General features: G+C 31.5%; 19 protein-coding genes across 30 annotated transcripts; 16 read left to right on the top strand and 3 right to left on the bottom strand.

The window, feature by feature from the left end:
- Positions 1-4,143: 4,143 nt before the first annotated feature.
- On the bottom strand, positions 4,144-11,288 carry LOC114185634 (transcription factor TGA9-like). Of its 3 annotated transcripts, none has more exons than XM_028073484.1 (12): positions 10,676-11,288; positions 10,442-10,530; positions 9,974-10,050; positions 9,523-9,750; positions 8,463-8,507; positions 8,304-8,363; positions 8,099-8,176; positions 7,964-8,009; positions 6,925-7,196; positions 6,220-6,441; positions 4,735-4,877; positions 4,144-4,478 (listed from the first exon to the last, which is right to left on the bottom strand). In XM_028073484.1, exons 1-12 carry the CDS (start codon positions 10,789-10,791, stop codon positions 4,391-4,393), a joined length of 1,464 nt encoding a protein of 487 aa, XP_027929285.1. In that variant the 5' UTR covers positions 10,792-11,288; the 3' UTR covers positions 4,144-4,390. The 3 variants fall into 3 exon arrangements, with proteins under 3 accessions (XP_027929285.1, XP_027929284.1, XP_027929286.1); XM_028073483.1 differs by having other exon boundaries at positions 6,925-7,199; positions 10,676-11,281; XM_028073485.1 differs by lacking the exon at positions 10,442-10,530 and having other exon boundaries at positions 6,925-7,199; positions 10,676-10,768.
- Positions 11,289-20,739: 9,451 nt separating this feature from the next.
- On the bottom strand, positions 20,740-23,975 carry LOC114183893. The gene is made up of 6 exons (XM_028071065.1): positions 23,731-23,975; positions 23,609-23,659; positions 23,463-23,514; positions 22,571-22,629; positions 21,370-21,415; positions 20,740-20,965 (listed from the first exon to the last, which is right to left on the bottom strand). The coding sequence occupies exons 1-6, from the start codon at positions 23,827-23,829 to the stop codon at positions 20,862-20,864; spliced, it is 411 nt and encodes a 136-aa protein (XP_027926866.1). The 5' UTR covers positions 23,830-23,975; the 3' UTR covers positions 20,740-20,861.
- Positions 23,976-33,980: 10,005 nt separating this feature from the next.
- On the top strand, positions 33,981-36,308 carry LOC114183791 (myb-related protein 2). The gene is made up of 7 exons (XM_028070931.1): positions 33,981-34,154; positions 34,237-34,452; positions 34,542-34,618; positions 34,750-34,807; positions 34,888-34,972; positions 35,092-35,161; positions 35,333-36,308. Exons 2-7 carry the CDS (start codon positions 34,242-34,244, stop codon positions 36,092-36,094), a joined length of 1,263 nt encoding a protein of 420 aa, XP_027926732.1. The 5' UTR covers positions 33,981-34,154; positions 34,237-34,241; the 3' UTR covers positions 36,095-36,308.
- Positions 36,309-39,735: 3,427 nt separating this feature from the next.
- Positions 39,736-40,437, top strand: LOC114184236 (protein BIC1-like). The gene has a single exon (XM_028071517.1). The coding sequence runs from the start codon at positions 39,865-39,867 to the stop codon at positions 40,240-40,242; it is 378 nt and encodes a 125-aa protein (XP_027927318.1). The 5' UTR covers positions 39,736-39,864; the 3' UTR covers positions 40,243-40,437.
- Positions 40,438-42,156: 1,719 nt separating this feature from the next.
- LOC114182954 (60S ribosomal protein L10a) lies at positions 42,157-44,261 on the top strand. Its single transcript, XM_028069764.1, has 6 exons — positions 42,157-42,256; positions 42,354-42,412; positions 42,628-42,847; positions 43,236-43,401; positions 43,676-43,881; positions 43,978-44,261. Exons 2-6 carry the CDS (start codon positions 42,408-42,410, stop codon positions 44,029-44,031), a joined length of 651 nt encoding a protein of 216 aa, XP_027925565.1. The 5' UTR covers positions 42,157-42,256; positions 42,354-42,407; the 3' UTR covers positions 44,032-44,261.
- A 10,825-nt stretch (positions 44,262-55,086) lies between these two features.
- On the top strand, positions 55,087-56,522 carry LOC114182970 (glucan endo-1,3-beta-glucosidase 14-like). The gene is made up of 3 exons (XM_028069782.1): positions 55,087-55,199; positions 55,275-56,302; positions 56,403-56,522. Exons 1-3 carry the CDS (start codon positions 55,145-55,147, stop codon positions 56,472-56,474), a joined length of 1,155 nt encoding a protein of 384 aa, XP_027925583.1. The 5' UTR covers positions 55,087-55,144; the 3' UTR covers positions 56,475-56,522.
- A 10,470-nt stretch (positions 56,523-66,992) lies between these two features.
- On the top strand, positions 66,993-70,426 carry LOC114185784 (glucan endo-1,3-beta-glucosidase 14-like). 3 transcript variants are annotated; one of them, XM_028073700.1, is made up of 5 exons: positions 66,993-67,256; positions 67,592-68,625; positions 68,746-68,866; positions 69,247-69,416; positions 70,196-70,426. In XM_028073700.1, the coding sequence occupies exons 1-3, from the start codon at positions 67,202-67,204 to the stop codon at positions 68,812-68,814; spliced, it is 1,158 nt and encodes a 385-aa protein (XP_027929501.1). In that variant the 5' UTR covers positions 66,993-67,201; the 3' UTR covers positions 68,815-68,866; positions 69,247-69,416; positions 70,196-70,426. The 3 variants fall into 3 exon arrangements, with proteins under 3 accessions (XP_027929501.1, XP_027929500.1, XP_027929499.1); XM_028073699.1 differs by having other exon boundaries at positions 69,247-69,493; XM_028073698.1 differs by lacking the exon at positions 69,247-69,416 and having other exon boundaries at positions 66,996-67,256.
- A 1,880-nt stretch (positions 70,427-72,306) lies between these two features.
- Positions 72,307-74,500, bottom strand: LOC114185463 (probable calcium-binding protein CML48). Its single transcript, XM_028073197.1, has 5 exons — positions 74,008-74,500; positions 73,857-73,903; positions 73,364-73,539; positions 73,007-73,025; positions 72,307-72,802 (listed from the first exon to the last, which is right to left on the bottom strand). Exons 1-5 carry the CDS (start codon positions 74,360-74,362, stop codon positions 72,692-72,694), a joined length of 708 nt encoding a protein of 235 aa, XP_027928998.1. The 5' UTR covers positions 74,363-74,500; the 3' UTR covers positions 72,307-72,691.
- A 2,723-nt stretch (positions 74,501-77,223) lies between these two features.
- LOC114183088 (rho GTPase-activating protein 5-like) lies at positions 77,224-80,696 on the top strand. Of its 2 annotated transcripts, none has more exons than XM_028069942.1 (5): positions 77,224-77,731; positions 78,176-78,296; positions 78,444-78,563; positions 79,402-79,632; positions 79,899-80,696. In XM_028069942.1, the coding sequence occupies exons 1-5, from the start codon at positions 77,373-77,375 to the stop codon at positions 80,337-80,339; spliced, it is 1,272 nt and encodes a 423-aa protein (XP_027925743.1). In that variant the 5' UTR covers positions 77,224-77,372; the 3' UTR covers positions 80,340-80,696. The 2 variants fall into 2 exon arrangements, with proteins under 2 accessions (XP_027925743.1, XP_027925744.1); XM_028069943.1 differs by having other exon boundaries at positions 77,230-77,713.
- Positions 80,697-83,506: 2,810 nt separating this feature from the next.
- LOC114183090 (protein FANTASTIC FOUR 3-like) lies at positions 83,507-84,549 on the top strand. Its single transcript, XM_028069944.1, has one exon. The coding sequence runs from the start codon at positions 83,686-83,688 to the stop codon at positions 84,388-84,390; it is 705 nt and encodes a 234-aa protein (XP_027925745.1). The 5' UTR covers positions 83,507-83,685; the 3' UTR covers positions 84,391-84,549.
- A 3,301-nt stretch (positions 84,550-87,850) lies between these two features.
- Positions 87,851-92,418, top strand: LOC114183284 (N-carbamoylputrescine amidase). 5 transcript variants are annotated; one of them, XM_028070241.1, is made up of 10 exons: positions 87,851-88,010; positions 88,778-88,943; positions 89,329-89,377; positions 90,286-90,377; positions 90,539-90,690; positions 90,766-90,812; positions 90,926-90,959; positions 91,220-91,386; positions 91,708-91,804; positions 92,080-92,418. In XM_028070241.1, exons 2-10 carry the CDS (start codon positions 88,858-88,860, stop codon positions 92,253-92,255), a joined length of 900 nt encoding a protein of 299 aa, XP_027926042.1. In that variant the 5' UTR covers positions 87,851-88,010; positions 88,778-88,857; the 3' UTR covers positions 92,256-92,418. The 5 variants fall into 5 exon arrangements, with proteins under 5 accessions (XP_027926042.1, XP_027926044.1, XP_027926041.1 ...); XM_028070243.1 differs by having other exon boundaries at positions 87,854-88,010; positions 88,636-88,943; XM_028070240.1 differs by having other exon boundaries at positions 87,858-88,005.
- A 388-nt stretch (positions 92,419-92,806) lies between these two features.
- Positions 92,807-94,149, top strand: LOC114185786 (casparian strip membrane protein 3). Its single transcript, XM_028073702.1, has 3 exons — positions 92,807-93,437; positions 93,538-93,661; positions 93,746-94,149. The coding sequence occupies exons 1-3, from the start codon at positions 93,124-93,126 to the stop codon at positions 93,959-93,961; spliced, it is 654 nt and encodes a 217-aa protein (XP_027929503.1). The 5' UTR covers positions 92,807-93,123; the 3' UTR covers positions 93,962-94,149.
- A 1,666-nt stretch (positions 94,150-95,815) lies between these two features.
- On the top strand, positions 95,816-96,834 carry LOC114186224 (germin-like protein 9-3). The gene has a single exon (XM_028074264.1). The coding sequence runs from the start codon at positions 96,028-96,030 to the stop codon at positions 96,640-96,642; it is 615 nt and encodes a 204-aa protein (XP_027930065.1). The 5' UTR covers positions 95,816-96,027; the 3' UTR covers positions 96,643-96,834.
- A 7,254-nt stretch (positions 96,835-104,088) lies between these two features.
- LOC114182978 lies at positions 104,089-105,384 on the top strand. The gene is made up of 2 exons (XM_028069788.1): positions 104,089-104,247; positions 104,856-105,384. Exons 1-2 carry the CDS (start codon positions 104,118-104,120, stop codon positions 105,242-105,244), a joined length of 519 nt encoding a protein of 172 aa, XP_027925589.1. The 5' UTR covers positions 104,089-104,117; the 3' UTR covers positions 105,245-105,384.
- Positions 105,385-113,671: 8,287 nt separating this feature from the next.
- Positions 113,672-114,493, top strand: LOC114185881. Its single transcript, XM_028073822.1, has 2 exons — positions 113,672-113,824; positions 113,940-114,493. The coding sequence occupies exons 1-2, from the start codon at positions 113,695-113,697 to the stop codon at positions 114,326-114,328; spliced, it is 519 nt and encodes a 172-aa protein (XP_027929623.1). The 5' UTR covers positions 113,672-113,694; the 3' UTR covers positions 114,329-114,493.
- Positions 114,494-123,838: 9,345 nt separating this feature from the next.
- On the top strand, positions 123,839-125,201 carry LOC114184259 (NAC domain-containing protein 90-like). Of its 2 annotated transcripts, none has more exons than XM_028071547.1 (3): positions 123,839-124,092; positions 124,184-124,473; positions 124,589-125,201. In XM_028071547.1, exons 1-3 carry the CDS (start codon positions 123,939-123,941, stop codon positions 124,904-124,906), a joined length of 762 nt encoding a protein of 253 aa, XP_027927348.1. In that variant the 5' UTR covers positions 123,839-123,938; the 3' UTR covers positions 124,907-125,201. The 2 variants fall into 2 exon arrangements, with proteins under 2 accessions (XP_027927348.1, XP_027927350.1); XM_028071549.1 differs by having other exon boundaries at positions 123,840-124,092; positions 124,604-125,201.
- Positions 125,202-130,986: 5,785 nt separating this feature from the next.
- Positions 130,987-132,623, top strand: LOC114184749. Its single transcript, XM_028072059.1, has 3 exons — positions 130,987-131,545; positions 131,693-131,902; positions 132,568-132,623. Exons 1-3 carry the CDS (start codon positions 130,987-130,989, stop codon positions 132,621-132,623), a joined length of 825 nt encoding a protein of 274 aa, XP_027927860.1.
- A 1,268-nt stretch (positions 132,624-133,891) lies between these two features.
- Positions 133,892-135,682, top strand: LOC114184016 (capsanthin/capsorubin synthase, chromoplastic-like). The gene has a single exon (XM_028071241.1). The coding sequence runs from the start codon at positions 134,008-134,010 to the stop codon at positions 135,502-135,504; it is 1,497 nt and encodes a 498-aa protein (XP_027927042.1). The 5' UTR covers positions 133,892-134,007; the 3' UTR covers positions 135,505-135,682.
- Positions 135,683-136,745: 1,063 nt separating this feature from the next.
- LOC114183148 (mitochondrial fission protein ELM1-like) lies at positions 136,746-141,382 on the top strand. 2 transcript variants are annotated; one of them, XM_028070054.1, is made up of 10 exons: positions 136,746-137,050; positions 137,124-137,335; positions 137,418-137,514; positions 139,063-139,212; positions 139,338-139,464; positions 140,118-140,230; positions 140,319-140,382; positions 140,481-140,574; positions 140,779-140,887; positions 141,005-141,382. In XM_028070054.1, the coding sequence occupies exons 1-10, from the start codon at positions 136,862-136,864 to the stop codon at positions 141,104-141,106; spliced, it is 1,257 nt and encodes a 418-aa protein (XP_027925855.1). In that variant the 5' UTR covers positions 136,746-136,861; the 3' UTR covers positions 141,107-141,382. The 2 variants fall into 2 exon arrangements, with proteins under 2 accessions (XP_027925855.1, XP_027925856.1); XM_028070055.1 differs by having other exon boundaries at positions 136,895-137,006.
- The last annotated feature ends 744 nt before the right edge of the window (positions 141,383-142,126 follow it).

The raw sequence follows: 142,126 nt of genomic DNA, 5'->3' as shown, positions 1-142,126 counted from the left end.
TATATATATATATATATATATATATGCAAATCTTATAGAACAGATTGAAAACTTATCTTACTTAATACTCTTATATTTTAATTATATTTATTTATAATGTAGTGTTCAGATGAAATTATTTCATTAACAATAAAAATCTGAATTAATTCTTTTCATGTAATTCAGTAAAATTGTCATCTGAATTCTACTTTTTACATGTTGAAATCACTGGTGTAATTGAATGCATATATATATATATATATATATATATATATATATATATATATATATATATATATATATATATATATATATATATTATAACTTATTTGACTAGCAAAATTATAATTTAACTTTAAAGAAATATTTTTAAAAATGAAATAAAAATTTATTTTTATGACTAATTAATTCTTATTATAAGTAAATGCAACATAGATAAATTATCATTCAATCTTAAATACATTTAAGTTAGATAAAAAAAAAAACATACCAATTTTGTTAATACATTTAAGTTAGATAAAAAAAAACATACCAATTTTGTTTAACATAAGTATGGTAAACACAAAAGTTGTGTCATTAAAAATTGTGTTTTTTTTTTTTATGTTTTCATTATGATTAAAAGTTAGATATGATATACATTAGACAATTTTATTTTTTTAGTTCAATATTCGACATGACATTAGACAATCTTATTTTATTATTTAGTTTTGGATATCATTGTGATCATTTTGTATAATTAAATAATTTTATTTTTTGGTTATCTTGAATTATGTGTCACTTCTGAGAAGTTAGATATGATATAATATTAAACAATTTCGTTTTTTTATTTAGTGCATGATGAAACATTAAATAATTTTATTTTTTTGTTTAGTTTTGGATTTTGCAATGATTATTTTGTGTCATTAAATAATTTTATTTATTTGTTTAATCTTGAATTGTGCTTAGAAGTTAGAAGTGACATAACATTAAATAATTTTATTTTTCGATTTAGTATGTGATCTAACATTAGACAATTTTATTATTATTATTATTATTATTATTATTGTTTAGCTTTGGATTGTTTAATGATATTTTGTGTCAATTAAATAATTATATTTTTTTGTCATCTTGAATTGTGTGTCATTGTTCAAAAATTCAAAAATTAGATGTGATATAATATTAGACAAATTTATTTTTGTTTTTGTTTTATTTAGTGTGTGATGTAACTTTAAGCAATTTTGAATTTTGGTTTAGTTTTGGATTTTATAGTGGTAATTGTATGTCATTAAATAGTTATGCTTTTTAGTTCAATTTTGAATTGTGCTTAAAAGTTTGATTTAATATGCCTTTAGATAATTAGTTTTTTTTTGGATTTAGTGTATGATGTAATATTAGACAATTTTATTGTTTTGGTTTAGTTTTGGATTACACAGTATTCATTTGTAATTCATACACTTATTATTAATAATAATAATAATGATATTATTATCATTATTAATAATAAATTCATCTTATTTTACTAATGTTTTTTTTTTGTTAATATATACTTTGAATAAGTGATTTCCATGAAAAAAATTGAATTATAATTATCAAATTATATTTATTTATCATTCTTTATATTGAAAATAATTTTTATTCTAATATATTGTTAACCAATCTAATGTTGTCAAGTAATAAAAAAATTATGTTTATTTCTATTAAATTTCTTTAAGTTCTTTGTTCATACATTACAAATCGGTGATCATCTTTATATTATTTATTTGTTAAGTGACTATTAGTTTTTTATTTTAGTTGTTCTTTATACATTTTTTATAAGTTTAATTATAAGCTATAATTTAATAATTTGAAAAGAAAAAATACTCCCATCATAAATAAAACATGTATTTATTTTATATTTACCTTTTAATTTATTTTACTATTTTTTTAGTCCAACACAATAGGTAAATGTCTCAAAATAAAATATTAAATGAAATTACAAATACTTAAACATTTAGAGATTAAATTTAAAGGAAAAGTGAGGAATAAAAAATTACAATCAAGTCTAATATTATATTATTTTGTAGTTAACCTTTAATATATTAGAGATATATTTAATATCTTCTTTCAGTTTTTTTTTTATGATTTTCGGTTGCTTGAATTTTTCCTTTATATTCAAGCACATTTCTTTTATTTTAGAATAATTCAATCAAATATTTCTCTCAAGTTTTGACTCACCTATGTTTCATCAAACACTTATATCATAATTTATTTGAGCATTTTTGTTACTCATCCAAAAAATTACACTACAAGAAAATTTATAATTAGATAATTATTATAGTGACTAAATTTTGATACTAGTTTACCAAACTAAAAATTATTAATTACTACAATAGTCACTATCATGAATAAGAAATTATAATTTATCATTAAATTGGATACTAATTAATTAGAAACATATTTAGAAATTAATTCATTTGGAAATCAAAACTTTGATAACTAATTTCTAGTGACAAATCTTCTTTCATAGTCAAAATCTTAGTAACTAATTTTAAAGACTAATTTAATGACAAAATTATATTTTTTTATTCATAATAATGACTATTTTAGTAATCAATAACTATAGTTACTAACAGTCTTATTATAATTGGTTATGTTTAAGAGTTTTCTTATATTTTTATAACTAAGATTTTAATTTATGTTAAAAATTTTAAAATAGCATTAAAGTTAACACGCAAACTCAATAATATTTTTTTTAACCATTATAAAAACATCTATCACGTGTTCAATTAAAAAAAATGTCATATTGAAGTGAAAATAGTACTTTATTTATTTTCTTTGTCGGGATGTGCATGTGCGCGTAAAAGTTTTTATTGACACTTACGTTGTTATGCATGTCGTGAGTTGTATTGTATATGTATTTGAGCGAAGGTAGATTACTTTATTTAACTTATATATACAATAATTTATTATTATTATGATAGAATAAACCCAAACTATAAATTAATAAGGATTGAAAACGTACGTTACCTAATACTTTTATATTTTAATCATATTTATTTCTAATAAATATAAATAAATATAATAAACAAAAATATAATTTATATTTTAATCATATTTATTTATAATAATTAATTATATATTAAATTATTTATGTATTGAGGAAATAGAGCAATCAATGTAGTGTTAAGATGAAATTATTTCATTAACAGTAAAAATCCCAATTCATTGTTTTCATATAAATTCAATAATTGAGATGTCTTTGGTTAGTTAATAAAAGATAACAATTTCACATGTCAGTTAAACTTATTATGAAAAACTTAATTTACAATTAAATAATAAAATTAATTATAAAATGAATATTCACAAATGACATTTAATTTTTGTTTGTTGTTTTAGTTTTACAGTGTGTGGTGTCAGTGTATTGTGATAAATCTGACATTGATATCTTTTGGAAGAAGAAGTTATGGAAACAATGAATACACCTGTATAAAATAAATTATATGAGTATATCTGTTGTCTGATAGTGAAGGGGTTACATGCAATTCTCTCTATCATTCTGAAACCATGCTTTTGAGTTTTTCATAAAATCCAAATCTTTTCCTCTATATTCTATCCCTATGAACAGAAGCAAAGAAACAAAAAAAACCCCTCTTCATTTTTTCAACTTTTTTTTCCCTCCACTTTCTTTCTTTTTCCTTCTTTTGCATTGATAAACTAAACCTAATTGCCACCACTTCATACCAATCAACATAAAGCACTCCTTCTCCCATTTGCAACCTTAAAGAACATAAAAACAACCCTTCCTTTTTAGATACCAAGTTGTGCAATGAACCACCTTAATAAGACAATATCTTCTTTACTCATACCTTTGTTTTTTTATTCCTTTTCATTTTTCACTCCACACTCCACTTGCAACCACACAACCACTACCAACATAAATGCAACTCAACAACCTCTTTTTTCTTTCTCATTTGTGTCCACTTTAATTATGATTTTGTAGAGTCATTAATCAAGGTATGTCAGGTATTTATATATAGATATATATTGATATATATATATATATATATATATATATATATATATTAAATGTTAGCAAACAAGAAGTGATATATATACCTAACTAGGCATACATAGAGTTAATATATTATGGATATTTTATCTACATATATCAATGCCATATGTAAAATACACATGACAACATGAACCTTTTCATAAAATGCAATTTTTTTTTTCTATTTCCTTTTTAGCTAAAGTAGGAGCTTTCTCATCTTGCATGCACATTAAAACTAAATTTTTACATTTACAGACATAAAAGCACTAGAAGGCTGAAAAGAAAAATAAATAAACATTTTTTTTTTCAAGAAGACACTGGCATTCATCATGGTAAAAAGCAGCCCCACCACATATAACAAGCTTCTTAATTTTCAAGCTAATGGATTTTTAATTACATCTCTCAGAAAGTTGAGAAATGATTCTGAGAATGTTGGACCACTTGCATTTCTGTGGTTGTTTGGCATGAGTTGTCATCACCGATCAAGGTCCTGTTTCAGTATTCCAAGAGAAAATTGTTACGAAGCATAAATAAGAGATATGTATAAACTTAAAAGATAAGATTAAATCCTCCTAATAAAAAAAATAAATACATAAAATAAAATGGCAAAAGCAATTGACAAGTATAAAAGAGACATCAAAACATTATAGAAAAACAACAACATTGTACTCATTGAAATTAATAAAAAAGTTATGTTTCATTTTTAAGACTTTCAAATTTTACCATGATTTTTGTTAATAACTTACTCTCGTGGTCTTGATGCCCAGAGAGAACTAAGGGCTCGAAGACGACCATAGTATTCTCCGATCACAATGAAACATCGTGCTGCTTGACGAACTGTGAGTAATCGACATAACTGATGAAGAGTTTGTTGCCTCAAATTATCAGCCTTCAATTCATAAATAAACATCAACCCTTAATAAATCACCAAATAACCCAAGTACAACTAAGAAATTAATTAAGAATTAATATGTATCTACATGTGCATGTATTAGAAATAAATGTACATCTCTTGCAAGTTAAGTTACAACAGTCACCAAAAAAAAAAAAAAAAAACTTGCTGAAGCAATTATTGGTCTCTAACAAGAGAAAGTGTTTGTTATTTTCTAAAAAAGTACTACAATACTTTGTTAAGAATAATGGGGAATGGTATTCTATATATGTACCTAGTTAAATTAAATTCAAATATTGGATAGAGTCAAAGAAGGGTTCAAATTGGTGAGTTTGGGTAATCAATAAATTTCATTGACAGTCACTAATCATTGAATAAAGAAGTATAATTTGTTTTCTGCTACAACCCTGCAATTTAATAAATTAGAAAACACGGTGACATTGTCTTTTTAAAATGGTAATGATGATAATTCTATCAAGTTTTCTTTTTCAATGTAGCCCATCGCTTTCTAAAACCAACTTCTGACCGAGACATTTAAAATGGAAAAACTTCATCAGATGCATATAAACCCAATATTTTGATAAAAAAGAAGGTTCTAACTTACAAGAAAACGAAAGTAATTGGCAAGAAACAATATACTTAAGAGAGACGTGATGACCGAGAAGTTAAGATAATTTAAGTAACATAGCTAGTTATCTGTATATATATAATTAAGCCAAAAAAAAAATCACATTGAATGAAAGCAACACATGCAAAAAATAGATGAAAATGGGGGAGGAATTAATTATTATTCTCAAGTTCAAACAAATGAAGTGATCATCAAAAGAATATTAGCTATGATAAACAGCACAAATGTGAGGTCTAAAATAAGCAAAAAGAGATATATGGACTAGAAAGAAAGTAGCATTTCAACTGTTACTAACTAATCATGGACTCGTTTCTTTATTTATGCAGAAACAGTTAAAAGCGTAATAAAGTGTCATAACTATCCTATAAATCTTTTCCAAAAGTCAAAAGAAGGTAAAAGATGCCATAGCCCAAGTGCAATTAACATGGTTTCCATTTTCAACTAGCAAGTTTATAAGCCAATAGGCATCTAAACCATAAAAATTAGAATGGACAAGTCACACACATTCAAATCAAATTTTGACAAAAACCACAGAAAATCATTAGTTAAACAGAAACTGCATCATGTCACACATATTGAATTCACCCCAGAAGAAAAAAGAAGAACTTGACCAACCAAATCTGTTAAAAAAGAAAACTTTTAAGTCATTGTGCAATACATTTCTTTACTTTATTCTGTGTTGTTGATTAGAACGTGTGAAGTTTGTTTTACCTGACGAACAAATCCTTCAAGATTGGCTAGTTTGCTCATGGCAACCACCATTTGTTGCACACCATCAACAACTGGGCCTCCAGCAATGGTGTCCACCAGAGATTGCTGCAACTGTTCAAGGCCCTGAGAGAGTGCTTCTTCTGCTTGCTGTGAGGAATGTCTCAGACCATACATTCCCATTATCTGTTGCTCAGCCAGTGGCTCCAATTGTTGTATCAGCATCTGACCAAAACAAAAAACAACAACAATAATAATAATAATCCTTGGATACAGTACAGTGCTTAAGAAATTAAGAATTATAATATTTGATGAGTCTTTGATGAGGTATGGTAATGGTAATTACTAATTAGTAAGATTAGTAATTGTTGGCTGCAAAATTTCCCTACGACATTGGAACAGTTATTCACTGCCACAACCACTGACATGGGACAAATTACTAATAACAGTAAAGCAATGCTGTTACCGAAAAAGTTGTTTATCTCGTTCTCCAAAAAACTGATATTCTCAATTTCCAAAATCCAAAGAAAACGACTCACCCTTGAGACTTGGAGTGACCAAATAAATTACCATGTTCCTTGTCTATACCATTAATTATCTTTACCACATTAAGCAATATATGGATTCCACAAACTTTGCACTCTTTGTCATCACTGATATGAATATTGTTTTTACTGATTTTTTTCTTTATGCATAGTGCACACTCACCGTGATGAGATCAGAGGGTCTAAAACCACCAATCCAGAGGAAGCAACGTTCAGCTTGGGAAGTCCACATGCCATTGATAAGGTGAAACACATCTGATTTTGCAGCCACACCCTTGAGCCTGAAAATCTCATCATAGTGGGAGAGATATCCATCCACCATCACTCTCATATCACTATCTGATAAGGGTACTTGCAACCCGTTACGAAGCTCCCCCATTAGCCTGTGATCTTCTTCTAACCATCTTCCATATTCCATGTCAAACATTGCGGCTCCTGCTGCATAACAAAACCATTCTTGTTACTTATCATTACTTGATCAATAATTGCTGTCATTGATTATATCAGTAGTATACATATTAAACTGCAATATAAAATATGTGTGGTGCTGCTTCAAATATTGTTCTCATATTATATACATATTTTACTTGCTAATACTATATTTTTTACTGTTGAAATGTTGGTTGATTTGGTGACCGGTTGAATGTGACCACTAATGAAACAATCAGCACTATTTTATTTCCTGCATAGATCAATTGATTAATCATATTATGTAGTGCATTTCCTTTTCATTAGAAAGTGTGATTCTATTTATAATGATTTAAAACTATTATATTGTCTGATATCAGCTTTTTACTCCAAAATCGTATTATTTTACCATAAGTCGAAAAGAGCAGTATCAGAATGGAATAATTCTCTTCTCTGAAAAGCCGAGGCACATAAAGTGGCTTTTATAGTTTATATAATATGTTATGAAAAGGTCGTACGTCTAGACATAAAATATGTTAGCGTTATCAAATTCAAACATTGCCCTTTTGATTTTATTATTCAAACACGAATTATCTAGCCACAGATTCTGGTCAAATGCAGAGACTTCATTACAATTTGAACGAGGATATCAAAAAATTGAACTTTGAATTTTATTTGGTATTCCAAAGATGTGTTCTACTTAAAAACTATGGTAATAAGCACTTTAATCTTTCTCAGTTTGTGGATGGAATTAGAAAATGGTACTTCATTTCAAATCAACCAGATAAACTCACCAGAGCATACATTGCTTCCAACACCACCACAATCCACGAACAAGCCCTACAAATTATAACAACTCAAATAATAATCATTAAAAGTATAGAAAAAAAGTTAAATACAAAATAAAATGTAATACATTACTAGAGAACCTGAGAACGTGCTCTTTGGAGTTCTTGTTCTATCTGGGTAAGCTTTAATCTACTTGATTCTAGTTGCTGCACATAAGCCTGTTCCACACACAGAAGAAAAATGCAGTAAACTATGTATCTCTTTTGCAGTTACCACTTTCTGAGATATTATATATGTTCATTTATCAACAACCAAATGAGTTTGTACACAATTTGAAGGACACACCTTTTTCCTGAGACGGCTTTTCCTTGCAGCCTCTCTGTTTTGAGCTAAACGTCTTAGTGTCTGAGGACAGCAACAAAATATTACATTATATTCTATGTAAAACCTCATAATGAAAAAATAGAGAGAAAAAAGAAAGACATCGGAAAAGTAGTTAATCACCTTTGCATCAAGTGGTTTCTCTGATGTTGAACCAGCTCCCTTTCTCTGCAAGAGAAAAGATCCAGAAAACATTATTCAAAAGACATTGATGATTTCAGAAGGGGAAGAAATTAAGACACTGAGATGCAGAGAAATGTTCATATGCTCAACACAGTGTAGAACTTAGGACTACAATACAAACCAGAAAATGTGATCATATTAGTGACTAAATAAATGAGGGAGGAAAAGAAGAAACTGTTAAATATCACTCAACTTCATCACATCTATCTGAGTTTTAGCAAAAACATTAATCCAAAACAAAACATGACACATTAGAGTGCTCACTCTGGGAAGCATTTCTGAATCCTGAGGCCCCTTGGGCCATTTCTCTAGAGTCATGCAATCATCAATATGATATGGGTAGCAAAAAGCATCGTTACCATCCATTGTTTTGGTGTATACTTTGGTTTAGATTTCGAACACCAAATTTGACTCTAGATAAGAACCCAAGTTTTCTCTATATTGAGCGAAGTGAGGGGGTCACTTTAATGAGAAACGTTGATAAGTACTGAAAAGATTCTCAATTTGTTTTTTGTTCGTACTTTGTCCACATCCCTCTCAGTATATCTCTATCATATTTCATGTCAGACATTCATCAGAAAATCGTTCAGGAATCAGGAAAACTCTGTGTTCTTTTGATTTTCTGAAAGCTGTTGGGATCTGTGCCTTCTCTGTGAAGATACAAGAGAGAGAGAGAGAGAGGAGGGACAGATCAAAACAGTAAAAATAGCATTTAAAAGGCCAACTTTCCCCGAGTTTTGGGGATATGGAAAGAGAGAACTGAGAGATTAACAGTGAAAAACAGTGGTTTAATGACCTTTCTTGAGGTGTAGACCCTATTGAGAGACCAACTGGAGTTTAGTCTCCTGGAAAGACTACTTTATAGCATGGTGAATTAAGATTCAGATAAAAGTGCTCATATTTAGTAAATGATGGTATTTTCAACAAGATTGGTTTGAAAAAATTAATTTTTTGAGACAAAAAAGAAAAGAGACTCTGAATGAGAGAGATAGAGAGAGACCTTTTCTTGTGATTTGGCTGCTGATTGATTCTGTGAAGAGGGTGTTCTTGCGGCATCACTTGCCATATCCTGTTGAAGTTGCTGTCTTTGCTGCAGATGCTGCTGATCAAAAGCCTGGTGATCTGAAGAAGATGCCTTTTTACTCATGGGAGATTCTGCCTCAAGGGGGGGCTCAGTCTTGCTGGAAAGACCTGAATCAGTGCTTTCCCCTCCTGACTTTGAACCACCCTGTATGTGGAAAGCCACCAATTTTTTTTGATTCAGATAAAAAGATCAAACTTTGGTGCAGAAGAAATAATATCAAATTATTACAACGCTCAGGATTTGGAGAATATCATTTTCACAATAAAAAGGGATATAAAATATTGAGATTTCTTGAACTTGTAAGCATAAGCAATTAAGCATGTTTAAATAAATGGTCAAAGATGAAGAAGTAGTAGGAGACTAGTACTCTTGGGGTTTGTTGGAATCTCATTGGCCATGAAGGGAACATTTCCAGTGTAGCTGCAGGTCTGGCTGTGAATAAAGCTGCAAGAATCACAAAAGCAAAATCTCAAGAGATCACCAAACCGAAGGGGTTGAAGATTACCAAAATAAAGACCAGAGGACTTTCAATTTCAATTATAACAACAAAAAAAGGCAGAGGAACCTAATCCAACTTTTCATCAGTTATGGAGTCAGTAAATCATGCAAAGAGGTCAGTTTCTAAGATTGTAACCCCACGCCATCCAAGTCTATTGTCTCAGAATCATTATTGTATCGGAAATGGTAACCCCCCACTGCGCATTCTTTAGACATATTCAAACTTCTTATCCTTCACCCCCCACCACCTCTTTTTTCTCTCCATGCTTTTGGAAAGAGTTGGTTATGCTTATCAAACGTCAGAAAAAAAGCACCACTGATGAAAACGGAAACATACATGCTTTGTCATCATCATTTCTACCCTTAACTCCATGCAGAACAATTGCTTCCTCCAGCTCCCCAAAATCAAAAGCAGATCCTTGATTGCTAAGAAACAAACCAAAACAGAACAAACAAAGTTTCAAATCAAACAAACCAATCATATCTGTTCCACAATGAATCACCATAAACATATTCCTTAAGAATTCAGCTATAACTGAAAAAGTCAAAGGACGATATTATTGAGGAATACATTAAGCTTGATACTGGAGTAGTAGTGTTAATTCCATGAAGCACTCCATAAGGGATGTGGTGACTTGAAGGTCCCGACTCAGACAAACCGAGTTCTCCTATTCTGTGGCTCGCCATGCAAACTTGTTTTATACCATTATATCATCTTCCTCTGAAACCGAAACATTGCTGTGATTCAAATTGAATTGCTAAAGCTCAAGAATTTTGGAAAGTGGCTGTGTTTAGTGTTTTGGATAAATATGAGTGTAAATAGAGAAGGTGATAGAGCAGGGAAAGATCAAGACTTTCTTGTCAAAGTAATATGTTCCAGTCTTTTTCTCAGATATGATCCTCTTTGCAACTTTTTATCTTTCATGGGGTGTCTCTATCTCTTTCTTTTCTCCTTCTCAATGAAGAAACCTGATTGATTAGTCTGTTTGGGTTGCTTTATGGGTTAAAAACATTTGAGATTGAGAAACTCATTCTGTGGAACCCAACATGTTGTCTCATGCTCTCTTTGGAGTTTGGACTTGTGGGGCTTCAAAGGTGGCTCAACCAGAAAAACTTGAATAAAACCAAAAAAAAAGTAATAAACTTGAACAGGTGGGGTCTGCTGCAGGAACCCACTAGATCACTGACTCCTACTCCACTCTCTCTCTCTCTCTCTTTCTTCTAACCGCCTGTGTTTTCTTATTGGTTCAATTCTGTCTCAGTGTACTTAAAACAAATAAGAACTCATGTGTTTTAGACCAAGTTGAACACAGCAAATTCATTGAACTCATGCATGAGATCAAGTTTTCTTTCCTATTGAAATTTCTCTGAAATTAAAAGTGTTTTCACTTTCTTTTTAACTGTTGGAGTGGCTTATTTAGTCCTACAAATAAAATAAACAAGAAAACTGTGCTCATACCAATTCAACCAAACCAAAAGATTAGAATAATAGTCCACAACCTTAACCACTTTGTGTATTTAATCCAAGCTCTGTCATGGATTTGTTTGGTGTTATCCCCTTTGTTGAGGGGTCAACATCCATTCCCTGTCATCACCTAAACCATGCCACGTTAAGATTCTTTTCTACTTATAGTTATAGAAATCTGTTTCCAGAGCAAAATTGTACAAAAGGGTAATCTCAAAATTACTAACTACTTGATTTCATCATAATTTGTTAATCAGTACAATATTAAACCCATCACTCCAACCTAATTTGTATTTGACCATCCTTCCTAACTCTCAGACCTTGTATGGTAAGTTTAACTGCTAATCTTTCAAAATTCTAACTACCCTAGAGACATAGAGAGGGGTTATGACAGAGACTTCTGATATAAACTAAAAGGTGTACACATAGCCAGGCAAAAGAGGGTTATTTCCTCAAATTCTAATTCTATATCTTATAAAGTTTGAGACCAACAACATTATTGAACACATAAATATGTATATATGTGTGGAGATAAAGAAAGGACAGACAGAAAGAGAGAGATGAAGGAGACTTTTAGGTAATGGACCCATGATCTATATAATATATATCATAAAATAGGTAAGAGCAATATTTTTAAATTGTGCTCATCTAACACCTTTTGCAGATAATATGTCTCCTACCAATTATTCTTTTATGATGCCAAATTGCCAATGATTGGTCTTAAAAAAGTGCTTTGCCTCAAAATATAAACTCTCCTGGTTAGGTATTTCAAGCATATAAACCTTCCTTCCCACAAATCTCTCAAGATAATAGATCATTACATGAATCTTTAGTTGCCTTGAGCCGTAATTTTATGAGCTTTTCTGTCAAGAAAGGTGATTGGTCTGGATCAAATCATAAAATTTAATTATTGTTTTGTTGATTATGTTTCAACTATTATGTTGAGTCATGATTTGTCGGCTAAGCAAATTGCAACTGAAAGTTCCTTTTGGTAATATTTTGTTTATAGTGTTTTGGGGGTTACGGTCTCTCAGTCTAAATCTGCATCGATACCAACGTTGAACATGTCTACCATTGCTTTTCATTCTTTATAGGTGAATGATCATTGGCAGAACAAACTTATGTACGAGTTGACACGGGACTAATAATCCACCATATATGCCAAGAAAAATCTAGGGGTCAATGATGAGCAATGGACCCATAGGTCAAGAATAGAAATTTGGATTGAGAACTGTACTTTATCATTAATGGTACCTGCAAAATTCACTTGCTCAAACATGGAAAGATGCATAAAAGATAGTGTTAATGATTCAATTTTAGTTTATTAGTCCAATTAGTCATCTAGTTTACTCATGAACTCAATGGTGACAGTTGATTTTCTATATTAAAAAAGCAATGTCATCATCTTTTGGCTTTGGATTCTTTGAGCACATTCAATGGAAAATCATCTAAATTGTATGTGGCTCAGAAGGATTTAGATTGAATTATAGTTGGGTATTATTTGTATTATTTTCAATATGGTAATGTAAGTATGAAAGTCAGGTTAAATCATTTAAGCTTGTTTGTTATGTAAGTATGTCAATATTTCCATTAGTTATGAATTTCATTAACTCATTAATATAACAACAATTTTCAAATTACTATCCTAACTATATCAAAATTAAAAATAATTCATTCCAATTAAAAATATTCATAATCTTTTGACTTGGTTTATCTCTCTACTATTTCTTTTCTCACATAAGCTTATTAGTATGGTATGTGGCATCTTCATACATTATACACTTCATCATCGATAATTAATTTTTTTTTTTAAATTTTTGTTACATTATATTATATTTTACCTCTATATCTATCAATATTTTTCTTAAGGTAAGTAGGATATTATTGGTCAATCCAAAATGCTGAACCCAAGGCCCATTACTGTTCTTTTTAGTCTTAAAATGTTTATTTCATCTTGGCATCCAAATTCTTGTCCATTAATAAGCGTCTGGCTAATTATTCTATAAACAAAACAACTAATTTCTCAAATCAGACTTTATACAACACAAATTTACGAGTGGCGACAAATTTATAAGATGAAATTGAAATATAAAAGGGAGATAAATGATAACTAGAATAAGAAATATTTCTTCTAGATAAATGGCAAATCAATATAAGGTATTATGCATGTAGTTACGTGAGCATGACATTTCTGTTTAACAAAATTAGAGGATTATTATCAACAACCAATATTTCTTCAGTGACTTTATTCACGGTGTTATGCTAGCGAGTAAAAAAGTGGTAGGTGTGCATTTTGTTTTTTTGTTTTTTTTTTTTGTGACCAAATAATGTTATTCGTTTGTACCTATAGTGACGTTTAAAATGAGTTTAAAATATCATCAATTTGTTAATGTTTTAACTAAGCGTCAAAATTTTGACACATGCCCAATTCTTGTAGTTGTTCATTGAACTTTGAACATCATACCCAATAGTAACTGAGTAGAGTTTAACATGTTTATCTTTTCATCACAATGTTATCAGTTCAACTAAATTGACAAGATCAGTAACTAATAATCCTCTAGCCGACATAGTAGTTGGCTTGGCACAATAAAATGAAATCATCTTTTTACATAACCTATCATAATTGATCTTTTGTAGGAAATAGAAAACAATTATAGGTTACAAGACTTTAAAACTTTAAATCAATTAATGAAACTGTTTTGTACTAATGCCCTTTGAAAGTGGTAAGGAGTTACAATTGTAGAGTGGTGGATATTATAATGTTACCTAATTAATTTGAAATTAAAATTTTCATTTTAAAAAACAATTAATGTAATTCATAGTGGTCATAATTACACGGACAAACTCCGTATTTTAACAGTTTATGTTGATTCGCTTTAAAATGAATGAGATTGGATTAATAAAAAAAATAATGCATAGATACTGAAAGTATAGATCTAAAGGAAATTCTCACCCACGACGTCGTTCAATTTTCTTAGAATAAAATAAATCATAAAAAAAATTAATGTCAAACATCAAATAAACTAAAAAAAAGCTTTATAGTTTTACGTGAAACTTTTGTGAATATTTTCAAATACTAATTAATTACTTAATATACAATAATCCAAATACATCAAATATGAAATGGCTCATTAACCTGCATATTTCACGAGTTCATATGTATATTGGTAAGCTTAACAGTTCGCTTTACACTATTTCAAATATTGTGACAATCTGCAACTATAAAGACAGTTTCATCCAACCAATTATAAATGAAATTAAATGTCGTAATATCAGATTTGATATATCACGAAAAGATGAAATACAGAAATTATAAATGCTACTCAATTTTCTGAGAAAATTCAAAAAGTTATTAAAGTCTGTTATTTGCGTTAGGCTTGCCAGACTAAGTTGCAGTTGATTACCCTAACTTGCACACCTAGTGTGACTCCAATTCATAAGCATCAAGTACTTCCATTTAATTGTAAGGGTTAAAAATTGACAACATACAAATAATGCACATAAGAGACTAATAAAACATAACAAGTGAAAAAAAAATAAGAATTACAAATGTATTCATACACCGGTAAGTGAAATCGTGCAGGTTTCCCTCAAATATACAAAACGAAATTTAATTGCACACTAGTTTCGTGAGTATAATGCAGAAACGAAGATAACATGATTTGTAAAGTTCAAAAAACATCTCAAGAAAATCTTTGCTTACGATTGCGAAACGAAACGTCGCAGTACTCTGTCACCTTTCTGCACTCGTCTGCATTCCCTTCCTACACTATCCAACGCCATAGCAAAATGAAAAACCGATTAATTAGCAAAGAAATTGCATCTCAATGAATCAGAGTTAGAGTAAATTAGTTTAATTAAGGCATCGTTATTTGCAAAAATAAGCATAAACATACAGTAGAAATATAAACAAACAGTAGGAATGCACAAAACATCATAACAAAAAAAAATACACCGACAAATAAAAGAAACGGGTATAAAAGAAAATAAAAAGTGGGGAATAGTGAATTTGGAGAGCCCGCGTGGCCATCACAGCCCCAAAGCAATGCTAAGCAGTGCAGAGAGGGGGCTCCGACCGCGGGCAGTCTTCATTGCAGGGTTCCAACTGCGAAATGCATTCAATCTTTCGTGGAGGCGGATCGGGGGCAGAGCCGCCAAGAACGGAGGCTCCGCAGACACCGTCACCACTTCGAGCGAAAGAATCGGAAATGCGTCCGCCGTGCAGTGGCTTCCTCTGCTCAGATAAGATCAAGTAGTGTTGAGGGTTTGTTTAGGGTTTGTTATCTGTTTAAATAGTACCAACTTCTCTTTTTCATATTACCAAAATACCCTTATTGTATAATCAACCTCTCTGGTTCTAGATTGAAAAAAAAAAATACAACTCATTATTATTCTATTTATTTACTTATCAATATTTAAATTAGTTGTATAATTTGAGTAATATTAACTTTAAAAGTTACTGTAGGTTATAGAAATGAGACTGATCTTAATGGAAAAATTCTACACTCATGTGATGCTTAACACCCAAGTTTGTCCTTCAAAAATACAAAAACTATGTAAATTTAGAAGAAAAGTAATTTATTATTGTTTGTAAATAATTAAATATAATCAATTAAAAAAAATGTATCCTAAAATTATTTTTCTTAAACTTAAAACATAAAGTAGATAATAATACCACAAAGTGTAATCAATAGATGGTGATAATTATAATAAATCATTGTCGTTTTTTCTTTTTTATTGCAAACAATTAAAGATGATATTTCATTCTTTGTTTTTCTTTATAATTTGTTTTAGCAGCGAACGCAAAATTAAAATTTAAGATTTGTAAACACTACAACTAAAATTAAAATCTAAGACTGTATAAAATATCTAATTCCTGCCACTAATTCCTGCCACTTAAGATAACTCTGTTGCGCATCGACTTTAATGAAATATGCAACACATATTTATAAAATTAGTTTATACAGAAGTAGAAGAATATAAAAAAATAAAATTACAAATTACAAATTAAAGGTTAACTAATTTTAATTTACATCATTTTTTTTTCTAGATAATTATTTTTTTGAAAAACTTATCCGAAAAGGTATATATCCATTGGAAATGCAAGACAACATCGTTATTACATTATATGCTTCTCTATAATACAAGTTATTATCAAAATGAATTTTCCCTCCCTTTAATCTAAACAACTGGTTCATATGAACAAAAATTACACGGTGAAACACTACCCATTATTATAATAGTATTGCAAAATAGACGTACAAGAAATCAGTATCAAATTAGTTGTAGTGAACTAATTTAATATGAAAATAACAATTTTATAAATAAAAGGAAGTATGCTATATTGGTTACTTGGAATAACATAATTTTAATATTTTGAGTATCAAAACATTCAAATAAAACAAGTCCTGGAGCATTAAAATTGTGTTATGTGAGCGTGGTGGTGAGGATAATCTGAACTTGTTACTAAGTTAGGATGAGAGGTGTTAGGTTATGCGGGTTGTGGGCTAACTCGTGCCGGCTAAGAGTTATGTAGGCCAGACTTTGACGAACCTACGGGTTCAATATCTTGGCTTGCCTCGCGTATTTTTGGTGGGTCGATCCGCTGGGTCAAGCCCACTTTGTCATCTTTATCAAAACCTTTACACACTTCGCAAATTTCTTCCTTCGCTCCTTTTCACCATCGTTGTATTCTTACTATGAAGCTTTTTGTTATTGTTGTCGTGTGGTACCGTCGTTTTCATCTCTTCTTCTTGCATTGTTGAAGCTCCACTTGGCTTCCTCCATTGGTTCGTTGTCTCTCCATCGTGTTGCAACACCACTCCAGGTCGTCGCACACCTTCACCCCAAGACTTACTTTCTTCTTCTCTTCTCGACCACTCCAAAACGTTGTTGTCACACTTGTCAAACCTTTAGTGGAAGTCTAGTTCATTCTTCATCGTAGTAGCTTGATGACTGTTTCATAGTAACCATTTCCCAGCAATCATTTCCCAACAAGTGCACTGGTGCGTAGTAGTATCAACAAGTGCCATATGCACATGAATTTAGTAAGTATATTGATAGTTAGCTTTTGGATTTTTATTGCTTGTGATAAAGAGTGCATGTAAAAATAGATATTAGTAATTAGATTGAATGGAGTAGGGGCTATGAATTGATTTCATCTCATCTTCTTTTACCATACCACTACCATCTTATTTACTTAGTATGCAAATCATTCAATGTCCTAAGAGTACTCTTACTATGTAGATCTAGGTTCATCCCTAAATCATTAGAACCTAAGGACTTAAAATCCAGTGTGATTCCTCATCTCCTGGCTTGGTAGAATGAATCCTTGCTTTAATGTGCAAAACTTTTTCCTCCAACATCCCCTCTAGCATGCAATGGAGCATCTAGTACAAGTATGATGATTGATTGGACCTCAAGTTGAAATTATTCTTTCAACCAAATCCAAACTAGTGAAATAGGATGAGTCGTCAATTCATCCACACAAGTTGAGACTAGGGATGTCAAAAAAGTCTGTACCCGCAGATAAAACTCACAACAGGTAGGAAACAAATATTAAAAATGGATACCCACTACCCGTGGGTACGGGTATTTTTGATACTCGCATGTTAACGGGGCAGGTACAGATATCATAGTATTCGTACCCGCTATACTTTAATTTACAAAAATACCCTTATATATATATATATATATATATATATATATATAGTAGTAAAAAACATTTTGACCTAATTTTTTTTAAGTTACACATCTTGTCTTGTCTTCTGTCTTTATTCTTCCAACTTCAAGTATTAGTACGTTGTCTTCTTCCAAGTACACCCTTGACATTTTTCTCTTTTCTTTTTTGAAATTGGACCTATACATCAAACCTTATATAGATAGTGATGTTTATGGTATGCTTGTTGTCAAATGATGAAATCAAAATAAGAATACTTGGCACGTGGGAGTTGAGGTTTATTATTTGTTTATTTTGTTTATTTTTCAGAAATCAATCGGAGAAAGTGGGTTTGTTGATCAAAGCACTAATGAACGTCATTTTATATTTATTTTCATAATTATTTGGACTTGTATGAACTTGAGTTTAGTTGAACTTTATTTAAAATTTATGACAGTGATATATTTTGTTTTATTTTATTTGAATTTATGATTAAATATTTGTTTTTTAAATAATTTTGTAAATACCCGCATAACGAATACCCGACGGATATGGATACGGGACGTATATTTATCCTGCAGGTAGGGTACGGGGGGACTACTACTCGTACCCTACCCACCTCGTTGATATCCCTAGTTGAGACCAGTCTTCCAACTCAAATCAAACCGGTGAAATAATGTGTGATCAAGTCATCATTAAGCATAAATCAAACCACAAATAATTGAATGAAAGCAAAGATAAATACCCAAGAAGTAAAAGTATATAGAATCAGAATTGATTACATCAAACCTGGACACGAGGGAGTTCAACTACTCATCGAATATTATAATGCAATTTTAGCAATATCTACACATAAGATTTACACTAAGAGCATATATTTTGTGCCTCACAAACTCTAATTTATCCTACTGCTACATTTTGGAGCATCCATTAAATGTTTAGAATGAAGACATGAGACCTTTATTTATAGGAAATTTTGGCGGTGCTCAACCATAAGGGTTTCTTCACAAGTGGATTTCCTTCTCAGCTCAACCCCTTGTCCTGGTGCTTAGCACGTGACTTTTCCCTTTTGGAAGGGTTTTCTTGGCTGCTCAGCCTCATAGTTTTGTGCTCCAGATTTTCTTGCAAATAAGGTTTCCTCATGAGGCTCAACTCCATTTGTTGTGCTCAGCTAGAAAGTCAAAATATGGTATCTTGTCTTTTCTACTTCCATAGCTAAGCTCCAGTACTGTGCTCATGAGGCTCAGCTGCATACTAGATATTTTCTTTTATTTTTACTACAAAACAACAAAATATCATTATAATTCATAAAACTCTAATTCTCAATACCTCATTTTATATTTTAAGCTTAAGGAGGTTTGTTTTGTACATAACTAAAACCATTTGATACATGATAAATGTAAATTTCAAATGAAAAATTTACTTATTCTTGACACTTATCACAGCTCCTCCACCTAATCACCACAAAGTGAACGAGTGTAACTTGTATTATTTTTTCATATATTAATTACTTAATTTTATATATTAGTGTAATAAGAAATAAGCAAGTTTTGAACGTGAATACTATATTATGTACTGGATGTGGACCATAGCTCGTGCTGGTCTCAAAGATGTTTGAGATGAGATACAACATCAATAAATTCATCTTTGGTATATGTTGTTATGAAATAACTAATATACATCCTTTATTACATCTTATTGATAATGTTGAACCATTATGGATTGAAGAAATTTAGACTGAATGAGCCAAATAGTTGTAACACAAAAATTAATCCATATTTATCTTTCCTTTTGTTTTTATTTAGTATTATATTGTCTTTATTATTTAGGACAATTTTTGGTAAGATCTATTGTTGGATTTGAATTACTGTCCAATCTTATCTATTTGGAACAGTATTTTTATTTAGTATTATATTGTCTTTATTATTTAGGACAATTTTTGGTAAGATCTATTGTTGAATTTGAATTACTGTCCAATCTTATCTATTTGGAATAATATTGTATTATTTTGAACGTAGTGATTTGAATTTATTACAATTGTAAACATAAAAAAAAAAAACTGAATATTAGATCGATTAATGTCATAACCAAATATAATATCTGCTGCTTTATTTTTAAAATACTTGTAGATATTAGATCAGCCAGTACCATAATCATTCTAATAGTCCTTTAAAAACTAATGTTTCCACCTTTTCAAGATATAAAATTTGTTTCTCCAAAATCGATCTAATAGTCAAATATTTTAGAACGATTGTACAACCGACCGATGTAATATATATAAGAGATAGATGTATATTACATCAATTCCAAAACCGTTTTAGTATACGCCCCATAACTGATTCAATATTATACTAGTGTAAAGTTTTTAAGAAATCACAGGAATGGGGGAAATAGAAAAAAATGTATAAATAAATTTAATTTTAAGAAGTCAACGTTCACCTCTATTTTTCTTTCACTTTTTCTCCAATTAAGCATAATAAAGTACATCATTTTCTGTGTGTTTTCTTCTTTATGCTTATCTTTCCTCCCATCCAAACATAACAAACTAGAGCAGTATTTACACAGGTAAAAAAACAAAACTCTCTTCAGCACACATTGTGATGAATGCATGGTCACATCAAGACAGCAATTATCTCATTTTATTGACTTTTGAATATTTTCATTCTTTGATGGCGGAGATGAGTATGCTGCATGATAAGAGGAGGAAAAAAGTTGTGCCACAGCTGGAACAGCACCACCTGCATTATGCCAATGAAACTTTTATCAGCATGAAACAAACTTCACCCCTTGTCCTGCTATAAATGAAGACTTCCGAATTCCAATACTTGAATTGTCAGATGATGACATGATAAACCCAGGTTACTATTCTTCAATAATTAACACAATAAAAAATAATAAGTTCACGGTTTCAATCAAGAATCTAGACTGTTCAAATGTACAGATAGAATCGCTAGCACTCCATAGAAACAGAAAACATTTGGTAAGTATGTGTTCTCATAAAAGTTTTTTCACTTCTCAACGCAACAAAGTCTTGTAGGTGTTTTTTGTTCTCACAAAACTTTCCATAGAAAGTTACAAATTCAAAAAAACAGAACACAGAAATATACACATGCCAGCAAAAAACAACAAATTCAGAACTCACCTGCCAGTCCCGCGCATGCTGAAGAGAATACTATCACAGGGGGTGCCTGAATTGCAGAGAAGTTATGTCAATAAGATGGTAAAAATATTTTCACTTGATTAACAAGGAACACAGTATTCAAATGTGCAATTTATGAGTGAAAAACTCTCACATGCTTCATCATCTAAGAAGCTTAATTCTTTCCGAATGATACTGCAAAATATATTATGACTGCCCCCAATGGCACAAATTATACAATTAGACGAAAAAGAAATGGTTCCAGCTGAATTTACAGGTAATGAAAAACACTAAAATTGTTTACCTGGAAATCAACCAATGATGTATGCATCAAAACAAGACCGATACAAAATGGAAAACAATGATGTTCCAAGATGGTGCAGACAAACAACATCAGCAGTTTTAGAAAATGTGAACAAAATTTCTTCATAAAGAAAAGTTCAAAGTGGATGGAGAAAAGTAACTTTTAGAATGGCCACTTCAAGAACATAACAAAAGACAAACCCAACAAGTCTTCCCAACAATATTGTTTCCCCTTTTGTTAACTGAAAATAAACCATCTATCTAGTGCAAAATTTAGCCATCAAAGAATTTTGTATGTAGAAAACACAACATAATCAGTGAATTCTCCTGCTTTAAGTTCTGTTTATATTTTATGATTTTTTTGCAGATTCATCTCACTTCTATTTAAAATGACAAAATGAGTTTAGATCATCAGAGAAAACAAAGGAGTCTGGGTCACGAGGGTTGTACCTTTACCACTGTATGAAAGTTACAGGGTTATAGTATCAGTTAACTCTCTCATGATGTCATAAATATAGAATAATTTCAATAGCTAGAGAAACTTAGTTAGGGGCCAAATGGTTTTATTTTGTACATTTAAGAATTTTCATAACTTTACCAACTACAGTACAGCGTCAGTTTATTAGAAGGTTAACAAGAAAGAAGTGCAGTCTCTTGGTTAAGAATCTTTCCCTGATTTCTTATTAAAGAAAGGAAATATCAAAGTTCATAACTATTTTAAAGAACATAATATGACGAGCTGAAGTTATACTCAGAGTTAACTAGTCAAAGATTTACATCTCCTAAGTATTGAATACGAGGAAAAACCATGAACTAGTGTTATGAAAATAAAAAAATTAGCAAAAAAACAATGAACAAAAGCTAAAAACAACAGAAAGAGAAAAAACAATAATGAACTTACACCAATGAAAAAATGCAACCACATGGGTCCTTTTATTCTTCTCTGGACAATTGGCATAACTGCATTGGACAACAAAAAATTACTTCGGAAACCTGAATATGTTAAATACATAAAACCAAGCAGTCTTCACGGACAAAAGATTCAGTGTAATGTTGCAATCATCTAAGAAAATAAGAAAAAATATATACGTATAGAGTTTCATGCTAAAAAAAAAAATAGTTCAGTTTCTAAATATTAAAAAGTTCTAATTAATCATTTGATCCTTCCATTTGTGCCAAGTTATCGTTTTAGTCCCTATATCTACACCAGGCGATTCTTCTCTTACATTATAGTCTTTATTTATACCTCAATTTTAGACAGTTTTATACTATCAGAAAGCTAACAAGGGTTAAAACAAAAACAAATGCTTGTGTAAGACTAAAATATAGAGCTTTTAGATATAAGAACTAATATAAAAAATTAGTGTATATGTAGGAACAAATGATTAATTAAGCCTATGAAAAGTTAAATTCTTCAGTTTGGAAGGTGAACAGTTGCAAGAAATAAAGCTTGCAAACCACTCAAACTTCAGCTTTGTATGGAAACACATTTACCGTTAAATGGATATTTACCATACCATTTTTTCAATGGGAACAAGTACAAGAAAGTGTGGTGTCAAATTTCAATTACACTAAACCTAACTTCAATACAAACAAACACATACTAAATCGTTCTCATAATGTCTACATAACTCAAGTTTCTGTACAACATGATGGACAAAGCATTTCTATACATAGTGTTCCTATTTCCCGATAACAGTCTGCAACTGCTCACCATTCATTACTTCTTTAATTTCAGAGAATCTTAGCAAACTTGTTAAAAAATAATCAAAAAGTGGGAGCAAAGTGTATACCAAGATTGAATCCATAAAATGCACTCGCCGTGCCGCCAACGGCAGAACCAATCTGAAATGTTCAAACCCCACAAAGGAAAGATCAGAAATTTCGCACACCCACATACATATCGAAGAAAAAACCGAAATGGGTGAGAAAAAATTACCATGGAGAAGCTATCCCTGATGAGAGGCGAAACGGTCCAGTGACTAGTTTCCTTAATCAAAGGAATGAAATTGGTAAGAGATGAAGAGAGAAAAGAATAACAATTATTGGAAAGAAATATACCATGCGGTTTGAAAGGGGTCCTGCGCAGTGATGGCATCGAATATTTTGAGTACTGTTACTGAGTTTGGAGGCTTCCATGTTATTATCACTGTGCTGCATACAGCGTAACCTAACCAGAACAGAATAACCCTCTCTCCGATTCGTGCTAGTCCAGGACAGGAACGCACACGTGATCTTTGTTATGCTAAGAAACAAACTATACAAATCAAATGCATAAATTAGATGCAGATAATAGAAAGAAAAAGGAAAACAGAGCTAGAAGAGATGTTACTTATACAAGTGAAAAGGAAAAAATTGATAAAAAATATACTTTTAATTTTATTATTATTTAGGATTTATGATAATAGTAATAATAACAATTTATAATATTTTTTCTTTTCAAAAAGAAATATATAATATATTTCAAAATCTCCGTGTATCTGTCAAAACAAAAGGATAGTTGGAAGTTAAAGACGTGTATAACAACAATTGTTTTCATATTATTTTTTACAGGACAACGAAAATCAAGTTTAATTATAATTTTTTTAATAAAAAGAAGTTATATTTTATACATATAATTTTCAACCACTTAATTAAGGTTAAGCCACTTAATTAAGGCTAAACGATACTATCTTCCACGAAAAAAAAAAGTTGTTAAGTAGTAAAAAACTAACTAACTTTGCAGTATACTCCATCGATTTGTAATTGTATTTTGTCTTCATATAAATTAACAAAATCATTTTCCTTCTAGTTGCAAAATATAGTCTTCACTATATTTTTAATAACAAAATTTCTGAAGACTTGTTTTGATTTAAAACGGATAAACTATCAATTTTGTAAAACTCGGTTTTTTCTCTTTCTTTTCCTTTTAAAATTATTTGTGTTCGGTTAAATTAAAAAGGTAAAGTCATTCCACTTGTCTTTTTACATAAATTCTTGGTTTAATTATGTCTTTGATCCCATTTTAGAGTCAAAATTTCAAAATGGTACCCAAATTTTTAAAAATCTCAAATTGGTCCCTTTTTTGTTAAAACGTCTCACGTTTGCCATTTCCGTTAAGTCAAAGTTGACGCCGTTAGAGGGAGTGTCACGTGTCAGTTCCTTAATTTTTTGAATTTCTTTATTATTATTATTATTATTTTAATTTTTTTAAAAAAATCAAAAAAATTGTCACATGTCAAGCTATTATCGTGTCACGTGATAGTGACAGAGTGATGTGACAGTGATAGTGACACGTGTCAGTATTACGCTAGGTGTCATTTCCTTAGTCTCAGTTTGGTCCCTTTATTTTAATTTGTCTCAATTTAGTCTCAATTTTTGTAAAAATTAGCAATTTTGTCCCTCTCCAAATTGAAATCAAATTTAATTTTTATATAAATGTACACAAATATTTCCATCAAAATTGATATTTCAAGTAAATATTTTTAACCAAATTAAGTTCATTTAATTAATATTTTACATTGAACTTTATTTAAAATGGTTTAAAAGTTGATAATAGAAAATAATGTTAATAGAAAAAATTCATAAATTAACTAGTTCATGTAACAATAAAACACATATAAATTTAAAATTTGAAAACAATTTTAAGTAAAGTTGAATGTGAAACATAATTTTAAATAAACTTAGCTATGTTAAAAATATTTAATAAAAATATCAATTTGAATAAAAATATCAAGTTTAATAAAAATATTTGTATAACATTTATATAAAATTAATTTTTGTTTCAATTTAAAGAGGGACAAAATTGCTAATTTTTACAAAAATTTGGACTAAATTGAGAAAAATTAAAATAAAGGGACCAAATTGAGACTAAGGAAATGACATGTGGCATAATACTGACAACGTGTCACTGTCACTGCCACGTTACTCTGTCACTGCCACATGGCACGATGACAGCTTGTGGCAATTTTTTTGATTTAAAAAAAAAAAATCAAAAAAAAATCAAAAAAATAAAAAATAAAAAAAATTCAAAAAATCGAGGAACTAACACGTGACACTCCCTCTGACTGCACCTTGACTTAACGGAAAGGGCAAATGTGAGACGTTTTAACAAAAAAGGAAACCAATTTGAAACTTTTAAAATTTTGGATACTATTTTGAGATTTTAACTCCAAAATCCAAAGGCATAATTAAACCTAAATTTTTTTACCTCTACATTCTATTTTTTCCTTTCAACTTTTTTCACTTTTCATGGCCACTGTTCTTCGTCTCCTCTAACTCAACTGCAACCATTTGGTGAAATAGAGGTTGAAACTGAGATTTCTGTGACGTATTCCATTTATCAAACTGAACATTTTCTTTCTTCACGTAAGTTGAACTTCAAATTTTCGTTTTCTTTTCTTTTCAATTTCGATTTGGATTATGATCGTAGATCTCATTGTCTTTTTTCTTTGATCTTGTTTCTCAACTTCTTAAATGTGTTGTGGTACTTTTTTGATTGAATTTGTTTTTGTTGAGTTGGCATCTGTCAAGGTAAGTAAAATTTTTTAAAGCTTTCGAAGTGTTTTTCCTGTTTTTGGTCTTGAGATGTGTTTTAAAAATACTTATTAATATGTGTGATTGTATGAAAATGACCTGGTATTGTTCTGTTTGTGCATTTAAATGTGTTTTAGTTAGGATAGTCTCAAGAAAATACCGACAACAAAAGAAATTCTTTAAATATAACCTCTATAATAGCCACGGTAAAAGTCAATAATATTATCATAATTATTTATGACAAAATGAAAGTATAATAAATTTAAATTAAATTACATTTTATGTTTTAAACAAATGTTTGATTTTTGTAAAAAAAGCAAGAGTTCAAAAAAATCAAATAATACCTCACCTAAATTAATTACTATTCTCTTTATTTCTCTCTGTACATACTAATATTCTTTTTCAAGGTATACTTTTAATTAACATTACAACAAATTTAACAAATAATTTAAATTTAGTAGAATAATTTTAATCAAAGAGTCAATTAACTTGTCAACTTTGATAAATTTTGCCAATTCAAACCTCCAATTTTGTCATTTTCTTCGTACAAAATAAAGAATAAAATCTAGTCAACAATCATATTCTAGTCCTTTGTCTTTTAAAATATCAAATTAGCAAAGCCTTAAAGTCAAAAACATATTTTGAGGTACACTTAATTAATCATTTAGTGTCTTCAAATATCTACCCTTATCACTATCTTAAATTTATAATTTTCAAGTTAAATTGCACATTTTTTTAATATAGAATTTACTATTTTTAATTAATTTTGAGATATTACTTTAACTTACTTATACAGTACCATTTTTTTTAAAAACAAGTAAAAAATATTTATTTGTAGATTCTAAAACTGTAATCCCAACAAATTTTACTAGTTTTGCAATTCTATGATTTTATCAAAAACTACCCATTTCATATACTATTTTGTGAAACATTGACATTCCAATATATATATACATATATATAAAATAATGAATAATCATGATTCTAGTTGTATTTAGTAATTATACTTCTATTCCTAATATGATTTGCTTTCTATCAATTACTATTATAACAAATTCAGAATATATCAAGTAAGGATAGGCTAATTGCAAAATTATACATTAATGATATACAATTTACATGTACATATATTTTTTTACATGATATGATATCAATTCAAAGAACAATGATAACAAATTATGTTGGATTTATTATCCAATACTACTAGAGACATGACCAAATTATAATTTACAGGTAGATGAAAATATTACTTTACCAAGTATAATTGTAAGGTTGAGGTAAATTTGGAATCAACTTTCATAAGATGATGACAACTTATTGACTCTAGCGAACTTAGTTAGGTCTATCATGACATTCATTATCAAACTTTCCTTTATTTTCATGTTGGATGTCTTTAGCATGATGAAGTATATTAGAGATTTTACATAATTTAAATAAATGACCAAATTATAATATATAAGTGGGTCTAAACCACATCTTACTAACCTAATTTTTCTTTTTTTTTTTGTGATGTTAAGATTAAAGTCCACTACTCATAAGATAATATCAGAGCTTTATGTTAGTGTGGTTCGTTGCACCTATTTACAACATCTAATGAATGAGTCTCTTTTAAATTGTCACCACTTAATATTTAATATATGTGATTTACACCATCACAATAAATTACAATACCATTTTAGGTACCCTAACCATACACTAATGTGTATCCATTCATGTGATAACTTCTCAACATATTTCATCATCACATATATTCCAATGCATTTCATAAAAACATATGTATACACACTAACTCCAATGCATGCATAAAACATATGTCACTTGAGCTAGCTTAAGTTGCTTAAGCAACTAGTATTCAACCAATAGAGGAAAATTTATCACTTAAGCAACTTGACTTTGTCACTTTAAGTCCTACTAGTTATTGAAGAAAGATAATCAACACTCATCCTCAATCAAGCATTACTTTGTTGCTTGAGCAATGTGACTTGTTGCACACTTCATCAAGTTTTTTTAAAACTATGACTTTCTATCACTTGAATAATCGTTTGTCGCTTGCACAACGAGAGCTATAAAGGAGAAATAATTGCCTTAACATATCTCCCTCAAGTCATAAGTCATAATGACATGCATTCTTTTTCTTTTTGGTATTTTAATAATTTATTGACTCAACCATTCCCAAAATAGAGGGTTGATATCTGAGAAAAAAATGTTTGGCCAATCCCACGAAAAAGACGATATAAGCTAATTGAAAATATAAAAAGCAAATAATTATATATTTTTTTCACTCTTTATTATTTTTTTAAACCTTTTTTTAATTATTTTCTTATTTTTTTTTACATTTTTATTATTATTTAAAGGGTGTCAAGCAACAAAAATGAAGAAAAATATATTTGTTTATATATATATATATATATAATAATAGTAATAAAAGAAATTAACACTAACAAAAATTAGGAATGAATGAATCAAAAGATAAATAACATTTTACATGTGAGGAATGAAAAAACATATATTCTTGTAGCAACCCAAATGTGAATGAAGAACGCAAAAAATAATAAATTGGTAAATAATATTATCTCCCAATGCAGACTTTAGTTCTCTTCTTTCTATATGTCTCACTTTTTGGTTCCATACACTTCAACTCCGTTGTTCTCTTTCCTTCTTGAATCCAAATTCTCTACTAAGTTTTTTGGTGTTGTCCTCTGCTGAGTACTAAAAGTACAATATGTTGGTACTTGAAATAACTTTTTAATATACACTACAACAAAAATCGTCTTAGGCAACAACACAAAATTATGAGTTAAATCACAAAAATCGTGGGCTAAAGTTTAGACAACAAGTTTTTAGGCGTAGTTTAGGTGAACGTAATTGTAGGTTATAGGCCACGATTTTCAGTAAGACAACAATTTTAAAATCGTTATTTAAAATTCTCATAAAAGGCAACGATTTTGGTGTACGTGTTTTTCAAAACTTCATATTTTTAACACTGTGAGTTCTTGACATCTTCAGTCTAAAATTAAAGGGAGGGAAGAAATTCAAATTTTTGCGTTTTTGGAACTGAGTTTTGCGTTTTCAGTCAAAAAAAGAGGGATGAAATATTTTCTAATATAAAAACTTTAATTTTCAATATATTTTAGACCACATTTTTATGGATTAGCTCACATCTTTTACAAGCAAGATTTATATAAATTAAAGTTTTTATGTTGCTTAAGATAGTTTTTAAGCCAAGTCTAAAAAAGTGTTGCATTTACTATATTCAGACCACATTTTTATACTCGTGATCTCGTTTAGTGTTGTCTAAAGTCATTTTTGTTGTAGTGATATTTAAAATTTTTAGAATCAATGGTCATCAAAGTATTTTGAAGGCATAGTAGAAGGACATCATAAGAAAACTCAGCACAGAATCCAAATTCTTCCTTCTTCTCTAAGTTTTTTTTGTTTTTCTCCTTTTTTTTCCAAAGAAATTTAGAACTTTCTTTTCCTTCCATCACTTCAGATTCATACACGGTAATACAATTGTAATCTTAACCTTGATTACAAATGAACAATATAAGGAAGAATTAGTCATAATGACAACATATTACGATCAAATTACAATCCAGTATTCAAGATATTGATTATAATTATTATAAAAGTATTATTTTTAATTATTAAAATCATATATTTCTCTAACTGAAAAATTCTAATGAGACACGTCATATAAATTGAATCATAGCATAATATTTTAATTATTATGAAGAATAATGTTTCTAATAATTAAACTTATATCTCCTCGAAAATCGGATATTTTAAAATATCATTTGGTCTTTGTGAGGAGTAAATAACAAGACCGAAGATATGAATAAAATTTTGAAATCATTAGAAATGGTCTGATAATTAAAGTAACTTAATTTTTTTTTCTGCTAAAATTAAAATTTGAAAATATAAAGAAAGAATATTTCACCTTTTTCTTACTACCTACCATTAACTAAAAACTTTTTTTTAAAACCAAACGTATTTATAGGGCAAATTTGGATGTTGATACTCAATCTATGTTAAATTTGTTGTCATGTCAAATCTAATTTAATCATATATTATAATATTCTCATATAGCTATTTATATGATCAAACCAAGTATCATCTGATTATAAAGCTGATGATATGAATTGAAACTAGGACAATCCCATCACACAAAATAATGTAAAAAAAGGAAAAAAAAAAGTGGAAAAGGTTCTGGAATTATCGAAGTGGGAAACACCAATTAATTAGCAGGGAAACAGTCCAATGTCAACCAACAAGGTCACTTCTTAGAAGAAAAGTGAAAGGCAACCTCAAATTTTGTTAAAACATCTAAACATAGCAATTCCCATAATAGATATCAATACTAAGGTGTTGGTTGTCACAATGTATGCTACTGAAAAGCATCTGATTACAATTAGTAAAAAGATAGGTAGGGAAGTGAGAATCCATTTTTTGTGGCTTCTGGAGAAGAAGAATAACATAATTCTTTACTTGAGAATATAATATAAGGGCTTTAATCTAAATTAAGATTCTCATATTCTCATTCTCAAGAATCTTTGAACTTTCCTTTTCCCTTCTTTATTTTTTTTTCTCTCCCTTTTCCCCTCTGGGAATAGCATTCCGTGGTCATTTCTCGCTTTTCATTTCAACCAATGCCATCATGTGTGCTCAACCAAACCACTCTCAAGAAATGGTTTTGGTTTGCTCATGATTGACCATTTATTAGTCCACAACTTCATTCTCACCGTGTCTGTCCTATGCCTGTCAGAGAGGTCAATACCGTAGATTGACGTTATTTCTAGTCGATATGAAATTTTCAACGCATATTTCTTACATTTAAATATATACATCTCAAACACGTAACTAGATATTAATGAGTGATTCTATAGTAATTCAATAGTGAATGGAACAATAGATCAAACAAATAACAGATTTAACAGATTTTGGTAAGATAACTTTAACATGTAAAAACATAATGGAAATGTATATAAACCAAGAATAAAAGTTAATGTCCCATGTCACAGGTTGGGCATCTCCATATTGCAAGATAAAGCCAATGGGATACTACTAGAAAGAGATAAGTACTCCTCGGTTCTGTACAAGCACATACTCTTTAAAGATTCGAAAGACTTGAAAGTAGCAAGGACAGTTTGGCAGCACCAAGTAAAGATGAATATCATTATGGGAAAAACAGTTCCACACAAGAATGAGCATGGTATCAAAGCTGCAAAAACAAAGTTATGCCATAAATGGATTTGGTTTTGAAGGCTTTGCTGCTTTCTGTGATTATATAAACACAAACTCAAACAGTCAAAGAAAGTGGTACCAACAAATTATACATGGTTAAATCTCATTGCATAAAGAAAAACCAGTCATCATTGACTCCTACGTACAGAACCTCTAATTGCATGGTCAACAATGATATAAAACTAATCAAGCTATATGCAGAACTATATACTAATTGGTAGATAGAAGCAACACTAAAAAAAGATGAACGTAAAGGTTAGTTTCCTTTATTCTCTGCCAATAACATCTTCATTTTGAATTTTTCTATGCTTATGTTCTTTTCACTGTCACCTGAGAGTATAATGTTAAACATCTCCGTATTTTTGCAATGGGATACATTCTAGACTAAGATAAAGTAGACCGTGAAGACTTGTTAATTATGAGTGTTTTTTTTTTTTTTTTTTATTTCTGATGAGTTTTTAAGTCTTGTTTTGGTGCTCAAGAACAACTTCAAATAAATAATGCTCTTGCCAAGTGGTTATAGGAAGTCCATCTAAGGAGCAAATTCGATATCAAGATTGGAAAAAGTACCAAATCAATCCTCTTGCTCATATTATTCCAATCCACATGCAAGAAAACTACTTAGGAACTCAGCTTTAACTTTGTCTAAAGTCTCTCGGGATTCTCCTGGCAGCATTAAATATTCTCAAAAATCAGAATCAAGAACAAGAACAAGGAGAAGTGATATCAAGATACTGTTCAAGGAATCTTTGCGGTTTAGCCTATTTATTTCATTGTTTCTATAAGTTCTCCATAAAATGTCCATCTTACATGCAACACCTGATAAATGGATATCACCAAATCATATAAGGTCTGCAAATTATTGGAAGTTCTAAATCGAATAGAAATAAAACTAATTTATAGGTGCAAGCTTCACTTTATAAGACGGTTTTATAAGAGTGTATTAGGTTTAATTCCACTTCTTAACATAATATCAAAATTATGTGTTAGAATTTATCGAAGTGAAATTTGTTGTTGAGGGGTGTGTCTACTCTCACATTTGTGTTACGTACAGCTGGCTGTTTCTTGTATTTATATACATATATTATGCTGTAATTTGTTGTGTATTAGCTGTTAATAATATAATTGTTATTGGTGGATTTTTAATGAGAGTACTACACCACTTACCCTTAGAGCACAGTGTGCAACACTAAGCTTAGTTGTTTCTTTTCCAATTGAATAATGGAGATTTGCATGCACTTGACACATGCATTGCCTGAGGAAAGCGTGGCTTTAATTAAAACTGAATCGGATTCTAATACATTTTGTAATGATTTTGGTAGTGGGTTAACATGGTATATGCCATTTAATGAAAGGAAAGTTCTCCATGGATAAGAACAAGTTTATAGAGGAAAAAAGTTAAAAGTGGGTGTGGTAACATAAGGAATGACAAATGTACCTATTCTTACACAAGAATCAGCTACATTAACCATGGTACAAGTCAAGGGCAAGGGAAGTGGTCCTATGCAGTAGTACTGTGTTTAACCAAATGCAAGTATAAAAGCAAGTACAATTCTTCTATCTTTCCCTTTTTATCAGGTCCCTCCTACTTAGGATTCCAGAGGATGGGGCCAGAGGTTTTGTGCCAAAGAAAGAATGAAAAGTTCAGGGTCCATCTTCCTTATATTTTAAACGGTGCAGGCTGAATAAGTACCAAACTTATTGAAGGAGACAAAACAGAACGTATTCTTATTCTATTCCTTACCTCCAAACAGTTCCATGAGAAACAAGCATCTTCCACAATTATTTTTAACCTTCCTTTGCATGCTATGGTGCTCTAGTCAATGGAATCCTTCAACTGCAGTTAAGGCCTTCCTTCGTGTCTTTGTCTCAAAACTTTGCCAAAGATAAACCTTGCCCAACCTCATATATCATGCTACTAAAGAACTATGTATGTACATTAAGAAAGGACTTGTAAAATGGCAGCAAGATCAAGGTTTGGAACAACAAATTTAGGCTTCTAAGTTCTCAGAATCTTCCTCTAAAACAAAAATAATGGCTGTTCCAAGTCCAGAGGGATATCAGATTCTCCAGAACCAAGTCAGAAGAAAAAGGAAATACTCCTTCAAATGTGAGCATACGATTCCCACTTTTTACCTGGCAAACGAATAAAAATGCATATTGGGTTAAAATTTGAAGGATCAGTTCTGGAACCTAATGCAGTTTACAAATTGATATTTGCAGATAACTTTTTTTACATATCTAAATATTAAAAATGTTTTTGAATTATATGCAATTCCTGCATAATGTGTGTGGAAAAAAGGTTGTGCATGAAAAAAAAAATAGACTATTTCCGAAGCTTTATTGCTGAGGAACTCAAATGGAAAGCAATATCTGAGAATGGAAAATGGAACTAGAAAATGGGGTCCATTGGTGAACAAAAGTAGGAAAGAATAATATCTAATTTTCAGGTCACCGCACAAGGATTAAGTTGGGTTTTCTATTGGTTCTATCCAAGATTCCATTGGATTACCAGCTCCCTCCAGCTCTCTTATAAATACCAGTTTCAGCATGCTTTCCACTGAAGAGAAGTGTGATAGGAAAAACAAGACAAGCACATCAAGCATTCAGAAAGTATCTTATTTGTTAGTACCAGGGCTTGTAACAATTAATCTTGAAACTAAAGCTTCTTCTAGTTTCATCTTCCATAGGTTGAAAGTGATCAAGAGAATACACAAGTCATCAAGGTAACTACATAACTGGTGTTCAGCTCTAGAAACTAAGTTGTTAGTTTTTATGTTACAGGGTGCTTATAAGTGGCTTTTGTAGGTGGAATGTACCCTCATCACCAACACCAAGGAAAAAACATTCATTCTTCTTCCAGAATGCCAATCCCTTCTGAGAGGCACATGTTCCTTCAAACAGGAAATGGGTCTGGAGATTCTGGACTTGTGCTTTCAACTGATGCTAAACCAAGATTAAAATGGACAGCAGATCTTCATGCCAGATTTATAGAAGCAGTCAATCAGTTAGGAGGAGCTGACAGTGAGTACACAAGTCACCTTGTGGATCATCAAATCTTGAGGATCATAGAATTTTAGTTCACTGATGCAATTACAATATTTCTATTGCAGAAGCAACTCCAAAAACAGTAATGAAACTCATGGGAATTCCAGGGCTTACCTTATACCATTTAAAGAGCCATCTTCAGGTGCGTGCATCGTTACATCAGTACTTGCAAACCATTTTGAATTTTGCATTCAAAAAGCTACAAACCAAGAATTCATTTTTCCTTCTTAAACTTGTCTGGTGCAATTACTGATATTTCCTTTTTGTCATCAGAAGTATAGATTGAGCAAGAATCTGCATGGACAAAGCAACAACGTGACACACAAAATGAGTAAGATACCAATCTCTTTCATTTTCTGATCTACTAATGAGCCATAGAGCTCTTATTGATGGTTAAAATTACCTTAACAGCAACAAGTGCAACAACTGGGGAGAGACTTTCTGAAACCAGTGGGACTCACATGAACAAATTAAGCCTTGGACCGCAGGCTAACAAGTAAGAAAACTAAACATTTTTCACATGCTTCATGTAATCTTGTTTAACATGACATGGACATTCAGTTGCTTAAATATTTTGTAGTAGTGATGCTAATTTTCAGTGCCTTTTTTATCCAGAGATCTGCATATAAGCGAGGCACTGCAGATGCAGATTGAGGTGCAGAGAAGACTCAATGAACAACTTGAGGTGAAATCTAAGTGGCAACTTACTAAGCTTGCATTTTCCATTCCATATTCATATAAATAAATTAGTCTATGCACTAATGTTTAAAGTGTTTTAATTTGTCATCCAAATATAAACTATTGTATATCCTAAATTTATTAACTTTTACAATAACTACCTTAAAAATCTTATCAGGTACAAAGACACTTGCAGCTTAGGATTGAGGCACAAGGAAAATACCTTCAGTCTGTGTTGGAGAAAGCACAAGAGACTCTTGGGAGACAAAATTTGGGAATAGTGGGACTTGAAACTGCAAAAGTTCAACTGTCAGAGCTGGTGTCAAAAGTGTCATCTCAGTGCCTTAACTCAGCATTCTCAGAGCTGAAGGAATTGCAAGGATTTTGCCCTCAGCAAACACACACCAACCAGCCAAACGATTGCTCAGTGGACAGTTGCCTCACATCCTGTGACAGATCACAGAAGGAGCAAGAGATTCAAAATGGCTTCAGACACTTCAGCAGCCATGTGTTCATGGAACAAAGGGAAGCCACAGAAGCTCCCAACAACCTTAGGAACCGTGAACTCAATTGGTGTGATGATGGGAAAAAGAACACCTTCCTTGCCCCATTGAGCAGGAATGAAGAAAGAAGAAACTTTGCCGCTGAAACCGGTCCTGGCAACTTATCCATGTCCATTGGACTTGAAAGAGAAACAGAAAACAGAAGCAGCATGTATCCTGAAAACCTAATCACAGAAAACCAATCAGAAGGTGAGTTCCAGCACCGGAACAGAATCAAGACAGAAACAATGAAACCAGTAGATGAAAAAGTTTCTCAAGATTATAGGATGCCAGCTTCTTACTTTGTAGCAGCAAGATTGGACCTAAACAACCACGGAGACAATGAAGCTGCAACCACTTGTAAACAACTGGACTTGAATAGATTCAGTTGGAGCTGAAAAGATAGAAGAAAAAAAAATACAGTTATGCTTCTTCAAGATTTGATCAGCGTAAAAGAAGAACAGTAGGAACAATGTTGTTAATTGTTACTACTATACAATATCAGCTGCTCTTTCCTTCACCATAGATAAGTAATTTTTAGCGAAATGAAATAAGAACAAGACCAGTGATCAAATTTGTAAACAATCATTAGGAAGGTAATAGTTCCAGCAACATTCGGTTTTGTTCTGCTTTATTCACAATTCAACAGCATTCAAAGAAGTTAGTAACATGCATTATTCTCGAAAATAGCGTTAATCTCAGATGCATGCATATAGATCTTAGGTTATTTTAAATTCTGAACTGTTCAACATGAAAAAATCAAGATCTAACCCTGAACCGCATTAATATTTCGAGAACCTCTCTGTTGCGGCGTAACACAAAAATAAACTTTTAACATTCTTACATTTTGCCAAATATATTAAAAAACTTATGAATTATTCAAAATAATTTTAGAATGGTAATTTCACATGATCCAAAATTAATTTTTAACTATTCCTGGTATCTCAAAATTTTCCTTAGTAATATTTTTTATCACAATTTCTTTGTTTTTGTTGAAGCGCACTTAGTGAGCTGAAGGAAAAAATGGAAGAGAAGACGTGAATGCAGTGAAGGCAACTTCTTCAGTAGCTCCATAATTTCAACCTGTCTCACAATTTTTTCTCTTACGAAGTGTGGAATGTAAAATTTATATTTTAGATTGTATTTTGAACATATTTTTCATTTTTATTTTGAAATATATAATTTAAAATATAAATTTTTATATTTTAAAATATACGATCTCTAAAATAGATAGTATATTTTAAAATGCATTTATATTTTAAATTATACAAGAATGTGTTTTTTATTTTATGTTTCAAAATGTGTAATTTAAAGTATATTTTTTATTTTATACATTTCATTTCAAATAAAAATATATGTATTTGGAATGATTAAATATGTTTTTGTTTCCTTAACTTTTAGTAAAAATTGGAAATAGTTTCTCTTCGAAACTTTAGACCAATTTAATCTCGCATATTTAGAAATGTATGAATTTAATCCTTTTAATCAAATTTTGTTAAGTTTATTTGATGTTTCAAATACATTTCATGATAATATTTGAGTTGCTTGTACTTTGACACATTTTAACTTTAATATTAAGTCAAATATTATTATAAAATACGTTTGAAACTTTAAAAAAATTTAATAAAATTTGAATAAAAGGAATAACTCCACCATATTTAAGAGTTGGAGATTAAATTGGACTAAAATTTTGAATAGAGACTAATTTTAATTTTCAGTGAAAAGTTAAGGGGACTAAAACCATATTTTGAATTATGTACTGAAATAAAAAAAAATGAAAATACAGATTGAAATTATAAAAATGCAGGAAGAAGCTGCATGTAGTGAAAGGTGTAGAAAAGAGCTGAAATAATTGACTCATTCAACCGATAGGCCCAAACCCACAAGTTTCAAGTGTTTGGGGTCAAATAATGTTTTTTTCATATCTTATGGTCAGAAGTATTTGTTTGCAGTGAATGCTATGCTATTATTATTATTATTATTATTATTGAAAAAAAAAATCCATACACATGAAACTCGATTACATTTAATTGAGGACATACCTAGAATATTGGCACGTTAATTAGGTGTTAACAATATTGACAATAACTTCGCCCTCCGATCATTTTGGTCCTTAAGATATAAATTGATTATATATATATATATATATATATATATATATATATATATATATATATATATATATATATATATATATATATTCCTAGAGACTTAGTTTATATGACAAATTTTGAACTCAATTGAAAAAAATGACATTTTAACCTAAAACTTCATATTAAAGAATGCACTTCAGTACTTTATTTCTTCCATTTGTTTCCTTATACACTTGAAACAAATTGTCAGAATTTTTTCAACTAAATTTTTTTATCTTCGAATTTGCATGTAACAAAGTCTGGTTTAACTATTGTTAAATATATAACACGATTAATTTATACAAACAAGTGCGTGTATTTTTATTTTTATTTTTTATCAAGATGAAAGTGTGATGCATTGTTTTGTAAAAGAGAAATCTGCAAGACTGAGATAAAAGTAGTTTCTACCAAGAAAAGCTCAAATTTATTTATTTTTATGCAAGTATTATATATAATATTATAACCTTGATATTATAAACACTTTAATTTTGTTAAAAGAAATGTGTTTTAGTAGTGTAATTTTTCTATATATCTTGATCATCTAATCTCAAGGAAATAAGGAAGAACTAATTTCATACTTGTTAATATATATATATATATATATATATATATATATATATATATATATATATATATATATATATATATATATTTTTTGATACTCAAAAAATTATCTGACAATTCACTTTTAATTAGGAGTAAAATAGTAATAAAAATATGTTCCAATATTTTGACTAGAAGTTATAAAAAAAAGCTTTATAGTTATATGCTATTAATACCAATGGACTATAATGAGTAGAGGTAATTTACTTGAAAAAAATAATATTAATAAGATTTGAGTTTAATTCCAATAAATTACACAATTTTTAATCTAAGATTTAAAATAATAAATTTATAATTTTTTTATATGTTATTTAACTTTCTTATTTTTAATTTTATTTGGTATGGAATTTAACTCACAACATTTTTAATTTTATTTGATATGGGATTTAATTCACAATTGCATTCTCAGATTCATTGTAGGTTTAATTCTTGTTAATATATTTTCACCTGTGTATGGCAATTTAAAAGGCAAACACAGGCACATGTTTAATCTCCAACTTTATATCGCAACTTTTCTAAAGTAGATATGTAAGTACAAGTTGTTCCCATTTTTTTGTTTTGTTTTAGAATAACAATAGAATTTTGATTTATTTATCAATCCCCCAAAAATAATGAAGGTTGATAAATAATATTTATTTGTGAAGAAGACAAATATGAAAGGAAGAATTAAGAAGTTTGAATGAGATGGGCGAAGTCACATAAAGGTGACAAATGTGGAAATGGAGATTGAAAAACGTGGTGCATCTTCCATAGCATAAAGAACAACACAATAGAAGAAAGTACATGGTAAATGGTGTAATATTAATTTTGAGGAGGACCTAATGCCAACCCTGTGAAAAAAACCCCAAAAATATCTGGGTGGTTGGCCTCTTCTCATCCATGTCCACATCTCTCTTTCAACAAATCAATTCCATTAAAAAACTACGACAACGCAAATTAAAGCACCCCAATCTTCATACTTTTCACGATGCATGTCCACCTCACAATAATAACTCTATGCAATAAACCACTCTCCACCAAGTCTAAAATCTCTACATCCTTCTTTCGTTTCTCAGCTACGTATACGTTAGGACAAAACCACACGATCCATTTTTTAGATTTACACACCGAAGAGACATAACACTGATAAGACCTGAACTCTACCGTATAAGATATTGATACCACTTTGAATCTAAAATTTGAAAACAATAATTTATAAGTCTTTATTCTTATAAAATACTCTACTTTCTTATTTCTAACCAATATAAAAATTAGACCGGCATTTTCTTTTGGGAACCTGCGAGAGACCATCACAAAGGCATGACGTGTACTATAAAACACCCACCCAATGTCATTCATTGAATCATTGCTCACTGTATACCCTTCCTTTCTCTTTCTCTTCAATTATTTCATAAACCCTCTTGGCTTCTCAACAACTGCAACCACTCTTGTCAATGGAAGGAAACGATTTGTCCCACGACATTCCTGCATGGAGGAGTTCAAGAAAACCCGTCACTTCCCAAAGATCTACGAATGAGATGCTCAAGAACAGCACTGAAGATGATGATAAGGTGAAGGAGCATAGTGAGAAGAATATTGGTAGGGTTGATGCAGAAGAAACGGGGCGTGAGAAGCTGAAGAGACTCCGGGAAGAGGTGATGATGGAGAAGGTTGACATACCAGAAGATTGGGGCCAAGAGCAGAAGTTGAAGGATTGGATCGACTATACTGTGTTTAATGCATTCCTTGCTCCTCATAGCTTGATTGTGTCTGCTCGTGATTCCCTTGTTGCTAATGCATGCAAAGCAAAGTCACCAAGATTAAGGATCTGAAGTTCTTCCTCATGTTTCCTTTTTCACTATAGCTATCAGTATAGTTGTTCTTAATATTCCCATGTTATGACTGGAATAATGTGTTTTTAAGATTCACATATGCTTGGATCTTTTTCTCATATTCTTTCTTGATCTTGTTAGTTCAACCATTTATGTTCAGATTAGCTAATGCATATGAACTTTTAAACATGACAATAGATATAATATAATATGTATTTTAGTTTTTCTTTATATATATATATATATATATATATATATATATATATATGTGTGTGTGTGTATGTATATGCATGTTTATTTAGTCCACTTTTAGGAGTTGCTTATGACCTATTTATATATATATATATATATATGCAAATTGCAAACAGGCTCCCCTTGTCATTCAATGTTGAAACTGGTTTTTACAAGTGGAAATTTAGGGTAAACTTTTATAGATTTTCACAAGTCCAATTTCAATAATGTATTTGTGAAGAACATATATAATATAATGAAGTATTCAAAAATTCAAAGGAGAGATGTCTTAGATCTCAGTGATATCATTCTTGATTTGATTACTGGATATCATAATATTATTGTCTATTATTCTAGGTTTTTTGAGATTACATCTTTCAGATTAATTACTACATTTAAACTATTGTTTATTTTAGAATTTAATTGTTTCATCATCTGAATTATTTAAAGAAGCTTGGATGTTAAAAGAGAACTGTATATTTTAATTATCTTCATTGAAGTACAATTCATCTTTAAAACCTCATTTCTATCTGACAAGTGAGAATTTCGGCCTTAAATTTCTTGAAATAATATTGTTCGGATCCATTATAGGATTCAAAAACCTGAAATATTAATTATTAATTCAATGCATATGACAAAATTTATTAGTTTGGCACAAGTTTTTAAAGTAAAGTTAGAACCATATATTAAAAACAAGCAAACTGGTTCATGTTCCTATAGACTGTTTCTGTGACCTATTTCCCCTAAAATTCCACATTTATAGTCGATAGTCAACATGTTCATTCGAGTTCAGATTCTCTACTGATTTTTTTGGTATTATCTTTTGTTTAGCATTAAAAATATACTGTGTTGATATTTTAAATATTTTTTTAATATATTTTAAAACGTCAAAATTAATGATAATCAATATATTATGAATATATAATAGAGGGACAATACAAAAAAACTCAACAGAGAATCCAAATTCTGTTCTTATATATACAATTTCTTCATTTGTGATTATGAAATTCAAATCTCCTCGTTTCATGCAGAATGCAATGACAGGGTATATCCATTAGATAGATAAAAAATGAGATTTTTTTTTTCAATCATGTTCAAAAATATAGTCATATAATTTCCTCCTTCTTAATTATACTTGAATTTTATACAATAGTTAAGTTGCATTATGTGTGGATTTAATGGTGGCGTAGTTTTTATTTCATATTTTTAAAAAATAAAAATAGTTAAACTACATAGAATATTTCACTACATTTCTTTGCGTCACATATATACTTAGAAAATCAAGACAGTAAAGCTTATTGGAATAGTGGAAAAAACCTTAAGCAATTTGTGTGAGATTATAACAAATTAAAACTAAATTTAATCCTCAATCAGTTTATAACGTCGGTATTAATTATTTTATTAAGTGTTTCAAGGACACAGTCATATAAATATAGTTTTTCAGCATTTGATATTCGACATACAAGTACTTATTTCAGTAAATAAATGCATAAAATACTTAAATATAAACAAAAATTAACTATTTTCTTTAGCATCTTAAGAGAATATTCGTAACAGGCAAAAAATTCATCCAATAGCAAGAAAACAGAAAAAGAAAAGGACCTTAAGTCCAGGACAAACATCTTTTCAAAACAACAATAATTTACCAATATTTACCAACACTGTCTTATAGAGCCCATTTCAAATTTTTATAAATTAGGCCCAGCCCAATCCATATCCGTCAATGGCTGCTATATACTTCTTTCTCTGCCTGCTCCAAACCCTAGCTAGGGTTTCGCCTCCGGTACTTTCTCTATTCAGAAGAGTACTATTGCATTTTCTTCTACTTTCTTCATTTATTCCAATTCTCACTTTCTTCTTCTCTGCAATTTTTTTGGCAGCTCTGAGATCTGTAGCCGCCAAGCCGTTGAGTTGGAAAAAGACCAAGTCTCACAATGAGGTATTCATTTTCATGTCTTCTAATTGTCAATGTTCATAATTTTGTGGCCGTTCAGCTGTTTTATGGGCAATGTAAAGTCCCTGGTCGTTTTTCATTGATAACTTATGTGTACTGTGTGCGGTGATACTGTTAGTTGATATCGTTTGATGAAATTCGGGCGTTTGAATAACCTATGCTTTGTGGTCTCTAATTTGGTTTGGATGTTGTCTGTGTAGTAAGCTTCAGAGTGATGCTTTAAGGGAGGCTATCACTGGAATCATGGGTGATTCCAAAGAGAAGAACCGAAAGTTTGTGGAGACTATTGAACTCCAAATTGGGCTGAAAAACTATGATCCCCAAAAGGACAAGCGTTTCAGTGGCTCTGTTAAGTTGCCTCATATTCCTCGCCCCAAGATGAAAATTTGCATGCTTGGAGATGCCCAACACGTTGAGGAGGTAACTAGTAGTTCTAATCTACCAACACTTTTGTGAGATTTTCAATTAGATGCAATACTTTATATTCTAGAAATTTCGGAGATTCAATCGCGTCTTCATTTTAGTAGTACATATTTTACATTAGTTGTCACTTTTGCTGCATGTTTATAGAAACTTTGATTGTCCTGCTTATTTTATTGCTTTACAAACCGTTGGTTTCATTTTTTTTATTTGGCGGCTAGTTTTTATAATTATTCTCTGTATTGATTGCTCTTCTCGAATTACCTAATCGCAACTCAAGAGGAGAAATTTTGTTCTTTTTGCTCTGATAGTGCTTTGTTCTACAGTTGTAATTCAATATTTTTGCTGCGTGGTCTGTTTTGTTAATGTCTATTATTCAAATCTGCAGGCAGAGAAGATAGGATTGGACTACATGGATGTTGAAGCCTTGAAGAAGCTTAACAAAAACAAGAAATTGGTGAAAAAGCTAGCTAAAAAGTATCATGCGTTTTTGGCCTCTGAAGCCGTTATCAAGCAGATTCCTCGTCTCTTGGGACCTGGTCTCAACAAGGCAGGCAAGTTTTCTTCTTTTTGAGAGTTCTTCTTGATTTGCTTATGTTTTCACCATTTTATTTCAGAACTTGCTTCTTATTTGTTAATTTCCTGTCACATTGTGCTCTGTTCTTAATGTTTTTTGTCATTAGCTGTGTACAGATCATTGAACTGACTGTTCATCCTCTTAAGCAAGCTCTTACACTCCCTTTCTATGTTGCTTTGCTTTTTTGTTATATTTTTATTTTCATGCCAATGTTGCTTTAGCTGATTTAGATTTTTTGACTGGCTTTGCAGGGAAGTTCCCCACACTTGTGACTCACCAAGAATCTTTGGAGTCAAAGGTTAATGAGACTAAGGCTATGGTTAAATTCCAGCTTAAGAAGGTGCTCTGCATGGGAGTAGCCGTGGGGAATGTTAGCATGGAGGAAAAGCAAATCTTCCAAAATGTACAACTGAGCGTTAATTTCCTTGTGTCATTGTTGAAAAAGAACTGGCAGAATGTGAGTAGTCTCCACTCTTAAATTGAGTAAAACTGATGCATTGTTGACTTTTGTATTACTTTCAATCGTCTGAACGTAATCTGTTTTTGATTTCAGGTTAGGTGCTTGTATCTGAAGAGTACCATGGGGAAATCATACCGTGTCTTTTAAGTGTTTGTTCTTAAATTCAGTGAATTTCTGATCGCACTTGATATATTGTCGTGATAGGTTGGACAGGATTTTTCATTGTTCTACAGTTTTGTTGGATGAGTATTTTTTGGTTAGTATTCTGTGTTATTGACGTGTGTTTCAAGTGCTTTGCAAGATCGGATAATTTAAGCGGTGCTAATTTTAAGGTACCCGTGTTTTTTATTTATACAACATGCGCATTGGCCCGTTAATACCCGAATCCTATGATTATATCTGACGGCAGCAGCTGCCTGATTAAGGTTTGAATCAGCTTTTAGATACGATACTTTTGAAGTAAGAATTAGTTTTAAACCCCTTTGAATGCTATTTTGGATATGTATATACATAAATTTAGTAATGGTAGGTGAAAATGATCCCTAGTTTTCCAAATCGTGTATTAAATGCTTTTTGAGCGTGATAGTCTGTGCATTTGATTTTAAATAAATTAGCAGTAATTTATAATTTGTTGCCCGATTTAGGCTAGTCTAATTTTTGCACTAATGTTAAGATTTAATAAATAAATTATTGTTCATGATTTGGAACTATAACATGCTCCCTAACAGTGAAACCTGTTTCAAGCTAGAGTAATATTGATGGCCAAGGTTATCTATTGATGTAGGAGAGGTCAATTAGGACTAAATCCATCATTCCACTTTAATTTTTAAAAAATTTTTATGTGTAAATGAACCGTGTATTCGTTTTCCTATATTGTTTATCCCTAAACAACATCATCCAAAACAAAGCCCTTTTCCTTTGCGCTCTACCTAATTGTCATTGTTTTTACCTTCCGAATTTATGGCGTGGTCTTTCGAAGAGATGTTAACTCACTATTTTTTCCGAAGTTGTTAGCAACTTTATTCTCAGAACAAAAGCCGTTATGTAAATACAGTTTTCTTGTGTTTTAGCTATTATTTTATAATTGAATCTAATGTTCCTTAATTATATAATTGAAACACTAATCTTGATTAAACATGTCATAATAATAATAATAATAATATGGAGCGAGACCGATGTAGAAAGAAGACCATGCGTATAGTAGAAAGTGTGGGTCGATCTCGATGGCCCATAAACAATTTTGGGATTTTGTCCTTTAGCATTCCAACCAGTGCCTGCTGCACCTCATATTTTCTCTTACGTAGTCTCATAGTTTTGTGAAAGGACTCTTTTACCCTTTCTCCAATTGGGGATGAAGGGGGTGCTACGAGAGAGGAAGAAGAATGTGGCTGCTGCTATGAAAGAGAAAAGAGGACCCTCTGAAGGGAGAGGAAGGAGTAAACGGGAAGGAGAAGGAGTTAATGTAAGGTTTTGTTTATTTTTTGAGTAAGGATAAATTTGTCTTTTCACATATCTCTGGGGATGCAAGGAGCAAATATGGGGTTGCAGGAAGCACTGGCATAGGACTTCAGGTTCGTTACAAGCCCAATAATATAAAGCACAAGTATATGATCGAGTACTACCGGCCCATAACTAAATGAATATATTTAAGCAATCACTTCCATTGTTTTTGTTGTCTTTTTTTACTAGTTTCTTTATGACTATAAAATGTGTTTGTTTATGAATAATAGCATAGTACTTTTTCTCTGTTTTCCTATCAAAAGACTTGGGATTTAAATAATTGGTAGAAAAAAATGGTTTGTCATAAGCTGAATTCAACCCCTAATAAATAGACCATTGAATCAATGGTTATATCTACCTAACAACCGAAAGTTAAATGATGGTTATAGGTGATATAGACGGTGGCGGACACCTACAGTTATTTGAAAGTTTGAGAAGTAATCAATAATCATTGTCACCAAATCATTTTAAGCAAAATTAGTTATCTGTTTGGGGTGAGAAGGAGTTTCATCATGCAACTGTCCTTAATTATTTGTTTATGCCAAACAGTGTCTATCATTTTAGCCAAATAAAATAAAGTGTGTAAGGAGTGAATTAACGTGTTAGTGTCAAACTTTCCATAAGCACACATGTCAAGCTCAAGTTCAAAACAGCGTTCTGTGGTGAGTTTACGGAACGCACGTTCTCACATCACTACCAACTTTTAGTTAACAGAGACGTCCTCATCTCAGTCACCAAAATCATTTCCTACATTACAATAATAATTATGTGTCTAATCATACAATTTACACACATAATTCTCCTTTTAAGTTTTAAGTTCTTTGGATGTAGGTAACTAATTGATGTAATTAATGTATTTTTTTTCTGCTTCGACGATATTCGTTAATTTGAAGAAAAAAGTATGCATACAAAAGATGAAAGATGTTAATTGTTCTCTTTTCTTTGTCTAAGAGTAGGCCCTTTTGTTGTTGCAGTAGTTCATACATTCATAATAATTGTTGTGATAGGACAAAGTTTAGTTAAGCCCTAGTGGTCCTGGAGTTGATCATAGGTTAACTCTTCTTCTACCATTTTGAGTCTAGTTTATTTTTGAAAAACATAGCCTTTTTTAAATACATTATATACGTTAAACATACTTAAATATGATTCTCAAACTTATAAAGAAAAGATTAAATTATATATATGGTATTTATTTTCGTCAAGTTTTATTATTTTATTTATAATATTTTTTGTTTTTTCAATCATTCAAATTTTTGTCAATTTTGTTAAATTTGATCTTTTTTTAGTGCGGGTTAAAAATTAGCTGTAATGAATAGTTGTTGCCATGTATCACTTCGTGAATTTTTTGTTTTATTTTTTATTTTTTGAAAAAATATCCACCCAACAACGTATCACGTGTCAAAGTTAATATTTTATATTCAATTTGGTTTTTATTTTCGTTATGTTTGTTCAATTTAATCCCAATTTTGTTTAAAATTGAGCAATTTTATCCCTCTCAAAATTGATACCATATTTAATTTTTATATAAAAGTTATAATGATGTTTTTATTCAAATTCCCATTTTTATTAAATATTTTTTGTTTAAGGTTACAATTAATTTAAAATTATAATGAGAATTTTAAGGATGTGAACTAACACCATTGATATAAAATTTAAAATTAGTCCTTATCATTTAAATTTTTGTTCTAATTTTAAACAAATTGTAATCCTAAACCAAAATATTTAATAAAAATGAACATATTAATAAAATATCATTATAACATTTATATAAAAACTAAATTTGGTGTTAATTTGGAGAGGGACTAAATTGAAAAAAAATTAGGGACCAAATTAAATATAAAACATTGACTCTGACATATGACACGTTGCTGGATTGACAGGTGGACTTTTTTTTTTTAAATTAAAAAAATATTTAAAAAATAAATTAAGTGACACCTGACAATCAATGTTCATTACTGTTAATTATTTAAACAGTGTTAGCAAAAAAAATCAAGTTGAACAAAATTGACGAAAATTATAACTTAATTAAACAAAAAAAAATATTAGGACTAAAATGACAAAACTAAACGAAAACGGGAATCAAATGTATATTTTAACCTTGTATTAATATGTCAATGTGTTTTGTAAAAATATTTTTATCCTATCTTAATATACTATAAATATTATGAGAAATAATTTATAAAATGGTTGACTTATATCAAAAGTATGAAAAACTCAAATGAAAGAGATGTAGTGAGAAACATGTAAATAAATCGTTACAACATAACGAGACATTGACACTAAAATCCAATGAATGTATTGAGACAATGCAAAATAACACAAAAAAAAAACATGATGGTTCTATATAGAAGAAAATGAAATTAAACTTAAAACCCTACACGTCAAGATCCAAAATTGGTTGATAAAGAAATATAGAAGGAAAATCCATTTTCTAATCATGGCCTTGCACACTCTCAGCTGATGGCCATTGATAACAAGATCAAATTAGTCCTTATCCTAATATTTAAGGTCAACAATAAACATAAATTTGTTCATTATCATAATTTAAGTTATTATCGTCGAGTTTTTATCCACAAATTTTAGAATTTAAGTCATAGACAAATATTTTTGTCGATAATGAATCCATTAGTAAAATTATTGATAATTTTGAATTTGTATTACTTACAGATTTTTTGTCGATAACTTGTGTGACAACCATTTTTGTTTATAAATTTTATCGGTAACTTATAACTCTTATTACCGACAAACTTTTTCGTTCATAAATTGAGTAAAACTTTTTCTACCAAGTATGATGATATTTTTATATATTAAGAAGAAATGGGTGAGAAGAAGAAAAGAAGAAGAAAAGAAAGAAGAGAAAGAGGAGAAGTAATGGTGACAAGAGTTGAGGGAGGAGAAAGAGAGAAAATAGGAGGAGGAGAAAGAAGAGGATGATGAACCAAGAGGACGGTTGGTGACGGTGGAAGGAAGAGAAAGAAGAAAACAAAAAGGGAAAATAAGAGGACAAAGAGGGGAAAGAAAAAAAACACAACTGTGATTTTTAACAATAAATTTTACCGACAATTAGAATTCAATAGTAATTACTGATGAATATTTACCAACGAATTTATTAATGGGTTTGCGGTTGTCGATAATTACCTTTGGGATCCATTAGTAAAATTTATTGACAAACATTTTACTCACATATTTATGACCGTTGGTAATTTGTGGTCAACTCAGATTACCGACGGATTGTGTCCATCAATATTAAACGTTTTTCTTGTAGTGATTCTCCTCGTATCGAGCATTAAATAAGCAAAAAATAAATTTAATTGTCATTTAATTAAAAATGCTTTTTTCAATGCTTAGTCACATTAAACAATACTCAGTAATGATCCACAATATGAAAAGTTGGTATTATGAGAACACTTTTATTATTTGGATGAAAACCTTCATCCATAAAAAAACATGATCAATCCACCTAAACACACAAAGACATATGTAACTTATATAAACTTATAATTAGTTAGAGGTGTCAATTTGGCCCAGTCCACAGGGTTTGGCCCTGACCCATGTGGGCTAGGGCCAAAAAAGCCCACATTAAAAATAAGCCCCCAACAAAGAAGTCCACAGGGCCAAAAACTCTACAAAAGCCCTGTGGGCCAGGGCCAACCCATGGGCTTTCATCTTCCACATGAAAAATATATTATTTTTTAAAATATATTACTATTTGTGGGACAGGCCCAACGAATCGGACAAGCACGACGACCCGAATAGGTCTAACGACTCGGACCTGCCCGACGACCTCGACAAGAACGACGACTCGAACGGGCCCGATGACCAAAACGGGCTCGACGACCCAGACAGACCTGAATACAGGACAAACCTGACAACACGGATGGCTCGATGACCTGGACGGGCCCAATGACCCGGACAGGCCCGACGAACCTAACAGGCCCTATGACCCAAACAAGCCTGATGACCCGAACGGGCCTGATGACTCGTATGGACTCGACGACCCGGACTGGTCTTACAACCCAGACGGGCCTGACGACCCAGATGGGACCGACGACACAGACATGCCCAACAACCCAGACGGGCCCGACGAGCCAGATGGGCCCAACAAGTCGGATAGGCCTAACGACTAAGACGGGCCATACGACCTAGACGAGCCCGACAACCCGGACGGGCTCAACAACCCGGACGGGACAAACGATATGAACAGGCCCGATGACACAGATGGGCCCGACGATCCAAATGAGCCTAATGATCCAGACAGGCCCAAAGACCCCAACGGGCCCGACAACCTGTATGGACCTAACGACCCAAACAGGCCCTACGACCCAGACGGGCCCTACGATCCAGACAGGCCCTACGACTTGAACGGGCTCGAAGACACATACGGGGTCGACGACCCAGACGAACCCGACAACCAGGACGGGCCCGATGACCTGGATGAGCCAGACGGGCCCAATGAATCGAACGGGCCCGATGAGCCGGACGAACCCGACGACCCGGACGGGACCGACGACCCAAACGGGCTCAACGACCTAGACAGGCCCGATGATCCAAAGATGTCCAACGACTCGAACGGGCCCGACAACTCGAACAGGTTGTCAGGCCCATCCGAGTTGTCGAGCGTGTTCGAGTCGTCGAGCCCGTTAAGGTCGTCGGGCTTGTTCGGGTCGTCGGGCCCATTCGGGTCATCGGGCCCGTTCGGGTCGTCTGACACTTCTTGGTCGTCGGGCCCGTTCAGGTCGTCGGGCCCGTTCGGGTCGTCTGGCACGTTCGGGTCGTCGGGCCCATCTGGGTCGTCTGGCTTGTTCGGGTCGTCGGGCCCGTTCTGATTGTCGGGCCCATTTGGCTCGTTGGGCCCGTTCGGGTCGTCGGGCCCGTGTTGGTTGTTGGGCCCGTCGGGTTCGTCGAGCCCGTTCTGGTCGTCGGGCTCGTTCGGGTCATCTGGGTCGTCGGACCCGTTCGAATTGTCGGGCCTGTTTGGCTCGTTGGGCCCGTTCGGGTCGTCGGGCCCGTTTTGAACGTCGGGTCCATACTAGTCGTCGGCCCGTTCGGGTCATTGGGCCTGTCTAGATCATTGGGCTCGTTCGGGTCGTCGTCCCGTTTAGATCGTTGGGCTCGTCTAGGTCGTAGGGCTCAGTTGGCTCGTTTGGCCCGTCCAGGTTTTCAGGCCCGTTTGGGTCGTCGGGCCCATCTTGGTCGTCTAGCCCGTCTGGGTTTTTGGGCCCGTCCGTGTTGTTTAGCATGTCCGGGTTGTCAAGCCTGTCCTGGTCGTCGGACTCATCTTGGTCGTCGGGTTTGTCCTTGTCATTGGGCCTGTCCTGGTCATTGGCTCGTCCGAGTTGTCGAGCCCGTCCGGATCATCAGGCCCGTTTGGGTCGCTCAACTTAATCTTTGACTCTGACTTAATGTAGTATTATTTGGGGGGCTAACCCATCTTAGCCCTAGCCCTAACCCACTAGAGAGGGGGCTTTGGGGGTCGGGACTTTTTTTTGGCCCCCTCATTTGGGGCCCCCCTAAAAGGGGGCTTTATGAAGAGTGTGTCAGGGCTGGCCCATGGGCTAGGGGCCAAATTGACACCTCTATAATTAGTATTGCAATCTTTTGTCAAGTGTTTTCTACAACACTCAAAGGAGTTTCCTTACAATCCTCACTACCTACAAACTCCATCAATTATTTTCTAATACTTATCAGAAATTTAAAGTTTTTATGCAACAAGGCAACCTAATGAAAAACACCAATTACCTACAAATATATTTATTAGTTCTTGGAGAGATTCACCGTTGCAATAATCAAGATATGCATTTGCAATAATAACATTGTCATTCACATAAGGATAACAAAATTATGAATTGTTTCCTTCTTTTATTATTTATGCATTAATATCCAAAATGCATGGATAAGTTGAAAGCATGAGCCACTAAATACATGCATTTGGTGATTTAATTAAATATTACACATATAACTAAACAAAACATCATGTCAAAAAGATAATGTCAATTTCAAAGATATTATAAAGACTATCAAAATAAAAGACATGATAATCAACTATACAAAAATTAACTTAAAAATAAAAATGCATTAAAACCCGTCATGTTCAAGAGTAACATGACATGAATACATGGAACTATCATTAAGATTGTAGTTGGCTTCACCTATAATAACAATACGATTTTTACTAAAAAAAAATCATGATCTTTAGATAAACCATAACACAATTTTTTTCTGATCATATTTAAAAAGTTTGATTCCTCCTATCACTTTTAGGAATAATAAACTTTGATCATTTCAAAATTACTTTTATGTTTACATTGCTTTCGCTTGACTATGGAGTTCAAAGCAACTAATTTGTTAGTCGTTTCTAATTTTGTTTCAACTTTGAAAAATTCATACAGAAATGTTACAGAAATGTTTCGTGTGTTATTTTTTTTAATCAAACTTGTTTAACATGTACCGTGGTATTCGTTCACTAGTGCCATATATTTTGTAATTTAGGAAGTATTTGTAGTTTTTTTATTCTGCAATTTCTATATTTAATTCAGGAGAACCGTATCTGCATTGTTTAAAAAAAATAACTAGGTGTGATATGTTTGTATTTTTATTAATTTAAAATTTCATATATATATATATATATATATATATATATATATTTAGCTATATATTAAATATAAAAGTTAAAATGAACGAGGAATATATATCTTTGAAAATCTTTTTCAGTTTTCTAAAGATTCAGGGGCTACGCTTTTGGAATTAAAATATTAACTTTTTTCTTTTTTCTTTTAATTAATTTGGGAAGATGGTGATAGACTACTCTTAATCAATCAAAGCATGGATTTTGTTGACTTTTATGTCTTGTATGAACAAAAATAAAAGTTGAAAACTTAATTGTATGCGCCACAATTTATAGACCATTATGAACAAAATTAAGAATTGAAAACTTAATATTATAGTCCTCAAGTTATGGACCATCAAAATCATTAAGGATTCCCACTTGAAACATTACATGTATAAAGTGTTAGTTACGTGACAAACTCATCATAGGTTTGTGTTTAGATTATAATTAAGTGAATGACTTCAATTTACCAAAAATTATGGTAATGTTTTCTGTGGAGACAGTTTTCGTTTTCAAAATTAATTTTCAAAACAAAAACACTTTAGAACAACTAAATAACTTATTCCACAATTTTGAAACATTATTATATAAATTTTGTGATTTAAAAAAAATATATTCATAAATTTAATTTCTAATCTGAAGAAGATTTAATTTATTTATATTTTTATAATAAATTTGAAATTTTAAACTGAGTCTTCAATATATTTGTATGATATCTCAAAAAAAAATTATATTTTTTAATTAAATTTTTATTATCAAATTTTTTAATTGAACTACATCATTTTATTAGAATATATAAGATCTCTGATTACAGACATTGTGATAAATATATGTAACTATTATTATTATATTGTTTTATTATTGATAGTTATCGATTTTATTATTGCTGTTATTGCTGTTATCAGTGTATTTTAAATATAAAATAATGAATAAAAATTCAACACCGAATATAAATTAATTTTGACATGATACAAATCCTTAAACTAGTTTATTTTAAAACTAAAATTAATCCTGAGCTAAAAACAATTTTCAAAAACTAAATTATAGATATAATTTTGTTTAACTTACACCTTAAAATTATCTTCAAGAAGAATTTTGGTATAATTTGTTATAACTGTCAAAAAATAATTACCTTCTAATAATTGATTTTGGAAAACTTTTAGTTAAAAACTGCACACATAGCATAATAGAATGATTGATATTTTTAAGGGTTGGAGAATGAACCCACTTATTTATGTGAAAAGTGGAGGAAAACTCTTTTCATATAGTAGCTCTAGGAGTTTGAATTTTAAACATGCAAGAATGATATGCTACTCAACCTCATTAAGATCCTTTCCAGTAAATAAATAAAATATATATATATATATATATATATTGATTATCTTTTAACAAAATATTAAATTTACAGAAAAATAAATCAAATAAATTTATTTGAAAAATAATGTAATGCTCTTTTCAGATATCTTATTATCAAATGTGATCGTAAACAATTTAACATGAAGGTCAAAGTTAAAAAGTAATACTTGAAATTAGATTTTATTATTTCAATTAAATAAAAAATAAGTCTATGTCGTATAAAACTATCAATTAATTTTTTGATAGAAAACTTTATCAATTAACATGACAAGAATAAACATTTAAATTTGATTCAATGTCGTATAAAATATTATATACTTTTTACTAATGTGTGCAAAGAATATTTCTCAGCAAGTATTTTTATTTAGTTATCTAAATTTAAATTTAAGAACGTTATACAAATATTAATTGATTTTAATGAGATCAAGTTATTTCATTGAAGACAATGACACTAGATTAAATTATGATATGGTTAATCATATATACTATTTATTATAATGATTCTAAATTAAGAAAATCGTGCTAAATAAATGTTTAAATAAGGCACATCACACCAAATCAAATATAAAAAACAATAAATGAAAAAAATAAGAATTATGTTAGTCTGATTGACATGGATTGATCTATGCATTAGAAGTAAAAGATATTTATATTCCAAAATTAAGCAATAATATTTCAATTTTAAAATTAAAAAACAATACATTCTTTTTTTTTAAATGATCAACACCTTTTTCTCTTTATTCATTAATATCTCAATATATTTAAATAGTAAAAATATATTTTAAAATTAAATGATAATATGCTCTTATAATTATTTAAAATAAAATAAAATAAAATACAATAAGAATAATAATAATAATTTTATTATTTTTTATTACAATAAGCAAAATGAACACAAATGCACGTTTTAGTAGTGTTTATAGAAAGTGCGTACAAAAAAGTTAATTAATGAAAGCAGTTGCTATCCTATACACAACTTCATTATATTATTTAATCATCAATGAAAAAGGACACGAGGATATAATACAAAATATCACGAATTTAGATTTTGTATTGATTGTATTGATTTTGTTGATTTGTGACCTTAAGTATAATGATTTATATTAATTTTGATGGTTTAAAATATATTAACTTTTTTATATATAACAAAAATAAATATATTTTAAAAATATGAAGAAAGAAAAGATAGAAGAGAATCTAATTTGATCATCGAACACTGATATTCTTTTTTATTCTTTATTCACTATGTCCTCTCTTCAGATTCGGTAAATAAAATGTTAAAAAACAATCAACAAAGGACAATAAAAAAGAGTTTAGATAATTAGGAGCAAGAGAAAATAATCATGATTTATTCTGAAATTTATCATTCATATTAATAATGATTAAAATAAGTGTAATTGGTAAAACTATATTACAGAAAAGTTTTCAGAAATCAATGTATGAATGATTTCTACTAAAGTTTTTAATTTGTAGTCTAATATAGCGATAATAATTTTTATTTAAAAAAACATATTCCTATCTCCTCAAAATACTATATTGGGAAATTTAGCTCACATGTAAGAGTTCATGCGAGTCGAAACATAAAATAATGTCATAAAAAGAAATATAAAAAAAAAAAAATTGCAGAGAGAAAAGCATATTGCATTTCCTAGTTTCCACATAAAAACAGCAGAGGTTTGTTGTGTATAAATATGCAATAACATTGCTACTTTGCAATTTACAAAGCTTGAATATTCAGCTCGAAAGCGTAGTGGCCTAGGTTAACGGTTAACCGTTATATGCAGTATCAGACTAACAATGAAAACTTCTTCATTCTTCGTGGCTTTGCTGTTGCTGTCTCTCACTTCTTCAGGTTTGTTATCATTCACAAACTAGAGTTATCTCTTTTCTGTATATTCTGATGATTTTCTATGACAATTTTCTTCAGATTTGTTTGTGCAAACCCGGGGCTTTAATTTTGGAATCAACTACGGACAACTTGGCGACAACCTTCCATCTCCCTCTAGTGTGGCTGCTCTGATAAAATCTCTGAAAGTCTCCAAAATCAGACTCTATGATTCTAATCCAGATATTCTATCCGCATTCGCCAATTCAGGAGTGGAGTTCATCATAGGAACGAGGAACGAGGATCTGCCGAGCTTGAAAGACGCTTCTAATGCTCAGAGGTGGATTCAGCAGCATGTCCAACCTTATATTTCCCGAACCAAAATCATCTGTATAGTTGTCGGAAACGAGGTGTTCGACTCCAATAACCCTCAGCTCACAACAAGTCTTCTCCCTGCAATGCAAAGTATGTACAATGCTCTTGTTAGTCAAGGACTTGCACAGAAGGTTACTGTTACTTCTGCACATTCTTATAATGTTATAGCCTCCTCATACCCTCCTTCATCTGGGGCCTTCAGACAAGATCTGATACAGTATATTCAATCCATTCTTAGCTTTCATGCTCAGACCAAATCACCTTTTCTCATCAATGCATATCCCTTTTTTGCATACAAGGGAAACCCAAACCAGATTTCCTTGAACTATGTGCTGTTTCAACCTAATTCAGGGTCTACTGATCCAGTTACCAATTTGCATTATGATAACATGTTGTTTGCTCAAATTGATGCTGTCTACGCTGCCATTAAGAGACTGGGCCATACTGATATTGAAGTCAAGATTTCAGAAACTGGTTGGCCTTCTAAAGGTGACCCCGGTGAAATTGGAGCCACACCACAGAATGCAGAAACATATAATAGTAATCTGCTGAAAAGGATAGAACAGAATCAGGGTACTCCTGCAAAACCATCTGTTCCAATTGATGTTTTTGTCTTTGCACTCTTCAATGAGAATTTGAAGCCTGGTCCTTTATCAGAGAGAAACTTTGGTCTCTATTATCCTAATGGCAACCCAGTTTATAACATTGGATTAAAAGGTTATCTTCCAGGAATGATTGGGAAGTCAAATTCTAACGTAAGTATAAAGTTTCTTGGCTTTTTTATTTTGAAACTTTTTAAAGTAGATGTCTGTGTCTATTTGATGTATCTAATGCTCTGTTGTTATTGTTATGCAGGTGTTGTCTATTAATTTTGTTGTCTTCCTATTACCATTTTTTATGTTCACCTGGGAGTTTTCAAGATACTGATCAGGAATATAACAAAACCAATAACTTTTTAGAATTCATTCTAACTAAGGTGACTAAAATTTTAATATTGTTGATATCCTTTCTATTATTTAGATTACAAATTCTGTAACAGTTGAAAAGTTAGTTACCATAAATAATGAAATTAAAATTGTTTTGATGTAGTTTTTTTTATTATTTGGTTGCAAGAAAGCTAATTCAGCTTGTAAATCTCTAATGATTAAAATTTATATTATGATAACAAATTAGTAATGATCACGGGTATTAAGAGATTGATGTGAACATTAATGTTTTAAATTAGTAACATCATCTTATTAATCACGTCTTACAAATCTTTTTATTTTGTTATTTATTATTATATCGTTTTATTATTATCAGATTAATTACGTATTTTATTATTGATATTACTATTATCATATACGGTCTAATAGAAAGATATACGATAATTTAAATTCATCATTAAATTAATTTCGACATGACAGAAATCTTTAAACTAATTTATTTTAAAACTAAAAATACTCTTAAACTAAAAATATTTTTTTTAAAAAACTAAATTCTAAAAATAATTTGTTTATCTTACACTTTGAAATCATCTTCAAGAAGAAATTTTGTATAGTTGGTTATAACTGTCCAGAAAGTTGGAATAATTGCCTTCTAATGATCGGTTTTTGAAAAATTTTAGTTAAAAATGCACACAAAAACATAATAGAATGATTGAATTTTTGTAGGGTTGGAGAATGAATCCACTTATTTATGTGAAAAGTGGAGGGTTGCTTTATGAAGAAGGGTGATTTGAATATTTTGTTTATAGTTGAATATTCATGAAACGATATAATTAATAAATAGAATAGAATAGAATCATATAGTAACTTATCATATATTCCTTTCTTTTCACGACTTGTTTTTGTTATTATAAAAAATTACATATATAATTGCGAAGAATATGTGTTAAAAGCTCTTTTCTAGAAGCACTAAATGGGATAATGCTTGAAACACTCACCAACTTATATCATTTACATATATATACTAATACACTAATACAGTGTTTCTCTGTTTTAGAATTTAAAAGTAACTTTTCGATTGGAATCTTATGATTGGCAATGAAGAAGATTTGAGTGTTTTTTATGAGCGTTGGTTTTAACTATATTATTTGAAAGGTTAATAGAAAAAGGTTCTTTAATAGAAGAATTATTTAGTAATGCTTTTTCCATTAACAATTATTCTTAACTCTTTAATCAATGCCTTCCAAATAGAGTAATGTTAGATTCTCCTTCAAATTCTCTTCCAAATCTTCCCACTACTTTCTAAAGTGTTAAAGTATTAAAAAAATATAAAATATTGAACAAAGTGTAAAGTATTAGATACAAGAGTTAATATTCTTTTTCTTCTTTTTTTTGCTAAAGTTGTCTTTATTTCTTACACTTTCAAATTGATAAGTTCAATAATGCAATTTTTGAAAATATGTAATTTGATTTGTTTTAGTTAAATGTAATATTTAGTGATAGTTTTATATCATCGCAAAATTGGTAGAAGGATTAATTGATTCATATAATTATTGGATTTATTATTTCTTTATATAAAGACTCTTTGATAGTTTGCAAGTTGACATTGATATAAATTTGTGAGAAGATAAAATGAACAAAGTCAAATATTCTCTTAAAGTTGATAAAGATGTTGACATTTGCATCATAAAGAAAATTGCATATTGTTTTGATACTACACAAGATGACATTTTGAAAAACTCTATAAGAAGATAAAATGAACAAGGTGAGATCATGATGTTAGCTCCTATGAAGTGTTTTATGGAAAAAAAAAAACAATAAAACGACAACATATTTTGACCCAAATGTAAAGATTAGTTGCGAATTTGATTTGAAGAAGTTTTCCATAGAAGGAATTCACGATGAAAGAGTAGCTTTCCAAAAAGAAGTGGCAAGAAATAAATTTAAAATTCATCTTCCAAAATTTTTTATGGAGAATTTTATAAAATAAAGTTTCAATTTTAAGTAAAATTTGAATGTTTTGTATTTTTTCAATTTAACATTTCTATTCAAAACTTGTTATAAAATACAAATAGACTTAAGATTCACATTCCTAGCTACGACTTTACATTTATTTACAAACAATGAATTAACATTTATTTATAAGCAATCAATAATCAATGGTGATGTGATATATTAATGGATAGAAATAAAATATTCCCCTAACATTTAAAATTGTATAGCATGTATTCATAATGTTTTAACTAATTTAAAACTTTTTACGTTAATATTGGATTTCATTTCATTTGAATGTGTGTTCCTTTTCAACATGTGTTGTTTTATATTTATTTGATCCTTTGGTTTTTATGATCTCCATCATGAATAATTGTAATTTTAACAATATATGCCATTTTTTTTCCAGAAAATCTCATTTTCTTGTGAATCAAATCTTAGTCGATTCTGAGTAACTAAAAGTACAACTTTTGCAATGAAATTTTCATTTTTACGAGTATGATGTTAGTCATCTAATCTTCTAGTAAATAATAATTCTTAGTTGTTTTTATCATATAATGCAATTTCTTGTCAAAATAAATGATGTTATGCATACTTTTAAAAGTTAAATAACCTGTAAATATTTACAAGCTAAATTTCAATCAAGATCTTTTATTTCCTTCTTTCAACAATAACTTTGTCCGCAGATGAATAATATCACATATCCATAAAATGACTTGTGGTATTAGAAGTTTGAACATCAAAAGTTAAATTTATATTCAAGACCTAACCTAAACATCTAAGTGTTTCTCTTCAACACTTTAGAATTCCATGAAATTCAGCAAGATCAATCCGAATGTAAGTTATTGCATGAAAAGAGGAAAAAAAATAGACATTTTAGTTTAACTTGAAGAGAAAGACCAATCTCACACACAGATTTAGAATTACTAAAAATTCTCATATTATACGAGAATTTTTTTATAATTTGTTAAGAAAATTTACAAGAAATTTTTTTTTTCTAATATTTTTTTCTAAAAATTTTAATTGACAAATAATTTCTTCATGGATAATTATTTTCTACAAAATTATAAAATTCGTAAGTATTTTTTACAAAATTTGTTACGAAAAATGTTTTATACAAAATATTTTGCAAAAAAATTGACAACAATTTTCTGCAAATTTTTTTTATAACAAAATTTATAGATATTTCTTACAAAAAAAATTAGTTATAAATATGAGTTTTTTTAATAAGTGTACTTTAAAGAAGGATATATACTACATGAGTGAGAGAACATGTAAGTATAAAGAGTTTCATGAATGAAAATGAGTGAAAGAAAAAAAAACTTAAACATATATGTAAACGATCAATGCATTTTCTGTGATTAAAAAAAAAAAAACTTAATTCGATTGTTAGTTCGGTCGTAGAAACCAAAACTTTCATTTATTGATCGGAAGTTAAATTTCTCGCTAAGATAACATTTACCAAATACAACACTTTCATTTCAACTTATATAACTACAAATTTAGGAATGAAAATTTAACCAGATTACTATTTTAATCCCTAATTAATATTACTGAAATTTTATTTAGTTACTATTTCGATTATAAACTGATAGACGTCATTTAATAATTGTTTCAGTTATAATTTGGACTTATTTATTTCAATCATTAAATGACTCATTTATTGTATGACACTATTTTTTTATAATCACATACTCCATCAACGGTCAAAAAGTTTGATTTTAAAATGTGAAGACTTGTACATGTTAAACTTTGACCGATTTTACTTGGGACCAATATTACCTGACACATGGTTGATTTTACATACTTAACTATCACATCAAATTAGCTTAATAATTATGAGGATTACTAATATGTGCTTTTTGTAAAAAAAAAAGAAAAAAGAAGATATTTAGTGATAACTCAATACTAAGGTGTTGGAAAAATCTGTCATGTTTGCAGATTTCCAAGCAAATGCTGCTAACAAATGAGCAGTGACAAAATAGGCTGAGTTTCTAATGTTTTTACTTTCGAATTTCGAATCCATTTTCGGGAGTTACTAATTCATATACAAGTCAATCATCTTGTTTCTTTCGATTTTACATTTTGTTCATATTAAATGTTGTAAAATTTAGAAATATTATTTGCGGTTACAATGCTCAAATTATATTCTTTTAGGAAAATAACTCGGAAATTCAATTCCCCTTACTATCAATTTATTTGATAAGGCATTATATATATTTTTTTGGCAATAAATGTCATGTGAAACCCTTTTTTTTCTTTTAAAAGATGCAAAGTTTCATGACCAAAAACACTCTCCTTCCTTTTTTTCCCATTTTTTCAATTTTCCACATCTCTTAAATAACCCATCTTTCTCTTTCTCATCTAATCCTCGTCTTCTTGTGAATCAGAGACCAGATTTTGGAATTGTGGTGGAGTCCTCCTCGAATCCATTTGAGCAATTTCTCTATTTGTATTAGTTGAAAATTCAACATTCTTCTTCTCTTTTAGTTTAGGGGTTGTTGCATCAAGTTCCTTTAATGCATGTGGTTCTTAGAGCCTTTGATTCTGACCAGAGCCTTATCCTTTTATATTCTTTCGTTTTGGCTTCTCTAGGTTGAATTGGGGTTTTGGTATTGTATCATCTTGACGTTTTCTTCATTTCAATATTGGTCTACACTAAAGGTAAGGAAAGCTAGGTTTTCTGTTAAATTTTAGTGTGAATTGATCATTTTGGTAGTGAATGTGATGTTGTATGTTGAATTTGATGAAATTTATATTTATTTACTTATTATTTGATTGTGCTTGGTCTTGATTTGGAAAAAAACTTAAATTTGTGTTTTGAGCAATTGGGTATCATCATAAATTCTATAAACCATTTGTAATAAAAAAAAACATTAAAGGAAAGGTACCAAATTAATCAATTGCTCAGGTTTAATTTTTTCCCAAATTGTTGTTCTAATACACCGTTAGATACCGTAATAGCACCATCAGGCGCCACTGAGACAATGGCCATTGACTTTGGGGCACTGGGCACCGCTTATGGACCTTCAGGTGCACAAGTCAGTAGGTTCCAAGAGTTGTAGCGTTGGACGCCACTTCTCAGCGTCAGGCGCCACCCTGTTTTTTCTAGTTTGCATTCTTCTTGTAAAATGAAGATTCTCACTTTATTAACCGTCTAATCGAATTGAAATTTTGACAATTAATCCTAGACGTGTGATTCTTCACTTTGAACAATGATCATTTTTTTGAAGTTTGTGGTTAGAGAAATGGTTTTAATCGTTTTGATATACTTTATGTATGTATATGTTTAAGATTGTAAATTGTCATTAATCGAGATAGAATTATTGATATGTGAATATGAATATGTGATTGAGGATGTATAAGTGTGAAAGTAATGAATTATGGTGATAGTATTGTTGTGAAACTGTGATGATAATGGGATTGTTAATGTATATGAGCTTTGTATGTGTTTGACGTAATTACATAGGTCTCATAGGTAGATTTTATGGTGGTGTTATTTTAATATATGCATTGAACTATGGATTCAAGTAAGGTGACATCCTGAAACTCTAATGATCATTCACATTCAAATAGAGTAGAATGAATCATGTGGTGGGAGTAGGAGGAGGTCCTAGTTTATGGTAGGATAACGAATTTAGATAATGATGGATTAACCTTGTGTGTGGTAGGGTGAAACCCATTGAAAATGGCTTTGTGGAACAATAGATGCCACCACAAATGCAAGTCTCTAGTGAATCCAATTCCAAATGCATATATACGAATAATTGAGTTTAGTATTAGCTGTATGCATGTGTACAATTATATGAATTATTGTAGTTATTCCATCCACCTCTTATAATTGATATGAGTTAAATGTTATTAGGATAACTCTTTTGTATATTATCTTACTCTTGTACTTTGTGATCTTGTGTTGTTTTCTTTTTTTTGCGATGATCATCATTCTTGTGTGAACAGATGAATGCATGTTTAGAGACACTTATGAAGGATGAGAAGTTCATAATTAAAATTGTGATATTGTATAGAAATATTTTTGCAGGTTTGATGTTGTTGTATAAATAGTATACTTTTATAGTCTGAATTCTCTTAAGACTGTATTCATATATTTTTTTATTCGATTAATTTATCTGTAAATATTATTATAAAATATTTTATTTTATTAATTTTATACTATTAAAATTTAAAATGGGATTGTACACGTTACCTTTTAATACAAAAAGTTACTAAAATTTTCAACCATGTATGAAATATGTTTAGTTTCATTTAATAATTTTATAAAATAATAAAGAAATGAAATAAAAATATTTAAATATACTCTTCGAGACAGTATGGTTGAGATCGAGGCGAAAGTTAAAGAATGAATATATTTTGCTTTTGATAGCTGAAAAGTGGTAATAACAGAGAAAGGTGAAACCATATCTGAAGCTGAAAGACGCGGTCAGCGCAGTGTCCGAAACCCAAACAATATTGACGCGGAAAGACGTGCGGCGTCTGAGGTGTCAACGTGCTTTCAGAGAAACGGTGCTTAACACATGGGCCATTTTTTTTCTTTTTACCAATCCCAATATTAATTCATTATCAAATAATAATTAATTAGTTAGTCACATCTCCATAGACAAAGGGAAAAATTAGGTAGTAAAATTAACAATTAAATTTATTTTTTATTTTTTATTTTCAGTAAATTTTGAAATTAATTTGTTTCAAAATTTTGAATCAAGATAATTTTTTATCTTTTAAAATACGTAAATTTAATTTTTTAATTAAATTTTATTAAATTTATTTAACATTTTAAATTTGTTTTACAATAATATTTGACTTAACACTAAAACAGAAATGTGTTAAACACTATAAACAACTCAAATACAATCTTGAGATGCTTACGAAATATCAAATAAATCTAATAAAATCTGATTAAAATAACTAAATTTACATATCTTTAAGAGAGGAAAAATTAAATTAGTCCAAAGTTTTGAAATAGACTAATTCCAAATTGTAGTGAAAGTTAATCTTAAAAAAATTAATCGTACATTAAAAGCCTCTAACAGAACAAATAATTAATTAATTACTTGTTAACCTCTTACAATTCTGAACTTTTTTTCGACATTACCTCTAAGCTGTTCCTGTACTACTCTTATTTTCATTCTAAAACCAAGCTTTCACGTTTTAGGCGTTTGTATATCATTTAAATTATTTACTGTATGAACATAAAAGATGCTATTTTCATTTTCCACATTAATATATTAAATTTATTTACTACAATATATTAAAATTATATACACATAGTCACCGATTATATGGATCAATTAAGGTAAGTTGTCCAGTTTAATTCGTGCTCTGGACTTTGAATTTTGAACATGCATTAATGAAATATCGGAAAAAAAAAATTGTCGTGGTGGTCCAATACTGGAAGAAAACTTTTGTCCTCCATATTGTTACTCAACCTCGTTTGAAATAGGCTCTTTTCACTTAAATATTTCAAAAACGTTATCCCATTTATCAATTGTGAATTCTCATTATTTTAAGCATTCATCAATGTTTTGTAATAAAGTTATAATACTAACTTTACCATTGTCAATAAACCACCAAGTTTTGTATCTTAAGATTTTTTTTCTCTAACATCTAAAATTCATGGTTTCATACATCTATGCCAAATTTGGAAGAAAAACATTTAATTTTTTCTAGCTTTTAAGAATGTCTTGCATCTTACAAATCATCTCACAATAACACTTGTGTTTTACAAATTATCTAATAATAATGTTTACATTTTACGAGCTATCATCGGAAAAAAAATTGCATTTAACAATTATTATAAGGAAAGGAATTATGATTTACAAGTCATCATTAGAAAAAAAAAAAACTTGCATTTTACCAGTTATCATCCAAAAAAAACTTGAACATTTTACAAGTCATCATTGAAAAAAAGCTTGCATTTTACAAATTATCATTAAAAAAAACACTTGTATTTTGCAAGTAATCACCAGGAAAAAAGGCTTGCATTTTGCAAGTTATCATCAGGAAAAAAACTTACATCTTACAAGTTATCATCGAGAAAAATACTTACATTTTACAAGTCATTATCGAAAAAAGGCTTGTGTTTTACAAAGCATTATTATGAAAAAGGATTGCGTTTTACAAGTCATCACTTGGAAAAAAAGTTACATTTTACAAGTCATCATAAAAAAATAAACTTACATTTTACAAGTCACATTGGGGAAAAAAGCTTGCATTTTATAAGTCATTATAAAAAAAAGTCATCCTAAATTGACCATATGCACAATTCGACTGAAAATTCCTCATTTATAGTCCTATATTGTTTCTAATTTTGCATAGATGGTTCCACTAATGGCCTCAACACCTCATTATCACATCTCAACTCTCCTTGTTGCGGACAAAAGTCTTCAACTCTCTCACGAGCTCCTTATTTTGTCTTCTTTATTCTTCCATCATGACTATAAATCATTATCCCTACAATCACAGTAAAATCAATAGCTTCCCTTACCTGGACTGCTCAAACCCAATATCTTTGAACAATAGACCTCCTTCAACTCACATGATACTCTATCTATACACAAAAATATCACAAACATGATCAGACCATAACATCATGATCACTGATTAATAGAGACTCAAAGGAAAAGACTAAAACATCACATTATAATTTATTAGTTGATCTTGATCAATTCGCCGCAATGAATAATCCTATGGTTTGTGTTCTTCAAAAGGATAGACGAACAATGAAAAATTTTAGAGAAAAGAAAAAGAGTTCTTAGAAAGGTATTTTTAAAAAAATAACATGTTTTCTAAGTAACAAGATCTTTATATGAAATTTATAATTATACATAAACCTTTTATTGATAAAATAATATAATTTTATTATTTTAAAACACAGTCTTCCCTAAAACATAATATTTTAAGTTCTCACGAAAAATAACATAATGTTATTTTGTTTTTTTATGAAAAATCAACACCTTTCCTCTTTACATGATTAATATATCCTTTTATATATATATATATATATATATATATATATATATATATTATATGTTAAAAATATATTTAAAAATAAAATGATATTAAACTCTTATATTTTCTTAAAAGAAAGTTAATATCTCTCCTGCTTTCAATTTTACATTTTTTTATTTGAGAAATATATGATTATATTATTATTTAATTTAAAAATAAAAATATATATATTATCACGAAACAAGAAGCAATAAATATATTAAGCTTTCTTGCAGAAAAGATTAAATTGTAGTGTTATTTAATTTAAAAATTTCCATTTTATTATTAATAATCATATCACCATGAAATAGTTAGTGAAATTTAATACGAATAAGATTCACATATAATATATTTTAGATCTTTAATTAAATGTGCTTTATATACCTTAAATAATTTACATGGTTTTCATCATTTAAGATTATTTTAGATAATCATATCAGGTTTATACAAAGCGCGTACGAACAAAGTCAGTTGATGGAGACTGTTGTTATATATACACAATTTCTTTATATTATTTAATCATTAATGAGAAAGGACATGGGGATGTAATACAAAATATCACGGAATTTAGATTTTATGTTGATTCTTTTGGTTAGTATATTTAAGTACAATGATTTACATTGATTTTAATGATTTAAAATATATTAAAAATTTATAATATAACAAAATGAATATATTTTAAAATATAAATAAATAAATAAACACAGATATTGATATTCTTTGATTCACTGCGTCTTACTGTGTGCCTTTCTCTTGATAAATGATCAGCTAGACCAGATAAATAGAATGAAAAATGATAGTTTGCTACACTTTTCTAAAACTGCGTAAACACACTTTTTTATTAATATTATTTTCAATAATTTAATTTATATTCTAAATTTCTGTCTTAATTTAATATTTTATTAATAAAAAGGAATATCAAATGAATGTAGTTTTAGAAGAGTGTGTGAATTATCATTTCTCAAATGAAATAATCACACCTTTCAAAAGAGAGGAACAAAGGAACTAAAAGAGAACCTAAATGATTAGGAACCAGAACAAGTAATCGTTATTTATTCTGAAATTTATAATTTATACTAAGAATGATTATAATATGTGCAATTGGTAATAAAAATACTACAAAATATTTTTTAGAAATTATGTATAAAATGACTTTTACTATAATTTGTTGTCTAATATAGTGATAGAATTTTTATTAAAAAAATATATTTTCATCTCCTCAAAATAATGTTTTGAGATATTTAGCTAAAAATCATGATTATTATGATTTCTTGTAAATATTATTAGTTAGAAGATGTACCAAATTTTGAAGAAAAAAACACTTGTTATACCGTATGTCTCTGAAAAAAAAAACGGAAATAGAAAAAATGAGACAAATGATAAAAAAAAAGTCAGGTGAAAAATTCAGATATTTTACATTGTAGATGGGAACATGCAAATTCTCACGAAATATTGAATAAATCTCAGTATGTCGGCGGAGTTGCTAAGGTTGCTGCTACCGATGCAAGAGTTTATGCTACTAAAGTTAATAGCAGAAACATAAAATATTGTCATAAAAAAAATATTTGAGAGAGAAAAGCAAATTGCATTTCCTAGTTTTCACATAAAAACAGAACAGGTTCGTTCTGTATAAATATGCAATAGTTCTGTAACAATGCATTTTGCAGAGCTTGAATCTTCAGCCTGGGAGCGTAGTTGTCTTGGTTAGAGGTCATACGCGGTATCAGATTAGCAATGACAACTTCTTCCTTCTTCTTCGCTCTGCTATTGATTCCTCTTACTTTCTCAGGTTTGCTATCATTCACAAACTAGTCAACTGAACAGATTGTACAATTACATCAATTGTTGTGGCTGTGGAGTTATCTCTTTTCTGGTTTTCTTGGCAATGGACCACCATTCTAAACTGGGATCAGAATATTATTCCTTAATTTAGCTTTCGTATTTTGTCAACTGGGTTTGAGTATCTATTCTCCTACCTCTATATATTATAAGTTTTTTTTGGTAATCTGAATTACTACTTCGTCAGTGTTTCTTAATTGTCTGCACCGCCTGACTCTGTTAAAGGTTTTATTTTAATCTCTTTTCTGTATATTTTGATGATTTTCTTATGACTATGGTTTTCAGATTTGTTTGTGCAAATCCAGAGCTTTAATTTTGGAATCAATTATGGGCAACTTGGCGACAACCTTCCATCTCCCTCTAGTGTGGCTGCTCTGATAAAATCTCTGAAAGTCTCCAAAATCAAACTCTATGATTCTAATCCAGATATTCTATCCGCATTCGCCGATTCAGGAGTGGAATTCATCATAGGAACGAGGAACGAGGATCTACCGAGCTTGAGAGACCCTTCTAATGCTCAGAAATGGATTCAGCAGCATGTTCAACCTTATATTTCCCGAACCAAAATCACTTGCATAGCTGTTGGAAACGAGGTTTTCGACTACAATAATCCTCAGCTCACGACAAGTCTTCTCCCTGCAATGCAAAGTATGTATAATGCCCTTGTTAGTCTAGGACTTGCACAACAGGTCACTGTTACTTCTGCTCATTCTTACAATGTTATAGCCTCCTCATTCCCTCCTTCATCTGGGGCGTTCAGGCAAGATCTGATACAGTATCTTCAACCCATTCTTAACTTTCATGCTCAGATCAAATCACCCTTTCTCATTAATGCATATCCCTTTTTTGCATACAAGGGAAACCCAAATCAGATTTCCTTAAACTATGTGCTGTTTCAGCCTAATTCAGGGTCTACTGACCCAGTTACCAATTTACATTATGATAACATGTTGTTTGCTCAAATTGATGCTGTTTACGCTGCCATTAAGAGATTGGGTCATACTGATATTGAAGTGAAGATTTCAGAGACTGGTTGGCCTTCTAAAGGTGGCCCTGATGAAATTGGAGCCACACCACAGAATGCAGAAATATACAATAGTAATCTGTTAAAAAGGATAGAGCAGAAACAGGGTACTCCTGCAAAGCCATCTATCCCAGTTGATGTTTTTGTCTTTGCACTCTTCAATGAGAATTTGAAGCCTGATCCTGTATCGGAGAGAAACTTTGGCCTCTATTATCCTGATGGCAACCCAGTTTATAACATTGGATTAGAAGGTTATCTCCCAGAAATGACTGGGGAGTTCTATTCCAAATCTAAAGTAAGTATACATACACATGAGAAATTCAGTCACTTTAACTGTGAAAAGTTTCTTCACTTTTTGGTTTTGAAACTTTTTAAAGTGGATGTATATAATGCTCTCGTTGCTATTGTTATGCAGGTGCTGTCCATCAATTTTGTCTGCATATTTTCATTTCTGTTGTTCACTTGGGAGCTTTTAAGACATTGATGAGGAATATAACAAAACAAATAACTTTCTAGAATTCATTCTTTTGTTAGAGGTGAGGAAAATTTTAATATTGTCCATATACTTTTTTATTCTGAAGTGTTATATTCTATCTTTTCTTTACAGTTGCAGTAAATAATGAAACAAAATTCTCTTTTTTATCCTTTGGTTGCAAGAAAACTAGTTCAGCTTGTGAACTTGTGATGATTCATGTTTATATTATGATAGCAAATTAGCAATGATGACGGGCATAATTAGATGTGAAATCTGGAAAAAAGAATTCAAAAGTGTATTTGATTCCATGAAGTTATTCTTTGACTTTTTGACAGTACTACTATTGCTAAATATGTAATCCGAAAAATGATATGATGGGAAGGTTTTGGAACCAACCACAGCGTGTAAAAGTCTGTGCCTAAATGGTATCTCTTTATGCAGAGGCTGTCAAATGCTGTCCAATTAGTGCTAGTGCATGCACCAAGTGGAGTCTGGTGCCCCTGTAACCACCCTCAGAAAACCTTATTTTCTTCACCATGTCCATTAAAAAAATGGTGATGGGTCTCCACCTTCATTATCTCCCACTTGCAATCATGCATGTGAATCTTCTGGTGAATAAAATTCTCCTTGTCTTCAGCTATACAAAAGTCCAATTTCTGTTATATCAAACGTGAAAGAAAGCCTTCAGGTTCTCCCTTGACAGATAATCAAACCTCGTGAATTTTGTCCTTGTTTTTCAACCTTATCTCATATGTGTCTTCTCTTTCAGCCACGTTAATTTTTATCTACTATCAAAGTAAAACACTGTCCACAAATTGATTTCCTTTATCAGTGAGTTATAGCTTGTGCTCATAGAATTTCCTTTGTGTGAACTGTTCCAAAGTCAATTATGTTACATTACATGGTATGTTGTTGTGAGAATCTGAATGGAGAAAAGTTTCAACTGTGGAACATTATTTGCGAGTGTAATTGTGCCTCTTTGTTGGACTAGAATGAAATTATGTTGAAGATTCAACAACAAAGTCATAAAAATTGGTCTGGAGGCGGCTGTTAGTGATGGTCCAGTAGTGTTCAAATAGGGTTCTTACATCAGCATAGTTCAATTTGGATGAGTTTCACAGATAGGAAATGAATGGAATAAGAAACATAATTTAATACAAGTTCAGACAGCTTGGGACAGTAACGTAAGGATAATGTGTGCGTCATTTAATAGGTATATCCACTAGCATGTGCCACAAATATCGGATAAAAAAAGTAAAACACTATTTTTTTCATGAAAAAACTAAAACAAACCAGAACTGTTTCTGCTTTTGATTTTTTTTACTGATACTGTCTTTTATGGAATGGTTGATTCATATTGTTGAATTAATATTTATACATGTTTTTGCAGGAAGACAGATTCAAGGCAAATTCTATACTTTTTTTTGTGCACAGCAATGGGAGGAGTTCTAATTTGTGTAATTTTTTTTTAGCTTAATCCATTCATATGATTTTTTTTCTTTCACAGTATGCAATAGTCAAAGGTATAGGCCAGAATTGGATTCATGATTTTTTGACAGAAAGTTGATACAGAATAAAATATCTTGGTTTTTTGACGGAATAAAGTAATCTTTTAGATGCACGTTATGAATGAATTTCTTCTGTTTATTAGTTGGCAAGTTTAATAACGTTGATTTTAATTTAATTTTTCTTTTATAGTTTTAAATTTATTTAATAACAACAAAGCTGAAAAAGAGATAGAAGATTAGGCGTGTAAGAAACCAGAAAGGGAATCTCCGAAGAAAAGATTTATAAGAAAAACGCGGAATCGTTTTATTTATTTTCTTGTTGTCTTCTTCTTAACTGCAGACATAACAAATAACATATATTTTGATTCGAAGGAACAATTACATTTTGTATTTGACAAATCACACGTGAATTGTATTAAATGAAATTCGTGTAATTTTATTTATAAAAAGTTCTGTAATTTTTATACTTAAGATATAACAATATTATACGTTTTTAATATCATAAAAAAAAACGATACAACTTTACTAAAAAAACTGAAAAGAGTTAGTTTAAATTTGTTTTGCACGCTTTGCTTTTGTTGAGATTCTTTACTTTGAAGCATTGATTGAATGGTGGGCCTCCCCTTCTTGAGATGTTTTGGGCTTTGAGTTTAGAAAAAAAAAATAGTATGAATATGAATATGAAATTTTAGGCCCACTTGAGAAAATGAAAGTTTACCAGCAATTTGAATGATTGCTCTAATAAATTGAATGGGTGGAGTTTGTGGAGGCGTACATATGAAGTTTAAGCTATCATATCATAATATATTAAAAAAATGAAAATGAAAACTCATATATTGGAGATTACATAATTACAAGATCTTTGATTATAGTTGTGTTGCACAGATTATGATGAATGACTACAAAGCTAATAATGGCCTCAACAATGTGAACCGAGGAATTCATTATTTGGAAGACAGATTTTAACTGCAATTGTTAATTGAAAAACAATGATTAAGACAAAATAATCCTTATTATAAAAAAACAGTTCATATTAGAGATATTTACTTACTATTTAGTTAATTGTAATATAACAACTTATAGTTTGACTTATCTTTTCTGATAGACTTGTATTTTTCTTCTTTATTGTTTTAAAGCTCTTTACATTTGTATGAACTTATTTCAGTATAAATAAAATAATTCATTTTTGTGTTTCTTAGTATAATTTGAGTGATTAAATTTTGGATTTCACGAATTATTTTCCATGATTACTAAGGAAGATTTTAATCCTTTCATCATTCTTTCATCTAATAATTTATTATGTATGTTTATATGGCATCTCTTATGAGACAAGTATAAATTTTTTAAAGAATAAGATCGAAATTTAACATAAACTTCAATTCTGTTATGCATTATGTCTTGAAAAAGAGTCACCATTATTTTTTATAAGTCGCATCAGTATTTTTAAGCCCAAAAGATATTATCTTAAAAAAAATGTTTTCCATAGTGTAATAAAGGTATTTTTTGTTTTCATATCCTCAAGTATCACTTTAGTTTGATTATGTACTGAAAATCCATCAATAAATGAGAATAACAGATAATTCAAATTCGAAATTTTGGTTGTTGTCCACTAGAATGTCAATATATGGTAACGAAAAATTATCTTTGATACTTTTTTGAGTGACATTCTTTTCCTTTTTTAAATAATAGAAAATCTTAATACTACACGCAAGTTGGAAAAATATTATGATGATATTTGGCGAAAGAGTACACATGATGGTTTTGTTATTTGTCTCTTTTCTATTATAAAATTTATCTGCCCACTATTTTATTCGTGTATATGTAAGCATTATGTATAGTTTTGACCCCTCACTATATTTCTATCCTTGTCTTCTTTTCTGATATACAAGTGATACAAAGATTCTTCTCAATGATCTCATGTCAGCATGTATGGCAATAACGTAGAAGTTAGTGTTTTCGCTTTGATTTTTGCTTCTTTTGATTGTACACAAAATTCATAAAATGTCGTAATATTCATTCATTACCACTTTTCATTTTCTTCTTATTGATAAATACTCAAACAAAGTATGGGTACATAGCACATCTCACCCCATAGTCATGTACAACTCTTACATAATGTTTAGAATCAAAAGTAATAGAAAAAAAAAAAAGTTTAAGCACATACATTCTTCTATATATATACACACATTTCCACCACTCACCACCTACTCTCTACTAATAACTTTTCTTGCCACAAACTCCCCTTGCTGGTCCAATAAATGTAAATGAATGAGGTATAATTGTCGGAACTCAAATGAATATAACGAATTAAAAGTTTCTTCACAACAAAACAATCAATTGAATGAAGCACCAAAGAACTTGGAAATCTCTGCGATTTATCAATCATAAGATACAAGGAAAGGAAGAACCATGGTCATGAAGGCATCGTATGAAAGTGTAGCAGAACCAGTATAACGTGTGTCCTTCTCCTTGAATTTATCAGTGAGACCCTGAAAGTGAAACAAGTAATTAACACTTTAACAAACACAAGTACATATACAAGAACATCTTTTTCTTCTCCAAGTTTATATGTAAAAAACAATGGAACATGTGAAACTTGGTCTATATCAATGGAAGGGATGAAACAGAAACACAGATGAAGAAATGAGAAATAAGAGGCACGTCAATAGAGTCAAAATCTCGTTGAGTTTTACCTTAATAATCATCCCACACCTGCATACATAAAAAAAAACAGAACATTAGATTGATGTAATGGCATTGACATTTTCAAATACAACAAAAGCTAATCTAATCCTCATTTGAAAGATTTCAGGTCACTAATTTGGTGCTCCAAACATTAGCTACAGCAATGTTGTCCTCAAATCATCGTTTTATCATTGCATGACAAGTTTACAACAGTAAAACTTGTCTACTTTGGTGCAAGAATAGAGAAACATCATTCGAGGACAAGATTGATGTAATACCAATTATTGGACCAGATTAACGATCCAAAGTTCTTTCAGTGACCAAAACGATAAAAAATTTCAATGACCCAGATAACAATAACTTACTCGACAAAACTGTCAAAACAAAGCTCAACCCTTCTTCCACTTCCATCACCATACTTGGAAAGCAGAAGTTGCAGAACTGAACCAGGTACAGCATAACCAATACCATACAGAGCATCTCTTAGTTCTAATGGATCAATTTTCCCACTCCTGTCTTTATCATATCTCTCGAATATTCCCTACAAAATTGAAATAGCTCATTTAAGGCAATTACATAGATGAAGATCGATCATAAAACATAATTTATTTAACTTTTTTTGGTAGTGAAAGCAGAGACACCATCAAAACTATTCAGTATAATAAAAGCTCATAATTTGATGAAGTACTTGTCAGCATAAATCCACCCAAGTTTTATCTAGTTAAATTAAAACTACTCAATTAGCTCATGAATTATACACAAATTTCAAATTTAAGACGATTCATAACCTAGCTCAACACGAACCGTGCTTATCTAGAGAAAGAAAAGAGTATAAGAAGAAATGAAAAAGAGACTCACTCGCCATTGACCAAGGCAACTCCAGAGTGCTGCAAATTCCTTTGGTCCTGCGAAAAGGCACAAGCGATAGCCAATTGATATCAAAACAATGAAAACCCCAAAAAAGGAAAACAATAGAAAAAAAAAATTGGAAGAGAAGTTAGTAAGCTACCAACTGCGAGGGGTTGGTGTGGATTCTTGAAGAGGAACATAAGGAGACGAATGGTGCTGAGATTAAAACGGTGAAATCCAGAAGAGAGAGCTTGTTGCAGTTCCCGCTCATCGATGAAGCCACTCCGATCCCTGTCCACCATCTGAAAGCTGGTAATCACATCCTGGGGTGTCCCTGGTGGAAAACTTGAAGACCCAGATGAAGAAACGTTGGCATAATTGTAACTGGAGGAAGAATTTGAAGGCGGAGGAACATTGGAAGTAGAAGTCTGATAGTAACTAGAATATGGAGGTTGTTGAGGCGCAGATGGAGCATACTGAGATTGATGTCCGTATCCACCGTAGGAAGAAGACATGGCTAGTTACAATACAACCTTGGTGTGTGGATTCAAGTTGTTCAAGTTGCAGAACACGTAGAGAAAAAGAGAGAGATGTTTCAGATAACGGTAGTTTGTAATTTGGAAAAATTGAAACTTGAGGAACACATTGTGATTTAAAAGTAACGTTGTTATAGGATTTGACGTAACGAGAGAAATCGAGAGACGCCACGAAAGCGTTGTTTGAAAAGACGTGGTCAATATCGGTAGTCCATGCCGTGTTTCGTGTCACCAATAATTATCCTTAACCAAACATAGTTTTAACAATTTGATTAATGGTAACAGATTTTTTATTTATTAAAATATGAAAAAAAAATTAAGTTCTTAAACACTCTTTCAGTTTTAAAATTGTTGTAGTTAATTTCGGAAACTTTTATTGATTAGTGTTTTCATTTTTCAATAAATATTAACTATTTTTAAATAAATTATATTAATGTTATGTTGTTGTAGAAGTAATTTGTTTACTGCATAGGTCAGATTATGTTAGAAAAGTTGTCTTAATCATGTTTATTATTTTTTAATCTGAGTGTAAAGCTTTAAACGTTAAGCAAGCGACCAAAATAATACTTTTTAATGCATTCTTGTATAACTTTGATACTTCCTTCACATCAATTAAAGCAATACACATTTCAATATACAAATTGATTTTGTAAAACCTAATGACAACTAAAACGTTTTTTAGACATTGTACATTTGTATTTAAATCATCTCACGTGTGGCTTTCCAAATAGAGATTTTTCTTTCTTTCATATTCTTTTTTCAAATAATTTGTTGAGAGACAAGAAAATTAGGATATAATGTCTTAGGGAAAAATGAAAAGCTTCAAGGTAAATGTTGTGAAAATTGACAAAAGGACTTAAAAGAAAAAATATTTTATTTAGGAACAAAATACATGATAAATAAAAACATAAAAATAAAAATAATAATTCACGTCTATATACATTTAATTCTTGATTTGACTGAAACATGTACGTTGTCGGTGAACCGTGGTGTCTTTGAAAAGTATTCAGTTTTTTCGTTTATTTATTTTTTTTTGTAAAATCAATTAAAAATTTTAATGTTATCAATTAAATGTATACAGAAAAGAATGTTAATCAAGTTTAAATATTTAGAAAACAAAAGTAGAATTAATATATATTATATATAGCTTTACAATAATTAGGAAAAGTAACAACTTGATAACTCGAATTGGGCCTAAGGTGGGCTTAATTTGTTTAATGGATGTGATTGACATCTTTCATAACCTAATGCAAAGCCCAAAACCACAACATTGGGTTTGATAACATTTATTTAATTTTTATTTTTAATATATAAAATTGTATGATTACAACTGTATTCTTCATCATAAATGTAATATAAATAATTTTTGATAGAAGAAATAATATTAAAATAAAATTAAAGTCATTATTTAAAATTATAAAATTTTAATTTATTTCTAATTATATTACTTTTATTTTTATTATATTATTATTATTATTTTATTCATTAAAGAAAGTTGTCATTATTATTATTATATCATTTAAGTTTTTTCATGCACATTTCAAAAAGTAAATAAAAGTTAACTATGAGTTAAATCAGAGTGACAATCACGTAAATTTAATGAAATTAATGAAATGACTTTTCTTACATATCTCTTCATGAGAGAGTGTCAAAATTCAGAAGTCATTTGCAACTCAGCACTCACAGTTCAGAAGTCAACCTCTTCCTTTTTATTTGTATGAATAATACTCGAATGGATCTAAACACAACATAAGTAATTCAGTAACTTGAGTGTTAAAGAAATAAAAAGTCAAAATGATAAATAACTTGTGCATGTGTGTAATTAGGTGGGACAAAAAAGGAATTTTTGTAGAAAATTTATGATATATTATAAAATTTATTTTAAAGCTATTTAATATTATAATATTCAAACTAATATATAAAAAATTACTAGCTGTAAAATAATTAATTTTTTTAATAAAAATTAAATGTTAAAAGAAATTTATTGGATGAAAAAGAAAAAGAATATATATATATATATATATATATATATATATTATTTAACTAAATTACGTATAAAATTTTCGATTATTTTAATTAAATATTATTAGTATTTTTTAGGGTTAAACTAACTATAATTAGCCCAAAAATATTATCATTCAAAAGGGAAGGATTGAAAACTTACAACTTTTGATTTATTTATTTTATGGATACAATCCCATGCGTATTAATTATGACTTTAGTAATAAATACTCTTCCATCATTCATAATCTAAAAGAAGGATTTCAATAAATTCTTTAAATAGAAACTAAACATAATTAACTCTGGTCTACCAAATTAATACAATAATGACAAATACTTATAACATAAAAAAAGATTGTGCTCTCTGTCATTCTATAAATAGATACACACACCAAACTGATAAAACAATCTGCAGAATTCAAGGACAGAACTAGGTCATCACAATATTAACTTTTTTTATTCATAAGAAATTAAAGTCTAATTTCATGTCAACTAAATATTGGTAGGTACAAAGCTCCTATATTTATTAAATATTAAACCCAATATAAATAAGTTTGTGACGAATGGGAACTGAAAAATGAATAATATAGTGTTACATTACTGAACTGTAAAAGTTCATTATTATGATATTCTTTTACAAGTTTTCACCCTCTTCATGTGTTGAGTTTATGTTGTTGTCTGTGATCTGTCTTTAGTTCTACTCTTCATGTCCCTGTTGCTGTCTTTCTTTCTCTCTCTCTCTCTCTCCACTCACACACATGAAATATTCACAAGCGTGACTACATGTTGAACGCTCCACAACACGCAACATAAAAAAAACCAAGTTAATGATTCTCACGTCCCACACCCTACAAACACTACAACACTTTCCTTCAATCAAACTCCAACTCATAACTGTTAACCTTGGCATTTTCTGAAGGATCAGATCACAAAATCTTTGTGCTTTCGTTTTTTATATTCCAAGTAAAGGCCTCTTTCATTGCCAGCCATGACCGAGGTCCTCCTCTCCCCACCCCATTTTCCATCTTCTTCATCACCAACAACAACAAAGACAACCTCAACCACAACAAACTCATCTCCTTCTCCTTCTTCTTCCTCTTCATTCTCTCGCAATGCCTTTCTCCGACCACACCTCTCTCTCTTGGCTCTTCTCTTGACCCTTTTCCGGAAATCCTTCCTTCCCCGCAAAACCATCTCCTCCGTCATGGACATAGGCTCACCAACTAACGTACGCCATGTTGCTCATGTCACCTTTGATAGGTTCAACGGTTTCCTGGGTTTGCCTGTTGAGTTTGAACCTGAAGTCCCCAGAAGACCTCCTAGTGCTAGGTGTGTGTCTGAGAGAGAGTGAGTGTGTCATGCATGTATATATATTACCAGAGATCAAGACACTTCTTTCTTCATTGTTGAATTATCTAGAGTCACACTTTCTAACTGCATGTTGGTTTGCTTAGTTTTAATATGTAAGAGGAATATATTATGTGTTTTTGATGCACATTATGGTTTGATAATCAGTTTTATTTCTATACACAATCAGTTTTCACAGTTTTAATCAATCAGAAATCATACTAGATATAACTTGTAAAGTAATTGTTTAATGTCAATCGATCAGAAGTCGTGTTCAATATGAGGTTTAAGGTAGCTGTTATACAAATTAACATGAAAATTTATGCTTAGATGAGAATGTTGGAACTTTTTATATACTTTTGGATCTGTTTAAATTGGAGACTCTAATTTCAAGGTTGTGTTTTTGTTTTATTTAATTTCTTTGGTTTTATTTTTCACCTGCAGTGCATCTGTTTTTGGAGTTTCAACAGAATCCATGCAGTTGTCGTATGACTCCAGAGGGAACAGTGTGCCAACTATTCTGCTGTTGATGCAAAGGCATCTGTATGCTCAAGGAGGGTTGCAGGTTGATCTTCGAGATTTGTTGTAACTTGTAAAATTCACATTCTGTGTTGGTGATTATAGCATTAAATTTGTGTGAAACCAACAAAAATGATTTGCTTTATAATGGAACTGTTTTATGGAGACATTTTTGTTCATTTTACACATTCAGGTGGAGGGGATTTTCAGAATTAACGCAGACAATGGTCAAGCGGAGCATGTCAGAGATCAATTGAATATGGGAGTGGTTCCAGAAGGCATTGATGTACATTGTTTGGCAGGGCTAATTAAGGTATAGCATTGTCTGGTTAATAAAATTGAATCATTAATTGACTAAAAAATGTCTCTGTTGTTTGTAATATGATGATTACTTTTGCTTGTAGATAACATAATCATTATTTTCATCACTATTCTTAATAAAGCACAAAAGTATAAAATTCCTTTTCTCTTCTTATAGATCTAGCATGTAATGGAATCATCTGTGCAAATAGAATTGATTCAACATGTAAAGTTAAGAGAGAGGAACTTCTCAATTTCAGAACAGTTACCTTTCTGTGTCTAATAAATGAGAAACAAGCATCATTTCCAAAGTCCAAAGTGTATTTGACTGAATAGTACCACATTGCATATCAGATGACTAGTATCCTGAATGAATTGAGGGTCTAGTGTGAGGGAGAAAAGTTAAATTCATATCTTAGGTATTATTTTTATAGTTTTATAATTATAATTGAAGTTTTACATGGATGTGAATCATTTAAATAATTCCTAAAAGAATTTGTTTGTCTGCTTTCTGTTCTTCTTTCTTGTGCTGATGAATTGTATCCATATCCTGCTTATGCATTAACCTTCCAACTTTTTCACTGCTAGCAACCTGCAACCTTCCATTCATCTACTTAGTTGGAATATGTAACCTATAGGTGTGGTTAGGTGTGGTGTTGTCCTAGCAATCAAAACCAGAACTCATTTCCATGATTCCATCTAATTAAACTGTCATACATAACGAACTATTTGGTTGTTTATGATGAAATACAAGGTAAATGATACAAAACATTATTTTGCAGCTGATGCTTACAATCTATTATTTGTTCTTTTGTTTTGGTTTACTGTGACATTTTTTTTCAATTTTCAAGGCTTGGTTTAGGGAACTTCCTACGGGCATTTTGGATTCATTATCACCGGAGCAGGTTATGCAATGCCAAACAGAGGAGGAATGTGCTGAAATAGTGAGACATCTACCTCATACTGAAGCTTCCCTCTTGGACTGGGCCATCAATCTGATGACTGATGTTGTTCAACATGAACATGTTAATAAGATGAATGCACGTAACATTGCTATGGTTTTTGCACCAAACATGACTCAGGTGTGTTTGCATTTTTTTTTTCATTCTCAATTGATTGCAGGGAAGACAAGATGAACTACATGAGGGTTTTATGATTTTTCTTCCTACATTACTAAATTGCATGTGTACATCTTCTAAAATCAAATAAGTTTTTTTTATCAGTGAAAATCTTTTCTGCTGTATTTTTTTTATATTGGTCATGGCCATTCTGACAATACTTTACCCTTACTGTTCTATCAAATAGTAGTTTAGTAGGTTTGATGCAATGAAACTGTTTCTGACTGCAGATGGCCGACCCAATATCTGCACTGATGTATGCAGTTCAAGTAATGAACTTCTTGAAGACACTCGTATTAAGAACACTGCGGGAAAGAAAGGATTCTGTTGTAGAATCTAATCCTAGATTTTATGCAGAACCTTCTGATGGTAATGGAAGCCAAAGACTTTTGGAGTCCCTCCAGGAAGATACTCATGCAGAAAATGAAGTGTCTCAGGGAAACATTGTTTTAGAGAAAACTGGCTTAGAGTGTTCTCCAGAATCAGTCCAAAACAACTCAACTGAAGGAGAATCTGTCACTCTGACAAACTCTTGTGAGAATCTTGTTAGCAATGAGGAATTGTATTGTGAGTTTCCACCCGTAGGAAACATGGGAAAGGGTAAAAGTGGTCAATCAAGTAAATCAAATGGTAGAAAAGAGTCTAAAAAGACTAGAAGCATCCTCCCATAATCCATCAAACACTTCAGTTGAGAAAAAAAGGAATTGGAGTTTAAGCAGCATTGATTCATATATGAGCATATCAAAGCTTGGCTGCGAAGAAGCATTAAAATGTAAATTGATTATTTGACAACGTGGCATTGTATGTTTGTTTGTCTCATGTTGAAATTGCTAGCAGAAGTTTGTGAAGTGGCTTCAGTATGTTTCTTTTTCTTATTTCTTTTCTTGTTTGTTTAACTTATCTGATTTCAACAATAGTACTATGAACACACTAACATTGTAATGAAATCTCATTCCCTGTGTGTTTACTTGTATTCATAAATACTCCTTAATCATAAATACACCTTCTGTTGCACTTTTGAAGTGGTATTTGGTATTTTTTGTATAAAATTTAAGGGGATGTACAAAGTTCCACCAAGTATCTCTTTGACCCTTTTTTTCTTCCCTTTGTCTGCAAATTTTGATTCAGCCATCTATAGAATTTTATATAAAAGATATAGTGTACAAGAGCACTTTTTTTTTTTCTATTTATGTAAAGAAACAAGGAATGTATTTTTGTCCGTAATTCTGATAATATACCCTGTTAATGAATTTTGATACTTGTTTTTACAGGAATCGGAGCTTAGTTTGTTGTTGTCCGATTGAAAAAATTGTCTCCATAATGTTTTCAAGGGGGTGTCTTTCCTTTCTCTACAAAGAATACATTCAGATCTCCATTTATCTATAATATTTTAACGAACCAAAAGCTACATAAGTCTATACACATATGCTACATATGCTTTATACAAATAAATACATGAATGCTCTCTGTAAACATAGGACAAATCACTTACCGACATAAACAACAAATTTAGTTATAAAATGAAACATCATGTTCATACATGGTCAAATGATTTAGATGAATGTCTATGACTAAAGTACACAACAAAACATCAAATTACTTAGCTGATTGATCATTAATTCCACAGGTTTATTAAATTGCATGGCATTGGCAGATGATATTGTTGTGTTATCCCTTTTTCTTGCCTTGTTGGTGAGTGATAAATGCTCTAGAAGTTTGGAAAGTCTTAAACCATTCCAGGTATTATTTTATAACAGTTACAAGGTCAGATGTTGTATCTATCACCGAACAGGAGGCAGCAATGCATAATCCATCAAAGACGGTCAGTTGAGAAAAAAAGGAGTTGGGAGTTTCAGTGTTTAAAAAAATATAATTTTTGAGTTCTGCAATTCATATATGAGCTGATATCAAAGCTTGACTGTGAAGAAGCATTGAAATGTAAATTGATTATTTGTAAATGTAAGTTTGTTTGCCTCACGTTGGAATTGCTAGCGGAAGTTTGTGAAGTGGCTTCAGTATAACTTTTGTGATTTCAACTTTCAACAACAGTACCATGAACACACTAGCATTGTAATGAAATCTCATTCCTTGTATTGATAATTATTCCTTAATCATAAATATCTGGTCCAATAAGTTTGGCATAAAACTTACATAACTAAGACTGGCAATAAGACATGATACGCGTTTAGGTACAAGTGGAACCTTTTATTCTTGGACCATAATAGTGGCCGTACAACTTCACAACAAACTTTTATTGAAAAAATATCGTATGATTGATTTGGGAGGCATCACGTCCACAAAGGTTAAACCAATGGTAAGAAGTTTTATGGAGGTGGGAAATATCAAGAGGAATGAAAACCACAAAACTACGAAACTTTAAAGAAAAAAAATTGCAAGCTACTTTCACACCAAAACGCATCTATGGGTTAATTGTATGCACATTTCCATAATGGGACAAGGCAGTGAAAGGGAGGGCTAACTAAGAACCAACCATTTTCCTAGAAAGGAGTCATCAAGTTTAAAGGACAGAATGGAATATTCCTCTCCCTCTTTCCACCAATTATAAACAACGATCACAAGTGGTAATGGTGGAACTAGAAGCCATGCATGCATAAGTTCTTGGTTTGTGGCAATTCTGTTCTGCATCCTACTAGCCTTATGCTAGCAAGTGCAGAAAGCTGAATGAGACTGTACAGTGTTCAATGATAGGGAAGTATTCCAAATTTAATGAACAATCCATTAATTAATTTTATTCCATTATTCATCTTAAGGACACACTGTGTATTATTGCAAGAAGTATAATACCCTGTGTGTGACCTATGTTTAGGTGGTCTTGGCCTAAAATCGCATAACTTTAAGCAGTGCAAAGTAGCTAGTGTGGTACCAGCTAGCCTACTACTACCAGGTGTGGTCAAGAGACACTTGTGTATAATCATGCCACGTTGCTTGCGATGTTCAAACCTTTCAGAGCCACTTGGACAGTTACAACTTACAAGTGAAAACGGTTAATTGAACGTGTACACACATTGAAATGTTACATTTTAAAGATAGGAGAGAAGGGTGTGGCTGAAAGTGTGTGTTTGCAAGTTCACATCATTGTACTCTGGACAGCACCATGGAAGGATCGAATCATTGCTCAAAATTTGCCCCTCACAAAACCAAGAAAGTTGTGGTCCTGTCCCTTGTTTCCTTCCTCAACGGGAACGTCCAATTGGAGTGCCATCTGCACATGCAAGCTCTTGGTTATACCACTTTTATGGATTCATCTTCACAGACAAATTAATGACTACACATTGTTTTATGTATTTAGGTAGAAACCTAAAAGGCTATAATATTTGTTGCCTGATGCAATCCGTGTATTGGATTTGCACCCAAGACTAGGTCTATGTTTTGGAAGATACCAAGTTTTCAAGTCATTTCCAAGACCGTGTATAAAAGTTACTTTCAGGTTGGAAGCCCTTTTAATAAGGGTGTGAGAGTGAGAGGTCCTAGAAAACTTTAGCAATACATGGCATACTAATTAAGGGTGAATGCTCAAGAAATCATCTTACCACAATTAACTAGTGTAGGATTGTCCAACCTAAGTAGCAGATGTAAATTTGAGTTTGAGCATTAGATATGTGATTAAATACTTAAAAAATGATTTTGTTGTTGAAGTTACAACCAAGTTGAAGAGAATTATCTGATGTTTTTGTCTTAGAAAAGAATTAAGATAAATCTGAGCCTATAGTTTGTTACCTAGGACTTTTATTATATGGCCAGAAAATCCAAAGCTAAGCTACGTAAGCATAATCACCCGTTGGCCATTTATAAGCCACACCAACTGAAATCAGAACTTTCTACTGCATATATAATAGCATCTTCCCCTTGATTATTTTTCAACTCATGCTATTTACGTGCCTCTTTACTCTTTTCCCCTATCCCTCAACTACCAAAAGTTAGCACTTAGAACACCCTTTTCTTTCTTCCTTTCTACACAAAGCACCAACTCATACAACACTGGGTAGCAAGAAAGGCATGGCAACATGTGGGAGCCTGCATCACATCTTAGATACCCTATTGCCAGAAAACACAACACTGCTTGAATCCCTCTCATGGAACCAAATAAAGCCCGTAAAACCCGCAGAGAAAACCCTTTCCTTCACTGAGATATTTGCAGAACCCTCCATCCAGCCCTACGTTTCTACTTCATCATCAAGTGAGAAAACATACAACACCAACAGCCACAAAAGCAGTGATAGCTTCTCATCCTTGAGTTCTGAGAGTTTGCAGCTTTGCACTGAGGGTCTTGGCTTTGAGAGTTCAGATGATGTTGAAGACTTAAAGGATGGAACGAATGAGAGTTGGGAAAGGTTTAAGGAGAAAGAGGGTGTGAAAAGGTATGTGAGTTCAAGGGTGAGTGAGTACCCTCCTCCCATTTCAAGCATAGGGAGGAGTGGGAGGCCTTGGGTTTGTTTCAAGTCCTACAGGAGTGAAGGGAGGTTTGTTCTCGAAGAGATAAGGATTCCCACGCACGAGTTCCTCCATGCTTGTAGAGAGGATGGAAGGTTGAAGCTGAATTTTGTTCACCCTGATGATGAACTTTCAGAAGAAGAAGAAGAAGAAGAAGAAGATGCTGATGTAGGAAGTATAGATGAAGAAGAAGAAGAAGAAAACATGGGTGAAGAAAATGATGGTTGTGTGACAGATCATGAAAATGAACAAAAAGAGATTGATGCTTAAGTGACTAGTCACTCACTTGATAAAGAGCAGAAAATTTGGATGCTATAATGGACAAAAAAAAAGAAATTGAAGCACTGTTGTGATTTTGTATCATTTCTCTTTATTGTTATACTCTACCCAAAAAAAGAAGCATGTGGGAACCATTCTGACCTTCCTATACACCAAAGGATTTACCAAAAATTTCTGTCTCTATCTTTGTATCATTACGTATTTAAAGTATGTTTATGATCATAATGAGATTTAGATCAAATCAACTATTTTTCCTACTAATTACTATATAATTCACATGCACGGCAGGGCTCATAGGTTGCAGCAGGTAGCCATCGTTAATTTAACTGAACAATGGCTGGCTCAGAACAACTAAAGTAATGAACCAATAGTACACAGTAGCAGGTAAGTTTATTGTTTATTACGAGACATTCGGCAAATACTTGATAATATATGTTACGCCATCATATATTGTTAAATGTATTTACACTAAAGATCTGTTAAAAATCTAGGTTTGAGTCTATGTCTCACTTTAGACAAAAACGAAAATGTTGAATACTATATAAAAATAAAGATTCATAAATCCATCACTTTAAGATTATGAGTTGAAAATGATGTAGATCATTTAAGATTATGAATTGAAAATGGTGTCGATCCCTTATACAGGATCAGACTCGATCTGTGTTGTTTGTCATTTGGTTGAAGAGATGGAGTAGTTTCTACTTTGGAGTAAGCCAAATAACATTCCTGCTCCATTGGACAACATCACCATCCTGCAAACACTCTTTGCCAACCAAGGACTTGATTTGAAGGACTTGGTCCTGCTCTCTGGTACTTTTTATTAAACAATTTCTTAAGCATTATTGTTGAAGTATGTCAAATATCTGAATGGATTGTTTAGTTTTAAGGAATTTGCTAATTATGTTGCAAATATCAGAAAGTTGCTTGTAACTAATGGCTAAGGTTTCAGGTGCTCACACAATTGGTGTGGCTCATTGCTCATCATTATCAAATAGCTTGTTCAACTTTATTGGGTGATCAAGACCCTCCACTGGACACTGGACAGTGAATATGCTGAAAATCTGAAAACTTTAAAGTACAAGAACATTGATAAGTTGAACACCACAAAGAACATTGAATTGCTTGAAGGATCACTTGAAAATTTGTTTGCTGAGTTTGCCAGCTCCATTGAGAAAATGGGAAGAATTAAGGTGAAGACAGGGACAGAAGGAGAGATCAGGAAGCATTGTTTAATTATAGACAAAAAATACAACATATATGTTGAATGCATTGCCTTCTGTTGTTTTTTATTTTTCAAATTGAAGTAACTATCCCACTCATGGAAAGTTCTATAGGGTAAAGTATAGATATTTTTTATTTTGAGAACACAACAAATAGTAGCCACACGTTTTAACATAAGTATATCCAAAATTATTCATAGAATTTTTCTAAATTTTGACTTTATAAACTACGATTTTATTCCCTTCGACCCTGCCAGCAAGTAAATGCAGAAGCCAGTGAAGAAATCATTGTTTAATCTTGTGATAGAGACACAGTGTAATCTTTCTGCCAACAACACATTCTTTTTTAGATGATGTAGTAAAAGAAGGAGAAACAAAGCTAAACCTTGTTTGGATGTGTCAGATCATCAATGTATAAAAAGTAATCCTCCACCGGAGAAGCCACAACCAAATCTCTGCCAATATAAACTTATGATTATATCAGTATGATCCAAAATTTGAATTATAATTTCACTGCTCAGTTTACTTCAATGACTACTCCTATAATGCAATATTCAAGCATTGTTTTAATGGAAGCAAACAAGACATAAAATATGGCTAGGAAGAATAGAACTAAAACAAATCTTAATATATTAAGACTGAGAAAATTATAGTGATTGGGAAGGTGATTTGTTATTATTTTTTATTTTTAAAAAGAATTTATAGATTACTGATTATTGAAAAAATTATTTTATTTAAAAGATATATAAAATAGTTATTATAATATAAACAAGTTATATATATAATTATTTATTAAATAAATTTATTTAAAAAGTTATTATAAGATATACCGATTTATTATTATTTTTATTTAAAATATTTCTAAGAGATAGAATCAAAATGATAGGAAAATATATGGGGATGAAACTCTAAGCTTATAAGATCGTATTAATTTTTATCAAAGAAAAACAAGATTAATTGAGACTATTCACTCAGGAACACATCAAGTCAATGATAATTTTTGTAACTATTGATATTATGGATTTTAAGTTTATGTGAGGTAACATGGGATCCATAGTAGGTGAGAAAATTATTCGTTTGGTAGAATATACTATTAATAAACTTTTACCTCTTTTCTTGTATATGTTCGTTCGGAAGGTTAAAATGGGTTGATTGTTATATGAGATTGACTCGTATGATCCAACGTGTTAGTGAGTCAGACGTGTTGAGCTTTCTTAGATTGGCGAGTCCAAAAAATAATCCAATCCACTTTTTTTTTGGGTCAGCAGACTAGTCCGTCAGATCTGAACCATCTTGACATCCTAATAAATATAAATCGATCTTATAAATGAAATGTTCTAACTATACTAAATATATTTTTCCTCTAAATAAATAAATAAAACAAATATTAAAATTGCAATCATAATATAACAAAACATATATCATATCTCTACATATTAACCTCTACTTCCCTCTACCAATTGCTAGACAAGATAAAAGAAGTAAGAAATTGTTATATATGAACAACTTATTATTGTTACCATTACCAATATTTTAAAAGTAACATGATATTTGTGGTTAAAATGATTCCTCAAATTTAGCTTATTTTCTTTATTCAAATTAAGAATAGGAGCGGTAAGAAAATTAAAACTTGTCATGTATATTTTAATTTAGTAAAAATATGTAAAGTAAATTATAACAACTTTCGCACAGTTAGATTAAGATTTCAAAAGAAACAACGATTTTCAATTTCTATACAATATAAATTACGGATTTCATTATAATTTAACTCACACGGAGAGTTGAGAAAAAAAAAAGGTCATAAAAGAATAAAAGTACAACTAGAACTAGAAATAATTTGGAGAATTAGGGTTTTTTATTGACGCCAATTGAAGTAACTTAACTTTTTAGTCAATATAAAAACATTATTTCTTAACGTTGAGATTATTTAACAGTTAATATAATTTTTTGCTATTTTTTTATTAATATTTGTCAATGTTTTTAACTAATATTAAGGGAATACTATTTTTCTATGGAAGTCGACCAAAATTTTCAATTGAAGTATTAATTTATATATTTGGTATTTTTGTATTTATTATTATTAATAATTAAAATAATGCATTCAAATATAAAAGTTAAAATTTAATAAATTTAAATTACTTTATCTAGCTCAAACATTTTAAAAAGTAAATAATTTAAAATAAAACTAATTTAAATTCAAAATGTTTTAATTTTCTCTTTAACATCTTTAACATGTGCTCCTAAAAGTAGGGGTTCAGCAAAGCTAGCTATTCCTCAATCTCACCCTTTCACCTCCATCTCTGCAATCACCACTGTAGGAGAAAAACCTGTCCGTGAATCCACTTCTGGAGTGAGCATTGTTCACGCCTACCCTTGCCTGCATCTGGTGAGGTCATTTTTTCACTCTTTCTTTTCCGATTTGGGTTCCTTGATTTTTAGAGTGTTATTGCAAAAGGGTCACGTGTGTTTGTAACCTCACCGGAAATTGCTTGGAGCGAGTCCAGATAAGGTGCCGCAGTGATCGGAAATTTCTGCACACGGCTCCACAGTCTGCGAGATGTGGGAAGGATTTGAGAAATGTAACACTAGTCAATCTAGCTTGCAAAAAATAAATACTTTTCATGTATGAAGATGACTCACATCTTTTTCTGACCACATCATTTTCCTAATACTTTTCATGTTGAACTCTGAAAAAATGTTCTAACACGTGCTTCTGGAATTTTTAAGTTCATATGCTTCTCGTGCCTATTATGGTATTCATTAATTATATAGATTGCTTTTTCGGATTCATTCATGATTATTTTGTAAACATAAAATGTGCGGTTATGGACTTATGGTAATTAATGTATACCAATATAATATTTGATTGTTTGTATGGTAAATTGGTAATCATTATGGCCTTCCAACTCTACATATTTTTGTGTGCAAGGTAATTTATACTTGATTTCATGTCTATATTGTGCCATATGCTATCTCGAAGACTAAATATAATTTCACTGTATCTCACTGTATGCAGTGCACTTCCAAAAGAAAGGGAATAAAGGGCAAATAATCCCTAAGTTTGAGAATTGTCGATGGGACTTAGAATCTTATTCCCTTTAGAAAAGTTGGTTGGTCTTGGCCGAATATAATTTCACGGTATCTCTCACTGTATGCAGTGCACTTCCAAAATAAAGGGAATAAAGGGCCATTAATCTTCTGTTAAAGAAATCTGAGTCTAATTACGTTGTTCCTGCGGATGGAGAAGCGTAGAACCGTGGTGGTTTCTGCTCTGCAGTTTTCTTGCACCGATGATGTCTCAACAAATGTCGCCACCGCCGAGAGGTGACTATTTCGCTTCCTTCCTTATTTTCCTACTTACAATTTCAATTTATTTCAGATTCTTTATTCTTGCAATCTCAATTCCATGCCCTGAATCCTGAATTAGTGACGAGGTTTACAAGCTGCCCAGGTTAAAAGATTTAATTTTTAGCCCATGCTTCCACTGGATGTCGCTCACATTCAAAAGGAAACATTATAATATTTTCTTTAGCTTTGGCTCACAGAGACAACCCTGACCGTCCTTACTTCAATGCTTGCAGCTTGTGAACTTTTTGAGCTTCAGTTTTTTTCCCTAACTATTGTTTAATTATATAAGAGTTAATTGGTAGATTGGTCAGAAATGAATTTCTATCCATGTTATGTGATACCTTTGGCTCTTCTGCTGCAGGCTAGTTAGAGCTGCACATAAACAGGGTGCAAATATCATTCTCATTCAGGTGTGTTTATAACCTGGGATGCCCTTCCTAATAGTGCTTCTTTCTTGTGTTACATGTCAATTATAGATTATTTAATTCCATCCAATAGTTTTGTTAACTCCTTTAATTCCTTCATAAGGTTAGGGTCATGTAGATATGTGCATAAATGAATTCTAAGTGTATTCTTCATTCACTGGGTCAAAACCATGTGATTATTTGTTCACAACATCAATTAAAAGTATTCTTTGTTTTAAGGAAAATGAAGATTTAAGAGCAGCAAGCTCCAACATAACAAAGTACATGTTGAGATTGTGGACTAGAAGCATAGATCTGGTTACATTATCAATTTACATGGAAATAATTTTCTTGATTTATAAATCATTTACTCTATTGTATCCGACATTTTATAAGATGGTATTTCTTTCATAAAACTATTTTTTACCATGAATAATACAATGCTATGTTATGGTCCAGAACTTATGGGTCAAACTATGGGACACTATAGATGATAAACCTAGTGAGACATGGGTGAATTTGTTTGACTGTGAGTAGAGTTGTTTTTTCTGCCATATGCCTGTATGAAATGGAATTTGGGTTAGATTTGAATAAATTACAGCCCTACTTCTTCACTATTTATTAATTTAATTAGCATTGTTTTGTTACAAAAAATGTTGATTTCATAATAATGCTTATGATTCTTGACAGTAATTGCTGATATCGTCAGAATATTTTTGCTGTAAATTTATTTATCTTTGGAACTACTGGCCAGACAGACTAACGGATTATTATGACTTTTGATGTTGATACTGACAAAACAGATTCCATATCCTATCATTGTAGGGATAGTAATTTTAATGTTCATTAATCTGATGGAAAACCCTGGTTGGCTGTGTGTTTGAATCACATTAATAATGTTTGACTAATTTCAGGAACTCTTTGAAGGTTATTACTTCTGTCAAGCGCAAAGAGAGGATTATATTCAAAGAGCTAAGCCACATAAGGACCATCCCACAATCCTCAGGTAAAATAATATAAATTAGCTTCTGTGATCTGCTTGTTAGTCACTACGTGCATGCCACTGAACATAGTACTTTTGGGGCAGAGGAACAAACATTGGCATAGCCTTTTATGCTCATCGTCCTATAGTGAATCCTTATTCTTGTTTCAATGTTCATAACGTAGGATGCAGAAACTTGCAAAAGAGTTAGGCGTAGTTATACCAGTTAGCTTCTTTGAGGAGGCAAATAATGCACACTATAATTCAATAGCCATAATTGATGCTGATGGCACTGATCTTGGGATTTATAGAAAGTCCCATATTCCGGATGGACCAGGTATGCAATATTCTGGCCACTTATGTGTCAGTTAGAATGTTTACATCCTAACCCATCAAACAATCTCTCCTACAGGTTACGAGGAAAAGTTCTACTTTAATCCAGGGGATACTGGATTTAAGGTGGGTACCTAAGATAGCCTTAATTGATATGCACTGATTTGAATGAATTTGGTTTTATGGTCCTTTTTTATGACTATTGAACGCCATGTAACATTGAGGCTTTTGCTGAACAGGTTTTCAAGACCAAATTTGCAAAAATTGGAGTTGGTATTAATTTATAATTACTGTAATTGTATGCATTCTATTTTCCTTTCCTATACTGAAACATCTATTAAACGTGTTATGTATAAGATTTTGACTGACAGAAAAATGCTGAATCTGTAAAAGATATGTCCCCAATGTTGACTTTATCTTTGCAAAAGCAACCCAACACATTTTGGAACATGCATTTTTTGTCTTCGTGTGAGATAGCAGCTGAAGTTAACATTCTTATTTTCTGTTACTATTTTACCTAATTTTCATGTCAGCTATATGTTGGGATCAGTGGTTTCCTGAGGCAGCCCGTTCAATGGTGCTTCAAGGTGCTGAGATTTTATTTTATCCTACGGCTATTGGGACTGAACCACATGATGCAAACATTGATTCGCGTGACCACTGGAAACGAGTTATGCAAGGACATGCTGGGGCCAATTTGGTAGGTTTTGTATGCAAGTCAATGGTTACTCACCCACATAATTTTTTTCATTTATGATGTGTTTCTGTTAGGTGCATATCTTGGCTCCTTATATATAATCTGCTTGCAGCTCTTTCTATTTCCATGTCTAGATTCTATAACTCCTTAAGCATTATTTGTTGGATAAAAAACAGAAGATACAATGCTAAACTATGCATCAGAGAAAAGAAAATTTACTGTTTGATAATATTTTCAAGAAAATGTGGAGGGTTGAACCATTTGTGTAAACATTAATACTTAAACTTTCCAACATATGTTATCAAATAATTTTGGAAAATGCAGGTACCTCTTGTGGCTTCAAATAGGATTGGAAAGGAGATAATTGAGACTGAGCATGGAAAAAGCGAGATAACATTTTATGGAAACTCCTTCATAGCAGGTAATTTGACTGAACGGATTTCTTGCTGGCACAGAAATACACTTTACTCGTTGTCCAGTGCAGTCATAAAAAGCTTTTCATTGAAAATATGATATACTTTTTCAGCATTCATATAAACCTTTAACTAATCTTATCTTGCTGTGCTCCATTGCCCCTTTCCTCTTTATACTGTAATAATTCTCTTACTTCATTTTTCATATACTTGGGAAGATTTAGCTGCTGCCACAAGTTCTCTTTTTCTGTCTGTCTTTTGACTCTGTTCTACTATCATACAGGGCCTAATGGAGAAATTGTTTCAATTGCTGACGATAAGGAGGAAGCAGTTCTTATTGCACAATTTGATTTGGACAAGATCAAATCCACGAGACATAGTTGGGGGGTATTCCGTGATAGGCGTCCCGATCTATATAAGGCGCTTTTAACCTTAGATGGCACCAATCCTGTTCAGTGATAGATAAAACATCTTATTTTGCAACTGTTAGAATGATACCTGGAATGGTTTAAGCCTTTCCAAACTTCTAGAGGATTTATCACTCACCAACAAGGCAAGAACAAGGGATAAAAACTGTTAATTTCATGCAATTTAATAAACATGTGGAATTTTTAGTTTAATATTTATATATGTCAAACATTCTTAATTTATATATATATATATATATATATATATATATATAATATAAATAAGTTCAAAATTGTTTATTTATAGTAAATGTCCATTATATATCAGAAGAGGATTTTTTTTCTCTTCTGAATTTTATATAAGAAACCAAAATTCATGCGTATGGATTAGTTAGAAGGTAAATTTGGTCATTTAGCAATGTATATAAAAAACCAAAATTCAGTATGAACTATAATGCTTTGGGAAAGCAAATGGTGTTTTTGGAAGCTGGCGTATTGTGCAATTGATCTTCGTTCATAATATGAATCTGTGACGGTTGATTGTACGGTTTTTGGGTTTGGTTTTGAAAATTTATGTATCAAGTGCCAGTTATTTTATTCCTCTGTATTTTTATCAAGGCAATATAGTAACATGGTCCCAGTATAGGAACGTTAAAGAATAGAGGAAAAATGCTTTTGGTACGAGGTGGAGCAAGTACGTTCTGAACAACTCCTTCATTACACCTTACAGAATTAGACTTAACAAAGCAACATAGAGCATCTTCACTAACCAACTCCGTTAATTGAATGTCTCAACTTTCTTTATGCATCTTCTATATATACACAGGTACCAGTTTCCACATTACATACCAGAAAAAAATAAATAAAATCTTACTCCTTCTTCAGACCTTTTAAAAGGGTACCTTCCATATCCTATTGTGATGGAGTCAAAGAAAGAGGGTGTGGCATCTGCACCTACAAGCCCAGAATCAAGGAGGACGAGGAGCAATGGCAAAGGAAAAACCATTGCTGAGGCTGCTCCCCCTTCTGTAACAGTAGTTTCCACAAAAGTTACCCCATCCCCAAGGGGGGGATGGAGAAAGGGTGCCGCAATCCTAGATTTCATCCTTAGGCTCGGAGCCATTAGTTCTGCTATAGGTGCTGCTGCCGTCATGGGGAACAATGAGCAGATACTTCCATTCTTCACCCAGTTCTTTCAGTTTCATGTTCAGTGGGATGATTTTCCAATGTTTCAGTAAGTTTATGTTCCATAAAAGTATACACACTAAAAGTAGATCACAAATAGTTACACTAATTAGATGGAAATACCAACCATTTATTTTGGTGGCATGCAGGTTTTTTGTATTTGCGAATGGAGCAGCAGTTGTATTCCTCATCCTCTCGTTGCCATTTTCAATTGTATGCATTGTTCGACCTTTTGCAGTAGGGCCAAGGCTTCTACTAGTGATCGTAGACATAGTAAGTCTGAATTGAGATAATGCATTCACCAACATGTTTTGTTCCAACAATCATCTCACTCAATAACACTTAAAACTGTTGCAGTTTGCAATGGCATTGGTGATCGCAGCTGCTTCAGCTGCTGCAGCTGTTGTGTACTTAGCGCACAATGGGAGCCAAGATGCCAATTGGATCGCCATTTGTCAGCAGTACACTGACTTCTGTCAGGTTACTAGCCAAGCTGTGGTGGCTTCTTTCGTTGCTGCGGTTTTCTTAATTTGCTTGATTGTGCTCTCCTCTGTGGCTCTCAAAAGGGGTTGAAAAGAGAATTTGGATGGTAATGGCGGTGCTTCATAGAAGCTTCTCTTATATAATACTATTGTAAAGTTGCAAGAGTTTGAGGTGTAACTGATGTGTGTGAGTGTGCGTGTTACATTAAAGTCAAAAATCACGTTCCAGTTTGTCTTTCCAACACATTCTAGATTGCAAATCTGAGAACAAAGTTAAAAGCCCTTCTTCTCAACTCCAGCTTTAATTTTTAATTCTCATATTATTTAAAAATCAAGCTTAAAAATAGTTTAAATATATATTTATAATGTGATGTAAAATATTTTAACTTATTTTCTGTTAAGTTAATAATAATTAGAATTTAATGCTTTCAATTACTATCAACCTACAAAATATCAAAACACCCCTACAATTAGAAAATAATAATAATAACAACCAGTGATTCTTAATAAATTATATTGCAGTATACTCTTAACAAAATTTTACACTATATATTAAATTTGTTATATGTATATGAACGAAGAAATCATAAGAATTCAAGTTTGAGTTTCGGCTCTACAGGAAATTGAATATTAAAGAATTAGATCTATAAATTCATCTGAAAGATTTGAGTTAAAAGATGATTTCATAGGTTGAACTCATATATCGTTTCATATATCGTTGGTATTGTGTCTTTTTGGAATACTCAAAAGGCTCATATACAAAAGAAGACTTGCATGTCCACTATGATTTTGGATTAGAGTTTATATCAATCTTTTTTATATGAATTCAGCTCATGTTTAATTTGTATTCCCCCTTAACATAGAAGAGGAAATTAAGTTAACTTAGAATGACAGAATCCAAATTGATGACATTTACTGTATAAATGTCAAATTCTTGAGTTTTTTTGTTTGAAAACCAAATTGAGAAAATAGTGATATTTGAAGAACCAGAATAACAAAATCTGTGATGAGCTCGACATGAGAGAAACTGTCAATGCTTGTGATGTAACATGTAACCTTCTGATTTCAACGATTTTCACAAGTTACATTTGGTTTTCTCATCAGGGACACTGATTCATCTTTTATGAAGTTATTGACAATTTGCATTAAAAAAAGTGACCGAATTTAGTAATTTGTAAGTATTAGTTGCTCCAATATGTGACACCTATTACGCAGCTGGAACTGATGTTTACTATGCTCATTCTTGTTTTCATTTTGGCAGTCCGCAAAATTTAACAACTTAAACGCCTAAAAACAACTAGAATATTCTCTCATCTTCTTCTTCTTTTTTTGATAAAGAGTATAATATTCTTTTAATTATTCTACCGAAATAGTATTGTGCGATGAACTTGGAGTCCTTCTTTTGTATCATTCTGTTATTTTTAATGAAGAAAGGATGAATGAGATGTTGACAATACATGTGGACACCATAATGTCTTCATGCATTACCCATTTCAGTTTACGGAACTCATAATGTTATAATCAAAATAAGCATAAAGAAAATATAAAGATAAATTACCTAGACCTGAAAGAAAAAAAGAAGAATATACATAGTTTCAAATTCTTACTCTTTTTTTTCTTTAAATAAAATTTTAAATTTTAAATAACCAAATCACTACGGTAAATTCTTATTATTTCAATTTTTTTAACATATATTATAACAGTGTTTCAAATTCTAAATAAAATAAATTATATCTTATAAAGATTCTTCATTCACACACCTTTCACACTTTGTATCCTTGTTTTTTTCCTTTGTGAAGTATGATTTATATCATTTGTAAGTTCGAAGAACATTTTTGTTTCTCAAGGATATCAGAGACACTCTACATAAAAAGCAATTATCCATTCTAATAGGTTAAAACAAAAGAAAAGCTACAAGTATAACTTGTCTCTATTTGGTTGGAATCGGCATGAAGAGTTACCCATGCAGAACATTCTTGTTGCAGTCTCTAATAATTGCAGACCACAACAGAGGTTAACCACTTTGAAATCTCCATAGTTGCTATAATACAAAACTCCAACACACAGCAGAAATCCCTATAAATAAACATTCATGAAATTTGAAACACCACACTCAAGACAGTAATAGTAATATTGATTTTAATCATAACCTTAATCATGTCTTCCACCACCTTTAAAGTAGTCACACTGATCATATCAGTTTTCAGCATCATGCAGATATCTTGTGGTGGTGACCCTGACATTCTCACAGACTTCATAGTTCCTCCCAACACCACTCTTGATGGCAACTTCTTCACCTTCACAGGCTTCCGTTCCTTGTTTTCACCCAACACTCTCTCAGCTTTCAAAGTGCAGAAAGCAAGCAGAGCAGAATTTCCTGCTGTTGATGGACAAAGTGTTTCATATGCAGTGCTTGAATTCCCCGGTGGGAGTGTGAACCCTCCACACACACACCCTCGTTCTGCAGAGTTACTCTTCAACGTTCAGGGTTCTCTTCAAGTGGGGTTTGTGGACACAACCAATAAACTCTTCACTCAGACACTAAAAACTGGAGATGTGTTTGTTTTCCCAAAGGGTCTGGTGCACTTCCAGTACAATTCGGATTCTCAGAAGCCTGCAGTGGCCATATCTGCCTTTGGAAGTGCCAGTGCTGGGACTGTGTCGATTCCAAGCACCCTCTTTAACACCTCCATTGATGACAATATCTTGGCTTTGTCCTTCAAGACTGATGTTTCCACCATTCAAACTTTGAAGAAAGGCTTTGCTCCCTAAGAGAGTGATGATGGATGGAATCAACAGCTTCCACAGTGTGACATTTTGCTTGTTTTGTTAACAGCAGTGTATTTTGCAGTTCAATAATGAGCAGTTCTATAAAGGGGTGTGAGATGCAGAATGCTTGATCCAATTATTGCTGTAATTGTAATCTCCCCAAATGCAATAAAGAACCTTTTTTTTTTGTTACTATGGTGAGTGACTTATCCAAATAAATTGTTTTTACCTCTTTTATTATTATTTTTTATGTTTAAACAAACAAATAAAAATTTATAATAAATAGTTTTGAAATTAAAATAAGTATATTTACTCTGAAAAAATAGTTTAGACTCTTAGATATTTTGAGTGCATCTCGAAATTTAGGAAAAATAATTTTGACAAACTTTTTTTATAAAGTTTTAACAATGTCAACATGTCATCACTCAATTAGCTAAATATTTTTTTAAAAATAATTTATTATGGTTTAAAAATAGAAGATAAAGGTTGTGTGAATACTTTGTAAAAATTAACAATAACTTTATCAAAGTATCGAAATCCCGAAATTTATAGCTTCCTTGAAATGTTTAAATAAAATCATTCAATGAATATTTAAATTGGTATTATCAAATAGATAATTCATTCAAATTTTCATGTGTAAACGAATTATTGAAAAAAAAAATCTACTAACATATAAGTCCACTGATATTAATTAAAAAAAAATAAATATTGTTTTCGTCCCTTAACTTTGACTGAATTTTGAAATTAGTTTATTTTAAAACTTTAGATCAATCTAGTGATTCATTTTTTGAAATACGTGGATTTAGTCATTTTAATAAAATTTTGTTAAGTTTATTTGACGTTTCATACGTATTTCAAGATTGTATTTGAATTGTTTATACTGTACTGTTTGACACATTTTTGCTTTAATGTTAAGTTTAATACTATTATGAAATGCGCTTGAAATATCAAAAAAATCTAACAAAATTTGATTAAAAAGACTAAATACACTTATTTTGATAGATGATTGACTAAATTGATCCAAAGTTTTGAAATTGACTAATTTCAAAATTCACTAAAAGTTAAGGGACAAAAAACATATTTAACCCAAAAAAGAATGTATCTATGTATATATCAAATATTTATAAAGAACTTATATATAAAAAAAAATCAACAACCTATTTGGATAAAAAAAATTGAATAAGATAAATCAATAGATCAATTTCTATTTTTATTCTAAAACTATTTGTTTAATCTTCAACAAATTAAAATTATGGTCAATTTTAAAATAATAATATCCTTACTATATCCTTTTTTCAAGTTGATTCCTTATTTACTTACCACTAGGGATGGCAATTAGGGCTTGGCTGCGGGCCAGGGTAGTGAGCCTGCAGGCCCGCGCGGGCTCGGCTAGCATAGGCCCGCAAGCCCGCATAAAATTAAAAAAAAAAAAAAAACTTGCACTTGTGTATATTAATTACTTCTTTTATGGACTCTTGCATTAACTTTTCAAATTCTTGTATAACTGGAAAAGACAAGTATTATGCAATTTTTAATGTGCTAAAATCTAAAGAATACATTATGTATGTCATAGTATGAATATGATGAAAATGTTGAATTATCAATTTATCATCTAATTCCCCAAAGTCTTTACTTAATTTTGTGAACTTCTTAAAGTTTCCCAATTTTTAAACATTGAAAGTTTTATCATAAAAAAAAAAAAGTGGACCAGCCCACGGACCTACGGGCCAACATATACGCGGGGCGGGCCAGAGTATGCGACTCGCATAAAATGTGTGGGACAGGGCAGGCCGACCCGCGGTGTGCGAGCCTTATGCGGGGCGGGCCGGCCCGCATTACCACCCCTACTTACCACGTCAAATAATAATTCATAACAATATTCCTCTCCATAAGAACCATAATAATAAAAAAAATGCCAACTGAAAAACAATAATTTAGAGCATTTTTTGTCTAACATCAATATTATTATTTAGCTAAACAAATATCATTTTTAGTTAGTTAATGTCTAATAGGAACAATTAAAATATATATATATATATATATATATATATATTAACTAATATAAATAAGGTTTTTTCTAATGGGGTTATTTTTTTACCTATATCAATTGTGGGTATTTTTATTGACACCAATGGAATTTCTTATTCGTTGAAATAACTTAATATTTTAGTCAATATCAAAACATTATTTCTTATTGTTGAGATTATTTAACTACTAATACAATTTTTCTATGGAAGTCGACCAAATTTTTTAATTGAAGTATTAATTTTCATATTTGGTATTTTTGTATTTATTAGTAACTAAAATAAATATTTATTAAAATATTTTATAATTGGTATTTTTGTATATTTGGTACCTTGTCACCGAATCACAATCTTAGTAAATAAAAATAAAAATTAAGAATCAGAAACAGGTAACATATGCTCCTAAAAGTAGGTTCAAGCAAAGTGATTTTTTTGAGGCATAAGTGTGGGGGCTTAGTTTCCAGAAGAGCTCTTTCATCCTCCTTCTTCCTGCACCTTTCAAAATTTAATAAAACCCTAAAAAGTAACAACCCTGAAAACCTAATTACCCTTCTTACTTCCTTCTCTAGCCACAGCTTCTCACCCTTTCATCTTCATCTCTGCAATCCCCACTGTAGGAGAAAAACCTGTCCGTGAATCCACTTTTGGAGTGAGCATTGTGCACGCCTACCCTTCCCTGCATCTAGTGAGGTCATTTTTTCACTCTTTTTTTTTTTCGATTTGGGGGTGGGATGTGTTGTGAAAACATATTCTTATTCCCTGTTTTTTAGCCAGAGTGCTTGAGGGTATTGCAAAAGGGTCACGCTTTTTTTGTAGCTCGGAGCGAGTTCAGGTAAGGGGCCACTGTGATCGGAAATTTCTGCGTACGGCTTTACAATCTGCGAAGTGTGGAAGAATTTGGGAAATGTGTTTGAAATGATTTTTTATATTTTAAACTAAAAGTTTTAAATATATGTATTTTAATACTTCTATTTATTTTTAAGGTTGAAATCTGAAATCATGCTGGACAACACTAGTCAATCTAGCTTGTTAAACAAACCATTTAGGGGTTGTCATTCGATCACAACTTAAGTGCATATTGTTTCGTTAAAATTTAGACCATCTAAGTTGATGGTCCTATTTAACATTTATTAAATATGTATTCTTTCTGATTTGCTAGTGAGTTGATTTTTGGTTGCTGCTGAGAGTTTTAGGGGAGGATTTGTTGAAGTTTGGAGCACTTATTCATTAAATCCTTCTGTTTTTTTTTGTTTTTTTTTTATATGTTAAATCCACTGCTATATTCTTCAGCAATTGGGTTTGAAGAGCCGAGGAACAGGGTTGCAATTTTCATCCCGGTTTAGTGCTGAAAGAGGTAGGTTCTTCGGTTTTGTTCTCTTCTCATAACAGCCTGTATGAAGATAAGACTCACATCTTTTTCTGACCACATCATTTTCCTAATACTTTTCATTTTGAACTCTGAAAACTTGTTCTAACATGTGCTTTTGGAATTTTTAAGTTCATATGCTTCTCGTTGCTATTATGGTGTACTCATTGATTAGATAGATTGCTTTTTTCGGATTCATTCATGATTATTTTGTGAACATAAAATGTGTGTTTATGGACTTATGGTGATTAATGTATACCAATATTTGGTTCTGTTTGTAAGGTAAATTGGTAATGATTATGGCCTTCCAACTGTACTAGGTAGAATTGTATTTTTTGTGTGCAAGGTAATTTATACTTGATTTCATGTCTATATTGTGCCATATGTTATCTCGAAGACTGAATTCTTAAAATTTTAAATATCTTTGTTTAACAAAAAGGGTTAAAGTGTTTTATCTTTTCAGTAGACTGACCCTAAGAAAGTTGTATTTGGGCTTTTATATTTATGGGTTTTGTAAGCATGATTTGTTTAATTTGTCTGATCCAACATTAATATTAATATGAATATATGTATTTATCTCTAGTTAAATGCTCTTTACCTTGAACTGAATTAATATGATTGCAGGGCTTTGTCTCTCCATAAGAAAGCAGTATGCCGCACAGAACACGACCCATGACAGCACTCTTGTTGTTCACTGCACTAAATACAGTTTTGTGTGCAAGCATTACTCCAGTCTATGATTTTGTTTGCTTTCTTCCGTACTGGGAAAGAAGGGTGAGATTTTTGCTATTTCTTTTTCTTTTTTGTTTCTTTGTTGCATTCCATCATCTGGTTCCTTATGTAACCGAAAAAAATCATGTGGTTCTATATGTCAATGAAATTATGTGAAATTACCCTAGTTAAGTTGGAGCACTGTTGTTATTGCCCTGGTATTCTGTAGATCAGATCTCACTTTCATTAATTTTTGAACTTGGTTATAGAATATGATGACTCACAGTACCCCCTTATGGTGCAACGTGAGGAAATTATTAGCGTGATTGGGTATTTTTGGCGTTTGTAATCATGTAGAAAAAATTGTTCTTAATGGCTTCTGATCTTGAAGGTGGTCCTTAATGTGAACCATAAGGTTGTTGCCTTGTGACCTAACATAACATCACAAATTCAAACCCTCCCTAATTCCTCTTTTCAGCGGCTTTTGATCCTGAATTAACGTTAATGATATGTTGGATGTTTGTTCATGACCTATTTTACTAGTAGTGGAACATAAGTACATTAGAACCTTTTTAATTCTTACTATGTTGGATGTTGGATCAACTCAGATTTCTCTTTTTAATTGCCCACTGTTTTGAAGATGTACATTAGAACCTGCAAATGTATCTGTTTTGGAATCATATCTTAGTTCATAGGAAATCTTAAATATTGCCATCTAGTGGTATGTAGTGAATAGTGATAGCCATTGCTATGCTTAGTACGTGCAAAAAACAGAGCAGATGAACTGGCAGAGAAGATAGCTCTGTCACTTTAATGACTTATGGATGTATTGGTAATGTTTTGGTTGGGGCTGACTTTGAAATAGTATGTGTTAATTGTCTATGTGGCTAATTCTTTACACGATCTAATGTTACAGAGGGAAAGGCGTCGCCAGCAACGAGAAGCTACTATAGCTAACAGTACAAATTAGCCATGACAGCATTTAATTGGAGAACCTTTCCGTAGTAAGATTTTTATTGTCCTTTCTTGCCCTTCTTGATGTAAATAACCATATTTGGAATGAAAATATGAACACTTGGACCCTTGGCCGCAATCGTTGGATATTTATATAAGTAACCTTACTGTAACATTACTTTATTAAGGTCGGAAACCAAATATTCAATTGAGTCATTTTTTTTTTAATTTTATTTCTTTTATGACCTTTGATTTACATGAATTTATGCTGGCTTTTATGCAAAATTCAAGTTGGTAACTTGAGTTTTGCTTTATCTTTGAATGCCATTGCCACATGGTGGGCAAGGAATCCGCCTAGAGAAATTAATAACTCCATTCTGTTCTATCACATTATTTGTTTAGGAATCCACATAAACTAGGATACTAGAACTGTGAAATTCTTAGTAATAGAAGCTCTTCTGTGTTGCATGGTTTATTGGCCTTTTTACACGCAAGTGAAAAATGTCTCACTTTAATTATATGTCAACTTAAATTATCCACTTCTGGTATATGTCCAAAAATGGATTTATGATAAATCTATTTTAATGGACTTAAGGTCCACAAATATATGAATATGAATTTAAAGTCCAAAAATATATGGATATGAATTTATGATAAATCTATTTAAATGAATTTAAAATATTATAAATTTGAATTATTATAGTTAGACCTAGTTTGTGACTTCAATTTGCGAGTATAATTGTTGGAGGTCCGTGCAGTTGAAAGAAACAGCAACAGGAAGAAAAAGGCGAAAATAATTAAGCAAACTACTTTTGTAAGTGCTGGTGGTAAAGCATTCCATTGCTACCAATTTTTCCTTTTCCATGTGAAAGCGTTGAATTGTTCTTCACACAGAAATTTCGATGTAGTTCCTCTTTCTGGTTTTACCATTTCCCTCAGAGAAGAACTTGTGACTTATTTAATGAGAAAAAGAAAAAAAAAGTTACATTTGGGATGTTTATTAGCTGCACGAAAGAGACGATGATGATTGTTCATGAACAACCACCAACGGTTCATTAACATGACAGCAAGTTGGTGCCATCTGCCATTGTAATTCTAGGGTTTCCCTTATATACCATGGCGACATTGAAATGCATGTTCTTCTTCCACGTTGAAGTTCTTAGTTAATCGGGGTTGTTATGGATTCCTTCTAGCAAAAGTTTTCCTACCTACAATCGGTGCTCTTGTACCACCCATTACTGCATTAATTGCAAGCATCTTTAAACATGCTCATTAAACATTGCCCCCTAATTAATTAACACTCCATTGCACTGAATGAATTGAGTTATATATCTGCATGGTGATTTTATTGTAGCATGTGTTTGAATGGATGCTCAATATACTAATGTTCGTTGGGAATAGTTCAAATGTGAATAAAAGTTTCACATTGGATAGAAAAGACAAAATTAAATACTATATAAGATACAAGACCCATAATCACATTGCCTTAAGGTTTTTGAATAAAAGTGATGTCAAATACCTTATATATGTAAGACCAATGCCATATATACATAATCTCTTAATGCCTATAAGCCATATGAAAAATATATAACCCATCGCTTCTTAACTTACATCTTTCATAAGCTTAATAAAAGTCATCAATAATGTAATACTAAATATTTGTAGGTGGTCATACAATGACAGAGTTACATGTATCTTTTCATCACATAATACCGTCATCGTATTTATAATATTCTTTTTTTCCTTTTCTCCCTTTTATAAAGTGCATCCAAAAATCATATTTTCTAAATAAATTTTAAAGGATTAAGGATTTGTTTCAACAAACATTGTAAAAGAAAAGTAAGAAGAAATAAATAAAATAAAATGTAAAATTTTAGAGAAATTATATGAAAAAAATAACTTGTTGAAAGGGACTTTATACCACTTTGATAGGTATCGACATTTTGTCTATTGTAACAAACCCTACCTAAACAAATATTGATAGGGTAGTGAAAATCGTGAATATTTTTGGTATTGGAATAGTCATTCCACCTATTTTGTCGAGATAAAGAAGACATAATTTATCATAACTAGTTTCTGTCAAGAAAAAAAAGGCAAGACCAATAAATCTGTGAGATTATTTTAAGAAACTCATATGAGAGATTGAGGAATAAACTATTTTTTTTATATTGCATTGACTAAAAGATGTTGAAGATCCATAAATTATTTGAATAGAACCTAATAACATTAACCAGAGAAAAAATATAGAATTAGCCGGAGATAATAATTCCTGACCATAGACACCAACTAGTACATTAGTTTTAGCTCCCTACATTTAATAGGTTTATGTCTCAAACTGTGACTATATATAACCTTCAAATTATCTTCTTCTCTTCCAACTTCTTTCTCTCTCTCTCTCATCCCATACCTATAGATTTCACATTATGGCGTTTGCTAAGGTTATCATAGCAATTCTTCTTGCACTCACTATGGTCGGAATTAGACCCTCGGCATGCCAAACAGTAGAAGGCAAAGTCTCATGCTCTGACTGCACTCACAACTACAATTTCTCTGGTTTGTATCCACTCTCAATATTATTTTCAAACAAATTCTGACAATGCAAATGTATTATATATACTGTATAAGGATAAATAACTTTTTAATCCCTAAATTTAAACACGAAATTGGAATTCGTTCTCTTTAAAATTTATATATATTTGGATTTTCAACTTGAAAAATGAATCAATATAATCTTTCTAACCCAATTGTGTTAATTTTTTGTAACGTGTCAATTAATGTTTTGGATCAATACTTAAGTTATTTATACCGTTTAATACATTTTAATTCAAATGTCAATTTCAAAGACTATTTTAATGCATAAAAAAACTAATATATTTAGATTAAAAAGATTATATTCATTTATTTTTAAAGTTTAAAAATTAAATTATAAAAGATATCGAATGAAAATAAATTTTAATTTTATGTCCAGAGACAAAAAAAAAATATATCTTATTATACATATTACAACTTGTAATCAGGTAACATTAGTATAAATGGACAGTGTTCATAAAATGACCAAAAACTTAAAAGCTTAAACTATAGTAGTTATTTTGAAGCTGATGTAGTACTCCATCAGAAACACATTTTGTGCACATACATTCTAGAACTCTTGATGTTTTCAGGCATTATGGTCGCAGTGAAGTGTGAAGGTGTGAAAAAGGTTGCTGCGGCGACAACAGAAGAGAAGGGTTTCTTTAAGGTTGATCTTCCCAGAGACCATGAAAAAGCTCTCTCAGAGAAGTGTCTTGCGAGACTTCTTGGGGGGCCAAATCAGCTGTATGCTACAGAGAAGAACCAGGTCTCTGAAATTGTGAAGGAAAAAGAGAAAAACACTTACACAATTTCCACTCCTCTTAGTTTCTTGAGATCGTGTCCTAAGAATACAGAATGCAAGGTTACTGATAAGCAGTTCAGTTCATCCAAATTGGATCTTCCTCTGCCTCCAGGGTGGGGTTTGCCACCCAATAGCTTCCATCTTCCTTTTTTCCCCCTCTTTGATTCGCCCATTTAACAGGTCAAATCTGGGAAGAAAAAAAAACAGTGTTCATATATATGCATATCATGTGTGTAACATGGAAGAATTTCATATAAATCTCAATGTGTGTCTTCAAGGGAGTTTATTTCGGCCACAGAAATAAAATTTCGTTTTAATTTGACCCAGTGGGTTTCTATTTTATTTTTTTTAATTAGAATGAAAGAAGATATTAAAATTGTTTATATATATATATATATATATATATATATATATATATATATATGTTAAAAGTTAAAGCATTTTCTTTCCATAAATTTCACCTCATTGACGGTTGCTCAATACCACCGATCACAAAATGAAACATAAATATATGTTTATCATCTTTGTAATCCTAGAAATTTTAAATCACCTCATTAATCTTGAGTTTGGATTTATTTTCAGAATTCTTTTTGTATATTTTCTGCAAATACAATTACAAAAAAAATAATTCTATAATCACAGTGGCGGACCATAATGGTGGCAGGGAGGGCCATGGCCCCCCAAAAATTTTGATTTTTTTATGATAGGTATTTGAATTTTTTTATATAGATATTATGTATTTTAATTTTTTTTATTATAAATATTAAATTAAATATTCTTTTCTTTTATAAAAATAATAATTAATGGTAATAAATAATAAAATATAAAATCATATATAATAAAGAATAAAAAGATTTATCAAGATATTTTTATTATTTTTTTTATTATAGTTTGAGTTTCTCACAAATTGTTCTTACTAGTGCATTTTGGAGCATTTACATCGCAGTATATGCCTCGGTTCCTGCGGACCCGCTGCATATAAGCACGCGGTGGCAGTTTCGTAATTAAATTCATCTTTTATGCCTCGGTTATCATACTAACCGAGGCATATGGCTAAAAAAAAATTTTGACTCACGCGTTGACCCATAATTTGAATTTTTTTTTTTACTGAAGCAATATGCCTCGGTTCTCTAATAACCGAGGCAGTAGCGAGACAATAGGCCTCGGTCAAGCGCCCACCGAGGCAGTAAGGGTACAATATGCCTCAGTTTCGAATAACCGAGGCAGTATCCCTTCGTAGGGTTAAAAAACCCCAATTTCTTCATTGTGCAGCGACATCTTCTCCGATTTCTCTGTGAGCTTCACCATCTCCGGCCAGCCTTCATCTTCTCCAACGACCAGCGCCACCGTCCCGCATAGCTCCCACCGTCCAGCACACCTCCGACGCACAGCTCCCACCATCCCGCACACCTCCGACGCTCTAGGGCAGCATTTCGTCACCGCTGTTGCCGACCCCCGCCGTCGCTCCTGTGAGGTTCGTCTCCGCAGCTCCCTTCCGATCTCTTCAACCGCGACGACCTACGAAAATCCCGTTCGCGCAAACACGCCTCCGATGGCCACAGACATGACGACGCGATCGGTGTTGCAGAGGGCGAGGGAAGGGTTTGGCGGCGGAAGCAATGGCGGAGGACAGCGCAGCCATGGCCGCGGACAGTGGAAGGTTTCAGTGTGTAACAAAACTGAGTTGGTTGGTGCGGTGGAACACAATTACGCCTGCACCGCACCGCCCTTCTCCGACGACCAGCGCAGCTCTGCGTGTTTTTTTTTGAATTTCTGATGCTCATTAGGCCTCGGTTGTGCGAGAACCGAGGCAGTAAAAGTTAAATATGCCTCGGGTTGTAACCGAGACATAAAATACTAGCTTTTTACCTCGATCGTATATGCAGCGGGTGCGGACCCGAAGCCAAAAGCTGGAAATAACCGTTGTCATTTCCCTTCCCTGCACTAGTGTCTCATCTTTCATTCTTATGTGTTTTCGTTTTCTTTTGTATTTGAAAAGAAAAAAAAATATTTTATTTTTGCTCTTATTTCTCCTTTGTTCTCTTCCATTCTCGAGGAAGAAAAAAAGAATCGTCTCACTTGATGGTGAAATATTAGTTTAATCATTTATTTAATGAACCTCTTTTATATTATTTTTTTATTTTATGAATATAGAAGAAAAAGTATTGTACTGTGTGTTTTTTATAATCAAATTTTAATTGTGGTTCCATTATATGTCTATTTTCTTTTGTTTCTCAAGAGAAAAATATCTATTATTTTTGCTCTCATATCTTAATTGTTCTCTTTTATTTTCGAAGAAATAAAAAAGAAGTTTTTATCTTTTGTCTCACTTGATAGTGAAATATTAGTTTAATAATTTATTTAATGAATTTATTGTATATTAATTTTTTATTTTATGAATATAGAAATAAATGGATTGTATTGTTTTTTATAATTGGATTTTAATTGTGGTTTGATTATCATCGATTGATTTTTTCTTTTAGATTTTAAGTGTGGTTTGATTTCCCGTAATGATGTAGCTTATTGTTATACTAATTTATGTATTCATTTTTACGGTATTAATGTTAATAATTAAATGTATAAATTTTAAATGTATTTTTTTGACTCCCCCAACAATATTGGTCAAGATCCGCCACTGTATAATCATGGACAACATTCTTATCGTATTCCCACCGGCACCATATTCAAAGCCAAAATTCAAAAAGTTATTCGATTCCATTAAATACCCAGGTGTATTACGTGTGTTGCATGATAACTTAATCCAAAATTTATCTCTCTAGATATAAATATTTATAATCATTAAGTGAATATAGAAATAAGAGATAAATAATTTAAATTACATATAAAAAAATATGTCATATATTATCTCAATCTATAGGTTAAACATTTATAAGCTAAACAATTTAAATTACATATAAAAAAAATTATGTCATACATTACCTCAATTTATAGGTAAGATGTAGTTTTGTTCCAATGCACCTAGTAGAACAAAACCTAGTATAATATAAACCATATAATTAATTTTCTATAGGCAAAAAAAATCAATGAATACATTATTTCATTAGACATCTTAACAACAGATGATTAACAGTAGACAATTAACAAGAAATAATGAAGTTATTTCAAGTGAGATATGTGTGTTACTTCGTTGCATCAAAGAGAACTACACATACATGTGCTGAAAAAAAAATTATTAACTTCAAATCAATGACAGATAATTACCAGAATTATTCCGCAAAAGGTTAAAGATTGTTATCTGAGAATGATTGAAGGGATAAAGAACCGGTCCCAACTTCTTCTTATTAGAATCATAACATAATAATTGACGTGAATTGCAATACTTTGGTAAGTGTTATGATTTTGATTGATCATTTTCTTCAAAAATAAAAATAAAAATGAAGATAACAGAGGGGTGAGGAGCATAAAGAGACACACTTTTGAAGTTGATGGTAATATTTGACTTGGTGCTAGTAGAAATTATGAAGAGTTTGGTTCTAAATTAAAGGAGTGAGAATTTATGTAGATGAATGATTTGAGTCTCCTGCAGTATTGGACGAGGTGCAGTTAGGGAAAGGGACAGTGCGAAGGTAAATCCTTGCTACTTTTCTGTTCAAAATTTTGATTTGGCTTCTGCTAAGAACCATTAAGGTCCTTTTACTAATCTATTAATCTTATACTCATGGCCGCATTTCATAAAAATAAATATTAATTTAAATTAAGATATTCTTTAACATGAAGAAACTATTTAATAAAATTAGAAGTAATAATTAAAAAATGTTTAACAGTGATTTTTATATTAATTAAATAATTAATTATTATAAATGTTATAAAGAAGAGACAAACTAAAAAAAATTAACATATTAATTTTTTAATTAAAAATGATGTTCTTTCCTTATTATTATTTTTTTCTGTTATATTAAATATGTTTTTTCATTAAAAAAATAATACTAAGATAATAATTAGAATGAGAAAAGTTAATACAATATTTTTACTGTTAAAATTTGTAAGAAAAAAACTTTATATTATTTCCTGATAAAACACGTATACAATCACTACTACAAATTCTCATATTACATGGAAATTTTCTTGCAAATTTGTTAAAAAAAATTGCAAGAAAAGGCTTTTTCCTGCTATTTTTTCTAAGAATTTTAATTGGCAGGTAATTCCTTCGTGGGTAATTATTTTCTACAAAATTATAAAATTCGCAAATATTTCTTACAAAATTTGTTGCGAAAAGTGTTTTATACAAAATATTTTGCAAAAAAATTTGGCAACAATTTCCTGCAATTTTTTTTTTCATAACAAAATTTATAATTATTTCCTACAAAAAAAATTTCAAAACAAAATTGACAGGAAATATGAATTTTTTTAGGAGTGAATTATTAATTCTTATATATTTAAATTTTAAAGTGTATTTATTTTCTATTGTCAGAAATTTAAAAGCATATGTTAAAAAGTTAACAGTACATTGTAATAATATAAATTTTATTATTTTATTTTAAATTAGAGGAAAAGTTAAAAGAAAATATGAATCCAGTCTTAAATTTCTATAATATTGGGATTAATAGTTATTTATGAAAGATAATTTTATTATTAACAAACATATTCAATAAATAATGTTTGCCATCAATTTGATAAAAAAAATAATATACCATTTGTTATATCAATCCTTATTTCATTCCATTTTTACTATAATTATTACAACACATATATAAACTGGTTTTATGAAAATCTTCTCATTTAAATATAAGACAGAGGGAATCAGGGATTAAGTTTAAGTACCACCAACCAAAGAGTTCAACGCATTATTAAAAATTCTCATATTATATGATATTTTTTTTACAAATTTGTTAAAAATATTTACAAGAAAAGATTTTTTTCTGTTATTTTTTCTAAGAATTTTAATTGGTAGGTAATTCTTTCGTGGGTAATTATTTTCTACAAAATTATAAAATTCCCAAGTATTTCCTACAAAATTTGTTGCGAAAAATGTTTTATACAAAATATTTTGCAAAAATATTGGCAGCAATTTCCTACAATTTTTTTTTCATAACAAAATTTATAAATATTTCCTAAAAAACAAAATTCAAAACAAAATTTGCAGGAAATATAAGTTTTTTTAGTAGTGACACTAGAAATGAAGTAAACATGTTTCATAAAATTTCAAGAATCATATAAGATGTGAGATTAAGAATTTTAAAAATAAAGACTAATTTGTCTATATTTTAATTAAAGATGTCTGAGAACATATTATCTTGGAATTCATTATTTTCTTTTAGTATATTAAACGTATTAAACATACTATATCGTATTCACTCCAATAGTGTAACGTAAGAATCAACCATTACAAATTCACATGTTTATAGTATAAAATAGAACACTAACAAAAAACATATAAGAATCGACCATTATAGTTATTCATAGTATACTGAAAGGAATACCCAAAGGCACAACAAAATATCTCGAACAAAAATTAAACACAAATTTGATTAAACTGAAAATTTGCTCACAGAGCAAGAAACTACCTAGACATTAGCACCTCAAAAGTTGCTCAAAAGAGCCATAACTGACACCCCTAAACTGGATAGCAGCATCACCACCGTTTGAACGATCTCCATATCTGCTCAACCAAGGATTTGGTAATCATCGCAAAAAGGAAAATCAAGCAGGAAACAAACACAACAAGAAAGGGTAAGCTACGGAGTAAAAAGAAAATTTGAACATGTTATGGCAAGCAAATAATTAAAACAGATTGTAAATAGGCAAAATAGTAGGCATTCAATCATGTGATAGCAAACAAACATAACTCTGTAACTCAATTATCCGGATACATATAAAAAGATCAGATTTACTAGATGCTTGCACTTGTGGTGGTCTCTACTGCTCTGCAGAGCCATTGTCAATGGGTTTCACCCTACCACGCACAAGGTACGTAGCCTTCAATCATCTAGGACCATTATTCTGTCAAAGACTAGGACCTTCTACTACTCTCACCCCTTTGAATTAGTACGCTCTATGTGCGACTAACTGATTCTTTAGAGTTTCAGGATGCAACCTTGCTTGAATCCCTATCTAATTATATACATTACAACACCACCATGAAATCTCACCAAGAGATTCATGGAATTACGTCTACTCATGCCATGTCCATGTTTCTCACACCAAACCCTCATTTCATTTTAAACATTATAATATCATACCAAAGACTAACCAGCCAACCAATCCATTTATCGTTTCACACCAAATATAATAAAATCTCAGTCCCATTAAAGCATACCAAACATGCTTGATCACATACTTTGAGCTGGAAAAGTAAACAAATCAATTGTGCAACAATTTGTTGCTTGTTGCTTGTTTGGTGCATAACTTTCTCTATAGTTATTCAATTAGGTTGATTTTTATTTTTTTTGCATTTGGTTCTTGATTCAATCATCTTTAATTTGAATGTAAATACAATGTTTTTGGATCTTTATACAACCTGCAGTTTTATTTCTAAGATCCCAAATTGTTTGTACAATGCATTGTTAAGTTGAATTAGATAAAATGATAAGAATTAGTTTTTTTCCAAGAGAGGCATATGTTGTATGGTTTCTAATATGTGTTTTCAAATGCTTGTGTGAGAACATAAGAGATTCCATGGGAGAAATCCTATTTGATTTAATTAGTAGTGTGTTCATTGATGTAAGAAGTCAGTACTGGAGGTTTATCCTAATACTCTAATGCTCATTCAAGACTCATGTAAAGTAAAATGAGTCATGTGATGAGAGAAGCAATAGGTCCTGTCTTTAAGAACGACCCCAAGGCTAAAAGGAATAACCTTGTGTGTGATAGGGTAAAATTCATTGACAATGACTCTCTGCAGGTAGTAGAGGTCACCACAAATGTAAAAATCACCAAGAATTATACATCAATGTTTAGATCCGGATAATTGAATCTAGCGTGTCATCATGTGTGATGGATTAATTGATATTGCTTAGCTTGATGTAATTAGTGTATTGTTTTACAATTCTTTTAAGTGTTATATATATATATATATATATATATATATATATATATATATATATATATATATGTATATATGTATATTTCTTCTTCTTTTTGCAATTAGCTTATCCTTTGATGTGTTTGTGTACTTGTTATTCTCTCCTTTTATATATATATATATATATATATATATATATATATATATATATATATATATATATATATATATATATATATATATATATATATATATCCGTACTAAATTGTTGTTTTAATAATTCTATGCACAAGAATTTGTGAGTATAATTGTTGGAGTTCCGTGCAGTTGAAAGAAACAGCAGACAGGAAGAAAAGGCAAAAATAACTAGGAAAACTACTTTTGTAAGTGCTTGTGGTGGTAAAGCATTCCATTGGTACCAATTTTTCCTTTTCCATGTGAAAGCATTCAATTAAAATCTTCCAAGGCGTTGAGTTGTTCTTCACAGAGAAACTTCGATGTAGTTCCTCTTTCTGGTTTTACCATTTCCCTTCGAGAACAGCTTGTGAGTTATTTAATGAGAAAAAGAAAAAAAAAAGTTACATTTGGGATGTTTATTTGGTACACGAAAGAGACGATGATGATGTTTGTTCATGAACAACCACCAACGGTTCATTAATATAATATCAAGTTGGTGCCATCTGCCATTGTAATTCTAGGGTTTCCCTTATATACCATGGCCATATTGAAATGCATGTTCTTCTGGTTTAATCGGTGCTTGTTATGGATTCCTACCCACAACAAAAAGCTACTTTATCCTGCTTAATAATGTAGCACAATCGGTGCTCTTGTACCACCCATTACTGCATTAATTGCAAACATCTTTAAACATGCTCATTAAACATTGCCCCCTAATTAATTAACACTCCATTGCACTGAATGAATTGAGTTATATTTCTGCATCGTGATTTTATTTTAGCATGTGTTTGAATGGATGCTCCATATATTAATGCTTCTTAACTTTCATCGACTTTTATTTATATATATATATATATATATATATATATATATATATATTATAATTTCATCTTATTTATAGTTTATATAAAGTCTTTCATAAGCTTAAGAAAAGACATCAATAATGTAATACTAAATATTTGTTGGTATGTGATACAGTGACACAGTTACATGTATATTTTCATCACATTATACTGTCATCGTATTTATAATTTTTTTTTCCTTTTCTTCCTTTTATAAAGTGCATCCAAAAATCATATTTTGTAAGTAAATTTTAAAAGATTAAGGATTTGTTTCAACAAACATTGTAAAAGAAAAATAATAAGAAACAAATAAAATAAAACTTTCCATAATTTAAAACTAACATATGTATAAGTTATTAATAAAATGTAAAAATTTAGAGAAGTTATATGGGAAAAAAAAAAAAAAACTTGTTGAAAGGGACCTTATACCACTTTGAAATGTATCGACATCTTGTCTGTTGGAACAAACCCTACCTAGGTAAACATAACTACTGACAGTTGACACCAACCACTACATCAGCTTTAGCTCCCTACATTTAATAGGTTTATGTCTCAAACTGTCACTATATATAATCTTCAAATTATCATCTTCTCTTCCAACCTCTTTCTCTTTCTCATCCCACAGCATGGCGTTTGCTAAGGTTATCACAGCGCTTATTCTTGCAGTCACTATGGTCAGAATTAGACCCTCGGCATGCCAAACAGTACAAGGCAAAGTCTCTTGCACTGACTGCACTCACAGCTACGATTTCTCTGGTTTGTATCCACTCTCAATATTATTTTCAAATGAATTCTAATAATGCAAAACGTATTATATATAACTAAAAACACATTTTGTGCACCTAGATTTTACAACTCTTGATGTTTTCAGGCATTATGGTCTCAGTGAAGTGTGAAGGTGTGAAAAAGATTGCCATGGCGACAACAGAAGACAAGGGTTTCTTTAAGGTTGATCTTCCCAGAGACCATGCAAAAGCTCTCTCAGAGAAGTGTCTTGTGAAACTTCTTGGGGGGCCAAATCATCTGTATGCTACAGAGAAGAACCAGATCTCTGAAATTGTGAAGGGAAAAGAGAAAAACACTTACACAATCTCTACTCCTCTTAGTTTTTTGAGATCGTGTCCCCAAAACAGAGAATGCAAGGTTACTGAGAACCAGTTCAGTTCATCCAAAACTTTGGATCTTCCTTTGCCTCCAGAGTGGGGTTTGGCACCCACCAGCTACTATCTTCCTTTTCTTCCCATCATTGGAATACCTTAGTGTGTCCATTTAACAGGTAATATCTGGGAAGAAAAAGAAAACAGTGTTCATATATATGCATATCATGTGTGTAACATGAAAAATGTCATAAATATCAATTATGTCTTGAAGGAAGTTGATTTCAGCCACAGAAATAAAATTTCGTTTTAATTTGACCCAGAGAAATAGAAGTAAATTAATTTGAGTTTCTAATTTTATTTTGGTTAGAATGAAAGAAAAGATAAAAATTGGAACACTTGAGTGTATAAATCCATAAACAAGCGTTTACATAAAAACATTTTTCTTTCCATAAATTTTACCTCATTTACGGTTGCTGAATACTACCGATAAAAAAATCAAACATAAATCTATGTTTATATATCATCTTTGTAATCCTACAATTAAGGTAGAAATTTTAAAATAGTGCTCAGATGCTTATTTTTTACAATTTGCATATCTGACCATTGAAGAGAATAATTTGTGCATTGGATTTCTTATACTATAATATTTATTTTGGAGATGACATATGAACTTATTTTTATGATTATTATCTAAACACATCCCGATTTGAAAAAAAAAAATACATTGATCAAAAATAGGATACGTAATACTCGATCTTTAAATTGAATATGAGGACATATCTTTGTCTCTCCTTTTAAATTACTAACTCCTCTAATTTATCAAGTAATCTAAAATTTATTTTTAGTTTCGTAACCTATTTTTAAAATATACATTTTATCATTTTTACTCTTTTGTATAATTATTTAACTAATTTAATACTTTTATTTAACATTTATATCATTATAATTTATTCTATGATATTTGAAATTATAAAAAAAAATTACATTTAATACTTGATAACATGGTATTTTCTTTGTAAAAAACGTTATTTAATTAATATTTACAATAAATTTTGTACAAAATAAGAGCATAAATATAGAAACACTTGAAATATTCCAACTCATCTATATCTCGATATATTGTACAATAAAATAAAATAGCGAGTGCTTATAAGATTTTATTTAGAAAATATTAAAATTAGGATGTTGTAGTTTGAGTTTTTAATAAATATAAGTCGCAATAATTAAAAACAGCAGAAAGAAGTTTATATATTTAAAATATTTGAAATAGTTTAATTAAGCTACAGAAGACACAAGAAAATTATGAATCCAAGTCAACACAGTTTTTAATTTTTTTATTATTTAATTAGTTCTAACTCCAAAAAATAAAGTCTCAAAGAGTTAAACAAAAATGTTTGATGAAGAGGTGTGTAATCCTGTTAAGAAATTGTGTGAAATATATCAAAATTCGCCTTAAGTAATATTTCATCAAAATTATATACTTCCGAATAAGTGGTAAAACAAAATGAATGAGTAACACACAAAAATTTTGTCCCACTTTAAGAATCCTAATTATCTTAATAAAATACTATAACTCTTACTTATATTTTTTAGAATCTTAGATTGAATAGACTGTTTTAAAAAATCATTTTAAAAACTTGTGAAATTTTAATTAAATACACCTATTTGGAACGAAAGAGAGTGAAAAAAAAAAAACATAGGTTGAGGAAAGTTGAAAACGCAGCCCAATATAATATAATTTTTAGTTTGGGCTTTATGGGCTCACGTCCTCCATTCTCCTTTTCTGATAGGGAGTTTCTCCCTGCACCTACAAACACTTATCCAGTATCCCAAAAAATTTTAAATTTTCACTTTGTCTTTTAGTTAAAATAAAAGTAAATATATTTTTATTCTTTGTAGCTCACACACTTCCAACAAATTTTTCTAATGGATGTCGACATTGTTTTATTTTACGATGTCATCATCGGTACTTTACTTTTTAAAAGAAATTTTCTTTTATAAATGTCGACATTTGATTTTTTTTTTATTTGTAGATATCAACATCCGATTAACGTATATTAAAAAAAATTCTATGCTGATAATATATATATATATATATATATATATATATATATATATTTTGTGTTTTGTTTTTAAAATTTTTTTATTTTTTATATGAAATGTATTAATATTTATTTTATTTCTAAAATATAATAAACAAATTAAAATATTAAAATATAATAAATTTTAAAAAATTTAACAGCAAAAAATTGAAAGTAAATAAAAAATAAAGTAAATAAATGAATATATATAATTTCTTTTGTTGAAAAAATTATTTTTTTAATTTAATTTATTTCAGAATATTATTTCTTTTTCATAAATTATATAAAAATAAAATAAACAAATATATTAAATAAATGAAAATGTTCAGATAAAAATAAATTTTGAAGAAAATTAAAATTAAAAAAAATAAATGAAAGAAAATAAAAAAAATATAAAAAAAAGTGTGTAAATATATATATATATATATATATATATATATATATATATATAATGATTTTGACATTCGTTTTTATATATATATACTAGAAGTCGATATCTGGTAACTAAGAAAAATTAAAGTTTCGAATCTCGACATTCGTAGAACAAAATTAAACATCAAATATCGATTTCTATAAATAAAAAAACAATAATATTGAATGTTAACGTCTAGTATATAGGAAATAAACTTGAAAAAATATCATATATGACTTACGTAGAACAAAAAATATTGGATATCGACATTCGTTGGAAAGAGAAACTTGGGAATGAACCAATTAGAGAGAAGAAAAAGTAATCACTTTAATTGGGAGATAAAGTGAGAATTTAAAATAAAAAATGGAAATATAGGAAAAGTGTTTGGAGGTGTAGAAAAGAACCCCTTTCTAATAATGTATTGATATCGTAACCATAATTAAGTTTGTCACATATAAAAGAAAATAAAATATAGAAAAAAGGAAAAATATTCTTGAAAATTGATATCATTATTTGAGAATTTTTAATTCATAAACTATAACTTCTTACTCTCACATTTTACAAAATTCATAATAAATTAATATACTCAAATTATACTTTGTAAACCGATAAAAAAAGTATATTCAAATACTCAAATATACTCAAATTAACTAAATATAAATATAATAATATCAAAATAATTTTAAAAATAATATAATTATAAATTTTATTATTATTTAAAATAATAGAGAAAAAAAATGTATATATTAACGAGTCTAAACCATTTTTTTAGTTATGCGGATACATTCATGGAATTATATCAACCCCAATTAAAATCCAAATTGACATTAGTAAAAATTATTATTACTTAATAAGTTATCCATCTTACATATTTATTTAGAGCATGGAGAAAGGAATATATTTCTTATGCTTTACATTTTATTGATTATATAAAACTCTAATACTAATAATATTAACAATTTATAGTGTGGATAAAATAAATTTTTAGTATTTTCTTAGAAAACAGAAAATTTGAAAAATAAGTTTTCCTTGTTTAGTTGTCACACCAAGTGAGGTGTGAACACCAAGAGAAAATTGAGACAAAGACATGTCACCAAATAAACCAACACGCAACACCTTTTACCCATTCTCACACTTCTCTGAGTAATATCATCAAACATTTTTCACTCATCACTTCAACTCAAGTCAACCATGTTCCTACTATCTTTGCCTTAAATAACTCACATTCCATTTAGACCTTTCATTGTTCTCGTATCTCTCTTTCCTCAATCGATTTCAATGCATTGTTGAACCTTTGATGCCGTGGTGACAGGGTCAATGATTTTTCATAACCAAAATCCAAATATTTCCCTTTCATTCCCTTACTATTCACATTGCGCCTCGATTCCACGTTAATGAGTAATCAACTCTACAATTTACGTCTATACTCATCTAATGTAACGTTTACTCTATCATGTCATTTTCTCTTTTGGACTTTATACAAGTAGCTTTCTAAGTGATATATGATTTATCTATGGTTTGCATTCATCTACTTAACATTAAGATATGCATATTGTTTTACCATTGTTAATTTCTTATATACTTTACGTATTAATTTGACAGGTTATGTATAAAGGGGGGAGAAAGTTTGTTTTTTTGACGAGCATCTACTATTTAAAAAAATAACTTTTAAGTTTAACTTAATACACAAAATTAATTAATAAATTAAGATTTTTATTCATTTATATGATATGATTTGGTCTATCTTTAAATGATATGTTTCTTCAGAACATTTTCTCAAGTCAAGACATGTATGTTTCAAGTGTGAAATTAGATATTTGTAAATTGTCTAATACGAGTGACATAATAGATTTGACGACCGAACTTTAATTGATTTTCATATTATTTCAAATATAAGAGTTGAACCCACAACATCTCACACTCTCCCTTTCTAATCTCACCAAATCAATTTTATCTCTCCAAATTGTTACTAGGAGGGATCAAACCTACAATTTTAATTGTTTTTACTTTGAGAATGATGTATATATACAATACATAATAACATAAATGAAAACAGAAAATGTGAATGAAAAAATATAGGGTAACAAAACGCGCTATAGTGGAGAGTCCCTCAAGCTTTAAATAAATATAAGTATTCCTAGCTTGGAATAAAGGTCTTGAAAGAAAGTTGAGAATAGAGAGTAGAGCAAATATGGTGAAAACAGTTTAATCAAACAATCATTAACCTTATCTCTTACAATGTGATAGTCATGTTTAATATCTTTTATGAAAAACTTAATTAGAAGTCATTTATAAGGTTTACCATAACCTGTTGAACTAAGAAAGGATATACAAAAATCTACAAGTAAGACGGTGAGTTATTAAATTTTGTCTAATGGAAACATAGAGTACTCCCTCTAAAAATTTTCTAAACACTCTAGATTGTTTTTTAGAACGTGATTATATTAATGAAGATATCATACAGATAACAAAAACAATATAGATTGACTTTTTATTTAAGAACTTCACAAATTACTTATATTAATATAGATATAATAATTATTTATTTAAATCCAAATATTTATGTTATTTTCACAATTGAAAGTGTTTTAACTGCTAATTATTATTAAAGAAATTATTTTCCACATAAAACCATATGTGTGTCGTGTGCGGTGAAAGTGAGAGTGTTAAAGTCGACTTAGTCTCTAATTTTAGAGTTTTCTATTGTTGACTTGTTTTATTATATATATATATATATATATATATATATATATATATATATATATATATATATATATAATTTTGAAATTAATGTTAGCTTCAAGCAAACATAAAGAGTCAAAAGATCAAAAGTCTAACATGATTGATGATAACTGAATTCTTTGAACGCGATAAATATAAAATATTATTTCTTTAATTCACCGTTAATTAAATGTACACATGTTACCTTATTGATTTAATTTACCTTTTATTAAATGTACACAATATGTTAACTCATTGATAATCCATTTTTTAATATGCTGAATAAATTATAAGATGATTACGAATTATTATTTTTTAATTTATCTAAATCATAAACTTATTTATTAAAATAATATTAAAATTTGACAAAATTTAAATTTATCATATTATTTAAATAGTTGCACATAAATTCATTTACTACTTTTTTTTTTTCATAATAAATGTATTCCTTGTCTTGTTTCCGTTTTGTTTCAGAAAACCGGGAAAAAATGGTATTTATCACGATATTTTGTAGAAATCCATGACGATTCATGTAACATCACAATATTTCATTAACACATTTTACACATCTTTTCATAGTATTCGTATATATAATCCTGTTTGTGTCGCATATATTAAAGTATAACCATTGTGGTGCGATGATGTTAATAATTACATAATTTCTATATAATTGAAAGTGTTATGAAAAAAATACTTAGACGTTAAAAATTTTAAGGAAAAAAAATATAATAATGTAATTAATGGTAAAAATTGAATATCAAAACGATCAATGATGAGAAAGTGGAAAGTTATGAGTAGTAAAAATAATAAGTCTACTTAATGATATGCATGTTTTTAACCATTTCATTTCAATAATTTATATTCCAATATTTCATCTTCTCTTTTACTTTGTTTCACAATTTATTTTAAACAGTTCTTCCTTTACTTCTATGTACTTTATTTGTTTTCACAATTTTATTTTTAATAATTTACTTTACTTATTTTCTCTTTTTTTTTCTACTTTTATGTATCACATGGCTTTAATATTTCTTATCTTAATTTTAGACACTTATTTTTCATCATTTCGAGTGAATTTTGTTTCAAGTACTATTATTATTTTTAAAATATTCATAATTACAATATGACAAAAACAATCATAAAATATGTTCTAAATCAGTTTAAAAATATAATTCAAAAGCCTTTGCAATTTCAAAAGATTGAGTAAATTTAAGTGAAAAAAAAAAGTAAAAGTAAAGTTATTTGAATTAAGAGAAAAATTATAAAAATGAGAAAAAAAAAATGAGAGAGCTAAATCTTCCTTCCACATTTCCACACTCACAAATTATCTTTAGTTGTTTGAGTGAAGCACGTTAGTCACTTGTTGCTTCTTTGAGATGTACATTACATGCCTAAAAACAAACATAGGTTCATAGATATCAACCTACTTCAAAAATAAATACAAAAAAAGTCAAGAATTCAATAGTTGACCTTAATAATTTAGATAAAAAATAATAATATTCAAATTGTAACGTCCCATTTAATTAGTAAACATAATTAAAAAAAGCGTCACACAATTATAATATAACAGCGCAATCCTGGAGTTTTAATCATAACTCCTTAAAATCCACGGCATGCCAAAAATGCCCAAACAGGAAACAAGTCAAAACAATTTACTGGAATCATAAAGGAACTTAAAGACAGTCAAGTACATGGGTCGTAGCCCTAAAGAAAACCCAAGAAGAATAGGAAGTCCAGCTCGAGAAGACTAAGCAGCGGAATCGTCTCTCCCCTGTTGACCACGGGTACCTCTCACATTTGCTCTCATCAATAAATTGATGATCATCGCAAAGGTAAAAGAGCAACATACAAAGCAACCAACATGGAAAGGGTAAGCTAGAGCCAACAAAAATAGTGATCAAGCAATCAAATATATTTTCATAGTCCAATGTACATATACCACTCAAGCATGTCATGAGCTTTCAATCAATACACTAAGACACAACTCGACTCATCCGGATACATATAACCTAGTCGGATTGAGCGGATGTTTGCACTTGTGGTGGATACCTCTGCTCACCCCCGAGCTACTCACCCCCGAGCCATGTGTTACAAGCGTTACAATGAATCAATTTCCCTCACCACAAGGTTAGCCCTTAATGAATTTCAGGCCTCCTGCTACTCTCACCACAGGAGTCAATCTGCTCTAGATGAGACTAACTGACTCCTTAGAGTTTCAGGATGCAACCTGACCTTGAATCCTTACCCAGTTATACAGATGGGGCACCACCATGGACACCCACTAACAGGACCAAGGAATTACGTCCCGACTACTGAAGCACGACCTTGAGAGTCTCACCTAAAGGCTCCAAGGCATTATACGCTGACTCATAATAGACACATTCATACAATCAAGTAGTAATAATCATGCATTCGAACCTCGTGTCCACATTTGTGACCAAATTCCCATTCATTTTCCATGTTGTACCATACCATCTCATTCACCAATCTCATGAGTATAGAGTCTCATCTCATACCAATACAACTGTCATTTCCACAACATCCATCTCATTCACTTTACATGCTAAGACCACATCATTATATCCATTCAATCCATACCACATATATTCCATGCTATTTCTCATACTGCATACATAAACATACCAATTAATCAATCAACCATCATATATATAGCATTCCAGCGTAGAAACAGCAAGACCTCAACGCATCTCGCTCAAGCCAGAAGCCCTCGCTTAGGCGAAGGAGTTCTTTCGCTTAAGCGACAAGCTCTTGCTTAGGCGAGATCACGACAGAGACAATGGGAGGTTTCTCGCGCACTCTCTTAGGCGAGTCCTCCCTCGCTTGAGCGAGCCCACCCTTCGCCCAAAAGTGAGGTCCCTCGCTTAAGCTGCACTGCAGCGACACACCTCGAGCTCTCACGCGTTCTCGCTTAGGCGAGCATCTGTCGCTTGAGCAAGATGGTATTTCGCTCAAACCAAGACCCTCCGCTTGAGCGAGAGCTCGAGCACGAGCTGGGGTTTGTCCTCTGCAATTCTCGCCTAGGCGAGATAGAGTCGCTTGGGCGAGAATAACAGGTCTCGCCCACTGGTCATCCTGCAACAGCCATATTTTCATACCCAAACAATAACTCTAACCAGCACATACATCCACACTAACATACGAACTCAGACAAACATAGAACAAGGCAAAATGAACACTAAACATGCCAAAAAGAAGGTTTCTAGCTTCCCTTACCTGAAAGGGTTTAACAGAAGACTCCTAGACCAAACTTGATAAGCACAACAAGTCCGATGCTAGCTCAGGGATGACTTAATAAACTGAAAAAAAAAAGAATGATAGTTGAGGCATGAGCTACTCAGAGTAACAGTATCAGGAGTTTCAAGCACGATGGAGATAATACTTACGTGAGGAGGGAAACACCGGTTCGAACTTGCTTGACCACAGTAACACCAAACCCTAACGGAGCGGGAGACGGTTGCGGCTCTAAGGTTTTTCTGAGAATGAGCAAGCAAAGTGGGTTAGGACAGACTTGGAGTTCGGCTATATCACTTGGACCAACTCTAGGTCCAATTACAATGGACAGCCTTTTACTTTAGGGCAGAAAAGAGAAATAAATTTAATGGGCCTTACACAAATACCTATCTTTTTATACAATTTTTTCTCTTTTTTATATTTTTCTTCCTATTACATTATTTATCTTATAAATCTATACTATTATTATTATTATTTAAGTAATGAAAAATAATTTTTTGATTATGAAATTTTGACATTTTTTTCTTACAATCTTAGTGACATTTTTTAAATAATTTTCTATTTTTTTATTTCTCATTCTCAATATTTCCAAATTACTTAAAAAATGACAAATATATTATAAAAAAATGGTTAAAATTTAATAGTTAAAATATTCGTAAATAATTATTGTAATGTGTCGGAGGCGACCAACGACCAAAAACAGTTGAGCAAGATATGATTGCTATGCTATACTTGATCTGGATATGTGGCAGAGTGAGTGCAGCTGGAAAGTTATCTGCTGACATCATCTTGCTAAAAAACAAAACACAGTAACGCAAGAAGACAAAGACATTACCACAGACTCCAAAATTTAGACTTGTTCCACCCACAAGATTCCCTGGCCCAGCTCATAACCAAAAAAAAAAAACCATTATTCATCATGGACGAAATGAAGATACACCAAAAAAGTTTAATTGGGTTGGGCTCACACAGCAAAATCAAGAACAAGAACAAGAAGAAGAGATGACTGATTCAAAGTTGATGTTTACAGCACAAAAACATCATAACATAAATATATAAAATATACACATGAAAAGGAAAGAACAGGTTTTGGGGGGCACAAAGACGTTTTCTTGATCCCTGCAACCGCGTGGAAGTTTCCAACCAATCTCTACTCAATAACTTTTTTATTTTCACTCGGTGAACCTTTCTGCCCCACTCATCTATAGCCACGCCATTTATGTTTTTTCTCTCCATATATTATAATTCTTCGTTGCTCCAAAAATATTCAAACGGTAACTTCACAGAGCAAAAAAAAAAAACCAAACATGGCAGATCTCCCACCTGGTTTTCGATTCTACCCGACAGAGGAAGAGCTTGTTGCCTTCTATCTGCACAACCAGCTCGAGGGACAAAGACAAGACACCAGCAGGGTTATTCCAGTCATTGACATCAATGGCGTAGAGCCTTGGAATCTCCCATGTAATTTACCTTCAACGTTTTCAGCTCTTTTGTTTAATTAGTACGTTTCAAACCTAAAATGTCTGTTCTTTTTTTCTTTTTTTTTCATCAGCACTTGCAGGGGAGCGTTGTCGTGGAGACACGGAGCAATGGTTCTTCTTTTCGCCCAGACAAGAGAGAGAGACGAGAGGAGGTAGACCCAACAGAACCACCGCAAGTGGGTACTGGAAAGCCACCGGTTCTCCTTGCCACGTTTACTCTTCCGACAACAAAGTCATTGGGATGAAGAAAACCATGGTGTTTTACGAAGGGAAGGCTCCATCTGGAAGGAAAACCAAATGGAAGATGCATGAGTACAAAGCCATTCAACACTCTCACCAATCCAACACAACCCCTCCCAAGGTATCTTCATCATCATTACTATTATAAAACCTTGTATATTTTAATACATGAACGTGTTAAGGTAGTTATATTGTTGTTGGTTTCATATTTAACACAAAGTACGATGTTCTTATAGTTTTTGTTTTGGCAGTTGAGGCACGAATTCAGCTTGTGTCGTGTTTATGTTATATCGGGAAGCTTTAGATCGTTTGATCGACGACCACTGGAGGTTGCAAGAGCTGAGTTACGAGTTGATGGGGATAGAGGTGCTGCTTCAACCAGTGCTCAAGAGAGAGCACCATTGGTGGATGGATCAAGCTCTTCTGATACTTCTCACTCTGGTGATGCTCATATCCATGAAGCTGAAGCTGGAGCAGGGTCAAGTGGAACACATTGGAATACAAGTAATAGAGTTGAGGAACCACTTTGGGAATGGGAACACTTAATTCAGTAGCATATGTTTAGATTAAGTTGCTAAGGATGAGAAATTAATCATCTAAATTTAGATGCAGTTGGGTTAATTAAACTTCCTTCATCTCAAGGAACGTGTATTATAGGATAGGTGCAGGTTAGACTTGTTTGGAAGATTTTTTTTTTTTTTTTGGTTAAAAATATAGAATTTATCGTAGGGAAGTGTCTAAAAAAAATTTATGTGTAAAATTAATGTTACTATTTGTTATTGATTTGTCCAGGGAATAAGATCCCAACATATATAAAAAAGGGAAAGTGACGGATATGTCCTTTTGTTTTGGTGTCTTTGCTAATAGTTTGTTGTTTGTTTTACACTCTTTAAACTTTCTTACTTGGTAGATCAAATGAAATTAATTGATATGTGGCAACATAGTATTCAATGATGTCTCCATAAATGTTTCTTTCATTCAAATTCCATTACTAAGAAAAAAATACCTTTAGAATTGCATACAGACTAGTTGCCTCCGGACAATATTCGTTGATGAGGAAAAAAGACTATTCATCTACCAATTTTACCCACCAATTTGAGATTGTTTTTAATTTCAATTTTTTTATTTATCAATTCGTAATAAGATATATGTTATGATCTAGATAATATTGAATTGATAGTGTTGCAAGTCTCATAATTGATAAAATTAATTTATAATATATAAAATGAATGCAAACTCACTTTAAAAATTGATTTTTTAAAGTTGAATTAGATTTAAAATTCATTTCTTAATATGGTATCTTAGTCATGAATTAAAGTCTATTCTAACAAAATTTATTGTATATTTTTATTATTTCACCGACTCAATAATACGTCCAGGATGTATATTCCTATATATAAAATGAATATATTAAAAATATCACATCAACTAATAATAAAATTAATTTATATTATATAAAATGAGTGCAAATATTACCTAATAAACTAGTTTTGTAAATAAGTTATCAATATAAATTATATATAAAAATATATAGAATACTCAATTTGAGAATTAGACATAGATTTTGACACGTGTATAACTTTTTTTTTTTCGAATCCATGTCTAAAAATGAGACCCCTTCGATATATGGTTTCATGTTTCTAAGTCTTGATTTGGAAAGCAAGAAAAAGAAACACAGTGATGTCTCTTCATTGGATTCAAATCATTAAAACTTCCAATGACATGTTTGAGCAAGTTCATATTTCAAAGGAATGGAACAATCAACTGACCTAACCTCTTAATATCTTGTATTGAAAATTTGGTCAAATTGCCACTACCTTTCCTACAACTAGGAAAAGGATGGGATAAAAAATTGTATACTAAGCCATAAATTTTGTTTCTTTTTCCAATAGCGTGTTAGTGGATTATGTACATAAATTAATGGCCTTATGATTATTTAAGAAAAATAAAAGTGTAAATGAATTGAGAATTTTGAAAATAAATTTTTTTCTGTCACCAAAAATTGACATTTTTTTATAGAATGAAGCGTGATCTTCTTAATTAAGAAAGAGAAAAAGACTCACACAACCATTATTATTGCAGAAGACAAAAAAAAAAAAAAAACAGGAGAAGAAGAAAAAAAAAACAAAAATTATGCAATAGGGGTGGCAAAACGGGCCTGTCCAGCCCGTTTTGGCCTGGCCCGTATGTGGCCCGTCAAAAATGAGCCGGACCGAGCTGGTCCGTCCAATTTTTTTTTCTTTTTTTTAACTTTTTAAAAGTTTTTTAATTTGTTTTCAATTTTTTTAATTTTATTTTTTAAATTTGTTTATATTTACATATAAATTATTATTAAAGTCATATTTAATCAAATAAAATATTTTTTAAACTTTTAATTGATTATATAATATTTTTAATTAGACAAGTTAAAATAATTATTAAATTTACATATTAAATTATTCAATTATAACTAATAATTCAAACTTAATCTGTAGGTGTTAATGATTTAAATTACAATACTATTATATATTTATACATTTAAAATATATAATATAAAAATTAATCTTTTTAATTATTTTTACTTTATTTTATTTTTTAAAAACAACCCAACGGGTTAGAACGAGCTGATCCATACTTTGGCCCATCAAGTTGACAGACTGGACGGGACGGGTCAGAACGGGCTGACGGGTTGAAATATTCAACTCAACCTGTTCTTTTTAACACGGGCTGACGGGTTGGACCCATTTTGCCACCCCTATTATGCATCATTATTAATATTATTTAACGCTCTCACATGTGAGAGATCATTGTTAAGTTCAACTTTTACTTCTCAAAGTATATCCTTCATTCATCTCTCTTATTCCTTCTATCTAAGTCATTATTATTTCATTTGTTTATTTTCATCTCTTAACTTCCTAAGCTCCTCAACTTCTACCATTCTCTTTTGATCATTTCTTTTAATAAGACCTTGAAAGGTTGTAAATTCAGGAATATTATTCTTTAAAAAATCTTGCATATGTTCGTCCGCATAGGATTATCATTGTATCTTCGTTAATTGACACCTGTTGAGAAGTTCACACCTACAGTGATTGAGGATTAACTGACACCTTCCTAAACTGATTAAGAGGCGCACGCGGTTAAGATTAATTTGATAGCAACAACAAAGGCTCAATACTAGGAGTTGGAGAAAAAAATCCTTTTCTTGTTAATAGGACAACTCAAATCTTTGCTTGTTTTAATAGCTTTTGGAGGCTCAATACTCAGGATTTGAAAAAGACATCCTTTTCTTTTAATAGGATAACTCAAAATCTTTACTTGTTTTGATAGATTTCAGAAGCTCAATCAACAAAGTTGGAGAAGACATCTCTTCCTTTTAAAGTTGGAGAACCCAAATCTTTGCCTGTATTTTGAGTTAGAATTAATTAACATACACATTTTACACTTAATCATGAAAATTAAAAACTTAATAACAATAAAATATACATCATATAATAATTTAATCTAATAAATTACGACTTTCGTCATTTGCATTTGTAAAACATTGATCATACTTATTTTCGATTATATTGACAATGTAATTAATAATAAAACGTTTAAAAGTCTCACATTATCGATTACATTATTTGCACAATCGATTACTCAATTTTTTTTTAATTTAATCTTTATATTTGATATATTTGCGAATTTTACTCTCGATATTTATTAAAATAGAATAATTTTGTACATTTTAATTTGATATTAAATTAAATTAAATATATATATATATATATATAAATATTGTAAGGCCCATTAATTTTGGCTTACTATTTTCTATCCTAGAGTAAAGGGCTGCCCCTTGTGCTTAGGCCTAGAGTTGGCCCAACTGATAAAACCCGTTTCAGTTGTCCTAACGCTTCACTTTCTTTGCATTCACAAAACATTAAGCCGTTCCTCTCCACCGTACCGCTAGAGTTCTGCTAGGGTTTTGAATCCCACCTCGAACCAGTTCGCCTAGAAGCTCTAGTAGTGATTCTTCTTCCACTTCTTCAAGTCCATCACTCGAGCTGCTGTGCTCCGAGGTTCTGCGTTGAAGTTCGGTTAGCTTTTCCCAGGTACGGGAAGTTAGGGTTCTAGTCTTTTTGGTGTTGTTTTGGCTGTTCTTGAGTTAGTTACTGATTGTATGAATAAATCCTTCGGTTTGGTGTGATTGAATGCTTTGTATGCTTGGTGGTTCGATAGATATGGCTGTTGCAGGGTGAAACAATGGCAAGACATGTTAATCTCGCCCAAGCGAGCCAGTCTCGCCTAGGCGAGACAAACAGGGATTTGCCCAGGCTAGCTTGCGCGAGAGGTCGCTCAGGTGACCCGCTCAAAAATTTGAGCGAGCAGGTAACTTGCCCAGGCGAGAGGGGTCTCGCCTAAGCGAGATCCCGCGTTGCTCACGCCCCTGATCTTGTGCCCTCGCCTAGGCGAAGGGAGAACTCGCCTGAGCGAGACCCCTCAGCCTGAGCGAGGCGCTGGGCGAGACAGTGCTGTGTTTGAATGTTTGTTGATTCCTGGATGGTCTGTTTTGGTTGAGTATGATTGTATGTGAGTGATATGTATATAATGGAGTATGAAGTATGTTTGGCATGATTCATGAATTGTAGATGATAGGTTGGTATGAGAATCGGCATGTGAATTAAATGAGACGGATAATATTAAAGTGGCATGATAACATGATGAGTTGGACCTTATTTACATGGATAAACTTTGAGATGTTGGAAAGGAGTGGGGCCTGGATCACGAAAGGCGTTGGCTTCAAAGGTTGGTACGAGTGATGTACATCTATGCTTGGTAATTATTATTTGGTTATGTGTATGAGGTCGATATGTGTCAGTGCATAATTCCTTGGGGTCTCTAGGTGAGACTTCCAGGGTTGCGCTTCAGTGGTCGGGACGTAATCCCATGGCCCCTGTTAGTGGGTGTTCATGGTGGTGCCCCATCTGTATAAATAGGTAAGGATTCAAGTTAAGGTTGCATCCTGACACTCTAAGGAGCCAGTTAGTCTCACTTAGAGCGGACTGACTCCTGTGGTGAGAGTAGCAGGAGGCCTGAAATTCATTAAGGGCTAACCTTGTGGTGAGGGAAAATTGATTCATCGTAACACTTGCAACACTTTGCTCGGGGGTGAGCAGCTCGGGGGTGAGCAGAGGTATCCACCACAAGTGCGGGCATCCGCTGAATCCAACCAGGTTATACGTATCCGGATGAGTCGAGTCGAGTCGTAGTGTATTGCATGAAGGGTCATGATATGTTTGGTTGTTGTGTGGGTATGAGATGAAGAAAATATAATTGACTGTATGATGATTATGTTTTTGGCTCTAGCTTACCCGTTTTGTTGTATGGTTGTATTGTATGTGGCTGTTTTTCCTTGCGATGATCATCAACTTGGCTGATGGGAGCAGATGGGCGAGGTCCTCGTGGTCAACAAGGGAATGGTGATTCCGCCGCTTAGCCATCCGGGCTTGGAGTTTTCTTTATGTTTTCCTTAGGGCTATGGCCCATGTATCTCTTTATGTATTTCTACTCTACACTCCATGTTTTTTTTTTCGTTTTCAGCTTTCCTTTGGCCTCGTGGTGTGCCTGGGTTTTGTCGGGGTTGTGTTGAGAACTCCAGGACTGCGCGATTATACTATCTTATGTGTGGCGTTTCCTTTAATTGCGTTTATAAATTAAATGGGACGTTACATTTATGGTATCAGAGCGGTCATTCCTTAGGTCTGTGGACTTGGGTTGTCCGCTTAGCTTTCTCTGTGTGTCTCTAAGTGTTTAGTTAAAATTCTTGCCTTTATCGAGCCTAACCAAGTGATTTTCTGTGTGCCAGTGGACTATGGCACCTCGTCATCGAGCTTCTCAATCATCCCAGGGGGACGCACCATATATCGCCAGAGCCATAAAGGCGATGGTGGCAGCTATGGCGCAGCAGAGTGCTGCGATGATGCAGCAGCATGAGGCATCCATGCAGTGACAAGCAGCATCGCTTGAGCAGCAACAGGCAGTGATGCAGCAGATGGAGGCTGCAAGGGTAGCTGCTGAGGATGCTCATCGACAGCACATGGAGGCCCTCCGCCAGTTGGAGGAGAACAGGGCGGTTGCCCCTGTGTTTGGTCCTGAACCACGACCTACAGTCAGGGAGTGGAGCCTGGAGGACTTTCTGAAACACCACCCGACGAAGTTTGACGGGAAGACCAGTCCTGACGCCGCAGACCAATGGCTGAAGGACCTAAAGCGCATCTATGACGCCAAGATGTGCCCTGCGGAGAACAGGTTGGCGTTCTCAGTTTATATGCTCACGGGGGAGGCGGAGCATTGGTGGAGCAGCACCAGATCCATCTTAGAGGAGAGGGATGAGCCAGTATCGTGGGAGACTTTCAGGGAGAGATTCCTATCCGAGTACTTTCCCGACAGCATCCGGTACGCCAAGGAGGTGGAGTTCCTCTAGTTGACCCAGGGAGGGAAGACTATTACAGAGTATGCTGAAAGGTTCAAACACCTCAGTCGTTTCTACACCCTGCCACTCGATGAGGAGTGGCGATGCAGGAAGTTCGAGAACGGGCTCCGCGGTGACATCCGCTTGATGGTGGCTCCTTTGTCCATCAAGGACTTTGCCGCTCTGGTAGAGAAGGCCAGGGTGATGGAGAAGATGAAGCGCGAGGTGGAAGGCCAGCGCCCACAGCAGCCACAGCCACCTCAGAGGATCGGCGGACCATCTAGGTCCAAGCCCAGGCATGAGGAGTGGAGGAGACCGTATGATAGGCCCCACCATCAGTCTCAGGGGTCTAGGGGTCTTCCTCATCAGCAGGGTCGAGTGCAGTGCTATATATGTGGGGGACCTCATCTGAGGAGTGCTTGCCCGCGTATGGAGGGTTACCGTCGGTGCAACAACTGTGGCAAGGAAGGCCACTTTGGGAAGGATTGTCCTACCCTTGCTAGGACAGCAGCACACCATCCAGTTCAGACTCCTCACCAGCACCAGCGGAGAGATAGAGGCAACCGGCCTCAGGCGACAGGCAGGGTATATGCCATGACCGGAGCAGAGGCTGCAGGCTCAGGTAATCTTGTTATAGGTCGATGCATGATAGCGGGTGAATCTTTGTGTGTGTTGTATGATTCTGGAGCGACACACTCCTTTGTGTCAATTGCTTGTGTGGAGCGTCTGGGTTGTGAACTTGCAGTATCTACCCCGGCATCGGGTTTGGTCAGGACGTCGTCCTTATGTGCTAGGCTTCCAATAGAGGTAGAGGGACGCAGGTACAGGATGAACTTAATCTGTCTACCCCTACAGGAGTTGGAGGTGATCTTAGGGATGGATTGGCTCTCTGCCAATCGCATCCTGATAGATTGTCGGGAGAAGAAGCTACTTTTTCTCGATGCGGAGGAGCCTGAGTTGGTGTCGTCTCAGGGTGTTATGAGGGAATTACAGGACGGTGCGCAGTGCTACATGATCTTCACACATATGGAGGTGGAGGGAGGAGAGGCGACGTCGGTGATACCATTCGTCCAGGATTTTGGGGATGTGTTTCCGGAGGAGGTACCAGGGTTGCCTCCCAGTAGGGAGGTGGAGTTCTCTATTGATCTAGTCCCAGGAACAGGCCCGGTCTCGATGGCCCCATATCGCATGGCTCCGGCAGAGTTGGTGGAGCTCAAGAAACAGATAGAAGAGCTAATGGAGAAACAGTTCATTCGACCCAACACTTCACCTTGGGGAGCACCAGTCCTGTTGGTGAAGAAGAAGGACGGAAGTTCACGCCTGTGTGTGGATTACAGGCAACTGAACAAGATGACTGTCAAGAACAAGTATCCGCTTCCGAGGATAGACGATTTGATGGATCAGTTGCATGGGTCATCAGTGTTTTCGAAGATAGATCTGCGATCAAGTTACCACCAGATTTTGGTAAAGGCTGATGATGTACAGAAAACAGCCTTCAGATCTAGGTATGGCCACTACGAGTATGTGGTCATGCCTTTTGGCGTGACCAACGCCCCAACAGTGTTCATGGACTATATGAACAGGATCTTCCGACCCTTTTTAGATAAGTTTGTCGTGGTCTTCATAGACGACATCCTTATCTACTCCAAGATGCAGGAAGAACATGCAGAACACCTGAGGTTGGTGCTTGGCGTTTTGAGAGAGAAACAGTTGTATGCCAAGTTGTCCAAGTGTGAGTTCTGGATGGATGAAGTTCAATTTTTGGGGCATGTGATATCCACCCAGGGGATTGCAGTGGACCCGGCAAAGGTCGATGCAGTGGTAAAGTGGGAAAGTCCTAAGTCAGCCACAAAGATAAGGAGCTTTGTGGGATTAGTGACAATACATGCGCCATCGCGTCTATGTGTTCGTATTTTCTTAATTTTCATAGAAATTTGAGTTAAGTTGAATAAAAAATATATAACTAATTTTAAAATAGTTGTTAAATTTAAAATTTGATTTTTTTTTGAAAATAACAGTTAAAAACAAAAAAAGTTTTTAAAATAATGATTAAAAATAAATTATTTATAAAATAATTAATTTTAAAAATAATAATTAAGGGTAAAATTGAAATATCGAAATGTAGACATAAAATAGAGTATTTCTTTATATATTTTTATAAATTAAGATCTAATTTAATTTTAAAACTAAATGAAAATAAAATTAAACAAAGGTGACTGAAAATATGAAAAAATAAGTATTCAACGTAAATTATATATAAAAGTTTAAAAGTTCGTATGTGGTTATTATTTGGAAATAAGGAACTTAAACCTTTAATATATATGTATTAATTAAATATAAACTGTTTCATATAAATATTTATTATTATTTATGACTTTATTTATGACATTATAATGTATTTTATTTAAATATTAATGTAATTATCTTATTAATCAGATTTTAAATGTTTTTCTATTATTATTTTATGACGCATTTTATAATTTTATAATTTTATAATAATTATTTATTATTAAAAGTCATTTAATAACAAAAGAATTATACAAATTATTTATTTTTATAATTATTTTTAATAAAAAAAATATAATTTAATAAAATAAAATAAAAATAAAAAATAAACACACATACGCATGTTTTTGACTAATTTCCATTAATTTTTCCATATTTAATATAAAATAATTTTTACTTTTATCTTTTTTGAATTGTGTAATTTAAAAATAAAAAATAGTTTTAAATTATATAATCTAAAAATTTATAATCTTATAATTTAAAATTTCAGATTACAGCATTTGAAAACAAAAATAACTTTTAAATTATGTAATTTAAAAAGTCAAATACTGACATTTTTTTATAAAAGTTGTAGGAAGAAAGTGTCTATGGATGAATATTTGTTCTTCATCAAACGTTACCTTGTTTAATAATGACATAACAAGTATTAAATGAAAAATTAAAATAAAATATCGTAAAACACATCAATTAAATATTTTCTTTACACTAAATGACCTAGTAATTAATATAATTTATTGAATAAATGAGAAATTAATGTTTCCTAGAGGGGGGTGGGGAGCATCCTATTGGTGTGTCAGATTTTGATTCCTGTTTGTCTGCATGCATATCTCAATGGCCAAACACCCTTCACCATAGACAACAACACCTACCCCATCCTTCTTTCTGCACACTCTCCTTCTACTTTTCTCATCACTCAAATCAGAATCACTGCAAGAAAACATGGCAACTCGTTTCATGTTATCTTCTCAATCTTTTCCGCTTAAGCCTCACCAACCCCTCCAAAACACCCCTCCATTCCCTCTCACCAAAATCCATTACACAGCACCAAGAAATTTGATCAGAGGCAAGAGGGTCCACAGCACAAGCAAGTATGGGAACTTCCTTGGTTTGAGGCCGGAGCACCAACCTGAAACCTTAGATTTTGATCTTCCATGGTGCCACCCTTCTGATCGCGCTCATTTTGATGTGATAATCATTGGTGCTGGCCCTGCAGGCATAAGGCTCGCGGAGCAAGTGTCCCTCTACGGAGTTAAGGTTTGTTGTGTTGATCCTGACCCTCTTTCTGTGTGGCCTAATAACTATGGTGTGTGGGTTGATGAGTTTGAGAGTCTCGGTCTGGAGGATTGCTTGGACAAAACATGGCCTATGGCTTGCGTTCATGTCAATGATTCCAAGACCAAGTATTTGGATCGTTCTTATGGGAGGGTTGGTAGGAGGAAGCTGAAAGAGAGGTTGATCGAAGGGTGTGTCTCAAATGGGGTTAGATTTCACAAGGCAAAGGCATGGGAGGTGGAGCACCAAGAGTTTGAGTCTTGTGTTTTGTGTGATGATGGGGTAGAGTTGAAGGGGAGTTTAGTGGTTGATGCCAGTGGATTTGGTAGTCGTTTTATAGAATATGATAAGGTGAGAAACCAAGGTTATCAGATTGCTCATGGTGTTTTGGCTGAAGTTGAAGAACACCCTTTTGATTTGGATAAGATGGTGTTGATGGATTGGAGGGATTCTCATTTAGGGAATGAGCCTTCTTTGAGAGTGAGTAATTCAAAGTTTCCAACTTTCCTCTATGCAATGCCATTTAGCTCCAATTTGGTGTTTCTTGAAGAGACTTCACTAGTTAGCCGTCCAGTGTTGAGTTACATGGAAGTGAAGAAGAGGATGGTTGCAAGGTTAAGGCACTTAGGCATTAGAGTGAAGAGGGTGTTGGAGGATGAAAAGTGTTTGATCCCAATGGGAGGACCTCTCCCAAGGATCCCTCAAAATGTGATGGCTATCGGAGGCACTTCTGGGGTAGTACACCCTTCCACAGGGTACATGGTGGCTAGAACAATGGCTGTGGCACCTGTTGTGGCTTTTGCTATAGCAGAGTGTCTTGGCTCCACCAGAATGATTAGGGGGAAAGCGCTTTATGCTAGAGTTTGGAATAGCATGTGGCCAATTGAGAGCAGAATGGCGAGGGAATTTTACTCTTTTGGAATGGAGACTTTGTTGAAGCTTGACTTGAATGGAAGCAGGAGTTTCTTCAATGCCTTTTTTGACTTGAAACCTTACTACTGGCAAGGGTTTCTCTCTTCTAAGTTGACTTTACAGGAGCTTCTTTGGTTAAGCATGTCACTCTTTGGACATGCCTCAAACCCTTCTAAGCTTGATATTGCCACAAAGTGTCCTCTGCCATTGGCTAAGATGATGGGAAATATTGCTTTGGATTACATAGGATGATCTATGTGGAAGGTTGTGAAATCCATGTGTAAGTTTTTATCTGTCATCATAGCAGAATTTTCAAGCTGAGTTTGCATTGATAAGTGTTTGCACCAGATTTCTGGAGTCTAAATTGAGGCTGCTTAGAAAACTTAATCAGTTCAATTGAATGAAATAAGCATTCACTCCTTATGCACTTTTGTTTTCCAAAGAGAAATGATCCTTTAACATAAATTACATTTCTCTGAGACACGTTGTAACAGTAAAATAGTCGTTTAAAACTGAATAGAACATAAATGAAGATAAATCTGAACTCAATCAAGTCAAAACCTTGTAAAATAAATAAATGAATTAATACATGAAACAATCCAAATAGAACATTAATCATTAGATGGTGGGTGATAGAAACTAGGGAAAACTGAAAAAGATAGTATGTATTATTCAGCAATTTATGCAGTAAAACACTAATGGGCTATAATTCTGCAGCAAAACAATAATTCCAGAATGTATCAGAGAGCTACTACTTCTAACTTACTTACCCGTTAACATTTCTATATATGAACTTAAAAAAGAATTCTAATTAATTATTATTTGAAATTAATTCACAATAAATATTAATGATATTTTCTAAGATAATATATATATATATAAAAAGATGATTCTCTATTTTATGTTCACATTTTAAATTTTATCCTTTAAAATATAATTATTTATTAAATTTTAAAAATTGACCGTTATTTTTACAATTTTTTTATAAAACTGTCTATTTCTATTTTTTTATTTATTAATCATTATTTTTTCATCTTTTATGATATATTTCACTTTATTTTTAATAAATATAATTTTATTTTATACATTTAAAAAATGTGTATTGTGACTGTATTTACCTTAGTATATTACTAGCGTAGACACATGCGTGATAGCATTTGTGTGTACGCATTTTTTAAATTATATTAATAATTGATGATATTGTTATGTTATTAAGTTAATAAACAAAATAAAAATATATTTATAAAAATTAAAGTGAAATGCATGAAAAAAATATAAAAAAGTTAATTGTTGATGAGTAGTAGGAGAAGAAAGAAAAAGAAGATAAATAAATAATTTTATAAAAACTTATAAAAGTAATTATTAATTTTTAAAAATTTAATAAATAATTAAATTATAAATAATAAAATTGAAATTATGAAAAATGTGGACACAGAATCAGATTTCTTTTATATAACTGGGTGAAAGTGAGAAGAGAAAAGTGAAAACTGAGGAGTGACCAGAGATTTATTTGCAGGAAAATTGAACTTCCTTATTCCTTTTTTCATCTCGCGATGTATCATTGATTCATTCAACTCAATTCTTTCCTTCCAACTTCCAAGCCATCAGAATGAAGCCAATCCGGCTTCCGGAGCCGCCCAGTCCCACGGCGGCGCGTGGCACTCCGGACATCTTCGAATCCGGCGTCCATACTATTGTCCGCCGCGCCGTCGTCATCAGCAACGGCTTCCCCTCCTCCGAGAATAACAGCATCGGTTTGCTCCGCGCTCTCGGATTCTCCCGAAACCATCTCCTATACGTACTGTATTTATTTTCCGTTGCAATCTTCCAACTAACTTTTCTCTCTCCACTGATTCATCTTTTTATTGCAGCGCGTTACGAGGCCGAAAGGTGGAATCGACGATTGGCTCCAATGGCTTCCCCTCTCTCTCCATCAAAAATTCCATTATCTATTTTCCTTGTTCCGTGCCTTCTCCTCCAAATCTCAGTACCTTCCTATCACTTCGCACCCTAACGGGTTGTCTTCTATTCTCGAAGCTGATGCGAAACATATAGTCAATTTGGTTCGCGAAACTTACGAAAAGTGAATTTCTATTCCACTTCTTTTAACTGTAATTTGATGTATTGGAAATAATACTGTGATTGATATTTTTTTAATTCTACAGGGAGGGGCCGTTATTGGTGGTTGCATCTGGACGAGACACGATTTCTGTTGCGAGTTCCATAAAACGTTTAGCTCCTGACCTTGTTTTTGTTGTTCAGGTCTGCTCTCGTGTTTAATGATCTGAATGATTTTGTTTTTTGATGTGTTGTGTTATCAAGAATAACAAGATTGAAAAAAAAAACATTTTTATTAAAAGGGGAAGGATTTATGCAGAGAGTCTATCACATTTACAATGTACTATCTAAGTCCACAGCTGTATCTGTATACACAATCTAAGTTAAGGGAATAACAGAAAAAACCGTTTAGATAACAATGTCTAATAAATGCATGAACTACATGGTCTGTACATCACTACTAGATGGTTTCTAGAAGATGGCCTTCTACTCTTTTCTATCATATGGTCTAACCGTTTGACTAAGCTCTCCAACATATTGTCGATTGAATGTCATTTAGAGCCAACTATCATAATTCTCCACCTTGACTTCAAATCATGGAAGAACTCTCAGCATCATCTTTCTTTGCCTTCAAATGAAAATTAATCAAATTAATCTGGTCCAAGTACGGTTGAACCTCAATGTTGGCAAGGACTTCATAAACACATGCGGATTCACCTCCAAGGCTATCTTCTCGATTAAGACCTTCCCAAAATCAATAACATCTCTCACGAAGTGTAGTCTAAGGTATATGTATTTCGTCCTCTTGTGATGGATCTAATGATCATATGGTACTTTGACTATCACAATGAATAGTCACATAGTCCTACACAACTCCCCACTCTCAAATCATCCCCTTCAACCACTATGTCTCCTTCACCCCTTTTGTGGGTGCAATATACTATGTCTGAGTAGTAGCTAAAAGCCACCATTGATTGCAAACTGGATTTCTAGCATACCACAGTTCCAAATAATGTAAAAACATACCAAAAAAGTGATTTACTAGTATCAACATTCCTTGAATAATCAAGGTCTACAAACCCCTTTATGGCATCTTCGCTATGCGTAGATTGTTTATACACTATACCAAACAATATTGTTTCATTCAAACATCTCAAGATCCACTTCAAAACCTCCCAGTGAGCATGACGATGATCTGCCATGAACCTACTAACCACAATAATAGAATCAGATCTGGTCTACTACAAACCATCCCATACATTATGCTCCTTACTCTATGAACATATGGAGTAGTCTTTATCTTCCTCCTTTCTTTCTCAATTAGGAGCTTGGGTAACCAAGAGCCTTCCACATTACATATCTCAAAGGTGTTTCCACATGTTTAAAATCATGCATCCTAAACCTCTCAACCATCTTCTGCAAGTATCCTTCCGAGACAGACACAACTATTTTTTTCTTTATTTTCTTTGCATGTTACTATTTGTTTTATAGTGTCTTTCCAATCTTTTTGGGCAAATACTTTTTTAGATACTAAGCTGAGCCAGATGTTTTTTATTCTTTTTAATCCAATGAAAATAAGTAATATGTTCTTCTTCCTAAGAACATTCGATTATCCATATACTAATCAGTCTCAATTTTCATTGTAAGCGGTGTAGTGATTCGTTGCACTTCTACGTTTCTGGTGGTGCTTATTGCTTCGATTAAGTATTGTTTGATTTGTAACTTTGATTATTTCTTTTTCCTTCTGGACAGATACAACACCCAAGGTCTCATTTGAATAGGTTTGACATGGTGATTACACCTCATCATGATTATTATCCTCTGACTCCAGAAGGACAGAACCAGGTTCCTAGGTTTCTTAGAAGCTGGATAACTCCATGCGAGCCCCCTGATAGTCATGTGGTATGTGTAATGTGCGGCATATGTTGTGTGCTATTAGATTTTACTACGCTAGAGAAAATGCGAATTTACTCTGATGTTAGCTACTGTACATTGCTGAGGATTGTACATGTTATAATTTACATTAGGTTCTGACATTGGGAGCCTTACATCGAATAGATTTTGCTTCACTTCGCAGTGCTGCCATTACATGGCAAGATGTGTTTGCTCATGTTCCAAAGCCATTGCTCGTGGTCAACATTGGAGGACCGACAAGTAATTCCCTATTATACTTGTCCTAGTCATGCGTGATTATTCCTTGCAGTTTTCCTATGGTTAAATTCCAATATGCTCTTGTTTGGTCTAAAAGTGTTTATGTCATTGTTTGTGAAATGCTGGGTTGCGTTATAATTGTAATGTTAGTGAAAAAAGGACTACAAGTATACCTCGAGGAAAAATGGAAAATTTTTAGAATCCAATTACAAGGTGTGGGACTTAAATCTCCCATTAGAAATATGGGATTCTATGAAGTGTTTATAACACAAGGCCTTGGGCTCTCCAACTAACTACGTCTAGTTTTTGTTGTGTTTCATCCAAAGTTCTTATAAAAAATCCTAGGAAATAAGGGGAATCTGCAGAGGGAAGACAGAGTACATCACTAAAAACCATATGGGGACTTTGAAGACAGTGGATCACATTGAAATACATTTTACTGTACTGTAATAATTGTTTAAAAATGACTGGACTTTATGTAGAGTACCGGCTCTGTGTCAGAATTTCTGTACTCGTTATTTTCTTTTAACAATAAACTTTCTCATGAATTTAAAAATTAGAAATGTTAGTGATCATGCGTTGGGGAAGCTGAATAAAAGTTTCAAGTTGTTTAGAATTTCAATGGGTTACATGCCTAATTTCGGCTATATATACAGAAAATTGTCCATATGGTGTCGATCTTGCAAAGCAGTTAGCAACGTCTTTACTCAGTGTTCTTGGTAGTTGTGGGAGTGTAAGAATATCCTTTTCAGAGAGAACTCCACAAAAGGTATACCATGAAGTTTCTTATGCAGATATCGTTGAGCAATGTTTTCATCTCTGACACTTTTTGTTTCTTTTTTTGGTCTTTTAAACAGGTATCCAATATTATAGTGAAAGAACTTGGAAATAATCCAAAAGTTTATGTTTGGGATGGACAAGGTAAATATGTATTCAGGTTTAGATTGCTAAATCAGATTCTTTTAAAAAAATTTAAGAGATAAAATGTGGTTAATCCCTGACACTAACACAAATTTCAGAACCAAACCCGCATATGGGGCATCTGGCTTGGGCGGATGCATTTGTTGTCACTGCAGATTCAATTAGCATGATAAGTGAAGCTTGCAGTACTGGGTATGTCTGTCAAAAGTATCTCCATGATAGATTTTCTCCACTTTGACTCTAAATGAGTTTACTGAAAATTTATTTTTTAGAGTTCACTAGTATCTATTTGTAGTTTATCCCAGAAGACTTTGTAGTTGTTATTGTTCCAGATTGATACATGTATTTTCATCTCTGCTATTTGTTTTTAATAAATAAGTTTTGTTTCTCCCACAGGAAGCCTGTGTATATCATGGGAGCTGAGCGTTGCAAATGGAAATTCACAGAATTCCATAAATCATTGAGAGAACGAGGAGTTGTTAGGCCTTTTACAGGGTCCGAGGATGTAAGTTGGAGTTCTACTTATTCATGAAGCGCATAGATTAAAATGTTGTCTTGTAATTTTACATATTGTATTGTCAAGTATCCATGTTTTAATCAGTATATATTCTCTTAAATTCAGATATCAGAAAATTGGAGTTATCCACCTCTTGAAGACACTGCAGATGCAGCTAAACGGGTTCATGAAGCACTTGCTGCCCGAGGATGGAAACTGAAGATATAGAACACAATTCTTAGTTCACAAAGTACTCGATTTTTTATTTTATTTTTGTAAAGGCGGTACCATTTGTTGTTTGGAAGATAATTTCCAAAATATATGGTTCTCTGATAGCACAAATAGAAAATACCAATTTTGGTGTTCGTCATTCTTTCCACCACAGCAATTTTTAAGGGTGTAATGTAATATTGAGGTCGTACGATAGCAGCTTGTAAACTGGGAGAAAACTTTGACATTTTTATGGCGATATGCGGTGAATAAAAATTTTTTTTGTGCTGTTAACAAATTGTACCTTTTATTCTTCCACTTTTATCTGATCCTTTTAGTTTCGAGACGTGGGTTTACTGATAACATACGGTACAATTTAATGAACTGACATTACCAATAGCTGGGATTTTTCTTTTGAATAAATGTAATGCTAAAACTTATGTAGTCTTTCACACGCAAATGTTATAAATTTATGATAATTTTAAGAATGAACTATCTTACCAATAGCTGGAACTAACGATTGAATAGTTTCCACAAAAGCTACCCCATCTGGTGGTGCTTCATAGAAGCTTCTCTTATATATAATATATTATTGTAAAGTTGCAATAGTTTGAGGTGTAAACTGATGTGTGAATGTGCGTGTTACATTAAAGTGAAAAACCATGTTCCAGTTTATCTTTCCAACACATTCTACATTGCGAATCTGAGAACAAGCTTAAAAACCCTCCTTCTCAACTTAAGTTTTAATTTTTAATTTTCATATTATTTAAAAATCAAGCTTAAAAATAATTTAAATACATATTTATAATATTATGTGATGTAAAAATCTTAAGATGAAACCATTGATTTTAAGTTAATAATACTAAATTATTTTAAGTTATGATAGTTACAATTTAATAAATAATCAGTTTAATGAATATTCAATAATCATTAGAATTTAATGTTATCAATAATTATAATTTAACTTGTCATTTTTTTTGTTCATTGAATAGTTACATGCGGGGTTCATTATAATCTTAATAACTGAAATTTAGAAAA

This window comes from Vigna unguiculata, chromosome 5, assembly GCF_004118075.2.
Source record: "Vigna unguiculata cultivar IT97K-499-35 chromosome 5, ASM411807v1, whole genome shotgun sequence".
NCBI classification, from domain to species: Eukaryota; Viridiplantae; Streptophyta; class Magnoliopsida; order Fabales; family Fabaceae; genus Vigna; species Vigna unguiculata.
This window is presented reverse-complemented; position numbering and strand designations above follow the sequence as displayed.

Bases quoted from the DNA above. Each gene is read 5' to 3' on its own strand.
- LOC114183791 (XM_028070931.1), top strand. From the start codon at position 34,242: ATGTACCCTCATCACCAACACCAAGGAAAAAACATTCATTCTTCTTCC. The intron at 34,453-34,541 runs GTGAGTACACAA...TTTCTATTGCAG, and splicing joins TCAGTTAGGAGGAGCTGACA to AAGCAACTCCAAAAACAGTA. The intron at 34,619-34,749 runs GTGCGTGCATCG...TTTTGTCATCAG, and splicing joins ATTTAAAGAGCCATCTTCAG to AAGTATAGATTGAGCAAGAA.
- LOC114183090 (XM_028069944.1), top strand. From the start codon at position 83,686: ATGGCAACATGTGGGAGCCTGCATCACATCTTAGATACCCTATTGCCA.
- LOC114183284 (XM_028070241.1), top strand. From the start codon at position 88,858: ATGGAGAAGCGTAGAACCGTGGTGGTTTCTGCTCTGCAGTTTTCTTGC. The intron at 90,378-90,538 runs GTAAAATAATAT...TTCATAACGTAG, and splicing joins GACCATCCCACAATCCTCAG to GATGCAGAAACTTGCAAAAG. The intron at 90,813-90,925 runs GTGGGTACCTAA...TTTGCTGAACAG, and splicing joins CAGGGGATACTGGATTTAAG to GTTTTCAAGACCAAATTTGC.
- LOC114184259 (XM_028071547.1), top strand. From the start codon at position 123,939: ATGGCAGATCTCCCACCTGGTTTTCGATTCTACCCGACAGAGGAAGAG. The intron at 124,093-124,183 runs GTAATTTACCTT...TTTTTTCATCAG, and splicing joins AGAGCCTTGGAATCTCCCAT to CACTTGCAGGGGAGCGTTGT. The intron at 124,474-124,588 runs GTATCTTCATCA...ATGTTCTTATAG, and splicing joins CCAACACAACCCCTCCCAAG to TTTTTGTTTTGGCAGTTGAG.
- LOC114185634 (XM_028073483.1), bottom strand. From the start codon at position 10,791: ATGGCGAGCCACAGAATAGGAGAACTCGGTTTGTCTGAGTCGGGACCT. The intron at 8,010-8,098 runs GTTCTCTAGTAA...TATAATTTGTAG, and splicing joins TCCAAAGAGCACGTTCTCAG to GGCTTGTTCGTGGATTGTGG. The intron at 4,479-4,734 runs GTAAGTTATTAA...ATACTGAAACAG, and splicing joins TGGGCATCAAGACCACGAGA to GACCTTGATCGGTGATGACA.
- LOC114185463 (XM_028073197.1), bottom strand. From the start codon at position 74,362: ATGTCTTCTTCCTACGGTGGATACGGACATCAATCTCAGTATGCTCCA. The intron at 73,904-74,007 runs GTAGCTTACTAA...GCCTTTTCGCAG, and splicing joins ACACCAACCCCTCGCAGTTG to GACCAAAGGAATTTGCAGCA. The intron at 73,540-73,856 runs GTGAGTCTCTTT...TCAATTTTGTAG, and splicing joins GTTGCCTTGGTCAATGGCGA to GGAATATTCGAGAGATATGA.
- LOC114182954 (XM_028069764.1), top strand. The intron at 42,848-43,235 runs GTAACTAGTAGT...TCAAATCTGCAG, and splicing joins ATGCCCAACACGTTGAGGAG to GCAGAGAAGATAGGATTGGA. The intron at 43,402-43,675 runs GCAAGTTTTCTT...CTGGCTTTGCAG, and splicing joins ACCTGGTCTCAACAAGGCAG to GGAAGTTCCCCACACTTGTG.
- LOC114185881 (XM_028073822.1), top strand. From the start codon at position 113,695: ATGGCGTTTGCTAAGGTTATCACAGCGCTTATTCTTGCAGTCACTATG. The intron at 113,825-113,939 runs GTTTGTATCCAC...TGATGTTTTCAG, and splicing joins TCACAGCTACGATTTCTCTG to GCATTATGGTCTCAGTGAAG.
- LOC114184016 (XM_028071241.1), top strand. From the start codon at position 134,008: ATGGCAACTCGTTTCATGTTATCTTCTCAATCTTTTCCGCTTAAGCCT.
- LOC114185784 (XM_028073700.1), top strand. From the start codon at position 67,202: ATGACAACTTCTTCCTTCTTCTTCGCTCTGCTATTGATTCCTCTTACT. The intron at 67,257-67,591 runs GTTTGCTATCAT...TATGGTTTTCAG, and splicing joins GATTCCTCTTACTTTCTCAG to ATTTGTTTGTGCAAATCCAG. The intron at 68,626-68,745 runs GTAAGTATACAT...ATTGTTATGCAG, and splicing joins AGTTCTATTCCAAATCTAAA to GTGCTGTCCATCAATTTTGT.
- LOC114183148 (XM_028070054.1), top strand. From the start codon at position 136,862: ATGAAGCCAATCCGGCTTCCGGAGCCGCCCAGTCCCACGGCGGCGCGT. The intron at 137,051-137,123 runs GTACTGTATTTA...TTTTTATTGCAG, and splicing joins CCCGAAACCATCTCCTATAC to CGCGTTACGAGGCCGAAAGG. The intron at 139,213-139,337 runs GTATGTGTAATG...AATTTACATTAG, and splicing joins AGCCCCCTGATAGTCATGTG to GTTCTGACATTGGGAGCCTT.
- LOC114182978 (XM_028069788.1), top strand. From the start codon at position 104,118: ATGGCGTTTGCTAAGGTTATCATAGCAATTCTTCTTGCACTCACTATG. The intron at 104,248-104,855 runs GTTTGTATCCAC...TGATGTTTTCAG, and splicing joins TCACAACTACAATTTCTCTG to GCATTATGGTCGCAGTGAAG.
- LOC114186224 (XM_028074264.1), top strand. From the start codon at position 96,028: ATGTCTTCCACCACCTTTAAAGTAGTCACACTGATCATATCAGTTTTC.
- LOC114182970 (XM_028069782.1), top strand. From the start codon at position 55,145: ATGAAAACTTCTTCATTCTTCGTGGCTTTGCTGTTGCTGTCTCTCACT. The intron at 55,200-55,274 runs GTTTGTTATCAT...AATTTTCTTCAG, and splicing joins GCTGTCTCTCACTTCTTCAG to ATTTGTTTGTGCAAACCCGG. The intron at 56,303-56,402 runs GTAAGTATAAAG...ATTGTTATGCAG, and splicing joins TTGGGAAGTCAAATTCTAAC to GTGTTGTCTATTAATTTTGT.
- LOC114183893 (XM_028071065.1), bottom strand. From the start codon at position 23,829: ATGCAGCACAGTGATAATAACATGGAAGCCTCCAAACTCAGTAACAGT. The intron at 23,515-23,608 runs GTAATTTTTTCT...TGAACATTTCAG, and splicing joins TCAGGGATAGCTTCTCCATG to ATTGGTTCTGCCGTTGGCGG. The intron at 21,416-22,570 runs GTAAGTTCATTA...TCTGCAATTCAG, and splicing joins GGTTGCATTTTTTCATTGGT to GCACCCCCTGTGATAGTATT.
- LOC114183088 (XM_028069942.1), top strand. From the start codon at position 77,373: ATGACCGAGGTCCTCCTCTCCCCACCCCATTTTCCATCTTCTTCATCA. The intron at 78,297-78,443 runs GTTGATCTTCGA...TTACACATTCAG, and splicing joins ATGCTCAAGGAGGGTTGCAG to GTGGAGGGGATTTTCAGAAT. The intron at 78,564-79,401 runs GTATAGCATTGT...TCAATTTTCAAG, and splicing joins GTTTGGCAGGGCTAATTAAG to GCTTGGTTTAGGGAACTTCC.
- LOC114184236 (XM_028071517.1), top strand. From the start codon at position 39,865: ATGGAAGGAAACGATTTGTCCCACGACATTCCTGCATGGAGGAGTTCA.
- LOC114184749 (XM_028072059.1), top strand. From the start codon at position 130,987: ATGGAGAAGATGAAGCGCGAGGTGGAAGGCCAGCGCCCACAGCAGCCA. The intron at 131,546-131,692 runs GTTTGGTCAGGA...GCATCCTGATAG, and splicing joins AGTATCTACCCCGGCATCGG to ATTGTCGGGAGAAGAAGCTA. The intron at 131,903-132,567 runs GTAGGGAGGTGG...ATATCCACCCAG, and splicing joins GGTACCAGGGTTGCCTCCCA to GGGATTGCAGTGGACCCGGC.
- LOC114185786 (XM_028073702.1), top strand. From the start codon at position 93,124: ATGGAGTCAAAGAAAGAGGGTGTGGCATCTGCACCTACAAGCCCAGAA. The intron at 93,438-93,537 runs GTAAGTTTATGT...GGTGGCATGCAG, and splicing joins GATGATTTTCCAATGTTTCA to GTTTTTTGTATTTGCGAATG. The intron at 93,662-93,745 runs GTAAGTCTGAAT...AAACTGTTGCAG, and splicing joins TACTAGTGATCGTAGACATA to TTTGCAATGGCATTGGTGAT.